The 144,179-nt window shown below is 44.7% G+C and overlaps 1 long non-coding RNA gene across 1 annotated transcript; it reads right to left on the bottom strand.

Moving 5' to 3' along the window:
* Window positions 1-23,346: 23,346 nt before the first annotated feature.
* On the bottom strand, window positions 23,347-103,222 carry LOC138498596 (uncharacterized). Its single transcript, XR_011278772.1, has 3 exons — window positions 103,097-103,222; window positions 30,154-30,266; window positions 23,347-23,574 (listed from the first exon to the last, which is right to left on the bottom strand). It is a non-coding gene; the product is annotated as an uncharacterized lncRNA (long non-coding RNA).
* Between the last annotated feature and the right edge of the window lie 40,957 nt (window positions 103,223-144,179).

Here is a 144,179-nt window from a genome sequence, read left to right on the forward strand (position 1 = left end):
CTTTGCAGAGTCCTACATGAATCATATTCCTTATTCTCTGTCATAGTTATTCAACAGAGTCATTCTCTTTTGTCCAGCTCTTTATCGTGGTCCTTCTTTGATACAGTCTTTCTTCTGTGTCAATCATTCATTACAATACGTTTACTTCATCAGATGCCTTCACCTTTATCAGAGTCCTTCCCCTTCATCAATCAATTCTCATCATCCTTATCCTTCGTTACAGTCCTTACCCTTCTTTACTACCCTCCTTCATTGCAAACATTTTCCTTCATCGTGGTCCTTCTACTCACACACCTACCTTTTAGAGTTATTCTCCACCATCACTCTAATATATCCTCATCTTTCTCTTTTATCATAGTTCAACACTCTCCTTCTACTTCATCACAGTCATCCTTCATCAAAGTCCTTCTCCTTTATTGAACTGATTAGTCATGGTCTGTTTCCATCATCAAAGTCATTCTTCTTCATCACAGTCATTTGTCAAAATCATCCTTCATCTTAGACCTCCTTCATCACAACCTCTCTTTGTTACAGTCCTCCTTCATACCATTCTTTCTCCTTTATCACAGCCCTTCTCTTTCATCATAGTCCTTATACTTCCTCACAATTATCTCATTCTTCACAGCCCCCTTCCACACTGCATTCCTTTTCCTTCAACACAGTCCTTCTTCACAGTCTTTCACCTTTGTCATAGTCACTCTGCCTAATCGCTGTCCTTCTTTTTATCACAGTCCTTCTCCTTCATCAGTGTCCTCTTCATCAAAGTTACTTCCCATCATCATACTTATAATTCAGCACAATTCCTCTACTTCATCACAGTCATTCTCCTAAATCACAGTCCTTTCTACTTCATCATAGTTCTTTAACATGCTCTTCGTCATTCATAACATTATTTGGTTGCATACATTCTCCATTGTAACAGCCCTTCTCCTCTATCACATTGCTTTGTTGTTGTCAGTACCACTTTGCCCAAGTTCATCATCACAGTCCTCCTCTTTTACCAAAGGTCTTCATCAACATCCTCCTCTTTCTTAAAGACCTTGATCACAGTTCTTCTCAGCTGTCACAGCCTCTAAAATGTGTCATTCCTTCTATTTCATTGAAACATTTCTTCACCAGTCCATCTGCTTCAACATTCCTCTCATTCTTCACAGTCCGCCTTCTATGCAGCCATTCCTCTGCTTCTTATTTGTTTTATTTGTCCCTAGTCTTCTCATTGGTCACAACTCTTATTGATTATTAAAGTGCTTCTCCATGATCACAGGCCTCTATATCACCACAGACCTCTTGTTCATCACAGTTCTTTGTCACAACCCTTCCCCTTCATGACAGTCCTTACCCTTCAACACAGTCCTTCATTGGCACACTACCCCTTCATCACAATCCCCCTTCATCACAATCTTTCTACTTCATAACAGCCATTCTCCTTAATCACAGACCTTCTCCACCAGTCTCTTTCTGTTTCACAGTACTTCAAATCAGTCCTTCTTCTTATCATAGTCCTATTCCTATATTATAGTGTGTATCATTCATCCACAGTCCATTTCCTTCAGCACAATCTTTCTCCTTTGATTACAGTCATTCTCCTGTGTCACAGTCCTCCTTCATCGCACACCTTCTACATGTCATCACTTTAATGTATCCCCACCTTTCTCTTTCATTGCAGTACCACTCCTTCAATAGAAACATTCCTTGTCATTCTACTCAGTCCTCCTTCACAACAATCCTTGTTCACACTCCCTCTCCTTCATCACAGTCCACTCCTTCATCACAGTTCTACACAGTCCCTCCCAGTCATAACAATCCTTCTTCATCAGGGACCTTTGCCTTTGTCACAGTCCTCTTTTTTCACTTTTCAACTTCATCACATGCCTTCTGCATGGTTGCATACTTTCATCATAAGCCTTCACCTTCATGACAACCCTTCACCTCACTCCTCCTCCTTCATCATGGTCCATTATCACAGTCCTTCTCCAATCTTACCTCACAGTCATTGTCATTTGTCACAGTAGCTATCCTTCATCAATCATTTTCCTTAATCACTATCATTCATTTTTACTGCTCTTCTCCTTTAACCGGTCCTTTGTCACAATACTTCTTCATAAATCCTTCATCACCCTCCCTCTCCTTTGTCACAGACTTTCTCTGTTGGAAATGCCTGTCTCCTTCATCACATGTTTTGCTTTATTATAGTCTTTCTCCTTTATCAGAGTCTTTCTCCTTCATGGCAGTCCTTCATAACAGTCCATCGCCTTCCTGAAAGTCCTTCATTACAGCCACACCCTTTTTTGTCACAGTGCTTCTTTGTTGTCAGCCCTTCATCGCCGCAGTCATTCATCATAGTGTTTTTCCCTTGTTTAAGTCCTCTCTCACATTCCCTCTCTTCCAACACAATCCTCCATCAGAGATATTCTCTTTTGCCATCATTCCTTCTCTATTGAGACAGTCCTTGTCACAGCCTCATTCATTTTTTGGTCCCTCATAACAGTACCTCTCCTTCATCAGTATGTCTTCACACTTCTTTTCCTTCATCACAGTCCTTCTCATTCTTCACAGTCCTCCATCACCACATTTACTCTCCTCAGTCATAATTGTTCTCATTCATCACAGTTCTTCTCCTTTTTTAACCTTTCGCCTTCATTCCAGTCCCCTTTCTTTCAACACATTCCTCCCATTCATCACAGTCCATATCCCTGATCACAGTATTTTGCCTCAGTCCTTCCCCTTCATTACATCACTGTTCTCAGACTTCATAAGTCTTTCATCTCAATCCTTCTGCTTCATTACAGCCCTCCATCACGGTCTTTCACCTTTATTATAGTTAGTCTCCTTCATCACAGTGTTATCCTTAGTCACGGCCGCCATTCACAGGCCTTCTCCTTCATCACATTTCATCTTTTATATCAAGGTCCTTCATCACAAACCTTCTCCTTCATCGCAGCACATCTTCTTTATCACAGTCACATTCATCATAGCCCTTTCCCAAGGCACTTTTACTTTATCGCAACCATTCTCCTATATTACAGTCCTCCTTTGTCACAGCCCTCCTTGCTCACAGTCATTTCCCTTCATGACAGTCCTTCATCAAAGACCTTACCCTTTATCACATTGTTTCTTCATCAGTGCCCTTCTCCCTTGTCACAGCCCTTTTTCACATTTCATCTCCTTCTTCATGGCCTATCTTCTATGTCACAGCCTTTCTTCCGTATCAGTATTAATCCTAAATCATCAGTCCTTCATAAGCAGCCTTCTCTGTTGTCATAGCTCTACATTACAGCCCTTCACTTTTGTCTAGTTCTTCCTCACAGTCATTCCCCTTGGTCAAGGTGCATGACCTTCATTAGTTCATCATCACAGTCCTTCCCCTTCATCAGTTCTATGACACACTCCTTCATCTTTACCACAGTAATTCTCCACTATCACATTCCTTTTCCTTTTTACAACTGTTCCTTAATTGCAGCCATTCTTCTTTGTGACAGTACTCCTTCTTTACAGTCTTTGTAGTCGTTCATCACAATCCTACCCTTCTCCTTCTTCAGTCCTTCTCCTTCATCACAACCCTTCTCCTTCATGACAGTCCTTCATCATAGTTATTTCACATGTTGTTCTTTTTTCATACCTGAGAGTGCCATTATTGAAGTGTAGCACTATTATTTTGTTCCTCAAAGCACACTGATGTGCATCTGATACAGTTTTGCAGAATACTGTCTACTTTTTTCCAATGGCACCTTATTAACATTCTGTTTCATTCAACGTCACGTGGCGGCTGCTCTGTCCACAACGTCCTTCTCCCTCATCAAGTTTTCACCTTAAACATTATTCTGCCTTACAGTACAGTCCTTATCCTTCATCACATATCTTCACCACAGTACATCTTTGCTGCAGTCCATTGTGAGGGAGTGAAGGGCCTTTTGGCCCCCCTTGTACATTCTACACAATATGGACCACTTGCTCACGCACTAGCGGGGGACACCTCCATTGCCCTTATCCTAACACCAGCATATGTGGGGCTATTGCGAGATACACGTGGCTTCCATTTTGTGTGCTCTCGACTCCATCTTTGGACTAGGCCGCACTCCGATACTACGAAAAAGCTTCTCTCCTCTCTGCAGCGATATGCACAGAGCGCTCATGGCCACCACCTTTTCTTCCACTGTCTGAAGCATCACAAATCCCTTTCTAACGGATGCACCGGGGATAATTGAAACTATTAATAAATGTATCTTCTAACTCTTCCTCTGAGATCAGTGTCCTGTGTGTGAACCGACCCAGGCCATGACTTGTAGCTCATCCATCTCCACAAACCTGCTCCTGCCCTCTTACCCCCACTGCTGGAAAATTACTGCCAATGTAACCCTGTGCCCTCCTAAGGTATTCTTTTGATGTACCAGAAGTTTGACCCAGCTGTGCAGCCCACCCCAGAGAGCCCCCACTAAATCCAGACCTCTGTCGTGGTATATTGTGTCCTAAAACTAACATATGTCATTATACTCCCCACTTGCCTCGATGTGCTAAGACCCACCCATTCACCCAGGTTATCACAGAGGACAAGACCACTAAGCCCTGTACCTCATAAAAGTCCCTATGGAAGACGATGTAATCATGTGAATGCAATGTATAGGTTTGCAAAGATGTACTCAAAGGTGTATTAATGAGTGTCATTCATTATATGTCTAGTGGTAGTTTCTCATGCCAGCTTAGTTCATGCCAACACTATCTCGCCGTGACCTAACCCTCACCCCTCCTGGACACAGGCAGCTGGACTTCGTGATGCTCACCCTCCCACAAACTGGGCAGCCTATCCAGAGGAAGCAGCGCCTACAGAGCTATATGGGACATTACTCTCCAGCCAGTCATGTGTCAGCATTGTAACCTATCTTGTGATGACGATATTTTGCTTTATAATCTTGTGTAATTGTGATGTTTGCCAGAGCGCTCTCGAGGCAGCAGAGTTCTCTGGATGCCAATTCTCTATAAAGACTTGTCAATCTTGCAACCTGTTCTCTTAGTCTCATTCCCTACTGGGATGTGTCATTTATTATAAATTTATATTGGTACTACGGGGAGAGAGCCTTCACACCATCATATTCCTTTCTCTCTCTATCTATCTCTCTCCTCTCCTCACCTCTCTCTCTCTCTCTCTCTCTCTCTTTCTCTCTCTCATTCTACATCTCATTCTCTCTCTCACATCCTCGCTAGCCCTCTGTCTTTCTCTCTCTCTCCCCATGTCACTTTCTCTCTTTCTTGTTATCCCTTAATCATCATCACCATCACTTCACTGTGTTGCAAAAGTCATTACAATATAACACTGTACAATGTCATCATAGAAATATCCACTAAATGCAAATAATGGGTAGACCACAATCCATAAATAAAACAAAACCATGCTAAGGCACAAACAATACAAATCAAAAATGTACAAAGCAATCCTTGTGCCCCTTTCTCAAAGCTCTGCTTATCTCCTTTTTAGCAATGCCTGCAAATCTTGGAATCAAGTGACCATGTTCTTTCATGCCAGACTGCAGTGTGATAGAGAGACACTATTTCTGTCACTCTCTAATATTTAGCAGATGAGAAGCATTCAACAGCCTCTGCATGTGTTTCAATATTTTTTGACCTAACGAGGTCGAGGGATAGAAAGAAACCGGTTCAGCTCTAGCTGCGACAACATGGGCATAAGAGCAAGAAGAGCAGCATAGTCTCAAAGGTCTTAGCACATCTAGTGCAGGGTGAAGACCAGCCCTTGACCTGCCTTTTTGCCACTTAGTGTACTAGCCTTTTCTTTTGCCTTTCAACCTGTTGCAACTGTAAGTACCTGAGCTTCCTAATTACTGTACTGCCTCTTCATACTGTGCTACTAATCTATAAAGCATTCACTCCTGTTCCTCCTACTAACCTCACAACTCGAAACTCCCCCTACTCCATTTCTCTTCCTTCTCCTTCCAACAAACAAAGCAGATGAGCTAACCATACCTCCTCTAACACCTATCCACCTCGCCTCTCTTCTACTGAGGCTCTACTTATCAACTCTTCCTTAACTCATCAACTGAACAATGAACTCTTGAATGCTCAGTCTTTATGCAACAAAACAAAACATCTTTATCACTGACTACTTTCACTACAGCTTCCCTAGACCTTCTTGCTATCACTGAAACCTGGATTTCTCCATCTGACACTGCCACTCTGGCAGCCCTACATGACTCTAAACTATACTTCATCCACTCTCCCCGACTGACTAGCAGAGGTGGAGGCGTCCAAAACCTACTCTCTTCCCACTTCAATGACTCAAAAATCTCCAAAGCCACGTCCTCTCCTACCTCTTGTGAATTCACCATCTCTACTTTTCCTCTTCTCAGACAGTGCTCATCATTTCCATTTATTGCCCTCCTTGTCCCACTGGACCATTTTTTGATAATCTTTGGCAACTGCTTGATTCTATTGCCACTAAACATCACCGCATTTTCTTAGGTGACCTTAACCTTCCCTCTCGAACCACTTCTCAGAAATATTAACTTCAGCCTTTTCTTAGTGATCACGCTCTCCACTCTATCCATAACCTACCTACCCACCGAGATGGTAACAATTTGGATCTCTTATTCATCTTCGCCTCTCTCTCAGCCACTAATACTACTGTCACACCATCATATCTGATCAATCACCACCACCATCTCCTTTCCACCCTCTAATCTTTCCTCACCACTTGCTTCACCTATTACTAAAAGATAATTTACACCCAATACCTCTTTCACCAACTTTGCATTCTCCAGCTTCCAATCCCTGCTATACGACTCATTCTCCTCCCAATTCCCACAGCTCACTGTCACCCCTAAGTCTGCACATCGTAAACCATGGGTCATCCCATTCATACACTATCTCCTCACAGACATGTGTCAGCTGCTGCTTAAATGGAGGCATACCCACTTGCATGAGGACCTGCAACTCTGTCTCTCTGCCCTGAACTCTCTCAAGTCTACTCTTGATAGAGCTAAAACAGAATTTCTACCTAGCCCTCATTGATTCTCACTCCAGCCATCCTCGCCCATTAGAGGGCGCCATAAACTCACTCCTCCTAAGTCAATAACTCAAGTCCACTCTCAGAGCTAATGATGTAGCTGAGTACTTTGCTACAAACATTTCCAAAATTAGAGATTCTCTCCTGACCTTCCTCACACTCCCATCTCCTATATTTTACACTATGCCTACTCTACCATCATTCTTTGCCTCCATCTCCCACTTTAGTCACACTAATACTGACAAAGCTATCTCTATTGATGAAGGTTAACCCCTCTTGTGCCCCATCAGACATTCTCGGAACTCAGCTAGTCAAGCGTATTGCCCCTATAATCACCTCTCACCTTGCTGAACGCTTCAACCTGTCCTTCGACTCTCCTTGCTTTACCTCTGTTTTCAAAACAGCCATGGCAGGCCTCTCTTAAAAAAGCAAGGGGCTGACCCGAACCTACTGGCTTACTTTTGCCCTTTGTCTCTGCTTCTGCACTAATCTAAAGTACTCAAAAGGGTGGTGTGTATCCATCTTACCACTTTCTTAGACATCCACAACCTTCAAGACCCCTTACAAGCAGTTTTCTGCTCCTGTCACTCCATGGAAACTGCTCTCATGCATGTGTGAAACTGCATCACCTCTGCTAAGCACTCAAACCTATCCCCTATCCTAATTCTCTTTGACCTCTCTACTGCCGTTCACACTGCTGATCACTCTGATCACCTTAATACTCTCTTTCTTCTTTGATTTCACGATCAAGCCTGGATTGAATCCTACCTTGCATCTTGCCAATTTGCTGTCTCCTGGAGCAAAAACACTTCTCAGCTCACTCTTCTAACTGCTGGTGTTCCACAAGGCTCTGTCTTGTGTCTGCTCCTCTTTAACTCTACACTTCTGCTCTTAGGGCACTAATCTCCTTCTTTCGGTTCCCGTACCAACTCTTTGCGGATGACACCCAAATCTTCTTCTCTTTTCCTCAACTCTCCTCTGATCTCTTTATCAAAATATCCAACTGTCTCTCTGCCATTATATATTGAATGATTTTGCACTCTATATTGTTATAATCTACCAAAACAGAGGTACTCTTCTTCCCTGTCAAAAACTCTCTCTCATCTCTTCCTCTGCCTATCCAGTTCCCCCTGACACTCTCTCTTAATCTTCTTCAGCAAGAAACCTCAGCATCATCTATGACCCTTCTCACAACTTCTCGACATTCATCTCTAAAACTGGAACAGCAGCTCACCTCAACTTACTAAATATGAGGAAAATCAGGCACCTCCTTCCTTTCAACACCGCCAAGCATCTCTTAACCACTCTTGTCTTTTCTAAATTGGACTACTCTGCCAGCATCCTATTTGGTCTCCCCAACTATGATTTCTGTCGTCTCGAAAGGATCATTAATTTTGCTAACAACACTCTTGATGTACTCCCTCACTTCACACCTACTTCCGCGTACTGTCATCGGGCTGGGTGGCTGATGTTGTAAAACAGGGCCAAATTTAAATGTCTTCTCCTGGTTCACAAATCTATCCACGGTAAGGCATCACTGTATCTATCCTCCATTATCCAACTCTATAAGCCTTCTCGTGATCTCTGCTCAGACTCCTCAATTACCTTTGTGGCTCCGCGGCCTCCCTGTACTTCCTATTGCTTCCGCTCTTTCTCTCTTCTTGCTCCACTTGCATGGAATGTTCATCTTCCAGACATTAGAGAAACAGTCCACATGGATTTGTTCAAAACCAAACTAAAAGCCTACCTTGTCACTTTTGAATTACCCTCTTAACCTACCTCTCATCTGCCGGCTAGCTAACATTTGTCCCTCGCAACTCACCTCCCTCCGTCTCAATTCCTCTGCCTCCATTCTAGCACTTCACCCATCATGTTTATGTCCCAAGTACATCTGGCTGTGCTGCCTACCTGCACTTAAAAATGTCCATTGTTGTTGTTGTTGGTTGTCCTTAATCTATGAATGTCCACTTATGTATTGTCCCCCGAGACTGTTCCATTTACTCCCCTCGACAACCTTGTCAGAAGCTCAGTGCTTCCTGTCAAATCAGATTTCTTATCTATTGTACATTCATTTGTAATCAAAAGAGCATTGTTCCTTATATAAATAAATAAAATAAATTTTAAAAAAAATCCAGCCCTTGATACTTTGCCCCAATTAGCAGTTAAATACCCAAAGGGACACACACAATTCATACTGCATAAATAGATTCCTAGACTCCTCAGTTTGGCCTGTGGCCATTTAAACATACATCCACCATGTGTCCTTATGTTTGAAATACAAGGATCAAATACAAGGATAGCATGGAGCATATGAGCACGTTACCCAACGTCAAATTGGTTCTTGCATACTAAAATCTCTACTTAATTTTCATAAGTGTGTCCCTTGTAATCGTAGTTGGAGACTCGCATAGGATTCCAAATCTCAATGCATAAAAGGTGTTATGAACCCATACGAGCCAGGGGAACCTCATATGTGCATCCAAGAAAAATAACTTTCAAAGTGCCTTGATACACTGGGCCTACGAGTTACCCCATAATCCAATATGCATTTGGTAAGAGGGTAATACAATCAATGATGAGAAACCCCGATCTCTAGATGCAGTGGTACAGTCAGACCTTGAACATTAAAAAGAGCTTTCTGAGAAAGGATTTTTTCAGCTCCAGTAACTGCAGTACTTCATCGCTTTATATAATACCCACAGAGACAGACTTTCATTAATAGAAATCAAGGGCCTGCGCAGAAGAATTCCCCCATATTTGCTTTATAATCTCAGAACCATGGCAGCAGATTGTCCCAATGTATTCTCACTCATTTCTACCGGCAACCATGCATGTTTTTTTCTCAAAACAAAGGCTCGGCTAGTCAAAGTCACTCGCAAAGAATACTGTCAATGCAACTGAGCCCTTAAGGCCCCACCATCTTCTGTGGACAAGTACCTGCTTGCACCTTTCCGCGTGCCGACCGCTAGCTGTGTATGAATTCCATGTGTTGCTTCCAGACTTAGGAGGAAACTGGATAGCAATGAACACTTAGTTGAAATAGGCCGAGAACTCAGGTTTGCCAATGCCCAGGATCTTGTGAACCCTGTGTAGGAAAACAGAAAAAGGAACAAATCAGTATCAACCAACTTGAAAAAACATAAGCAATTAGTGCCAAAGAAGTTCAAAGGACATAGAATCAACATGCAATCATCGGCATCAGAAGACAACATCTGCCGGTCTATGTTGATGAACCGAATGAAGTAACTGGTCCATACAGCTTGAAGGCAACCCATTCAGGTAACAAGAGCTACTAGCAGGGAGGGTGGAAAAGGCAGGCGGGGGGAAGAAGGATTATGTACATGGTGGACACTGTGCCCTGTCCTGTCTCACAGGTGGAGCAGATGCAGTTAAACACCAAAACACTTGAGCGAGCAGATTTCCCAGTTCTGCTTTTAAATGTACATTAACTATCGAAGCTCTCTTGGGACTTGGCAATGTATCTCTGAGTTCTTGTTTAGCACCTAGATGCCCTTTTAAAGGGAATTGTACGATCGGACCGCAAAGAAAAGGTCCGACCATACAAAAAGCCTGAAAAATGCTACCACCAAAGGTTCGAACACCAAAAGTTTGAACCTTTGGTGGTAGCATTGTAGGTAAGTATATAACAAAAAAAAAAGACTGCGGGGGCTGCAGGGTTGTCCCCCGCAACACCCCACTCACTATACTGTGTGGTACCGTGAGCAGGGTGTTGCCGGGGACACCCTCGTAGCACACCCGAGAAAAAAAATTAAAGAAAAAACAGGGACTGCAGGGGTGTCCCCCGCAACACCCTGCTCACTATACTTTATGGTAATTGCGGGGGAAACCCCTGAAGCCCCCATAAAAAAAAGAAAAGGACCCTGCAGCGCCGGTTCCTGATCATGGAAGTGAAAAGGAACTAGTGCTCCAGGGGGACAGCGTGAACAGAAGGTAAGTAGGGTTTGTTTATGTTGTGGGGTGGGTGGGGGGTGTTAAGGGTGTGGGTGGGAGGTGTGTTGTGTGTGTGTTGTGGGTGTGGGTGGGGGTGTGGGTATGTGGGGGTTTTGTACGTGTGTTCGTATGGGAAATGTACAAACCTTTTGTGGTTCGTACATTTCACATGTGAACTTTTCGGCCGCAGTAAAATCAGCCACGCTCGAATCACGTATACCCTTTTAAAGTGATAGTTTTCACTTTATAGACTCTTTTTACAATACAATACCATAAAATACCATACCATAACATACATAGCATACCAGATGCTACCGGTAAACAGCTACCATTACACTAAAACATATCTTAGGTCATACAGCTAGGGCCATCATCACTGCCCTTAGTTTGCTTTTGTTAGTGACCAGCTTCTTGTGAATTTAGAAATTGCAAAATGCACCCAGTAGTTTTTGCATTGCTATTTCTACAAGAGTGAATAGGAGAGAGCTGCCCGAATAAAGAAGAAGATGTTCTTTCCTCCCACCCTGCACACATTCAGCTTTTGGCCAACCAGAAAACCCCCTCAATCCATGCAAAATAGGTTTAGTAGGATTGTAGCCAGCAAACATTCCTCTCTGACATCCATCCCTACAGGAAATAGTCCCATCAGATCTACTTTGAGGGCAAATCTGAGACTTGCACATTGCTATCATGAAGGCCACTGGTATCTCCCTGTGCCCTTTCCTTCACCCTTCCCTCCTCAACGAGTCTCACAACATTGCCACATTTAGAGAGCTGAAAGTCATGTTCAGGTCTACATACCTTCTCTTGTTCAGGTGGAAATTCAGCTAGAGAAAGCTAGGAAAAAATTCAAGGATGAATAGAGAGTTTGTAAGAGTCTGTAAGAGTTGTAAGTGGAAAGCATAAAGAGTGATGTGATATATGAGAATTTATCTCTGTTATTGTCATGCCACAGCCACCCTTGAGTCTTAAGCGGGCTGCCATTCCCCACCATACATGACCCAAGGGCACCGTAGGAGAGGTCATACTGGCCATGGGCTAGCCTGGTGATGAGTTGGAGGTGGAGCCTTTAGCTTTGACAAAGGGATGCCAGTAAAAGAAAAGTGATATAGCCAAAACAAGCACCAGCATGAAATCTCATGCGATTTGGATATCTTTCAGTATATGCTAAGTGTCTGCCACCACTTTATCAACTGCAATATGTAAGCCACGTCCACCATTGGGACTGTGCTCGGCTTCTCACACAGAATGCTGTGTCTGCAATGGAACTTACCTGTTTCTCTTGGATTGTCTAGCAATATTGGACTTACCTGTACATCAGATCTATCTTCTGGGGACAATTACCTACTCTTTCCACCTGCCGAATCTTACCTATGCATGTATTCTGCCTGTATAGGCATGATGCCAGTCTTAGGAGTGAACTGAGGAAAACATGTCTACTTACCTGACAGACCCAGAACGTGGGTGTTCCAGCACCCAGGACCTTGCAAATCATGTGAAGGAAAACAGATAAAAGAGCACATTAGTATCAATGAGCTTGAAACGAAATAAGCAAAGTAGCATCAACATATAAACATTGCCAGCAAAAGCCAGTGTTAACCGTCCTACGTTATGATATGATATGATAAGTCATTTATAACGTGCCTGTACACAAGTGTTTCTAGGCACGACAATACAAGGAAGAGAGGACAGAAGGAGGGCAAATAGCGAACTTACTAGGCCTTGTGTCATTCAGATTGCGCAAATGCGGGGGGAGGAAGGGGGAGATGTGCTAGGGGGGCTGGGGGATGGGAGAGTGCAAGTAGCTTGAAGTGCTGCTGGGAGGTGGCTCTTCAGTGCAGAGAGTCAGGGGACTGTGGGTTTGCAGATACAGTCCCTTAAGTGTTTGGGAAGTCAGAAGGCAGTGCAAGGGCAACTGGTGGTGCATGAGTTTGGTCCGTGAATTCAGTGGGTGGCCATGTAACCAGTATGCGCAGCAGACAGGGACATCAGCAAGGGAGAGGGAGAGAGAAAGCGGGTGCGAAAAGGAAGGTTTTGAGTTGCTTCCGGAAACCTAGGTGTTCCTGCTCATGTTTGAGAGAAGCAGGGAGGCTGTTCCAGAGGGAGGCCCTGGCCAAGGACAGAGATCTACCCCACTCTCTTCCTGGAGAAGCAGGTGTCCCTCAGAGAGTTGGACATGGATGAGCAAAGGGCTCGCGAAGGAAGATGCTTGGGAAGAGAACGTTTGGATGTAGTTTGGTCCCAGGCCCCAGAAACCCTTGTGGACGATGCAGAGGGTCTTGAGCCACAGGGAGCCAATGGAGAGATTTTAGGGCTGGAGATACAATCCATTGGCTTGAGGCCAAGGACAAGTCTTGCAGTCCTGTTCTGGAATAGTTGTAAAGGGTGAAGAGAAGAGGCAGGCATATTTAGAAAGAGGCTGTTGTAGTAGTCCAGCCTAGAGATAACCAGGGCCCTGGGGACAGTGAGTTTCTGGGGGAAAGTGAGAAAAGGAAGAATGCCTCTGAGGAGGTGCAGCGGTTAGTGTGACTTCTTAGAGACATCAGAAATGTGAGGAGAGAAGGAGATGATGGAGTCAAAGATGGCACCAAGGTTCTTAGCCTCACAGTAAGGAGTAGGTAAAATGCCCAGGCTGGGTGGCCAGAGTGAAAGAGGGAAGCCAGGAGCAGGATTTCCAATGAGGAGGATCTCAGTTTTACTGGGATGAAGGCAGAGATCGTTGGAGGCACAGCATTCCGGAATTGCGGACAGATAGTCTTGTGTGAGAGAAGGAGCTGAAGAGGATGAAGGGAGCCTGAAGGAGAGCATAACACTGAAAGTTAGAGCAGAAGTTAAAGATGCCATGGGCCATAGGTGCTAGGTAGTAATTAAAGAGCCAGGGAAAGAGGTTAAACCCCTGTGGAACACAAGTAGAGAGAGATAGAAGATAGGAAAGACCCAAGTTGGACCTGAGAGGGTCGATCAGTGATAAAAGAAAAGAGATCAACCAGCTAAGGGCCTGACCAGAGATACCCAGGCTGTCACGGAGACGATTGAGCAGGATGGCGTGGCTGAACGTGTCGAAAGCAGAGGATAGATCAAGGAGAACGAGGACAGAATGAAGGTTAGAGTCCAGATTGGAGAGCAAGTCTTCACAGTGTCCAGGAGAGAAGTCCCATGTTTCTGGCTGCTCAAAAGCCAGAATGGTGGTCATCAACAACCAAAAGATTAATTATGTAGATTAAGCTGGGAGTTGGCCAGCTTTTACAGGAGTTTCCCAAGGAAAGAAGTGATGGAGATCGGGTAATAGTTTGCCAGAGAGGAAGTATCGGCAGAGGGCTTCTTAGAAGGGGATGCACAAGGGAGTGCGTAAGGAGGGAAGGGAAGGTTCCAGTGGCAAAAGAGTAATTGCAGAAATCGGACACAGCTGGAGCAAGGGTGTCAATGTGGTTCTTAATGATTCTGGAGGAACAGGGGAGAACCTGCTTTGATGAGACTTTCATAGATCAGACTTCTCTAGAAACATCGTTGGGAGGAAGGAGGAGAAAGGTAGAGGAGATACAGCTGGAGAGGGGCCTTGAATGGAAGAGGGAGAGGAGGTAGAGGAAGAGAGAGTGGACAGAATTTCCTGGGTTTACTGGTAAAATGAGATGCCAAAGCCATGCAAAGGGCCTGGGAGGGAACAGGAGAGGTAGAGACTGAAGTAGGATTGGCTATCTCGTTTCAGATTTTGAAAGGTTTGTCTGAGTTGATAGAGGCCACAGAGATGCGGGCTTGGATGTACACTTTCTTCTTAGAGAGGACAGCGAGTCTGTATTGTCTTTGGAGCAGGCCAATTTGTCACAGGATGCACTTGATGCCCTCCACTTCATCTCAGCCACCCTACACTTGCACATGAGGCTGGCGAGGTTGGAATCGTACCAAGAGTTGTACTTGGATGCAGGCTTCAAACAGATCCTCATGACAGGGGAAAGGACTTTGAGAGTGTTAGAGCTAGAGAGATGAAGGTTGTAAAGGGCTGTGTCAGGGTGTGAGTCAGCCAAAGGTGTAGGAGGAGGAGAGAAAGTAGCGGCAAAAGCCTCCACTGACAGACGCTTCATGGGCCGGATGACCGAGAAGGTGGGTGGCAGTGCTGGGGTCAACTTAACCTAAGGGACAGAGAGCGTCAGTGAGAGGAGAGAAGAAAGTGGTCAGTCCAAAAGAGAGGAGTGGTGGAGGTCTGACAAGATCAGAACATCCAGGGTGTGCCCTGAAGTGTGAGTCGTGCTACAGGGTAGAATAGAGAACGAGAGAGAATTGTAGAGGTTGTGAAAGAGCCCTGAGGAGGGACTAGCAGCATGCAAGTGGATGTTAAGGTCTTGTGGAGGAGAAGTTGAGAGGTAGAGGCAAGGAGGGATGAGGATAGGTCAGCCCACTCAGAGAGGAAGAGGGTGTTCTTGGCCAATGCAGCCTGTAGATGGTGGCCACAGTGAGAGAGAGGCCAGGAGATATAGTGATCCTGCAGACCAGGTATTCAAATAGGAGTAGGCCAGCATAGGAATGACAGAAGCAGGGGTCCACTCTGGGAAAATCAGGGCTACTCCCCCACCATGACGGTTGGTTCTGGGTTCGGAGAGGATCTTGTAGCCATCAGGGAGGAGAGTGTCAAAACGTGTGACAGAGCTGGCCATGAACCAAGTCTTGGAGAGACAGAGTACATCAAAATCAAGCTCTTCCAGGAGACAACAGATGTCCGAAGAGTGTTTGACAGTTGAGCAAGAGTTAAGAGTAGCATCATGGAACCGGTTTCCACCTTTGCAAGAATTTTGTGGAGGGGTACATGAATGAGGTACACTGTGTGGAAGTGTTAGAGGTGCCAGAGAATGGACAGAGGAGGAAGAAGGATTTGGCAGGGTAGTCAGAGAGGAAGAAGAGAGTGCCCGTGAGGTGGCGGAGGAAGGAGAAGGCAGAACAGCCAGAGAAGCAGGGGAGGGTGCCAGAGAGGTGGTGGGGGAAGGAGGTGGCAGATCGGCCAAAGAAGCAGCAGAGGGTGGCAGAGAGGTGACAGGGGGAGGAGGCGGCAGAGGAGCCAGAGAGGGGTAGCAGGAGAAGAAAGGAAGTTGATAAGATGTGGGAAACATCTATCGAAAAGCAGGAGATTGGCGTGAGGGCCCTGAACCAAGACAATACCATTTAAGTAGACATTAATGATGGTCTTGGAGGAGTTGAAGGGGGCCAAGAGGGCCTTCCAACAGGTGCCACTATTAATGGGAGAGGAGGAAAAAGGAGACAGAACATAGACCATATGGGGGTCCATAGGCCTGGAGAGGGAATGAAAAAGAGGATGTTGGTGAGGGTGTGTCTGGAGGAAGTAGGTATCAGCTTAGGGAGGCCTGGGTTGGAGACCAGGATGTCAATTATGAGCTTCTTCCTACCAGACTTAGTGAGAGGGATATGATGGTCGATAGAATAGAAGTTAGAGAAGATAGGTGATACAGAAATCACCATAGAGGGTTCAGGGCAGAGAGTAAGGGGGGCCAGCCCAAGCAGGAGGGGGTTACAGGCTAGGGGCAAACAGGAGGGAGGTACATGGGGGGGCCACATACAAAGAAGGGTCAACAGGTAAGTACACCACAGAACAAGAGCACTGGAGCCTTGTAGGGTCCTAGCGCGAGTGGAGAAAACAGTGCAAGCAAAGAGAAGTACACTGCAATGGAACTCATGGGCGTACAAATGCAAGTGAAGTACAGAATAAAAAGCTGGTAGTCATAGGGGCCCTAGAGGGGAAGAAGAGAAATGCAAGTGATGCAGCATGTAAACAATACAATGGTAACCCAGCAACACCAAATACACAAACACCGGTAGTCCAAGGAAACCTGGAAGTATGAGGAATGCAATGCAGTGGAATGACAATACAGTGGTTTATCAATACAGTTGAATGACAATTCAATGGTCACAGTATGAAGGGCATAGGATGTTGGACACAGGCAGGGAACAATACACTGGACGTAGCTCAGGGCAGCCTGAAGAGGAAGGAGAGGAAGGTACTGGGCCTGGGTTGCATGGGGAGCAGTGCTGAGAGGATGTGCTAGGCCGGGGGAGCGGGGACTCGTTACGTGGGGAGCAGTGCTGAGAAGGATGCACAACACCAGGGAGCACAAACAAGTTATGTGAGGAGCAATGCAGAGAGGGATGCGCTAGGCTAGGGGAGCCGGGTCATTTGCATTGGGAGCAGTGCTGAGAAGGATGCACAGGCTGCAGGAGTGCAGACAGGTTATGTGGGGAGCAACACTGAAAGGAAAGCGCTAGGTCAGGGGAAGATGGGACAAGATACATGGGGAGCAATGCATAGAGGGATGCGCTAGGTCAGGGGGTGGAGGCCATTGTGTGGGGACTGGGGGTTGTTGTGTGGGGAGCAATGCAGAGAGGGATGCGGTAAGCCGGGGGCCATTGCATGCAAAGCAACGCTGAGGGATATGCTAGGTCAGGGGATGCAGGGACAAGTTACATGGGGAGCAACACAGTGCGGGATGCACTATGTTGGGGGAGTGGGGACAGGTCACGTGGAGATGCACATGGTGCAACAAAGTGGCAGCGACTGGGCCTATGTTGCAAAGGCGTGCGAGCGTGAGAAGGGGAGATGAACTGAGTGAAGTAACTGGTCCATACAGCATTAAGGCAACTCCAACTTCTCATCCAGGTAACAAATGCTACTAGCACAGAGGGTGTAAAGGCAGGTTGGGGGAAGGAGGGCTATGTACATGGTTGACACAGTGTCCTGTCTTGTCTCTCAAGTGGAGTAGATGCAGCCAATCACTGAAACACTCGGGGAGCACACCCAGGTCCCTTTGGACCTGGGTTGAGTGCCGCAGCCATCCTCGTAACCAATAACTGCCCAGCTCTGCGAGCTCTCTTGACCAACGTATTCTGCACAGCCCTTGAACCAATAACTGTCCAGCTTTGAGAGCTCTCTTGACCAACGTATTCTGCACAGCCCTTGAACCCTCTTCTTCACATTGTGTCTAGACCCTCATCATCTATACCTTAACGACATCCCTTATTACCCACAAATTGATTTCCACTACCTGCTTCCACCGACCATATGCGATCCGCCATATCCCCCTCTCATTTTACTTTCCCCACCCTCTCCCATCCCTTCCCCCTCCTCCTCCCCTTCTACTCTCCTTGTTCCTCCTTATGACTAGACCCCTTTACCATCCTCTCCCCCACTTCCCCAATCACCCCCTTTTCCCCTCTCACTGTCCTCACCTTCTCTACCCCCCTACTGCCAAACACGCTGCCCTTATGAACATTGCTCTCTGGAATGCCAGATCCGTCTGTAATAAAGCTGCTGTTACCCTTGATCTATTCTTTCGTCTCAACCTCCATTTCCTCTGCCTTACTGAAACCTGGATTCCTCCTCTAACACCTCTGCCCCTGCCTCCTTCGTGACCTCCTCTTCCTCTTTTTTTCATACCCCCCGCCCCTCCGGTCGTGGTGGTGTTGTCGGTCTCCTGTACCACTCCAAATACATATCCTCCTCTTCTTCCCTAACTCTCACCTCTTTCTCTTCCTTTGAATTCCTCTACAAGTCCTTCTCCTTTCCCATTCCTATTTCCTTCCTGATCATCTATCGGCCTCCTGGCCCTATCTCCTCCTTCGTTGAAGACCTAGATCAACTCCTCTCACTCATTTCTCCCTCCCCCTCTGCTCTAACTGTACTTGGTGACTTTAGTATTCATCTTCCTTCTCCCCCCCAATCTTCTCCCCTCCTCTCCATTCTTGATTCCTACCTCCTCTCCCCCCTTCCTTCATCCCCTACGCACTCCTCTGGTTCCACTCTTGACCTCATCTTTAACTCCTCCTATCCCTCCTCTCCTGTCTCTTCTCTTCCTGTTTATCTCTCTGACCATGCCTTACTCTCGTTCTCACTTTCTCCTCTCTCACCACCCTCTAACACTAATCCCTTCCTACCAATCTACTCACGTCGTGACCTACATGATTTTGATACTACCCTCTTCTACCACACTTGCTCTTCTTCTCTTCCTACTCTCCAAGACTTTGAACTACTCTCTCCCGATGATGCTCTCTCCTCCCTCTCATCTGCAATCACCACTGCCCTAGACCAACTCTACCCCCTTTCTCTCTTCCGCCCTACTCAAAAACCTTCTCAACCCTGGCTTACTTCCTATCTCCGTTCTATGCGGTGCTTTCTCAGATGTCTTAAGAGACTCTGGCTCAAAACTCACTCGCTTCCTAATCAAACCTCTTACTTCTCTTACCATACACTCTACAATTCTTGTCTTACTGCGGCCAAATCCGCCTACTAATCTAACCTTCTTCAGTCTCAAGCCTCCCATCCTCGTCAGATTTTTCAAACTCTTTCCCGTCTTCTCTTTCCTCCCACTCCCGATCCCTCATCCAATTCCACACTTTCTCCCTCTGATTTTGCCAACTACTTTTCCTCCAAAATCTTCACACTTAGGCAAAAACTTAACTCCCTCTCTCCTCCCCCCTCTCCTCCATCTTCCACCATGTCTGTCTTCTCATCAGTTTCCCCTTCTGATATCTCCTCTCTTCTATCCAAAGCCCACCCCACGTCTGCCCCCCCTGACCCTCTCCCCTCTGTTCTCATCCCTAAGGTCTATCATCTTATTATCCCTTACCTCTCCTCTTTCTTCAACTCCTGTCTCTCATCTACCTTTCCCTCTGCTTTCAAACATGCAACGATAATTCCTATTCTCAAGGAACCTTCCGCTGATCCACTGCTCACTGCTAACTACAGACCTATCTCTCTCCTACCTTTCCTTTCCAAACTCCTTGAACGCCTTGCCTACTCCCAACTTTCTTCCTTTGTCTCTATTTCCTCTCTCCTTCCTCCTTTTCAATCTGGCTTCTGTCCCAAACACTCCACTGAAACTGCTCTCATCTCTATTCTCAATTCACTCCTTTCTGCTCGTCATGCTAAGCAATCCTCTATTCTTATACTCCTTGATCTCTCTGCTGCTTTTGACACTGTTGATCACCCACTCTTGTTCGATACCCTCTCCTCCTTCGGGTTCAGAGGCCCTGTTTTAAAATGGCTATTCTCTTATCTTTCCAACCGTTCCTTTGCTGTTTCATGGGGTGGCCAGACCTCTCCTTCCTTCCCGTTAATTTACGGTGTTCCTTAAGGCTCTGTACTTGGCCCTTTCCTCTTCTCTCTCTACACCTCCCTCATTGCCCCTGTAATCTCCTTCTTTGGTATCGCCCATCATTTCTATGCGGATGATACTCAACTCTTTCTCTCATTCTCCTCCTTCACACCTGACATCCATCTTAAACTCTCCTCCTGCCTCACAGCCATTAAGAACTGGATGTCTTCCCGCTTTCTCTCTCTCAACACCGGTAAAACCGAAGTCCTTTTCTTCCCCTCTAATACTCTTCCCCCTCCCTCTCCCTCCCTTTTATCCATTTTCCTCCCACTGATCTTCCTATCTCCACCCATGCTCGCAACCTAGGCGTTCTATTTGACTCCTCTCTCAACTTCTCGCAACACATTTCACTCACCTCCCGCTCCTGCCGATTCCATCTCTACAACATTCGCAAAATCTGTCCCTCCCTCACTTTCCACGCTACTAAACTCCTAATCTCCTCACTCATCTTTTCCCGTCTTTTCTACTGCTCCTCTCTACTCTTCGGACTTCCCTCCTCTCAGCTTACCCCACTCAAATCCATTTACCACTCTGCTATTCGTACCCTTTGTCTCCTTAATCCCTGTGATTCTATCTCCTCTTCACTCTCTCATCTCGACTGGCTACCTTTCCACCTACAACTAAAATTCCACTTTCTCTGCCTCGTTTTAAATCCCTCCATGGTCTTGCTCCTCCTTATCTCTCCTCCCTCCTCTCCTTCTACTCCCCCTCCCGCTCTCTCCGCTCGGCTGACAACTTCCTTCTCACTGTACCCCCTTCCCCTTGTGCTTCCTCCCGCTTCCGCTCTTTTCATCTTCTTGCTCCTCTACACTGGAACTCTCTCCCCTCCCAATCCGCTCCTCCACTACCCTCACCTCATTTCGCACTTCCCTTAAATCCCTTCTCCTTCATTCCCCTCTGTGAAGCCCTCCCTGCCTTCTCAACTCCCCCCCTGATTTCCCCTCCCTTTAATTCCTCTCTCCCCCCTACCTTCACTCTCTACCCTTTCCTCTACTTGTATTCAATCCTTCTCCTGGTTCCCCTCAACTCACTATGTCTCACTTCACTCCCCCACCCTCAGTTAATTGCTCTTTGCACTGTTTTGTGGAATGATTCATGCTGTAATTCTTGCTCACAATGTTAATTGTTGTTATTTCTCTGTATTTGTTGTTACAATGTACAGCGCTTTGGCATAAAGCGCTCTATAAACAAATAAATCAATCAATCAATCAACCCACATCAGGCACACAGGATACATCAGCTGGTAAATAACCCTATCCCTTTTCAGCGGTTCCACACGCATAACAGGGATCTGTGGGAGAGTGACTGGGACATCCATGGTGACCCTGCAATATAAGGCAAAACAGTTGAGCGGTACAGTTATGCTGAAACAACCCCTTCCCAATTAAGCATACATAGGTCTGTGTTTTAGTTCTACATTTTGCAGCTGTGAGCATGAGGGTGTGAGTTATGTATGGAAAATGTGCTCAATTAATAAACATGAAACCTTCAAGCAAAGACCGAGTTGAACAGATAAATGGCAAGGCACAAATGTTATTGAAATAAATATTATATTTGTTAGTAGAATACAAGAAATACCTATATTCGGGAAACACATGTTGACAAATTTGTTCAGAAACAAATTCATAATGGTAATATTGTACCTTCACCCACCTGGTCTAATGATGGTTTGATTGCTGACTCTTCTTTACCATCTGTCTCTGAACAAGATGCAGTTGGTTTAGTTCCATACATACTTCCAACTGTTGGTCCCCTTGGTCCTTGTCTTCATCCTTAATTAAGTTTACTCTTCCCTCTCTGTCTTTGCATTGAGTTGTCTTGTACAATGCCTCCCTCTTTTTCAGAATATTTTTCAACCAAATTTAAAGGGGATACTATTATTCCCTTGCTCAAAACAATCGTGATGTTACTTAGCCTACTATCATCCCTATTTCACGGTAACCTAATCTTTCTCTGAGTCCTTGGAAGGATAATGCACTCTCAGCGATCTACTCATTTTAATTCCTACAACTTATTATCTCCATTTCATTCTTGAATTTGTCTGGGTCATTCTACTGAAACAACACTTCTTATGGTTCATGCTCTATTCTTCATGCATGTCATCTCAAAATGTATTCTATTATGGTGTTATTTGATTCATCAGATGCTTTTGAGACTGCTAATCACCCAACTCTAATCTGTGCTCTATCCTCTTTGGTATTTCTGTCTCGGTTTATTTGTGGTTTTCATTATCTCTTCAAAATTGTGTATTTTCTGTTTCTTAGAAAGGCTGTTCTTCAAGCGTTTATGCTTTATCTTATGGTGTCCCTCAACAATCAGTCCTGGGACCTCGTTGTCTTCCCAATATACTGATCTATTAGCTTGTACCATGCCATCATTTTCATTTATATTCCTTAATTCTGCGTCACTGCGCCATTGTCTAATTGCGTGTTTAATGTTGGTAGAGTCTTGGATTGCCACATACTTTTTGTGTTTAAACCTTAAGAAATCAGAAATTGTCATTTTTTCATGCTACACCTCAATTCCTCATCGCCTAGGTATCCTAGGTATTTTCTTTCCTCCGCTGATTGTGTAACTTGTTGCATCAGCTAATAATCTTCTTTTTTCTTTATTGCTCATTTTCCTGTCAAAGCTTGTCAGTAGTACCCGTGTGGCGTAATGAGTTATATAACGTTTTGTAAAAATGTATCACTTTCTATACCCCTTCTCCAAACACTTGTTGCTCATTGTATGCGAGTCTTCCAAAATGCAGTAAAATCCATTCAGTCTATTTTTTGCTCTTCAATCTAGTTTCTGGCTTGTACTGTTCATCTAATATCTGAAGTTACCTTCATTGACTTTCTACTGTTTTACGTTTTGAGTTTCAATTTGTCTGCTTTGTCTATACATATACTCATGCACCTGCTCATCTTTGTCTTACTCAGACATCATCACGCACAGGCGGTGAAAGGGACAAGCACACCCCCCATCGCAAAGGCTTTTGAACAAGCTGTGCAAATGAACAGTGAGAGATAAAGAGCCAAAAGAAATCACACAACAAGTGACTTCACGACAAATGTGTACAGAATTAAGACAAGGATTCTCTCCCAAAGATCCATGCTAAATGCATGGTGAAACATGTATAGAGAGATAACATTTTCTGAAATGTTCAAAACAACAAGAAAAAGATAAAAAAAAAACCTTTATTTTGGAAGAGAGACAAAATGTTGTAACATATATAAAACAACAAGGTAAAGACAAAATATCCTTTATTTTGAAAAATTTGGAAAATTGGAAAACAGAAGTATCTGCCAGTCAAGTGGCACAGCGATTAGAGCGCTCGCTTTGACATCCAGGTTCGAATCCTGGCAGGGTCAAACTCAGCCTTTCATCCTGCCGAGGCACATAAATGAGCACCACACACCGTGGGTAATAATAAGCAGCGCTCAGATACCTCTTATCTCGTAATTTCTTGGAAATCTGAAATACAAGAAAAATAAATCAATAATGAAAAATGAAACTAATGTCTGGACAGTGTGCTTTTGACTACATTTGAAGCATTCACTTTATAATTCAACAAACATAGGTATTGGCACACAGGTAAAGATACCTTTTGGAATTATATAATATTTACTGTTATAATGAAATGGTCACAATATAGGTATCTACTGTGTCGACAACCACACACAAAAATGAGGCAGATTTGCCTAGGACGTATGCCAATTTCTTGACCAAAACATTTTGAATATAAATAATAATAATAAAATAATAATAAACATTGAGTTTCAATTTGTCTGCTTTATCTATGCATATGTTCATGCACTTGCTCATCTTTGTCTTACTCAGCTTATCTCAGCCTTCTAGGATGGTATGCTCTTCATCTCAGGTTTTACGTTTTACTCAATGGGCCTCATTGCACGCAAGGCGGTAAGCCATGGGGCTATTAGCGCCATGGCTTCCGCCGGTACCTTACCGGGTCCGCCTTGGTGGATGGCGGAATTAGCGCCATATTCCAAGGTGTGTGGGGGCGCTAATTCCTCCATCCACCATTGCCCCTTCACCATTGCCAGTCAGCCCCATAGGGCTCCATGTTAATGGTGAAAGTGCTAATTACGGTACCGCAAATTGCGGTACCGTAATTAGCACCAAGATCCCTTTGCGGGTCCCATACTTAACGGCTGTAAAAACCAGGCGTTAAGGGAGGACCCGCAAAGGGACCTCGTAGTAAGGCGGTAAGGGTTTACCGGTACCGGTACCCTTACCAGTACCGGTAAACCCATACCGCCTTCCGTGTAATGAGGCCCAATGTCCTCCCTGTGCTTCATTACAATTTAGTTCCTTTCCTACATTTGTCTCCATGGCTGTGGAATAGGCTACCTTTGCATATTCGTTCTTTCCTTGCCTTTCATTGTCTAAAGAAATGCTTATAAGAACATGTACTACTCAGTGTGTTTCCTACCTCCAGCACATGAGTATTTTTTCGGTATTGACCTGCTCTGCATTTAACTTATTATATTTATAAAACATGTTCTTGATTTTGTAGTGGCAGGTTGTATGTTAAGTGTTTTGGATAAAAGCACTATATAAGTGCCAATAATCAAAATAAATACATTTGCCATTAATTATAGCTTTGTTTCAGATGAGATGTGTTTAATGGGCACATCCTCAACACTAATTCAATGTTTCCTTGAATTTGAGGATTGTTGACTCTATTTCAAATGGGAATAAAGCAGCCCATAATTAATTTAATAGGAGTTTTGAGTCATAAGAATTGTGAAATGCATAAATACATTGGAGAGGGCATCAGCAAATCTCCCATTATGTAAAGCATGTTCCAGTATGCCTCATAATCATTGGTGAGGCAGTGAAAATCTGCCCACTGAACGAATAACAGCTCAATCAGGTACACTAGACAAAATGGCATTGGATGCAAGTTTATTTCACAGAGAGGATTAATTCCTATAATTTATTTAACACCCTTCCCGCACCTCGCAGTGTTGTAAATAGGATTCAAATGATAGGAATGTTTTCATTTCAGAAAGAGTGGGAGACCAGAGAGGAAAGGGTTCCCTGGTATAAGTGGAATAGTACATGATTTTCAGGTGGACCAAAAATAAAACACAGTTTGAAAGCATATCCAATGGGAAGAATCGGCGAAAAAAGAAACAGTGAGAATGTATTTTGCCACTCCCAGGGTCTGGTTCAAGAGACTGCTTGGGAGTTTAGTCACAGTGTAGAAGAGTTGGGAGGAATGTATAATAGAGCATGGACAAGCAGCACAAGATGGGGGAAACTATATGCTAGCCTATATAGCTAGGATTTTAAGTAGGGCATCATAGGATACATTTTCCTTTGTATATCAGTTGCAGAACAATCCAAGTAATATGCTGACTTGTTTCCTTTATGTGGTTATGTTGGTGGTCTGTTGGTGTTCCGCAAAGCTCTGTCTTGGTTCCACTCCTCTTTACAATCTACGCCTCTGCTCTTGGGGCACTAATCTCCTCCTTTGAATTCTCATACCAACTCTTTGCGGACAACACCGACTGTCCCTCTGACAAATATTAAATGGCTTCACACTGATGAAAAACTCAAACAAAAGAGGTGCTCTCATTCCCTGTAAAATACGCTCTCTTATATCTTCATTGGCCTATTCAGTTCCCTTTCAACACTGCCAAGCATATCTTAAACACTCTTGTATTCTCTAAACTGGACTACTGTGTCAGCATCCTCTTTGGTCTCCCCAACTATGCTTGCTGTCCTCTCGACAAGATCATTAACTTTGCTACCCAGCATCTCTGTGAACTCTGCCACTTCACACCTACTTCCTTGTACTGTCAACAGACTGGATGGCTGATGATGCAAACTAGGGACAGATATATCTGCTCCAGGTTCACATATATATCTGTGGAAAGGCACCACTGTATCTATCCTGCCCTATCCAACTCTACAAGCCTTCGCATAATCTCCACTCTTCCTCTTTGACTACCCTCACTCGTCCCGTTCTACCTCCTCTTGCTCCTCTTGCATGGAATTATTTTCCCCCAGAAATCTAAGAAAACAGTCCACACTAATTTGTTCAAAACCAAACTAAAAGTCTACCTCTTTGCCTCTGAGTTGTCCTCTTACCCTACCTCTCATCTACCTTCTAGCTGACATTTTTCCCTCGCCTCTACACTCCCTAAATCCCTCACATTCTTTGCCTCCAATCTAGCACTTCATCCACCCTGGTCACAACAGAAAAAGGAGAAAAGTGCAGGGAGCACTGTGGACCACACTCTGCGTCTTGAGATGCCAAAAATAAATAGAAACTTAGGGTCAGGTGACACAAAGTTGATTTATTAACAAAAATTTGAGCCACAAAAGCAGGACACCAGAGGGACTGAGTCCTGTACGATACGTTTCGCGCTAACGTAGCGCTTGTTCACAACTTGGAGCAATTTCAAATGGGCTAAGAAATACAAACGCAGTCCTTTCTCAATGATTACAGTGTATTCTGGGATCCTGGAAACAAAGTGAAAAGCAGGCAGACATCGAATGACAACACAATAGCATGATACATGTTAGATGTCAGTCAATAAATGTTAAATGCAAAATACATTAGAGCACACAAATTGTGACACAATAACTTAGACATTTCACCCCTGATGTTAAATGCTAAGGGCAATTGTCTGGGGTGGGGGGGGGAACACAATAGGCAAGGGAGAGAGAGGTTAATTTACAATCTCCCAGGGAAGACTTGGATTGTAGTGGAGATCTCGACCAAAAAGCAATCGGCAGGTTCATAAATTGTAAGTGCTTTTAGAGTCTGTGCGTGATGTCAGATGGAGAAATTAATACAGAAAGGGCTGAAATACCAATGCATGGGATGAAAGTATAGGAAGCAGCAATTCAATTAAATGATAGAATATGAACAGAGGGTGGAACAGCATTGAATGAACCATGAGAACTGGATATTACAATGGAAGTAACAATAAAGAATCAAATGGTAGAGGCAATAGCAATTAAAATGAGTTCCTATTCATGGGCAATGTATGGATATGAGAAACTACAGAGGATGGTAGCCCATGAAAGGCATGATAACAGCCATGTCAACAAAGACATGTTACAAGTTAAAGCACAAGTGCCTGCAGCAATGGGGCAAAATTAGCAGCAATGACAAAGCTAAGAAGCTAAATGCCTACAATTGCACAGAATAAGGTACCAGTTCCTGCAGCAGTAGGGCAAACGTAGCAGTAATGACAAAACTGAAAGACTGAATCCCTCTGAATGCATGAAATAATGTGCAAGTGCCAGCAGCAATGGAGCAAAATTGGCAGCAATGAAAAAGCTAAAAGACTGAATACATGTATCAACTAACATAAAAAATACTATCTAAAATTTGATAAAATATATTTTTGAATGAATTCATGTGACCCACAATATCATAATTAAATACTGAACTAATGTATAATCGCCATATAGAAAATGCGTCAAATATATAAAAGGTGTCGAAAATCACAATGTAAGGTGCTGCAGGCGAAATGGGATTGTTAGTCATCAAAAATGGACATCATATGATTCAAATAAAGTGCTTGCAAAATAGCTTGTGCTGAAAAAACACAAACACTGATTTCCTAACACACAACAAACAGACATGACCCTAAATAGCTGTTACCCGCAGTGCACTGTGAATAGTATGCACAGCACCTGATAAACCCAAAATATATACCAATTCCAAAGATGATGAAGAGGTCAAGGAAGGAAATGAAAAAAAGAAAGAATGGCCCAATGCTTCCTTGTAGACAGCCACAGAAACCAATGAGAGCAGAGAATTTACGCAAAGTAATTAGCATCTTAAATGAGCAGCAGTGTTCAGACGAGTGTCCAAGAAAGATACTTAATGATGTGATGTTGACAAAGACGAGAGAAATATGAAGGAATTAAGCAGCCAGATAAAATACAGAATAAGTAGAATAGTATGGCAGATGGAAAAGTCATAGCCAATAGCAAAAAATGGGTAAGGACTAGACACCTATGAAGGTGTACAGTTCCTCACCAACATTATCTTCCATAGATACCTTAGTGTCAAAGTCCAAAATATATTTGGTCTCAAGCTGGCGTAGTTGAAGCACCATGTCACCACCTCTGGGATGTTTAGCCAAATGTGCCTCCCCAAAGAAAGTAACTGAAACTTGTTGTCATGGTGTTCCTTGAAGTGCTTGGCCACAGGATATGAGCAATCAGATGTTTTTATGGCACTCAAGTGCTGAAATATCCTAAGCTTTAATTTCCAAGTGGTGGCTGCCTACATACCACTTTTCACATGGGCAACAAAGGACATATACCACAAAAATATTATTGCAAGTAACAAGCTGTTTGCTGGTACAATACACTGTAGTTACAGAATGAACAAAGGATTTTTGGACAATTGCATGGGCACACACTTTGCATTTATGACATTTAGCAAAACCTGTGGGGGGCCCAGAAAACCACGCAGTGCCGATTGGATTGTTATTGGGAGGATGCCGAAACCTTGACACCAATTTATCCCTCAATGGCGGTGCCCGGTTCTAGGTCAAATTGGGCAATTGGAAAGTAAAGAAGATAAATCTTTGTCCATTGTAAGGACATGTCAGTGCCTCTGAATTATCTTTCTCACATTATGCGTGGATGTATCAAAGGTGATGAGTAGGCGTTGGTCATCACTCAAGGTGGATTTTGGAAGCTTGTTGGTATTGAGTAAGGCATCTCTATGTAGAGATCTGGCCTTAATAAAGGCATTTTCTATCACGGCCTTGGAATGACCCTGTGCAAGAAAATTAACAGAGGCATTGTCATAGCTTTCATCAAATTGCATGATGTTGGTGAAATTCTGTCTATATCGGACAAATTCACCATAAGGGATACTCCGCTTGCAGCTTGCTGGGTGGCTGCTTGTGAAATGTAGAGGAAGACCGGTATTGGTTGTTTTTTTTGTACATTGAGGTATGGAATCCAGAGGTATCTAAAATGACAGTGACATCTAAGTACACAATCTCGATATGGCTATGGGTTTTTGAAAACACAAAGAGTGGCTGCATTGTTGTTAATACTCTTGACAAAGGCTAACCAATCACATTCCATACCCTTCCAAATGATAAAAACATAATTGATGTACCCCCACCATGATACCACCCGAACAAGGAAATTCTCTGATTGTGTTGACCCAGAGACCAGTGATTGGTTGTTAGGAGAAAGACAGTTCAGAAGTGAAACTGAAACTGATTTCTTCTTTACCAAGGATTCCCAGCCTGACGACAGGGAATATTCATGAGCACGTGAATCCATGCCAGACCCCATGCTGGACTTTTTAGGGCAGAAGAGATGCGGTCCATGGACTTGAGGACAAGGTATATTGTTAGAACAATTGGAGTATGAGTAGTGGTGTTTGTGGGATTAGAAAGAACAGGGCAGAAATAGGTGCAAGAAAAATGTGCATGTGTAGGTTACGTTACTTTAGTGATGGTGATTTTAATGAAAGAAGTGCTGTGTTTTTGGGGCAATGTATTTGTAATATGTTGCAGTATTTTTAAAGAATAGGGAAAGTGTGGCCTAGTGGTAATGCAATGGCAAGTTTTTGTTGCAGCGGTATGCACTGAAAAACACATATTACAAAGGTTTCACATTTAAATCACACATGCCCTGAGGTGAGAACATCCAAACAGAAAGACATGTAAAAATATATGCTAAAACATCCATAAAGTAATATGATCACTGCACCAAAATACAAGCAGCTATAACCGCGGGTACAATCAGCAGGTTCATACCCACAGTCAAGAAAGCTTGCTTCAAAGTATGATATCCAATTGAAGCATAGGTGGCCATGGGTCTGGTCAACCGCCAGTAGCCTCGACCACCTGTAACATTTTTCAAGATTCAAAAAGACATATTATCAAGGTGTGAACATTTGAACAACAAAAAGGTACACATGAGAGCATGAATCAAAAACACATGTGGAATTGTGTACTGTAAAATCCATGAATATCACGATCAATTCACAAGAATTGGTACCATTGTAACCACGTCTAAGGGGATACTTACAGCCATGTCTGCAACCGCCAAAAGTACACATCGTCCCATTGGCTCAATGTTACCCGTGGCTATAACCCCTCTGAAAGGGCACGACATTTCATTGGCTGCTGTCGTAACTGCGGCTATTTAAAAAAAAAAGGCATCAAAGTTATTTTCCTTTTCCAATATACTTAAAAAGTTCTCTGCATGACTCTTAAAAGAGCTTTTAGGTTCTTTTACTAATATATAACCAAAAAATATTTTCAATAAGAGAAATAGTCTTCACCTGTATTACAATTTAAACCATCCTGGAACATTTCTCTGTGCTCTTTCTTTAGATGCTTAATACATTTTATTTTCCTGAAGAGAAAAAAAACCTGTGCTGCCTGTCAAATTCATTTCTCCACAATTGCAGCATAAACCTTTCATTTCAAACACTCTGTGTAAAAGAATATTATAGAAATAAACAACTGTGTTAGCCAATGCTTTGACAATACATCACCTATGTCTTCAACATCACTATGAACCACATTCTCATAATTCTCAAATCATCTAGTCTTCTGAACAATGAAATTCCTCCCCTTCTGAAATTTGCTCCATGTTATAGATATGCAAGGAAACAATAAATATACCCCAAAAATAGCACAATCTCCGAAAACTACACCTCACTCTCAAGCATTAAAAATGTACTATGTAGAACAACTCTTAATATAATGATAAAATATAATCTACAGTTGTATTGGCATATATACACATCACTCAAAAAAGTCAATTCTCTGATAGGTTCAACAGTTGAGCAGCTAAATGCCTGCATATAAATGCCATTGATTGACAAATCTAATTGTGCAGGTCCATATTAGAGAAAATTAAAACATAAATTAAAATAATACTTGCCACACAATCAGAGCAGATGAGAAAAATTATAATGAACACCACTTGATAGCAGTGGTTAATATGGCTAACACACACTACAATGTAAAGAAACCTTCAGATATATACATATTTTTAACACTTACTTTCACATCAGCCACAAACCTGCCATATGCACAGTGAGAGTTCTGGAATCAAAAGGATAAAAGTGCAGAAAAGGGTGCCTTTTATACTCCAAAATGAATACCAAAAGGACAATTTACTAATGAAACAACTAAAATGGATGACACATTTTCACCACAACCTATCACAGAGAGCTACACAAATAGAAAAGTAACAATAACCAATAACAAACAATGAAACTCACAGACATCTATTTTTTCCCAACCCAGCATCTTTCATAGCCGCAGCTATTTGATGTGGCTGCAGATCTTGCTTTGTATGCGTAGCTACACGTCATTTTTTTGCAAGCCCAAAATCAAACTGAGCCGACCTTCAAAACTTCAAAAGAAATGAGAACACCTAAGCAGATAAAATAACACAAACAAATACAATTATGTGCTGTATCATCCACATAACAATATGATTATTGAACAGAAAATGTATGCTTTATAGACGCGGCTATAAATATAGCTGCGCTTACGAGTACAACTAATAAAATGACGAAAAGTGTTGATGTGCCTACGCATGCGCTTTTGTGGTTATAGAAAAGCCCTCCATGGCTGTTTGCTGTTAGCCGAGGCTTTACCAAAAAACATGAATAAAACATGTATTTTGACACCCCCAAACTCCAAACAAGTGTCCCTAACATGCCAAGCAGCCCCCCATCCACTCCCCATGGTCCTCCTCCACTCCCCTAGTCTCTCCCAATCCCCCAAAACACTCAATGCACCTCCACCCAAAATGTCAAATAGCCACAGCAACCACATGTCAACAAACACACTACATGCCATTTGCCAGCATATAGCCACGGCTGCAAAGGGTGCCAGTTTTACCCGCGGGTAGCAACACCGCACACTGTGTTTTTTAAATCTGAGTATGGAATATAAATGACAAAAGAGACAAGGTGTCAATAGAATAAATGACTGCTTATGGAGTTATTTAAAGTGGATGATGATAAAGTATACATAGTAGTTAGGATTTAGAAGATTGGGGTTAACTAGGGTGGATAATGTTTTAAAACAGGTAAAGGATGGGTTGGACACAAACAATGAGACTATAGTGCATGGAGAGTTCTACAATCAGAACAAACAAACTACATAAAATGATAGCTTTTATACTTTCCAAAATGAAAATCACAAAAAGAGGACTTTATTTACTAACCAAAATACAAAAAGGCTGAAACATTTTGGGTGTAACGTATCACAGACAAACACAGAATTACAACAGTAACATCAACCAATTACAAATACCAAAACACACACATCATCCATACCCTATTCATAAAAAGTATTACAAATTCAAACTAGCAATCATTTTACTGGAAACAGAGAAAGACTGCAAATATGATGGCTGGTTTGAAAACTGTGTGGCTGATCAGAGACAGTTGGCTGTTTTGCTTACTGACATTTTGTGAGAAACTTCATATTAACATGGACCTAGGCTTGAGAGATTTTACAATAAATGGTCTGGATTGCGGGGGAATGCACTGGTTCCAGGATTTTCCAAAATTGTTCAGTCTGAAAAGCAGAGGGCACCCAGGCGCCATCCTAGTTCTTTAGAGAGAAAATGATTTGGGGAATGTACGAGGTGTGTCCCTTACTTTAATGAGGAAACAAGACTTAGAAAAAATAATGGAACGTTTTCCTCACATCGTCTTATCTTTTCCAATCTGACACGGAGGCAAAAATGGAGATGGACCACCAAATTTAATGAAAAAATTGAAAATTCCCAGATAAATGTTAATAAAGTAGTTTCAGCATTCAAGAGAGACCACAACCCATTATGAATTTCAAACAACAACATACAGTTCTACATGGCCAATTTCTATAGACATGATAGAGCACCTAACCGATGAAGGAAATACAGTGTTCCTTCATAACATCAAACCAGTATTCCAAATGGGCTAAATGGGCTAAAATACTACACTTAGTGTACCCCAAAACATTCCTTTCATGGACTACTTATCACATATAAATACACATATACAATAAAATGATACTCACATTTTTTTTTTTAATATTCATTGACCTTTTTTATAAACGCAGTTACACATCTTTAGTTAAAGGGGGGCTCACTTTGGGTTTTATAACACAGAAGAAGTTAACATATCATTACAGTAAATGACTACTCATGTAGTTATGTAAGGTAGATTAAGATAAAGAAAGCAGAGTCAAATAAGTGACAGTGAACTAGGTGGGGATGGCATGATATGGGATGGTATTGTTTATTTATATAGCGCCTATACACAGGCAAGTGTTTCAAAGCGCTCAAGGAGGGTGGGAACACAGGGAAAAAAACAACAGTCGCTCAGTGCCCTTGAAAATCTGAGATGATAATAGTCTGCACAGGCAGAGTAAGCACGTAAAAAAAATACATTTAACAGAATGGGATATAGCAAATAGGCCTGACAATAATTCTGCAATGTTAACAGTGCAATTAGGGGTGAAGACAAGGGAGTAACAGACAGACGATCTTCAGGCGTGGTCTGTACGGATCGAGCAAGTGCACACAGGGTCAGAGGGTGGAGGGGATCAAGTGCACCCGGTCGGTTGAGACTGGGGTAAGCGCTGAGAGAGCCACTCTTTTGGGTAAATTTCTCAGTGCATTGAGTGTGGGTGGGATGTAGGGCCCTGAGGCAAGTGCGAGAGAGGACTGGCAGGGGTACTGGGACCAGTGAGACTCTGAGTTACACCAGGCAGACAGTCAGCATGATGTAAGGAATAGGAGGGCGAGAGGGAAAGAGAAGAAAACTAGGTTTGCAGGGTAGAGGGCAAGAGAAGGAAGAGGAGAAGAGGAAGGTCTTGAGGAGTTTCTGGAATTTCAGGAGATCCGGCTCAAGACGTATGGTGGCAGGGAGTTTATTCCAGAGGAAGGCACCTGCTAAGGATAAGGATCTCCCTCCAAATCTTTGCTTGAGAACCGGCTCACTCGCAGAAGGTTGCAGGTAGATGCGCGGAGGGCTCGTGAGGGACAGTATTTAGGTAGGCAGTATTGAAAGTCGGTGGAGAGATGCAGTCCCTGGGTTTGAGGCCAAGAATAAGTCTTGTGGTTCTGTTCTGGATGAGTTGCAGAGGGCACAGGGCAGAAGAAGGGAGGTTGAGGAACAGGTTTTTGCAATAGTCCAGCTTGGAGAGATCCAGGGCTCTGGAGACAGTGAGCCTCTGGGGGAAAGTGAGAAAGGGTAGAGTACCTCTGAGGGGTTGTAGCTGATAGTTAGACCTTTTAGAGATATCTGAAATGTGAGAGGAGGAGAGTGGAATCAAAGATGACCTCAAGGTTTCTTGCTTCGCAGGTGGGTGCAGGTGCAGGGCAAGGGAGGCTGGCCAGAGTGAAAGTGGGAAAGTGGAAGCAGGGGTCCGAATGCAAACAATCTCAGTCTTAGTGGCATTGAGGCAGACATTGTTTGCAGCACACCATGACTGAATAGCGGACAATTAGATATGAGCAAGGAGGAGGAGGTGGCTCAGGGTTACCTGAAAGATAGTTGAGTGTGATCTGCGTAGCAATGGAAGTAAGAGGTGAAGGTGGCATTCACCCATGCCAGGGCAGACACATAGACGTTGAAGAACCAGGGGTATAAGTTAGATCCCTGGGGTACACCACAGGTTGAGAGAGTGATGGTCAAGTGAAAGGCTCTGAGTTTCACCTGGGATGGGTGGTCAGAGAGGAAGGAGGTTAACCACGCCAGAGCCTGACCTGCTATTCCCAGGGTCTCACGGAGATGTGCAATCAGGATGTTGTGGTTAACAGTGTCGATGGCAGAGGAGAGGTCATGGAGAATGAGGATAGGTGGGTGTTAGTGTCAAGATTTGCGAGGTCTTCAGAGGTGTTCAGAAGAGTACTTTCCGTGCTTCTGGATGCTCTAAAGCCGGATTGATGGTCATGGAAGCAACCAGTAGATTCAGTGTGTAGGGTCAGCTGAGAGATAGCCAGTTTCTCCAGTAGTTTCCCAGTATAGGAGTGATGGAGATAGGGTGGCAGTTTGCCAGAATGGAGTGATCGGCAGAGGGATTTTTGAGCAGAGGGTGCACAAGGGAGTGCTTCAGGGCAGTTGGGAAAACTCCTGAGGAAAAGGAGAGATTGCAGAGATCAGTCAAGGCTGGGGCAAGGGAATCAATATTGTCTTTAATTGTTTTTGAGGGGCAGGGGTCCACCTGTTTGGATGAAGCCTTCATAGATCGGACTTGTCTGGTAACCTCATCTGGGAGAGAAGAGAGGGTAAGCGGAGGGGGGCCAAGGGAGGCTCCGGTGTTGGTGAATGCTGTGGTGTGGAAGAGAGAGTGGAAAGGATGGCTTGGGTTTTTGTGATGAAGTGTGCAGCCAGGGCCAAGCAAAGTTCCTAGGTGGGAGTGACAGATGAAGAGGCAGCTGCAGAATTAGCCAGGACCTTGCAGACTTTGAAGAGTTTGGCCGTGTTGTTTGATGCCGCAGAGATGCAGACTTGGATAAAGACCCTTTTCTTGGTGTGGATGCAGAGTCGATAATGCCTTTGAATAAGGCGGCAGGCCAGTTTGTCTGATGGTTTGTCCAACACATTCCATTTCCGCTCAGCTGCCCTACACTTGCGTTTAAGGGCAGCCAGGTCGGAGTCATACCAAGAGTTGCACTTTTTGGAAGGCTTCAGTCAGACCCTCATGACAAGGGCAAGAGCGTCAAGTCTGTTGGAGATAGAGGGATTGAGGTTAGTGAGGGCTGTGTCAGGATGGCAGTCAGCCAAAGGAATGCGTGGGGGAGAGAAGGAGGAGGGAAAAGCAGCCTCTGTCACTTGCTTCATGGGTCTGGCGATTTTGAAGCCCAGTGGCTGTGCCGAACATATTGCTGCAAGAGGAGAGGAGACCTTAAGTTGTGTAGAGAAAAGAGAGTGGTCAGTCCAAGAGAGGGAAGTTGTGAGAGGGATAGAGAGAGGGATGTAGAGATGATGGCATCCAAGGTGTGGTTCGTGGTGTGTGTGGGGCCAGAGGGAAGGATAGAAAGGGTGAGAGAGTCACAAAGGTTGTGGAAAGGGCCTGAGGAGTTAGGACAGTCCAGATGGATGTTTAGATCACCCATCAGTAGGAGTTGAGAGGAGGAGAGTAGGGAGGAGACAAGGTCAGACCATTCTGTGAGGAAGAGAGTGGACTGACCTGGTGGCCGATAGAAGGTGGCCAGAAGATTTAGGGGATAGTGAGAGTCTGCAAACTAGGCTCTCGAATGAGGAATAGGCCTGAGTAGGGATGATGGACACAGGTATCCATTCTTGGAAGATGAGCGCCACTCCCCCACCTGTCTTCTTAGGGCTGGGTGCAGAGAGGATTTTGTAACCTTCAGGGAGGAGTGTGTCAAAGCCTGTGATGGAGCCACACTTGAAGCAAGTCTCAGTGATGGCGAGCACATCAAGATACATGAGTTTGAGGAGGTTGCAGATGTCAGTCGAGTGTTTGATGGCAGATTTTGTACTATACAAAAACAAGTATAGATAGGCAGACAGACGTACAGACAGACAGACAGACAGACAGACAGACAGACAGACAGACAGACAGACAGACAGACAGATAGATAGATAGATAGATAGATAGATAGATAGATAGATAGATAGATAGAGCGAGTGTTTATAGTGGCAATGTGGAGCAGCTTGCCATCTTTGAGGGTCTTCATCGGGGGGCACAGGGGATGGTGGTCCCCCCAGAGGGTGGCAAGAGGGCCAGGATGATAGTGGAGAATAGCGAAGGAGCCAAGGCTGAAAAAGGACTGGGGCGGTACGGCACGGCAGGGGCACCTGTACAGAGTTGCAAGAAGGCACAGGAGGCACAGGAGCCTGTGCAGAGAAGTAGGAAGGCACAGAAGGCAAGGGACAGAGGGAGAGGTGAGGTTAGAGAGGTGAGGGAGGAGCAAAGGGAAGAAGGTTGGGTTGGGGACCCTGAACCATGATGGTTCTATTGAGAAAAACATTAATGATGACTCTGGAAATGGTGAAGAGGTCAAGGAGAACCTCCCAGTGAGTGCCACTATTAATGGGAGAAGAGGCGATAGGAGAGAGAAAGGCGACCTTGTAGCGAGTCCATAGGTCAGGTGAGTTGACGAAGATGAGGATGTCAGCGATAGTCTCTGTGGTGGAAGCCATGATATAGTTGTCTGCAATAGGAAGGCCTGGGTTGGAGTCCAGTATGTCCTTCATAAGGTTCTTCCAGCCAGATCTAGTGACAGGAGAAGGATAGGAGACAGTGAATCAGTTGGAGAGGATAGGAGAGATAGATAGACATGGTTGGCTACAGTGAAAGGGGGGCACTTTGCAGTCTGAATCACTGATGCACATAGAGGTAGGGGGTAGGGAGATGTGGATGGCAAAAGGTGGAGGGAGGAGACAGAGGTATGCCTGCCAGCTAGTGAAGAACACAAGCAGCCACAAGTCACAACTAAATGTGATTTTCAGCAGGAGAGGTGAAATACATGTAACAACTAGGCAGGCTAAATTCGATTTTCAGCAGAACAGGAGAAATACATGTAACAACTGGGCAGGCAAAATTTGATTATCAGCTGGACAGGAGAAGTTCATGCAGCAGCTGGGCAGGCTAAATACATTTTAATTGATTAGAGAGAGGGGGGACGGTTGGTGGTGGTATAGAGAGGGGGCAGGGAAGGTGTTGTAGAGAGAGTGGGTGTGATGTGGGTGAATGGTGGTAGAGAGAGTGGGGGAGGGTGTACAGAGAGTGAGGCTAGGGTGGGTGTGGGTAGAGATGTTGGGGCTTTATAATGGGAGTGGGGCTAGGGTGGGAGGGTTGAGGTAGAGAGAGTGGGGGTGTAGAGAGACTGGGGTTGGGTGCGTGGTTGGGTTTAGAGAGAGTGTGGTTGCTGGCCTTAGAAAGAGTGGGCTTGGTGGGTGGGTGTTACGCTCACATGGTATCCACGGGGGCGCCACACGATACTGGATGGAGATCTAAGCGCTATCCCGGACCGTTCTCTGCTTGGTTAGGTGCCAGACATTGGGTAGCACCTATAACAGGAGAATGGAGGGTTAAGATACTGGTTCTGTGATGGGTGGACTCCCACCTCCCTCTGCTCACCTTAGGTTTTTGTGGGTTCGAACTCTCCGTCTTGCGTCTCTGTGCAGGGGCGCCTGGTTGGTGTGGGAGTTCCGTGGACTTAGTTGCTTCACTGGTCCACGTGCCCTTATGTCAGGTCCAGACCGGCTGTGACTCCAACTCTGCTTGCTGTCTTCCAGGTGAGTTATAATGTCTTTTCCGTCTTTATTGTGTCTCTTACTTTCCCTCCGTTTTATCTGTCTTCTCAGCGTCTTGCTCCAATATGCTGTTCCCTAACAATGTCACTTTTTGTTTTCATAGGGATGGTTGCGATCTTGGAGTTGCCTCGCCAATGGCGAAGACCGCGATGAGTTATTGATGAGCGGAGCGCTGCGCTGTTTATTGGTGTTAATTGCTAACCTGTGTTCTCTTCCCTTCTTTGTACAGGTTGCGGTGATGTTCCAGATTGATGAGTGATCGAAGCGCTGCTTGCCCAGGTAAGTGCTTTGATAATGCTGACCTTGTTCCTTCTCCCTTGCAGGTTGCGGTGAAACCCGGAGATGGGTGAGGTAAGAGAAGCGCAGGGTGCTGCCAGCACTTGCTGCGTGCCCAGGTAAGAATTGTTATTAATGCTATCCGTGTTTCTTTACCTTTGCAGGTTGCGGCGAACTCCAGAGATGGGCGAGGTAAGCGAAGCGCAGGATGGATTCACGACCGGTTACTTCACAGGTAAGTGTTCTTGCTCGCTAATGCTGTTCTTGTTCTTCCAGGTTATTAATGGAATCCGGATCTAGGGCTTCAGGAGTGGAGTGCCGGAGAAGCAGATGAGCAGGAGCTGGACACAGTGAGCGTTACGCTGCAGGAGTGCAGAATAACACAAAGCATGTTCTGCTGTTTTGGTGTGGTTTAAATAGCCCAGGTAAAGTAGTTCCAGGCAAAGTAGTTCCAGGCCCAGCCACACCCAAAACACTAGACCGCATGGCTTGGTTCTAATGAACTGAGCTGTGTAATAGGCCTCCATGTTGGATTAAGGTCCAAAACTGGTATTGCTTTATTCCTGACTCCATGTATGTTTCTGAAGGAGTTTTAAGGCCCTTGGGGCCAGTGTGAAGGACTTTAGCCCCACTGCTGCCAGTGTTATACCTGGGGTGGTCAGGGGCATGAATCATGACAGTGGGAGTGGAAAGAGTGGGAGTGGGGTAGAGTGGTTGGGGGTAGAGAAAGTGGAGTAGGGTGGGTGGATGGGGTAGAGAGAGGAAGGGTTTGTATGGAGTGGTGGTGGGTAGGGGTAGCGACAGTGGTGATTGGGTGGGTGGCAGTAGCTAGCGAGAGTGGGGGTATGGTGGGTGGGTGTAGAGAGCGTCAGTGTAGGTGGGGTGGGTGGAGGTAGAGAGAGTGGGGTTAGGGTGCCTGAGGAGCAGTAGAGAGAGTAGTGGTATGGCCGCAAGAGTGGAAGGTGTGGGTGGTGGTAGAAACTGTTGGAGTTGTGGGGGTAAAGAAAGTAGAGGGTGGAGTAGGTGAGTGGGTGCTTGTAGAGAGATTTTATGTGGGCCCGGTAGGAGAAGCACAGGGTGCTGCCAGGACTTGCTGCTTGCCCAGGTATGAATTGTTATTAATGCTGTCCTTGTTTATTTATCTTTGCAGGTTGCGGCGAACTCCGGAGATGGTCGAGGTAAGTGAAGCGCAGGATGGATTCAAGACTGGTTACTTCACAGGTAAGTTTTCTTGCTCGCTAATGCTGTTCTTGTTCTTCCAGGTTATTAATGGATACGGATCTAGGACTTCAGGATCGGGCCGCCGAGAAGCAGATGAGCAGGAGCTGGACACGGTGAGCGTTACGCTGCAGGAGTACAGAATAACGCAAAGCGTGATCTGCTGTTTGGGTGTGGTTTAAATAGCCCAGGTAAAGTATTTCCAGGCCAAGTAGTTCCAGGCCCAGCCACACCAAAAACACTAGACCACATGGCTTGGTTATAAAGAACTGAGCTGTGTAATAGGCCTCCATGTTGGATTAAGGTCCAAAACTGGTATTGCTTTATTTCTGATAATGAGCCTGGCCCCAAAGGCACCAGGACTGACTCCATGTATGTTTCTGACGGAGTTTTAAGGCCCTTGAGGCCAGTGTGAAGAACTTTAGTCCCACTGCTGCCAGGGGGCTGTTATACCTGAGGGGGTCAGGGGCATGGATCGTGACAGCACTCGCCCTAAGGCCCCTCTCAAGGTATTTCCTCCATCTGGCTCACCTGGTTTGGTGGGACGGTTCCGATGAAATCGTCTTACCAGGCATGGCGCATGGACGTGCTCGCCAGGCTCCTGTCCTGAGGGCCGTATCCCTTCCAGTCCCCTAAGTAATATAACTTGGACCTGGTGAGTTTAGAATCTAGGATGTCCTTGACTTCAAATTCGGGTTCTCCGTTAACCAGTACTGGATTTGGTGGTGTTTTGACACGAGTTCCAGGCTGAACAGGTTTTAAGAGTGACACGTGGAATACGGGATGGATCTGCACATTTGGTGGTAAAGCTAGTTTTACTGCCCTGGGATTTATAATAGCCTTGATGGTATAGGGCCCTAGATAGCTGGGATGAAATGTTAGAGTTCCTCTTATGGGCATGTGCCGAGACGCCAACCAGACTTCATCTCCAACTTTGTAGTCTGGGCTTTTCTTCTGCGTTGATCAGAGAACCTTTTCTGCTTTCTTTGGCTTGGATCAAGTGTTCTGCTGCCTTTTTGAAGGCTTGAGTGATGGTTGTACGTAAAGTCTTCATCGCGGGCATTTCCAAGGCCATGGGGGTATCTAATTCGGAGTACGTGAGTGCTTTCCATATACGGTATAGAATGGATTCTGTCCGGTAAAGGTGTGTAGCTAGTTGTTGTAGGCATATTTGGCTATCCACAGCACATCCTTCCCGCTTTCTTCCACTTGATGTAACATGCACCATAGGTATTGCTCTAGTGTCTGATTCGTCCACTCCGTTTGGCTATCAGTTTGGAGATGGTGACTAGTGGACAGACGAATATCGATTTGGGCTATTGCACAACTCTTCCTCCAGAAGTTAGACACAAACTGACTCCCTCGGTCAGAAATCAAGATGGAGGGGAAACCATGTAATCGTACGATTTGCTCGAAAAACTCCTTTGACAGACTGGATGCGTTTGGTAGACCCTTAAGCGTAATGAAATGGGCCATTTTAGAGAATAGGTCAACAACCACTAGGATAGTGTTGGACCCTTGACAGTGAGGCAGACCTGTGATGAAATCGAGGGAGTGTGTGTGCCAAGCTACAGGTGGAATTTCCAGGGGTTGAAGAAGGCCCGCAGGTCTTTGTTTCTGGGATTTATTCTGTGCACAAATGCCACATGACAGGAGAAACTGCATAATGTCCCTTCGCCGGGTCGGCCGCCAATAATTTATTTTCACCTTGGCTAGAGTCTTGGCAATTCCTGGATGTCCTTCTATAAGGGTGTCGTGATAACCAGAAATGACTTGTTCTTGTAGGGCCTTATTCAGTAGATATAAACGCCCTCTGAAATACAGGAGTTGGTTCTTTGTTGTGTAATGTTCACCTTGAGTTGTCCAGTCTTGTAGAGCCCCAGTGTTCATTAGGAGCCGAATTTCCTTTTTGAGTTCGTCCAGAGATAATGTTGTTGTAAATCCTAGTAGTTTGTCACCAGGAATAATGGCCACCGGGTCTGGGGTTGAATATGCTTTCTCATCAATACCCATGCGGGAAAGGGCGTTGGCTTTTCCGTTCTGGACTCCAGGTCGGTACGTGATTATGTAATCATATTCTGCGAAGAATAAAGCCCGTCAGAGTTGACCGGATGATTGAGCCTTTGCCGTCTTGAGGTATTGTAGGTTGCGATGGTCGGTGATTACTGTGATGGTATGACTGGCGTTTAGGAGGTAATGCCGCCAAGCCTTAAAGGCTGCCTTGATCGCTAGGAGTTCCTTGTCTGTTATTGCATAGTTAAGTTCAGGTGTAGTACATTTTCGCAACCAAAAGGCCCCGGGATGTAACTGGCCTGTTTTGGGATCCCTTTGGGAAAGAACAGCCCCCATTGCCATGCTGGAGGCATCTGTTTCCACTATATATGGGAGATCTGGGTGGGGGTATCGTAGCACCGGGGCTGAGGTAAATCTTTTCTTGAGATCCTGCAAGGCCTTCTCCGCCTCTTCTGTCCATTGCAACAGTTTGTTGTTTTTTTGTAATGAAGAAGTGATCGGGTGCACAATCTGGGAGAAACCCGGGATGAATCGGCGATAAAAGTTTGCAAAGCCGAGCATACTTTGGACAAATTTGTCTGAAGACGGTGATGGCCAGCTAAGGATGGCGTCTACTTTGTGCATATCCATCTGGACCCCTCTGGGAGTGAGGACAAAACCAAGGAACTTGACTTCGGTAACATTGACCGAGCATTTTTCAAGTTTGGCATATAGCTGTGCTGTCGGAGTTTTGCAAGGACGGACCAAACGTGTCTGACATGGTCCTTTTTAGAAGAGGAGTACACCAAGATGTTGTCAATGTAAACTAGGGCACATACGTCAATCAATTCCCATAGTACATCATTCATGAAGTACTGGAACGCGGCGGGAGCGTTGCAAAGCCCAAAGGGCATCACCTGATATTCGTGTAGCCCATACTTAGTACGAAAGGCGGTCTTCCATTTGTCTCCTTTCTTTACCCCTGAGGTCCAATTTGGGCATCCTTGACTTGGTCCAGCAGTTCTGGGATAAGGGGTAGAGGATAACGGATTTTAACTGTTACCTGGTTTATTGTACGGTAGTCGATACACGTTCTCAAGTCCCCCTCCTTCTTGTGTACGAAGAATAGGGGCGAGGCTGCCGGGGATTTGGACGGGTAGCTAAAACCGTTTGCCAGGTATTGGTCCAGATATGATTTCAAGTGGCGATTTTCAGGTTCGGTGAGTGTCATGATTCCTGTCCCTCATGTCCCCAGCCCTCCAAGATGTCAGGCTGGAGCCAGGCCACGAACACCTACATGGCCCTCAAGGGCCTCTCCATCCCTCCAAAGACCCACTTGGAGTCAGACTTGACGCTTGTGGCACCAGACTCGCCCATAGGATAACATTGGGGATTGGCCTTGTAGTGCATTGATGGGGACAAGATGGATGCCCTCACATATTTTGGTTCCCAGAACTGCATGGGCGGTCTAGTCTTTTGGGTGTGGTTGAGCCGAGAGGCACCTGGGATACCCAGAGACTATTTAAGCCACACCCAGGCTGAGAAACATGCTTTGCGTTTTCTACCCTGCAGCTTGACACTCACCGTGTTCGGATCGGTCTTCAGTAGGCCAGTATCTTTCTTCTGCGCTCAGCTCCTGCAAGAACAAGAACACCGTTAGGAACAGCCTTACCTTGCGGCGCTTCTGCCCATCAGTCATCGCTCCTTCTGTTCTGCGGGCATCTTCGGTGGTGTCATTCCCATCCTGGCACACCACTTCCTAAGGAAAAGGGAAAAGAACAGAAAAAAGGCATTAGTAAGCATTCTGCAAATCTTTGTTTTTTTAAAAATAATGTACGAGCTTCAAACGCTTTCCTGAATCCCAGCTGCTCTGGGGGAACTCTGTCTCCGGAACTTCTCATCCATCTGCAAGAGGGAAAAGACACTCCAGGTTAGCGTGGAAACATCTAGAGGCGCTGCATACCGCACGCTTACCCACCGCATTTGTTCTTCATAACCGGCATCCACGCTGAAAACGTTGCGGCACCTAAAAGACACAGAAAAAGAACTCAGTTCAATGCAAATACGAAAGGGGTGCGTTGCGCATCGCGCTCTCACTCACCTTCAGCACTACTCATCTCAGCAGCACGCCACCATCCCCGGACGCCGGCCAACATCTACGGAAGGAAAGGAACGAAGTTAGAGAACTGTTCAAAAGACTAATTATACTTACCTGTCGGACTCTTGCCAGTCTAGTAACTAGGCAGCAATGAGTCTGCATCAATCAACGCGCCCCTGCGTTGAAGGCAGCATGGAGAGCACACTATCCAAGAAAACAAGGTGAGCTGTGGAACAAAGGGAAGGGTTGGACCCCGGGGAAGAAGGGGTTCAAGCACACAGAGACAATAGGGAGTTAAACTCTACCAATCCCTTGTTTCAGGCCCAGTCTCTGGTCGAATAGCCTCAAGGGAAGGGTTTGAGGTCGTAAGAGGTCAGAACAGGCTGAGTGACGTCCCCGTGGATACCAGGTGAGCATTACAGAACACAAAGCCTCATATAAAAATCCACCTGGACGTCATGGAAACGTCAGAAATCGACCAGTTAGCCCACATGTTGGGGCAGCTACGTTCTGCAGTACATGCAGCCAGGCAGGAGACCAACACCCTGAGGAGAGAGCGGATAGTAGCCAGAGAACGCACTGATGATTTAAGCCGGCAACTTCTCCAGTCACAAGCAGGGCATGCACAATTGTCGGGAAGCATGCTCTCGATGCCAGCGCCATCAGCCAATCCCGTTCAGATAACCCTTCCTGGGGCAGTTCCCTTGGCCCAGCCCGAACGATTTACGGGGGATCCCAAGAGGTTTGCAACGTTCATGAACCAGTGCTGTCTGCACTTCCTTTGTAGGCCAGGGGACTTTCCGAATGACCAATCACGGGTCACTTTTGTGCTATCCTACCTGAGTGGTAGTGCCGCGGACTGGTCTGTACCCTTTGTGGCCCAAGACAATCCTTTGCTGCATGACTTCAGGGACTTTCAGCAGGAGATGGAAAAGCTGTTTGCCCGTCGTACTCATGGGCAGGCATTTGACAACAAACTTCTGTCCCTACGCCAAGGGAATCAAGACCTATTAACATACATAGCCACGTTCAATAGACTCGTAGTTGAAGGAGAATGTCCAGTGGAGAAGAGAACCACGTTATTTCATCGAGCGTTGTGGGGGGAGCTCAAGGATGTTCTCACACAAGTAGTGAACCCACCAAAAGACTGCTCAGAATTCATTGACCTTGTTGTTCAAATGGATCATAGGTTGCAGGACCGAAGAGCAGATCGAACCAGACCGGACCCTCGCCCTATGTATGTGCGTTCAAAGGACAATACTGCCCGAACAACGGAAGGTTCAGGAGAACCAATGCAAATCGGGGGGGTCAGATCCCCCTTGACTAAAGCGGAAAGGGATAAAAGGAGACAGCAGCAGTTATGTCTGTACTGAGGAAGGTCAGGTCATTTCCTTAAAGAGTGCCCTGTGAAGCCACCGAGGAGGACGGTAGGGGCCACCGACAAGGAAGATACCATCAAGGAATCGGAAAACTTCCTAGCCCAGCAAGTGTAGGCGTCCACTTGTGGAGCGAAGAAAGTGAACTACAGACTTCCCATTTTGCACTATCTGTGGTCTTGATCAATCACCAACAACCATCTCGGATGCATGCAGTAAGAGCGTACATAGACAGTGGAGCCGTTGGGAATTACATTGACCAGGATCTTGCGGCAAAGATGGGGCTTCCGTTACGCCCTAAATCAACCACCGACACTGTTATCACATTCGACGGCACGAAAATAGCTTCTGGTCCAGTATCCCAATGCACTGCAGCTTTAACCCTTCTGTGCCATGATGGACACCAAGAATCTATTGTTTTCGACCTCATTAAGGGACCATAGTTCCGGGTGATTTTGGGAATGCCATGGTTGGTAGCTCACAATCCTCGAATCGATTGCCGAGCAAAAGAATTGGCCTTTCCCGAGACTTGAGCCCACACATGTTATCGCCAAGAGAAACAACCAATAGACACCAGAACCTCCACGCTTGCGACTGTGGCAATCAGCACCCTACCAAGTGAATACCAGGACTTTCAAGATGTCTTTAAGAAAGAACAGGCTAATACCCTGCCACCGCATAGACTATACGATTGCCAAATTGACCTGATACCCGGCGCACAAATCCCTTGTGGGTGAATTTACACACTCACGGAACCAGAAAACCAGCACCTGAAGGCCTATCTTGACCAATACCTGGCCAACGGGTTCATCCGTCCCTCGAAGTCTCCAGCACCTAGTCCTCTATTCTTATTACCGGAAAAGGAGGGGGACTTGAGAACGTGCATCGACTATCGCGTACTGAACCAGATTACCATAAAAAATCGCTACCCCCTGCCACTGATCCCTGAATTGCTTGATCAAGTCAAAGATGCCCAAATCTACACAAAACTAGACCTGAGGGAGGCATATCACCTTGTTTGCGTAAAACAGGGGGACAAATGGAAAACTGATTTTTGCACCAAATACGGCTTGTACGAATATCAAGTAATGCCCTTTGGCCTTTGCAACGCACCTGCTGCATTTCAATACTTCATGAACGATGTCCTATGGGAATTGATTGATGTCTGTGCTCTAGTGTACATCGACGATATCCTAGTATATTCCGCATCAAAACAGAACCACGTTAAGCACGTCCGATCCGTATTGGAGGAACTCCATCAACACCAGCTCTACGCCAAGCTCGAAAAGTGCTCCTTCCACGTCTCTGAGGTGGAATTCCTGGCCTTTATTCTCAGCCCGAATAGAATCCGAATGGATGTACACAAGGTAGATGCTATCCTGAACTGGCCATCCCCAAATTCATTCAAGGGGGTTCAAAGTATGCTGGGTTTTGCAAACTTCTACCGCTGGTTCATCCCAGGATTTTCACAAATCGTGCATCCCATCACGTCATTACTAAGGAAAAGCAACAAAAAGTTCCAGTGGACAACAGAAGCCGAGGAGGCTTTCCAGGAACTCAAAGCAAGATTCACATCTGCCCCAATCTTACGTCACCCTCGCCCTGATCTCCCATACCTCGTGGAAACGGACGCCTCAAGCATGGCTATGGGAGCCATCCTCTAACAAAAGGACCCCGAAACGGGCCAGTTACACCCTGTTGCCTTCTGCTCGCGTAAATTCACACCCCCTGAACTCAATTATAGTATCACAGACAAAGAACTCCTGGCCATTAAGTCAGCCTTTAAGGCATGGCGGCACTAACTCTTGGGCGCCAGACACACAATTACCGTAATAACTGACCACCGGAACATCCAGTACCTAAAAACAGCAAAGGCCCAATCCTCACATCAACTACATTGGGCTCTTTTTTTGCTGAATATGACTACGTGATTACATTTCGACCAGGTATGAAAAACGGGAAAGCCGATGCCCTTTCCCATATGGGGGTGGAAGAGCAAGGGTATCAGACCCCTGACCCAATAGCAATCATCCCAAGTGACAAGCTCCTAGGAATCACAGCAACCATAACTAAGAAAGAATTACATGAAGAAATCCAAAACCTGATGAGTCTGGTGTAATTGCAAGCGTAGAGTGCACAAGGAGAACATTACATGATAAAAGATCAGTTACCCTACTTCAGGAATCGTTTATTCTTACCAAACCAAGAACTACGAGAACAAGTCATGTCCGGTTATCATGATTGAGGGCCACCCCGGAATAGCTAAAACCCCTGCCAAGGTAAAACAAAATTATTGGTGGCCCACGTGGCGTAAAGACATTATCCAATTCATCCTATCTTGTGGAGTGTGTGCTCAAAACAAGTCATCCAAGCAGAAACTGGCTGGGCTATTACAACCATTGGAAATCCCACCAGCATCCTGGCACACGTTGTCCCTCGATTTTATTACTGACTTACCACCCAGTCAAGGGTTTAACACTATTATTGTGGTTGTGGACCTATTTTCAAAAATGGCACATTTCATTCCTCTTAAGAGGCTCCAAAATGCTTCTACTCTGGCAAAGGTATTTCTTGAAGGCATGATACGGCTCCATGGGTTTCCTTCAGTTTTGGTCTCAGACCGAGGTACTCAATTTGTATCTAATTTCTGGAGAAAATGCTGCTCTATGGCCCAGATCGACATCTGGCTATCCACCAGTCACCATCCCCAAACGGATGGTCAAACTGAGAGGACAAATCAGACGCTCGAGCAGTATCTGCGTTGCATGTTACACCAAGCTGAAGGAAGCTGGTTCGACCTATTATGGATAGCTAAATATGCTTATAATAATTCCCTACACACCAGCACTGGGCAGACACCCTTTTATACCATGTATGGCAGGCACCCACGTACTTCTGAGTTGGACATTCCTACAACCCTGGAAATGCCAGCAGTCAAAACCTTGCACACAACCATTTCTCAAACCTTTAATAGGGCAGCTGAACACCTACTTCAAGCTAAGAATCACCAAAAGAAGTTTGCTGATCAAAACTGAGCAAAGGCCCCCAACTACCAAGTGGGAGACAAAGTCTGGCTGGCATCTAAACACGTGTCCATTAAAGGAGCCCGAACTTTCCGTCCAAGCTACCTGGGTCCATTCACCGTCACATCTGTGATAAATCCTGTGGCGGTCAGACTAGCTTTGCCGTCAAACATGCAAATTCATCCTGTGTTCCATGTGTCTCTCCTTAAACCTGTTCAACCTGGGACCCGGGTAGCAACGCCACCGCAGCCAGTAGTAGTCGCCGGGGAGCCAGAATTCGAAGTGAAGGACATCCTAGATTCAAAGTACATCAGATCCAAATTATAAAACTTAGTAGACTGGAAGGGGTATGGTCCACAAGACAGGACATGGGAGCCTTGTGAGTAAATCCATGAACCTTGCTTGCTTAGACGATTTCATCAAAACCATCCAACCAAACCAGGACCAGACAGAAGAGCCACCTTGAGAGGGGCCTTGGGGGGAGTGCTGTCATGATTCCTGCCCCTCATGTCCCCAGCCCTCCAAGATGTCAGGCTGGAGCCAGGCCACAATCACCTACATGGCCCTCGAGGGCCTCTCCATCCCTCCAAAGACCCACTTGGAGTCAGACTTGGCACTTGTGGCACCAGACTCACTCACTCCCATAGGATAACATTGGGGATTGGACTTGTAGTGCATTTATGGGGACAAGATGGATGCCCCCACATATTTCAGTTCCCAAAACTGCATGTGCGGTCTAGTCTTTTGGGTGTGGTTCAGCCCAGAGGCACCTGGGATACCCAGAGACTATTTAAGCCACACCCAGGCTGAGAAACATGCTTTGCGTTTTCTGAACCTGCAGCGTGACACTCACCGTGTTTGGATCGGTCTCCAGTAGGCCTGCATCTTTCTTCTGCGCTCAGCTCCTGCAAGAACAAGAACACCGTTAGGAACAGCCTTACCTTGTGGCACTTTTGCCCATCAGTCATCACACCTTCTGTTCTGCGGGCATCTTCGGCGGTGTCATTCCCATCCCGGCATGCCGCTTCCTAAGGAAAAGGGAAAAGAACAGAAAAAGGCATTAGTAAGCATTCTGCAAATCTTCGCTTTTTTTAAATACTGTACGAGCTTCAAACGCTTACCTGAATCCCAGCCGCTCTGGAGGAACTCTGTCTCCAGAACTTCTCATCCATCTGCAAGAGCGAAAAGACACTCCAGGTTAGCGTGGAAACATCTAGAGGCGCTGCATACTGCGCGCTTACCCACGGCATTTGTTCTTCATAACCGGCATCCACGCTGAAAAAGTCGCGGCACCTAAAAGACACAGAAAAAGAACTCTGTTCAATGCAAATACAAAAGGGGTGCATCGCGCATCGCGCTCTCACTCAACTTCAGCATTACTCATCTCAGCAGCACGCCGCCATTCCTGGACGCCGGCATCATCTAAGGAAGGAAAGGAATGAAGTTAGAGAACTGTTCAAAAGACTCATTATACTTATCTGTCAGACTCTTGCCAGTGAAGTAACTAGGCAGCAATGAGCCCACATCAATCAATGCACCCCTACGCTGAAGGCAGGACGGAGAGCACACTATCCAAGAAACAGGTAACAAACAAATCATTTATTACTGCACAGTTAGAAATCGCCAATTTAGGAAACCAAAGCCGCAAAGGACTGCAAAATTTATACAAAAATCTTGTTCATAGGCTTTCCAATAGGCAGACTTCGTGCATAGAATCAATTGAACCCAAGAGAAAATTAGAACAAATCAAAAAAAGATTAAAAAAGTAAAGATGTCGGATATATTCGAAAAAAGAGAGGCAGAAGCTGAAGAACTTTTCTTGAGACACAGACAGACACCTGGAGATGTACGTTGATCTCAGACATCGACGTCATTGAGAAATTCATTTGAAAGATTGGAAATGGTTTCGAAAAAAGAGTTAGCCAAGTGGTGGGAAATGAAAACTTTGAGAATGTATATGGATATGGAAAGAATTCCACGAGGACTAAGAATATGTATTTTTCCTTCCTTTGAAGATGAAGACATAGAAGATTTGAAAAATTGGGAGGCTCTCCTCACAAAAACTTCTAAAGATATGATGGTCAGAATAATTAATCACTCAGCGATAGCCCATGAGAAAGCATTGGAAGAAATTAAAATACTAAAAGAAGCAATTGAGAAATTAAACTTACCTGAGATAACGTTTAAAAATTATCAAATATTAGATGATTATTTAAATAAATTCACTGAAGAATTGAAATCCAAAAAACAAAAAGCATTTCTAAGAGACGAAATTGATTATAAAATTGGAAGAGTATACACATATCAGAGAAAGTATGACATTAAAGGAAGAACTACTCCCATCTCTAAATCTTATTCTAAGGCAAAAAATGTGAACATACTATCTTCAACTACTCAATCTTCTGATACAGAAACGGTTAGTGAAGTAGAAAGAGAAATAGAACCAAGTACATCAGGTAAAACACGAGAATTCGATTTTTTAGAAGAATTTCGAAGGCACAAGTCGATCACGAAATCGAATTATCAACAAAGTACCATCAACACAAGGGACATAAGACCTGGCGTAAACGAAGGTATATTAATCAACGTATCAAAAACAAGAGAGGAAAAAGAGGAGGAATGCAAAAACAAAGGAAGCGGACAAGGGGGAATGCAAACCAGATCTCAAGACAAGAGGATGAAGTAAATTTAGTCATGAATCTAACTGGACAAGAAGTCGATATAACAACTAATAAAGTACTAAATAAAGGACTAAATTTCAGTCCATCAAACAAAGCAGATTACTTCCACACTAATGTAGATCTATTCAAATTTTGCAGAAAACTAAAATTGAAAACATACTTTGCCGAGTCAACATTTGAGAAACAAAAGAAGATGATTCAGGATATTTCACCATTGTCAGTAGAAATTGTGGAAAAGACAATAAATATTATGAATCTTACAGAAGATAAATTTATTACAGAAATGTTCCTAGATGAACAAAACATTGATCCTTGTCTATCCGAAGAATCAAATTTAAAACTAAAATCTACGTTCATTCCAAAAATGGCAGAAAACAACGCAATTGATGTCTTTCAAAAAATGGTGAGTGCAGATCTAAGACACAATTTTCTCAAAAATAAACAAACAAAAATGAAACACAATCTTTCACGAAAAGAATCGATGGCTATTGAGTCCCTATCAAAAAATACACAATGGATAATTAAGAGTGCAGATAAAGGAGGCAATATTGTTCTGATGCAAAGAAAAGACTACATTACAGAAGGTAACAGACAACTGAATGATAGGAATTGCTACTGTCCGCTACAGAAGAATCCAATGATGGACTTACAGTCGGAATGGCACAGTATGATAAAAAATTGGGAAGAAATCGGCTTACTCTCTGAAGATGAATATCACTATCTGAACAACACTCATCCAATTATGCCAATTATATACTTTTTGCCAAAGATTCATAAAACATTTGAACAATTTCCAACATGTAGACCAATTATCAATGGCATAGGTTCATTAACAGAAAGAGTTTCCCAATATATAGATCTACATCTTCAACCTCTAACAACCAATTTGTCATCATACTTGAGAGACAGTAAACATGTCATCCAACAACTAGAAGAAATACCTTGGGAAGAAAATGTTCTTTTTGTAACCATGGACGTGGTATCATTATATACCAGTATTGAACATCTGAAAGGGCTTGAAACAACAGAGTTCTTTTTGAAAACAAGATCAATTTCGTTCTTTCTACAAAATTTAATGATTTTAGAAATGTTGAATTTTGCTTTAACAAACAACATCTTTTTGTTCAACAAACAAATCTATAGACAAGAACGAGGCACAGCAATGGGGGCCAAGTTTGCACCGTCATATGCTAATTTATTTATGGGAAATTAAGAAATCAATCATGCATGGCAACATACAGCATTTACTAATGGATACATAACCTATTGGGGAAGATATATCGATGATATTCTTATGATATGGAATGGAGACAAAAAAGAACTTTTTGATTACATTAGATATCTAAATGTGAATGAATATAATATCAAATTCACTTAAAAAAATAAGCTCTGAGAAAATTGAATTTTTGGATTTGCTAATTTACACAGATGGGGAAAAGATCCTAACAGATCTATACATAAAGCCAACTTCAGTCAATAAAGTTCTACATGCTGAAAGCAATCACGCCAAGCACATAATTAAAAATATACCATATGGTGAAATTCTGAGAACAAAACGAAACTGTAGTTCAAATGAAAAATACAAGAATCATGTCAAATTGCTTAAAGAAAAATTCATCCAGAGAGGTTACAAAAATCAAGATGTAGACAAAGCTATCTATAAAGCAGAAAAAGTACCTAGAACTGAATTACTAAAAGAAAAACTAAGAATGGTGAAGAAAAATGAAAAAAAGGTAGACGTCATAACGACTTTTAATAGTGAAGCTCACCTTTTGAAAAAATCATTGACAAAACATTAGAACATTTTGCAAAGCGATGAAATGTTGAAAGAGTACATAGAAGCAAAACCTAGGATAATTTACAGAAGGGCACCGACAATAAAGCAAAAAATCAGTCCAAGTCATATGAAAGAAGAAAAAATCGAAGTGCTAAGTCAATTTTTACAAGTACCAGCACCAACAGGAACTCATAAGTGTGGGAGTTGTGGAATCTGTGACCAAATGGAAAGTGGTGTAAAAGAGATAAGGCTACCAAATGGAAAAATTCACAAATTGAAGCAATTTATTAATTGTAACACTAAATATGTGATTTATACAATTACATGTATATGTAATAAGAAATATGTGGGAAGCACTATTAGAGTATTGAAAATTAGATTACAAGAACACATTAGAGCCATCAAAAATAAGGACACAAGATACCCTATGGCAACTCATTTTGACCAAGAACATAAAGCAACGGATATTAAGGGTATCAAGTTTTTGGGCATAGAAAAAATTGAAAGCATGGAAAGAGGAGGCAACAGAGAATTACAATTGAGGAGAAGGGAAGCGAAATGGATCTGTATTCTGGATACTTGCAATACAGGACTAAATTCAAATAATGAAATGAATTATTGGTTGTATTGATTTGTTTTTTTGAAATTCTGTGAATGTTTATTTAAATCTATAATAATTGCAGATATGGTGAAAAGTAAAATTGGAACTCACTTGTGATAAAGTGCTAAGATCTTGAATTAGTTTGTTTGAGATTAAGTAAAAAACATAGTTTTTTTGACCAACAAGATGATCTCCGATCGTGTAGGAAAAACGCGTGACATCATTACGCAACGTAACGCATGACGTCATCGCGTTGCGCGGTGTGATGATGTCACGCGTAGCGGGCCTGCAAGTATAAATAAGAGGACTCAAAATACTTTTCATTGTAGCATGGATTGAGAAGGACTGAAGGCAATCGTACCGGGATAAATAAGGTGAGGAGAGTAAACTAAGGGATACTGTATGTCACCGAAAAAATAGGGATTACTTAACCTTAACCCTAGCCTAAAAAAATGTATTTACTCCTGGTTTTCACAGGAATCCCAAAAAATTGGTTTGGAAGTTAAGAAAGGACAATTGTTTATTAAACAAAAGGGAAAGAAAAAATTGAAATAATTGGTGAGTATGATAAATGTATTTTGGTGGCTTGCCTCGACCACCAAATTTGTTGTATACAAACAATACATTGTAGTTTATATAGCTAAGGAAGAAAAAAATGTTTTTTTTTTTGTTTTGTAAATAGAAAACTCTCCTGATGAACCACGTGCGTTAAACGTGGAGAAACACGTGTTGAGAGACTGAATGGATATAATTATTTGAAGAAGATAATTCTGTTTGAAAGGAAATAAAAAAACAAAGATGTGTATAATCGAGAGACTGAATGGATATAATTATTTGAAGAAGATAATTCTGTTTGAAAGGAAATAAAAAAACAAAGATGTGTTTAATCGATCAAAGATGTTTCTTTGTTTGATTTAAAAATTTTGAAAAGGAATACCGGAAGCGCACTCTAAGGAAGCGTACTAATAAAAAGAATAGTTTGTTCTATATTGCAGCAGCCGCAATATACACTTCAACAGGTGCAGCATCCAGGTAACAAACAAATCATTTATTACTGCACAGTTAGAAATCACCAATTTAGGAAACCAATGCCGCAAAGGACTGCAAAATTTATACAAAAATCTTGTTCATAGGCTTTCCAATAGGCAGACTTCGTGCATAGAATCAATTGAACCCAAGAGAAAATTAGAACAAATCAAAAAAAGATAAAAAAAGTAAAGATGTCGGATATATTCGAAAAAAGAGAGGCAGAAGCTGAAGAACTTTTCTTGAGACACAGACAGACACCTGGAGATGTACGTTCATCTCAGACATCAACGTCATTGAGAAATTTATTTGAAAGATTGGAAATGGTTTCAAAAAAAGAGTTAGCCAAGTGGTGGGAAATGAAAACTTTGAGAATGTATATGGATATGGAAAGAATTCCACGAGGACTAAGAATATGTATTTTTCCTTCCTTTGAAGATGAAGACATAGAAGATTTGAAAAATTGGGAGGCTCTCCTCACAAAAACTTCTAAAGATATGATGGTCAGAATAATTAATCACTCAGCGATAGCCCATGAGAAAGCATTGTAAGAAATTAAAATACTAAAAGAAGCAATTGAGAAATTAAACTTACCTGAGATAACGTTTAAAAATTATCAAATATTAGATGATTATTTAAATAAATTTACTGAAGAATTGAAATCCAAAAAACAAAAAGCATTTCTAAGAGACGAAATTGATTATAAAATTGGAAGAGTATACACATATCAGAGAAAGTATGACATTAAAGGAAGAACTACTCCCATCTCTAAATCTTATTCTAAGGCAAAAAATGTGAACATACTATCTTCAACTACTCAATCTTCTGATACAGAAACAGTTAGTGAAGTAGAAAGAGAAATAGAACCAAGTACATCAGGTAAAACACGAGAATTCGATTTTTTAGAAGAATTTCGAAGGCACAAGTCGATCACGAAATCGAATTATCAACAAAGTACCATCAACACAAGGGACATAAGACATGGCATAAATGAAGGTATATTAATCAACGTATCACAAACAAGAGAGGAAAAAGAGGAGGAACGCAAAAACAAAGGAAGCGGACAAGGGGGAATGCAAACCAGATCTCAAGACAAGAGGATGAAGTAAATTTAGTCATGAATCTAACTGGACAAGAAGTCGATATAACAACTAATAAAGTACTAAATAAAGGACTAAATTTCAGTCCATCAAACAAAGCAGATTACTTCCACACTAATGTAGATCTATTCAAATTTTGCAGAAAACTAAAATTGAAAAAATACTTTGCTGAGTCAACATTTGAGAAACAAAAGAAGATGATTCAGGATATTTCACCATTGTCAGTAGAAATTGTGGAAAAGACAATAAATATTATGAATCTTACAGAAGATAATTATACGACAGAAATGTTCCTAGATGAACAAAACATTGATCCTTGTCTATCAGAAGAATCAAATTTAAAACTAAAATCTAAGTTCATTCCAAAAATGGCAGAAAACAACGCAATTGATGTCTTTCAAAAAATGGTGAGTGCAGATCTAAGACACAATTTTCTCAAAAATAAACAAACAAAAATGAAACACAATCTTTCACGAAAAGAATCGATGGCTATTGAGTCCCTATCAAAAAATACACAATGGATAATTAAGAGTGCAGATAAAGGAGGCAATATTGTTCTGATGCAAAGAAAAGACTACATTACAGAAGGTAACAGACAACTGAATGATAGGAATTGCTACTGTCCGCTACAGAAGAATCCAATGATGGACTTACAGTCGGAATGGCACAGTATGATAAAAAATTGGGAAGAAATCGGCTTACTCTCTGAAGATGAATATCACTATCTGAACAACACTCATCCAATTATGCCAATTATATACTTTTTGCCAAAGATTCATAAAACATTTGAACAATTTCCAACATGTAGACCAATTATCAATGGCATAGGTTCATTAACAGAAAGAGTTTCCCAATATATAGATCTACATCTTCAACCTCTAACAACCAATTTGTCATCATACTTGAGAGACAGTAAACATGTCATCCAACAACTAGAAGAAATACCTTGGGAAGAAAATTTTCTTTTTGTAACCATGGACGTGGTATCATTATATACCAGTATTGAACATCTGAAAGGGCTTGAAACAACAGAGTTCTTTTTGAAAACAAGATCAATTTCGTTCTTTCTACAAAATTTAATGATTTTAGAAATGTTGAATTTTGCTTTAACAAACAACATCTTTTTGTTTAACAAACAAATCTATAGACAAGAACGAGGCACAGCAATGGGGGCCAAGTTTGCACCGTCATATGCTAATTTATTTATGGGAAATTTTGAAATCAATCATGCATGGCAACATACAGCATTTACTAATGGATACATAACCTATTGGGGAAGATATATCGATGATATTCTTATGATATGGAATGGAGACAAAAAAGAACTTTTTGATTACATTAGATATCTAAATGTGAATGAATATAATATCAAATTCACTTAAAAAAATAAGCTCTGAGAAAATTGAATTTTTGCATTTGCTAATTTACACAGATGGGGAAAAGATCCTAACAGATCTATACATAAAGCCAACTTCAGTCAATAAAGTTCTACATGCTGAAAGCAATCACGCCAAGCACATGATTAAAAATATACCATATGGTGAAATTCTGAGAACAAAACGAAACTGTAGTTCAAATGAAAAATACGAGAATCATGTCAAATTGCTTAAAGAAAAATTCATCCAGAGAGGTTACAAAAATCAAGATGTAGACAAAGCTATCTATAAAGCAGAAAAAGTACCTAGAACTGAATTACTAAAAGAAAAACTAAGAATGGTGAAGAAAAATGAAAAAAAGGTAGACGTCATAACGACTTTTAATAGTGAAGCTCACCTTTTGAAAAAATCATTGACAAAACATTGGAACATTTTGCAAAGCGATGAAATGTTGAAAGAGTACATAGAAGCAAAACCTAGGATAATTTACAGAAGGGCACCGACAATAAAGCAAAAAATCAGTCCAAGTCATATGAAAGAAGAAAAAATCGAAGTGCTAAGTCAATTTTTACAAGTACCAGCACCAACAGGAACTCATAAGTGTGGGAGTTGTGGAATCTGTGACCAAATGGAAAGTGGTGTAAAAGAGATAAGGCTACCAAATGGAAAAATTCACAAATTGAAGCAATTTATTAATTGTAACACTAAATATGTGATTTATACAATTACATGTATATGTAATAAGAAATATGTGGGAAGCACTATTAGAGTATTGAAAATTAGATTACAAGAACACATTAGAGCCATCAAAAATAAGGACACAAGATACCCTATGGCAACTCATTTTGACCAAGAACATAAAGCAACGGATATTAAGGGTATCAGGTTTTTGGGCATAGAAAAAATTGAAAGCATGGAAAGATGAGGCAACAGAGAATTACAATTGAGGAGAAGGGAAGCGAAAAGGATCTGTATTCTGGATACTTGCAATACAGGACTAAATTCAGATAATGAAATGAATTATTGGTTGTAATGATTTGTTTTTTTGAAATTCTGTGAATGTTTATTTAAATCTATAATAATTGCAGATATGGTTAAAAGTAAAATTGGAACTCACTTGTGATAAAGTGTTAAGATCTTGAATTAGTTTGTTTGAGATTAAGTAAAAAACATAGTTTTTTTGACCAACAAGATGATCTCCGATCGTGTAGGAAAAACGCGTGACATCATTACGCAACGTAACGCATGACGTCATCGCGTTGCGCGGTGTGATGATGTCACGCGTAGCGGGCCCGCAAGTATAAATAAGAGGACTCAAAATACTTTTCATTGTAGCATGGATTGAGAAGGACTGAAGGCAATCGTACCGGGATAAATAAGGTGAGGAGAGTAAACTAAGGGATACTGTATGTCACCGAAAAAATAGGGATTGCTTAAACTTAACCCTAGCCTAAAAAATTTTATTTACTCCTGGTTTTCACAGGAATCCCAAAAAATTGGTTTGGAAGTTAAGAAAGGACAATTGTTTATTAAACTAAAGGGAAAGAAAAAATTGAAATAATTGGTGAGTATGATAAATGTATATTGGTGGCTTGCCTCGACCACCAAATTTGTTGTATACAAACAATACATTGTAGTTTATATAGCTAAGGAAGAAAAACATGTTTTTTTTTGTTTTGTAAATAGAAAACTCTCCTGATGAACCACGTGAGTTAAACGTGGAGAAACACGTGTTGAGAGACTGAATGGATATAATTATTTGAAGAAGATAATTCTGTTTGAAAGGAAATAAAAAAACAAAGATGTGTATAATCGAGAGACTGAATGGATATAATTATTTGAAGAAGATAATTCTGTTTGAAAGGAAATAAAAAAACAAAGATGTGTTTAATCGATCAAAGATGTTTCTTTGTTTTATTTAAAAATTTTGAAAAGGAATACCGGAAGCGCACTCTAAGGAAGCGTACTAATAAAAAGAATAGTTTGTTCTATATTGCAGCAGCCGCAATATACACTTCAACAGGTGCAGCATCCAGGTAACAAACAAATCATTTATTACTGCACAGTTAGAAATCGCCAATTTAGGAAACCAAAGCCGCAAAGGACTGCAAAATTTATACAAAAAACACTATCCAAGAAAACAAGGTGAGCTGTGGATCAAAGGGAAGGGTTGGACCCCGGGGAAGAAGGGGTTCAAGCACACAGAGACAACAGGGAGTTAAAATCTACCAATCCTGTGTTTCAGGCCCAGTCTCCAGTCGAATAGCCTCCAGGGAAGGGTTCGAGGTCGTAAGAGGTCAGAACAGGCTGAGTGACGTCCCTGTGGATACTAGGTGAGCATTACAGTGAGTACATAAATTCGACTACACAGGATTTGTGCACCAGGTACGAGGTCGATCTGACAGTCATATGGCCTGTGAGGGGGTAAGGTAATTACCCTGTTCTTTTTGGAAAACGTCTTGGAAGTCATGGAATTCGCTTGGTAATGTACTTGTTACACCTAGTACCAATGCCTCTTTATCTTGGACAGGTGTCTCTAGGTCAGACAATGGCATTTCCACTTGGAAGCACGCATGAGCACACTCATTGGAGAAGGCTAATTTTTTGGCTCGCCAGTCGATGTTAGGATTGTGAACCACCAACCATGGCATCCCTAGAATCACCTGGAACTGAGGGGCCTTGATAAGGTTGAAGGCAATGGCTTCCCGATGTCCATCTTGGCACATAAGGGTCAATTCTGCTGTGCATGTAGTTACAGGACCAGAAGCTATCTCTGTGCCGTCGACAGTGTTGACCTTCTCAGTTGTAGTTTTCTGACAGAGGGGAAGCCCCATCGTTGTTGCCAGGCCTTGGTCTATGTAGTTACCAACGGCTCCACTGTCTATGTATGCCTCCACAGCATGCATCCGAGACGGTTGTTGGTGACTGATCAAAATCACAGGCAGACCAAGGTGTAAGGTCTGTGGCTCTTTTCCTTCGCTCGACAAACGTACCTCTACGTTTGCCGGGTCTGGAAGTTTTCTGACTATTGTTCTCCTCCTTCTTTCTGTGTAGCTCCAACTGTTCTCCTAGGGGTTTTTACGGGACATTCTCTGAGGAAGTGACCTGATTTCCCGCAGCACAGGCATAATTGCTGTTGTCTCCTTTCGTCTCTTTCGGCCTTGGTTAATGGGCTCCGTACCCCCCCAATTTGCATGGGTTCCGAAGTGTTTTCTGATGAACGCGGAATGTTCTCCTTCGAGCGTACATACACGGTCCGATTCTCCGTTCTGGCTCGATCTGTCCTTCGATCTTGAAGCCTGTGGACTAGCTGCACCACTACATTGATGAACACATTCTTTTGGCGGGTTTACCATCTGAGCTAGGACATCTTTCAATTCCACCCGTAATCCTCGATGGAATAACATTGTTCATTTCTCCTCAGGCCACTCAGTTTCAACGACAAGTCTGTTAAAAGTGGCAATATATGTTAACAAATCTTGGCTGCCTTGGCGGAGGGAAAGAAGTTTGTTATCCAGAGCTTGGCCCTGGGTATGTCGGGCGAACAGCTTCTCCATCTCCTCTTGAAACCCCCTGAAATCCCGCAGGAGTGGGTCATCCTGGCTTACTAAGGGTAAGGACCAATCTGCGGCACTGCCAAACAGATATGACAGAACGAGGGCAACCCGCAACTGATCGTTAAGGAAAGGCTCCAGGTCTACAAAGAAAATGGAGGCGGCACTGGTTAGTGAATACTGCATATTTTCTTGGGTCCCCTGTAAAACGTTCCAGTGGGGCCAAAGGAACTGCCCCAGGGAGGACCACCTGCACTGGATTGACGGATGTGGCTGGAACCGATGGAATACTTCCTGGCAACGGAGCCTGTCCAGCCTGTGTTTGGAGCAATTGTCTGGCTAATTCATCGGTGCAGTCCTTGGTGAAAATCAACTCCCTCCCTCCTAAGGGCGTTGGTTTCTTGCCAGGCGGAGTGCACCTCGGCCCGTAACTCTCCCAGTAAATGGGATAGTTGGTCAGTCTCTGATGTTTCTGCGACGCCCAGGTGGATGTTTTAATTGACGCTTCGCATTCTGTTATGCTCACCTGGCATCCACGGTGGCGCCACACGATACTGGATGGAGGTCTAAGCGCTATCCCGGACTCCTCTCTGCTTGGTTATGTGCCAGACATTGGGTAGCGGCTATAACATGAGAATGGAGTGTTAAGATACTGGTTCTGTGACGGGTGAACTCTCACCTCCCTATGGTCCAAATCCCCTCCCTTGGGTTTATTGCTCACCTTATGTTTTTGTGCGTTGAACTCTCCGTCCTGCATCTCTGTGCAGGGGCACGTGGTTGGTGCGGGCGTTCTGTGGAACTAGTTGCTTCACTGGTCCGTGTGCCCTTATGTCGGGTCCAGACCGGCTGTGACTCCGACTCTGCTTGCTGTCTTCCAGGTGAGTTATAATGTCTTTTCTGTCTTTATTCGGTCTCTTCCTTTCCCTCTGTTTTCTCTGTCTTCTCGGTGTCTTGCTCCACTACGCTGTTCCCTAAGAATGTCTTTTTTTGTTTTCACAAGGATGGTTGTGATCTCGGAGTTGCTGCGCCGATGGCGAAGACCACGGTGAGTTATTGATGCGCGGAGCGCTGCGTTGTTTATTGGTGTTAATTGCTAACCTGTGTTCTCTTCCTTTCTTTGTACAGGTTGCGGTGATGTTCTAGAGTGATGAGCGATCGAAGCGCTGCTTGCCCAGGTAAGTGGTTGTTAATGCTGACCTTGTTCCTTCTCCCTTGCAGGTTGCGGTGAAACCCGGAGATGGGCGAGGTAAGAGAAGCGCAGGGTGCTGCCAGGACTCACTGCTTGCCCGGATAAGAATTGTTATTAATGCTGTCCAGGCTCAGCCACACCCAAAACACTAGACTGCATGGCTTGGTTCTAAAGAACTGAGCTGTGTAATAGGCCTACCAGTTGGATTAAGGTCAAAAACTGGTATTGCTTTATTCCTGACTCCATGTATGTTTCTGATGGAGTTTTATGGCACTTGGGGCCAGTGTGAAGGGCTTTAGCCCCACTCCTGCCAGGGGGCTGTTATACCTGAGGTGGTCAGGGGCATGAATCGCGACAGTGGGAGTGGAAAGAGTGGGAGTGGGGTAGGGTGGCTGGCGTTAGAGAAAGTGGGGGTAGGGTGGGTGGATGGGGTAGAGAAAGGAAGGTTTTGTATGGAGAATGGTGGTTGGTAGGGATAGAGAGAGTGGTGATTGGGTGGGTGGCTGGAGCTAGTGAGAGTGGGGGTATGGTGGGTGGGTGTAGAGAGCTTCAGTGTAGGTGGGGGGTGGGTGGAGGTAGAGAGAGTGGGGTCAGGGTGCCTGAGGAGCAGTAGAGAGAGTGGTGGTATGGCAGCGCGAGTGAAAGGAGTGGGTGGTGGTATAAACTGTTGGATTTGTGGGGGTAAAGAAAGTAGAGGGTGGAGTAGGTGAGTGGGTGCCTGCAGAGAGATTTTATGTGGGTTGTGGTAGTTGGTTGGAGGCGCAAAACATGAAGAACAAAGCAGCCTCAGGGGGGACACATTGAAAGTAGCCCAAATTAGCCCTAAGAAAGCACAACCAGTGCATGTAATGGGGTGGGGCTAGAAAGAGTAGGTTGGGGAAAAGAGAGTGAGGGTGGGGCTAGAGCCATTAGGCATTAAGTGGGTGGTGGGGGTAGAGAGGCAGTCTTGGGAGGACTAAAAAATAGATCTGAAGTTAAAAGTAGCCCAACGATAGCCCATTTGTACACAGACTAGCACAATATTGAAATGATATTGATGTGTTATTTATATAGCGTGATTAACAAAGCACTTTACAGAGAACACATTTCCACACACTATCAGCCATCCAAAGTTGACACTCATTTATCGACAGGATGAAAGTCCAAGTTGGCCTTGCAGGGATTCAAATCTGTAACCTTCAGATCACAGACGATTGCAGCAGTGAGCACTCAACCCGCTGAGCTAACTAACCAGCACATAACCTTACAAATCACTATGCAGCGGGGAAAAGGAAAGCATGGCACCCGCCTTGCTTCTTACAAAGCTTCTGATTGGAGCAAATATAATATAAGGAATTCCTCATTGGCTAGCATGTCGGAGAGGTATGATAAAGGATACTTAAATGATTTGGCTTTTATATGCCGTGGCATTGCTGGTTGCGATGTCAACTAGATATTCTCAGTTCAGAACCCCCCTGCACTCTTCCCTTCCCCTTCCCTCCTCTGTAACAATATGCGCCACAAATAATTCACCAAAACCAAAATTGTTGGGTATACAGTATGTATGTGATAAGGTTCTATGAGAACATTTAACAATGTATTAATGTAATTTGAGAAGAATAAAATATGGCTGATGTATTTTTAGTAGAATCAAAGAACTACATATATCTTTTAGTCTCTGTTAGCGTTCATTAATTTGAGTAATAGCTTTCTCTCAGCTGAGGGGATATAGTTAGTGGCCATTTTAGTTGTGATCGTTTCATTTTTCCAGCTGTGTATTCATATTGAATGAGATATGATAGTATTTTTTTCAAAATAAATGTCATCATTTTTTCTTGCTACAGTTTGGAAAGAAATCGGCATACGGCCTTCATGCAATCAGATGTTTCTTACATATTGCATGAGCAGGATGTTTCCATGAATGTTGATTCCCTCGTTTTATAAGTCTGGGAGACTGGTGCTGGATCTTGGTGCAGCACAATAGCCTCATCTTACTTCATGCAATAGTTATCAAGCAGTGCCTCCCTTCTTACATGTAGTCTCATGTATCATGCATTTTTGTATTCTATTTCAGAATCAAACATTCTGAATGTTTGGATGTGTAGTAGACAGATTGTTAGTGGTTAAAATGTTCATTTTTACATTATTTACAGCCGGATAATTGGCATTTAAAGGTACGTTGTTAGATTGATGATGCCATGATAATTGATAAAGAGATAAAGGGCATTTTATCGCCTTTGAAGCAGACTGTGTAAATTGTAGCTGTCATGCCTCAGCTGATGGTTTCAAATGTTAGAAGAATTGAATAGTGCTTGGATCCACCATGGACGTAGATCTATCGCTCCCCAAACACATGAACTCCATATCACTCCTATCCTTAAAGAGTCTCCCCAATACTGGCCATCATCATCTCCTGCCTAAACTCCGCCAACTTCCTCTATCTCAGCATCTCAGCACTCCACCTCAGGGAACTCAAATGAATCCAAAACTCAGTAGCCAAACTGCTCCTTGCCCTCTTACCTAGAGAACATATCACCCCCCCTTAGAGTACTACACTGGCTCCCTATCCGCTACCTTTAAAGCAATGTGCATCACACACCGAGCCCTCAATAACATAGACCAGAGTTTGTACAGAATAAAATCACCCACTATCAACCCCCAGAAACCTCTGATCCGGCTCAGCTCTCCTGCTCACTATTCCTCTTTACCACTCCACCAGAGTTGGCAGCTCGGCCTTCTCTATCCTAGCTCCCACCATCTGTAACGCTCCCAACTGCACATCCGCTGTGCAGAGAACTACCTTTCCTTCAAAAAACGTCCTGAAAACTTGGCTAATTGCTGCATTATCCTGAAACCCATCCCTAACCTTCCAATTCCCAATCTGAGCGCATGAACAAACAGCACCAGGCAGCACTGCCCATTTTCGTGATGACCCCGACCTCGCAGCACCTGGCAGCTCCGGCCGTTATTATGGTGCCGGCTCTTACTGCGCTGGCCCAGACCACACGCACTATCAAACACCAATCATGACCTTGGTCCCCCAAGCACCACCAGCTGAATCACAGGCCTTCATATTGCTTTTCTTCACACTATGAAATGTCACAGGATTGATTAGTCACTGCACCTGGCATGTACGGGGAAAACGGGCCAATCACATTCAAAGTGGTTGTGATAGAATCTCCACCACAGCACTTGGACGAATTGCGATGTACTGTAGGGAACTGTCATGGGAGGAATTGTGCCATGGCCATGTCTCATGCCAGTAGGCCAGGTGGGGGTTCCTTATGCATTATTCCGGAAAGGCAATCAAGAACTAGTGCCGGAATCGCACTGGAAGGACTTGAGGGATGAGCGGGTATCACGTATGGATTAACTATGGGGTGGGCTGCCCATGGTAAAGGTAACAATTGAGAAGGTTCAATAAGCGCACAACATCCGCCATGATATCCTCCTAGAAGAGCCTGTAAGTATAGCCCATGCTCCTCTAGTTGCAACTTGTTCAACCATAAACTGCATCAAGAACCGACAGAAAAAAGCCACTACCTGATCCGGCCTGCATATAACAAATCACCACCTTATCAACTAGGTACTTATAAAGCATCACCCTGGTGGACACTGGCCGCAGGCATGTCTACTCTCACACTTCAGAATGCAGCAGCGACTATGACAAATTTGGTTTACTGGTCTCATAATTTCTGCCTACTTACACCAGACTATGCCTCAACACCTCTGACTTCAGTATGAAGTGAAGACCTATGACATATTCATGTGCGTTGGACACATAGGGAACACATAGGGAGTCTCTAGCACTCGCACCATCTCTTGACTCCTCTCAGCACCCATCCACATGCCTGATCACATGAGTTTCTCTCTACCGGAGCCTGGCCAACCCTGCAAAGCCTTATTTGGTCAAATGCACACATGCATTCTAACCTTACTCCGTGACCTCCTACACTCTGGACTTCTGTCCCCTAGGGCTTTCACACCACCAGCCCATTGACCCTATAATAATGGTAAAAGGCACTATATGAATCACAACTGCAATACAAACAGCTCCTATAGTATTAGTCACAAGTTTATCTAAATTGCACCTTGCATGTTGTTTAAGCTGCTTCCCTTGTTTAGGAGGCCAAGAAAAATGCATGCCTATAGAAGTAAAATGCAAAGAACAATCAAAAAAGCCTACACGTTTGCCTTTTATTTGATATGATATGATAAGTCATGTATAACACACCAGTACACAAGTGTTTCAAGGCGTGGCAAGACAAGGGGTGGGAGACAGAGGCAGAACAAGACAATTTTACTAGGCCTTGTGTCATTCAGATCGTGCAAGTGCAAGATGAGAACTGCAAGTGTAAATGGGGGAGAAGTGCGAGATGAGAAGTGCAAGGAAAAAGGGGGGAGTGCCAGGCAGAGGGATGGGGAAACGGGCAGCAATACTCAGAGTACGTGCAGCACAGGGGCAGCACAGTGCTGGGTAAGCACAAGGAGGAAAGGGGGTGTAGAGGTCACAGTTACAGCCCCTAAGTGCATGGAAGCCCGGAGGCAGTGCAGCAGTGACTGATCAAGAGGGAGCATGGTACCCACCGAGACTCTGAGGGTATCCATGCAACCAGTCGTTACAGCAGACAGGTAGGTCAACAGGGGAGGGAGAGAGAGAAAGCAGAGAAGAGGAAAGTTTTGAGCTGCTTCCAGAACTTCAGGTGGTACGGTTCAAGAATGAGAGGGGCAGGGAGGCCATTCCAGAGGCCGATTTCTTTGTTTGTTCATTTATTTGGTATAGCGCAAGACCAAACCCGTGGGTGGGTAGCTGGGCGCAGACATTACAAGGATGCTTGCGAACTTAGTTACAGAGTATTACAGTCATGCAGTATGATTAGGAAACATAGTTAGAAACTGAGTAAAAAAGATAAAGTTAAAACCGGTCGACAGGAGCAGGGTGACATAGGTGCAATCATCAGCAGGTCTCGAGGGCCAAGAGAGACCCAGTGACATTCCTAAATGCTAGCAGCGGATGCCAGAGTGAGTTCGGAAAGGGGCAGGTTAAACCGGAGGGGTAGAAGGGGCAAAGCGGGGGGGTCCTAGTGAGGAGAAGTGGTCGAGTTAAATGTCATTAGATCGTATCCAGGTAAGGACCTTCCGCCTGCAGCTAGGGTAGGGTTGATCCGTTCTAAGATCTACAGGAAGTCTGCTCCAGGTTTGGGCAGCTATGACCGGAAAGCTGGAGCCGCCGGCTGTGCTCTTATTGTATCTGGGCACCACAAAGGTGTAGGCATTGGTCATTCTTGTGGGATGGTTTGAAATTCTCTTGTTGACTCTATTTGGCAGGTAAGGAGAAGCAATGTTATTGAGGCATTTGGAGGTGAGAGAGAGGGTTTCAAGGGCAATCCTGTCCTTAATTTTTAGCCAGTGGATATTTCTTCTGGAGGCAGAGACATGAACTCTATTCGGAAAATTTAAAGCTACTCTAAGAGCGTTATGTTGGAGTGTTTGGAGTTTTTCAAGACTGTACTTGTTAGATCCCACATATAGAGGATTGCAGTAATCCAATCTAGATATGATAAGTGCATTGGCTAGTGTGAAGCAGCTAGTCTCAGTTAGGAATGGTCTACATGCTCGGATCAATGTGCAAGTATATGCTGTGGAGGATGCTAGGGTATTCATTTGTTTCTTAAAGGTGAGTGCTGAGTCAAGATAGACCCCAAGGGTTTTGACTGCAGGCATCACTTTGATGACATTGTTATCGATGTTGAATGAGGCATAGTTCAGGTCAAGTTTTTTTATCGCTGTCTCTGTGCCAAGGATCAGTAGCTCTGTTTTGTCATCATTCAGGCAGAGGCCGTGAGATGCCATCCATGCCTGAATGAGGAGATATATCTTGTTTACTAAGGCTGAGTCTTCCAGGAAGTTGCCTGAAAGGGGGATGAGGATCTGAGTGTCATCTGCGTAGTTATTGTAAATGACACCCAGTCTGTCCAACTTGTCAAACAAAAGCTTAGTAAAGATGTTGTACCAAGGAAGTGCCCAGAAGTGCCTGTTAACCTGGACGTTACGCTGCTGCATTCTGCTTTTGAAGTCTGGACCTATCTATTTGCTCTAAGGATAAGCCCCACCCCCTGCTCCCAGAATTCCATAACAAGGCCGGGCTGTGCGCGCACACCAAGGAAGTGCCCAGAAGTGCCTGTTAGCCTGTTAGCTGGGAGCAGGGGCGGGAGGCGGCAAGCACTGAGTGTTTGTTTGCTCGCCCTTAAATTTAACATGCCGTGAGGCTTCGAAAGAAAAAAACCTGATTGATTACATTCTGCCGTCTCCAATCCCTTCCCAAAGGAAGTTGATCCTAACGTTCTTCTGAGGTACGTGTGAAAAGTAAACTCTGCTCTCCCCTTCAATGACTAAATAAGCCTCGTAAAACTTTCGTGGCGGTAGCATTGCAATCAATCTGAAGCCGGTTTCCGGCTCAGAGATGAATGTCTCATCGCTGTGAAAAGTCAACAGGGGCGATGCCATAAGGCGGACGACTAATGTTTAAAATGCATCTGTTTATTTCTGAATGAAGGAAATGTTGCAAAATACAATGCCATGTCAGTACACAGTACACAAGAGGTTTGAAGAAAACGAAATGTTAGTTTGTTCCCTTCCATTGATCGTTCATTCACATATAAAATAACTTCCTGCTCCTGTGTACGAATGCATGTAATCTACATAGCCGCACGCTTCTAAGAGAATAGAATAGTTCACGCTAAGTATGCTTCATCTTAGAAGTTAAACTTTCTTGTCAATTGCACCGCAAACTGCACTGACGGTCATTTTCAAACAGGAGGCTTTCGAGTTGGATTGCAACCGGTAAGCCGCTGTTTGTTTGAGTTGCATACTCGTGTGTTTAAACGGCTTTGATATTGAATTAATAAGAATCAAGTACTGTGCAAACCGCAGTGACCGTAACTGCTAAACCTAAAGGCTCTTGAGTTGGAATGCAACCGGACAGCCGCTGCCTGTGTGACTAGATGGTCGAAGTATTGAACTGATTAGATTCAATGAACGTTTGGTACTTAATTACGAGCTTCTTGTTATATTTTTGTCAAAAGTGAAGCAATCTATTGTTAATATCGCCACTATAACAAAGGCTGACGCGCATTTAAATTCCGGAAATCCACGACACTTAATACAGCCTGTTGGATGCGCAGTGGATATGTGTTGGGCTTTTAGTTGATTAGAAAAACATCACACAGGAAATTATAGGTGTGTGTGTAAAGAAGCAATTCACACTAGATGCTTAGTCTGCAGACTTAGGATTTATCCGCACTCTCCTTACCTTACTTCTCCTGAAATACACATGAAGTTATTAACTTTGTCTTTTAGAAAATAAAATAGCAGCATCAAAGTAGGCATGAAGAAAAAGATAATGGGCCTCATTCCGATCCTTGCGTTAAGCATGGCGCTATTAGCGCCATGGTTGACGCCGGTATTTTTCCAACTCTGCCATGGTGAATGGCGTAATTACCGCTCCATTCCAAGGTTGGCGGGGGAAGTAATTCCCCATTCACCATGGGCCCTTCCCCATTCCCATTTTTGCCCCATTGGGCATAATGGGAATGGGGAAGGCGCTAATTACGGCACTGTAAATTATGGTGCCGTAATTAGCTCCTAGGTCCCTGTGCGGGTTGGTTTTTTAACGCCTGCAAAAGCAAGCGTTAAGTACCAACTGCAAAGGGAACTCGGAATAGGGTGGTAAGGGTTTAACGGCACCGGTCTTGTTACCGGTGACCGTTAACCCTTACCGCCCTACTCGGAATGACCCCCAATATGTTCTAAAAAGGATACTGGCCTTGGCCCCATTGTTTTCAACACACGTAGAAGCACTATTCTTAAAGCACTAGCGATGCCCTTACCACCTTCGCCAAGCCAAATAACAGTCATCTTAGATGCTTGCTTAGAGAGTGAACCTCCACAAAGTACTGACGTTGAATTAGCTAAAATGGCAGAAGAAATGGAGGGAGAGAAAGGTGAATGGGAGGAATTGGAACCGGCCCAATCCCAGCTTCTCTTTGAGGATGAAGGGGACGGGGGGGGGTCATCAGAAGGCATGCATCGAAGATCCTGATGCTAGTGCAGTAATTATAGACTCTCAAACTAGTCTGATGGCAGACACTCCTTTTATATTCACAAAGGGAAGAATAACACAGTTGGCTATGATGGGGGAAGATATAGATGGCTCACAGTGTGACCTAGTGGGAAGAGAATGGATCAAAGATGGCAATTCAAATAACGCAAGTAGGGAAAGGAATTTCATAATTGTTACACTATGTGAACTCAAAGAGTGGCTTCACAAAGAAATTACTAAACAAACAGTATGTTTGGGGCAAATGTCTGAGAGATTAAAGGTGATGGAAACCCGAGGTGCAAATGTGGGGAAAGCCCCTTTGGAGAATAACATAGGTGTTACTGTAGGAAAAGCGAACAGCGAAAAAGGAGCTGAAAATAGTAAGGAAGCTAGTAAAGTCGACACACAGGTTGATAATAACAATAAAGATGCCGGGCATCCCACACACCCAATAGAAGAATTGGTGGGAAAAAGTAAGAATATAGAAGTTGAGGCGCTTGACTTAAAGTTAGTAGTATCAAAAAACTCAAAAAAAGGGAGAAAAAAACAGAGAGTGTTAAAAGCGGCAGAATTAAAAACTGGAAAGGCATCTTCACTAAAATGTCTGCGTAAAATAGGAAAGGGTCTTACTGGACAAGAAGTCATCAACAAAAACGATGAGCACAAAGGTAAAGTGGGTTTCAAGGTAGGAGTTTCCATTGAAAATGGTCCTGATTATGAAAACTCAGACATAAGACTTAGAGATGCATTGAAGGAGGAAAAGTCAGACAAAATGACAAACATTGCCTATGAAGGAAGACCCACGCCTAAAAACAAAGTAAATGAAGGAAGGCACACGGTCGATATATCCAAACCCCCCACTCCGGCAAAGGAAGGAAGAGCTGTTTATGACATATTTAAACCCCCTATACCGGTGCTCCCGAAACAACAGCACACAACACCAAACAGTGACGGGAGGGAGAGCATATGGGAAATAAGTGGCGAAATTGAAAAAGAAGAGGAATACAACTATCCCAAAGGTAGAGAAAGACAAATGTGTGTAAGTAGTAATGAAAAACAGAATGATGTTAATCCAGAAAGCAAAAAAGAAGTTGACAAAATGACAGTCGAAGAAAGTTTTAGGAATATAGTAAGGGATATATTGAAGGAAAAGAACTGGAATGAACCACAACCTATGATGGGTATAAGAAGTGAGGAACTAAGGATTAAGAGAATAGAGGTTGGTAGAGAGTATGAAGGGGGAGGGGCAAGGGATGAATTTTGTGAAGAAAACCTCAAGAAAGGTAACCAACAGAATTTTAATGAACAAATGAATGGAGGGGGAGAGGTAAACTAAGGTTTGGGAGTCTGGAAACTTCAAAAACCTAAATACCCACATGCACCGGGTTTGATACTACAATAGTTGTTAGAGGAGGGGGGTCCTGACTCCCTAAACAGGAGGACAATACTGGAGTTATTCAACGAAATCCCTGAATTATGACTAATAACATCTGAGGACATACAACTTGTAGATTTCATACATGGGTGGGGGTATGACTATGTTAGGCTTGTGATATACTCTCCCCTGGTTAGAAACATTATAATGAAGGAGGCGGAGAGCCTTCATAAATATGGTTAGGATGTAGGCCCATGGGAAATAGAAAAAGAAGTGATTGAAGGTAAAAAGGAAACACAGTGGAATTATGAAAAATCTTTAAGGCAGGCTGGAAACCAAATAGACAAGAACGAAAATTAGAAAATGAGACGAGTAGCCGAAGCCTTGAAGAATCAATTGTGCAACTGAGAGCCTTAAGCCAACCACTTTAGGACTGAGTCAACACTAAAAAATTTGAGATGGAATTCTAGGGGAAATAAACATTTAACAGGCAATAGTGAAATTTGTGAGTTCCTTAAATTGTCAGACCTCTTATTTTTACAAGAAACATGGCTCACAGAAAAGCTGGGATGGGTTTGACATTGTTTTTATCCTGGCCAAAAAAGGTGTGCTGGGTAGACCCAAGGGAAGCATTAATACTCTTGTCAAAAAAGAAATTGGAATGTCAAAGTGGGAAGACATGTGTGATATACATGGGGAAAGTCTTGGAACAGTTTGGACACGCGTAGTGAGTGACAAGAAAGAAACCCTATTCCTGTTGAATGTTTATAGAACTATGGATTCGAACCTTAATTCGAAGCTAAATTGGACATAAATGTACATGAATGGTTCTGTAAATATGGTGACGCTAGCATCATGCGAGCTGGGGATCTAAATGCTAGTTGCAATTTGAACGAAGTGGAAATATTGGACTGTTTTCTGACTGACTACCTTAATATCGAATTGTGCAAAAGAAAGAAAGTTGAAGGTGGAATGTGGATGAGTTGGGCTGCAGGATGGGGGTTACAATGTCTGTCAACCTTTTCTCAAAAGTAAAAAGTCTTCAAGTGCGAGAAACAAGCACGAGTGACCGCTCAATGTTATTGTTGGAATTAAAATGGCTATTGATCAACCCCAATTGGAATGACAGAAATCTAATGGACCTAAGTGTGAATACTAGAGGCAACCCTGTTCGGTGGTCTGAGAAAAAAATGAATAACTTCAATAAATGTATGCTAACTGAATGTAACACTTGTAAGCTAGAGCATAATATTGCAAGATATTCTGTAAAGGGCTTCCCAGTACACCTGAAAAATGTTTTAGAGGTAAACCTTACGCCTCAGGCTAACCGAAACATAAAACATAAGCACAAACACTCTATTGAAATTAGAATGAAACAAAATTAACTTAGAAGGGAGATAAGGAAAATAGCCAAGACTCCTGACTTTGACATGAATGGGGTAGAAAAAATTAGGAAGTTAAAACAGAGGTACACCAATTGGTTAAAACTGGAACGTATCCGAATAATCCAGGTTGATGGGGAAAAGATGTTAGAAAGCTTACAGGGGAAAAATACCAGGGCCTTTTGGGATCTCATAAATCAAAAAGATGAGAATAATTGGAGAATAATGACGAATCCCATAACTGATGATGCGTAGCTACTACTACTACCTTTTCAGACGTTTACATCTGAAAAGGTAGTAGTGTATACGCAAAAAATGGAGAAATGGGACCTAGATATTACTACTGACATAATTGAGGCAAAGATAACAAAATCTAACACCTCCCGAGCCCCGGGTCCCAACAAACTAACTAACAACATCCTGAAACACTCCTCTCCTCTATGGGCCAAGATTCTATATATCCATTTTCAAGACATAATAGAGTCTCAAACTATTCCTGACTCATGGAAACTCTCATACATGGTTCCAATTTTTAAAAGGGGCGCAAGGGAAGAACCAGAAAACAATCGAACCCTAAGCATAATGGACGCAGATTCTAAAATATTCGCCTCATTGGCACTGGAAAGATTAAATGACTGGATAGAAGAAAGGAACATCTTAGATCCCAGAATTATAGGATTTCGTAAAAATATGGGGACCGATTGTGGAGGTCTCCTGATAAAGTGCCTGCAGTCTTTCGCCTGGAAGTCCATGGATTCTCCTATTTATGTAGCATCCATGGATTTAAGCAATGCTTTTGGCTGTGTGAATATAAACTTATTGTGGCAGAAGCTGGATGATTACAGAATTTCTAAGGGTTTGTTGAGCATGATTATATTTCTGCATAATGAATCCATAATACAGATAAGATTAGACTCAGATGGTCTTCTGTCTAGAGAATGTACCATTGAAAATGGAATTATGCAAGGATGCATCCTTGGACCTACTCTGTACAATCTTTACGTGGCAGGAGTGGGAATAACCCTGGATGCATCGGCACTGGTCTCTCCTAAAATTGGCAATCTGAAAATTTGCTGGGTATGCTATGCGGACGACTTTCTTCTTATAGACACGACGCCTGTGGGCCTTCAAAGACTCATAACAACTTTCGGTAAATATATGTTGGGAATGGAATTAAATATCAACTCAGGCAAATCAGTGGTTATCAAACTCACAAAAGGTCAAAGGTCAAGGTCAAGGAGGAGTAGCATAGCTGATTTGCCATTGTCCTACAACTCGTCAATTTGGGTCTTTAGGTCAATCAAGGCTGTTTCAGTGCCATGAAGGGGACGGAAGCCGGATTGACGTGAGCCTAGTAAATTGTTAGTTTCTAGGTAATCCTGAATTTGCAAGTCAGCTACTCTGTCAATAATTTTGAGTAGGAATGGGACGGTGGTAATGGGTCTATAGTTTGTCGGTATGGCAGGGTCAAGTGTTTGTTTTTTTAGCAAGGGAAGCACCCAGGATTGTTTTAGGTTATTAGGCACTAGGTTACACTTAAAGGAAGCGTTGATCGGCTTAGAGATAAAGGGAGCTAGATCTCTAGCTGCATCTTTTATGATTTGGGCTGGGCAATTATCTCCTTTACAGTTAGAGGGTTTTAGAGAAAGTATATTTTTTTCTGTCTCTAGTACAGTTATTTGTTTGAAGCTAAAGGGACGAGGGCTGTTATTAGACTGATTTAGCGGAGGCTGTGGCTGGAGTGGGGGCTCTGCCGGCAAGAGCAGGGAAGCTTTTTCGTTGGCAATTTTGATTTGGAGAGAGCTAATTTTACCCGCTAGGGCATTTTGTATATTAGTGCACCAAAGCTTATTTTTAGGAGTGTTGTCAATCTGAGGTATGGGTGATTCCATTTCGCGGAGGATGGAGAATAGTTCTTTGGTATCTGATTTGGCCTTAGATATTCTATCATTATAGGTGTTCTTTTTAGTGCTAATGATTTCCTTTTTGCACCGTTTAGAATGAGTAGTTAACTTAATTTTGTTCTACTCGGTGGGCGAATGGCACCAGATTGATTGCAGCTTTCTGTTTTTGAATTCTGAGGTCTTTCAGCGTTCGGTGTGAACCAATTTTTCTAATGAGAGAGTTGTATGCCTTTACGGATTTAGGATGATGGTTCATAGAGACAAGACAGTCTTGCCCTCAATCTCATATTTCTATCCTTAGGAGGGCATGAGGCAGCGGAAGCAAGTGCCATGGTAGTGAGGAGGCTTAATGCAAAGCGTAGTGTCTGGGTTTGAGTGGTTTTCAACATGGTCTTGGGCAAGGAGGAGCTGGTGATTAGCGGGTCCAGGTTTAGGCTATAGGTATGAACTAGTGCCGCGTGCAAAGGTATGTGACTGCGTGTTGGTTGTGGCAATTCAGGTAGTAGGAAGGTCTAAACAAATGCAGTTTGGGCTGATACGTAAGTAGGCATAGGCAAGTACAGATTGTTGCACAATGCTAGTAGTTGGTCAGACTAGGCAAGTACAATTTTGGCTGGAACCTAAATGAGCATAGGCAAATACAGACTGTACAATATATTAGTATATTCAAATTCGGCAAGTCAAGGCAAATACTTTTGGGCTAATACCTAGGTAGGTATAACTTTAGGAAGCATGCGGTTAATAGGCCGGTGCAATGTGATTCCGGGAGTCGCTACACGGATGGTGGAGTCAGATGCAATGGTCCCTTGGGAGGGAGGGGGTGTTAAGGTGTCAACCAGTATCAGGTTGATAAGAACTTAGCTAAGTAGGACTGGCAAGGCAGGAGCTCATTGGTATTAAGCTAGTAATAATATGGCACTAGTGAATCAGGCAGGAGTCAATCAAAACTGCAAATATGCAGGGGATGAACGCTGCGCACTACGTGCCACTCTCTCTCGAGTGAGAGATACTACAACAGGCATTGGTGAGGGGGTAGAGGACAATGCAAAGTGGTGGATATGTGGACAAGACTAGTAGCATAGAGTGCCGTGTACGCCGGTACGGCCCGAGTGCCTGGTAAAAGCATTTGAGACACACAGTATATATACGGATATGTAGCGCAGTATGTTTACAGGGCATGTAATATTTCAAATCCACATCACAGTTACCATAGTAGTTTAGCGTAATTGAAGCGGCAAGTAGCGGTTGACAGGATCGGAGTTTGCCGAGGCAATTAGAGTGTCTTAAGGCTGGTGAAAGTAGAAACGTGTTGGAATGGCCATGTGATAGTTCTGGACAGGTGTGGGCGGCCGAGCAGAGGACTAGTTCAGGCAAAGTCGGAGGTCACAGTACCTTATGGCCTTTTTCAGGTGGGAGTCACAACCAGAGTTTTAGGCAGGGGCAGGGGCAGGGGCCAGGCAGTGACAGGCAAGGACAGGAAGTTTGCCTTAGTGCACACCTTCGTGCTGATGCCGGTTTGCGCCTGCCGGCTGATGATTGGCTTGCTTCTAAGCGAATGCGGCCAATGGCAGAGCCACTAGCAGCCTGCGTGGACCCAAGCCGAGGAGGGCAATCCCTGGACACGGCAGGCAGCCATCTTGGAATGGCGGAGCTGATATTCAAACAAAGGTCACAAACAAATTCAGGAGGAACGCAGAAGAATGAGGGCAATTTCTGGCAGCAGTAGTTATCAGCAGTAAATTGGAGAAAATGCACGTGCGGCCATGCTGTTTCAAACGGGGGTTCGCCTACTTCAGGAAATGGTAAAGCAAGCCCAGGGGCCTACCTTGGTATGAGAGGAAGCTCCAGCTTCACTCCCCAACGACGCACTGCGCCTGCAGTGAAGGCGGGTCTCCTGATCCTTCGGTGTCCGTGTGTGAGCCAAATATTTTTTGAAGTATACAAAGGCATATTTAAGACCTTCTTGTTTTCAGATCACTGTCCTGTGCCCATTAAGAAATATTAATACGATATGAGAGTCTTGCCTCACCACCTGCGCCATTGTGTTATTTTATGTATTTATCTGTTGGCACAACATAACCAACGTCTAGTATTTCTTTACTGAAGGTGCTGTTATGTTGCTCCGGTACATCATGTATAAGGAGGACATACACTAAGTCCTGATAGAGCATAGCTTCTATGGGATCCAGTTGAGGCGATGTGCCTACTGTACTGTGCAGGTGCAAAAGTTACAATGCAGATTATAACTGCATCCAAATAAATTGAAGTGCAAATTTAGGAGCAGTTTTTTTGTAAAGACGAGCCACAGAAGCTAAGGGAAACAAAGGCATTGGCAAACCCAAAAAGGTCTTATGGAAAGAAAAATGAAAAGGACACCTAAAGTAGCCACACAGTGCTGGTGAAGAGCAATCTTTGCTTATGCGCGTCTGCCACACCTAAAGTAATCCTGCCACACCTGCCCTCAATTATCCCACAAATAAATGACACAACCCTCTTTAGAGTATTGCCTGCCCTCGTCCTGCGTTACCACAAAAGGCGACAGAGGTACATATCTCTTGATTGTGCCTGATTCACCTTTATGAATTGGTTTGTAGAAGTGTGAGGGATGAGTGGGCCATTTTACCCCTACGCACCCTTGTACTATGAGGCAGAATCCAATTTGTCACAAACACCATATGCAAATCAGTTTTTTCCAACTCCAAAAGTTGCAGTTGAGCCCAAACATCTTGGTCACATCCTTTTGCAAGAGACCGCAAGCAACCCAGGCATGTTTCAGCCTCAATGGGTGTCCTAAGTGAGGGGTGTCTTGGGTCTCTAAGCACATTTGGCTCGGGACTGTGTGACTAAACCAAAACAAAAGAGAACACATAACACTGCGACATTCCAAAGCAACAGAGACACACTCATTTGGAAAAGAACCAACCATTTTGTTAACCCTTAAAGCAATCAATGGACTTGTATCAACTAAACCAAAAGGTGGCATAGCTACCTTCTGCACAGGTGGGAACCATAGGAAAAGAGGGCGTGGGGATGGAAGATATATTCTTTAAGAAGATTGGAGGAGGGCTTAGGGCTGTACTGCTAACATTATGGGAGTAGTAGTTCTTTGATCAGATTGTAATGTCTTACTGCAACATTAAAAGTGTATATTGCTTGATAGGTGGACTGCATATCAGGTTGTAGAGTAAGTTGAGAAAACATGTCACCTGCAGTTTTGCATTTAACATATGCAGTGTGTTGGAGCTTGCCTTTGAAATTGGTTTAATTGCTGTAATTTTGTGAACTTTCTATAGGCTTTCATGACTATTTTTTTGTTAAATCTTCTCAATATACTTAGTTGTGATCGTCCTTAGATATAGTAAGATCCGTCGGGTGATAACGGCAGGACCATCTTGGCACACATTCGCTTAATTATGACCGGTAACAACAACACGGCCGTCGGCATCCAATTCATGGGCGCTGATTACCATTATCAATGCCATAAGAAATTCGGCGGGAAATCACAAGGCCGCAGTTTGTGGCGTATCTCCTGTAATGGAGTCAGGCTTCCTCCCGACAATCGATAAATAGTTGCGAATCGCCTAAGCAGCACTAAAAAGACCACGTATATCTCCCCAGTTGCTAGGTTCATTACATGAGTGGTGAAGGTTAATTTCCGTGACAGGTTCGGCCCTTTAACCATTTCACGCCTCTGAAGCTAATGAACATTTCATATCGTGGTCGCCGCTGCCCGAGCGCAACCGTCAGCAGCGTATTCTAATCTGGCCTTTCCTCACAAAGCCTGGAGCAAACACTGCAGTGTGGCTCACGCCACAATAAAAATAATAGACTGCGACTCCCTAATGTAAAATTATATATCCTTCATGAACATGTGCGTCTCGGTTTGACAACGCAGTTAGTCACCAACTCAGCGTGTCAATGTGATGTTATGTAAAAAAAATGCAGGGGCAGAGTGACATTTTTCTCTCCACTGTCTGAAGCAGAGAGATGAAATCCCCCCCTGGGCACCGTGTCCCTAATGAACACAATGTTGGCATTAAAAATGTAAAATGTGACAGCATGACAGACAGAATATTATGAGAAACTTGAAACATTCTTAAAGTATTGTGAAAGTAATTTATGAATAAATCCCAGGGAAATGCAAGAAGGAGCTGATGGCTAACACAGTTATCATATTTCATCTTTGTCACAGCTTATTTTAAAATACATTTTAATGGACTCGCTCTCCTTTAAAGTTCAGCCTTGAAAGATGTGAAATCTATTCCAAAGCAATCATGTATGGATTATCAATTCCTGCAAGGCAAAGAGTGTAAGCTTTATGAATACGCGACAGCGACGTGTCTCGCCTGACCATGAGTTTCTGATCAAGGAAATCAAATAGACTTGGAGAAAAGAGCGCGAAATTAAGAACAGGAGAGCTATAGGGCTGTCTGCGCCAGCAGCACCAGAGTATCATTTACCTGCAAAAGGTGCAGCATTATCGCCTCCCGTGAAGTACTGATAATGGTACAACAGCACTGCTACTACTACTCAGCAGGAGACAGGCGCCGAGAAACAATGGCCCGATTTCTAACTTTTAATCTTCGTCACAAGTCCTAGGGCCTCATTACACATTAGGCGGTAACCATGGTGCTATTAGCGCCGTGGTTGCCGCCGGTATTTTACTGTGTCCGCCTTGGTGGATGGCGGAATTACCGCCCTACTCCAAGGTGAGCGGGGGCGGTAATTCCCCATTCACCAAGGCACTTCCCCATTCCCATTTTTGCCCCCATAGGGCTCAATGGGAATGGGGAAGGAGCTAATTATTGCGATACCGTAATTAGCACCAAGGTCCCTTAGCGGGCCCGTTCCTTAATGGCTGGTAAAACCAGCCGTTAAGGTCGGGTCCCGCAAAGGGACCTCGTAGTAAGGCGGTAAGGGTTTACCGGTACCGGTGCCCTTACCGGTACCGGTAAATCCTTACCGCCTACCGTGTAATGAGACCCCTAGTCTTCCTCGGCACAGTCTGCATTTACATGAGTTTCAGTCCCTCTCTGGTAGCATTTCCAGAAAACGTATTTGAAGAAAAATCCATTGGCCCCATACAAGCTCGTCTTGTATGTTTTTAAAACACTGATCTTAAATCTCCCCATGCATCTCCACACCACTTCCTGGTATACCAAGCCTGACACAGTCTGGGTGAGGGGGTGGGAAAGTAGAAGTGTGGTGAGGACGGCCAGGACTCTATGAAGTGCAAATGAACCATACTCATCAAAGGCCTTACTCATACCAGGCAGTATCCAAGTGTGTATATAACAAGCACACACCAGCTTTCTACAGACACTGATCTTAAATTTGAGAAATGAACATGCAACTGATAAGTGAAATGCATCACCAAATTGTGAGAGCAGAGATTTCCCCACCAGCCCATTGACATGGTTCATGAACATTGTTGGAATCGCCCAGATTCCATCTCTGCAAGTGTCATCAATCAATGCTCCTACACATTCTGTCCAGGCTGCTGAGATACCACATGTGGACCGAGCTTGAATTGTCAAGGACAGGGAAGTTTAAGAAACATCATAAAATGTGGTAATGTTACAGCTATTCCATCTGATTAAGGTAGATCGGGTGGGCTTACGGCCCTTCGTGTAAATTCAAAAATGGAGGAACAATGAATCTGCTTGCTGAAATTCATTGATGAGTTATTGATAAATAGTAATGGCTCTGGTCACAGCTAGTAGATGTGGGGTGACTTAATCTCCTGTACATTATTGCTCTCTTGCCTTGGGTGGTAGGTAGACATATCTATTTTTCTGTCCGAAGTTAGGGCGATGCCCTAACGCAACTCTATCCTACATGAACTCGGGCAGGGTTCATGGCAGAGCAGTGTGCTAATCTTCCCAATCCTATGTCCTGAGGCTACTGCCAGTAGGAGAGCAACCTTGGTTGATAAATATTTGGGAGGCACTTCATTGAGGTGCTTAACAGTGGAAGTTCGAATGTGGCACAAATATATGCCTCAGAGGGTGATGTAGCTCAAAATTGTGAGGGAGTCTAGATTCTACTTGCTCCGTCTATGACACCTTTCCTCAAATGTCCTTAAATGGTGAATCAATGCCCATGGTATTTAAGGGGGAAATAGACACACATATGACAAAAACATCCATCTAGAAATCAAGGATTAGGAAAGGGTCCACCTCTGTAGGAATGGAACTCCCTTCCAAACATGCCTTCAAGTTGTATGGTTTGCCAGTGTCCTGATTACACAAGAACACCCTCTTTGAAAAATCCAGATGCTGTAAGTCTACCCTCTCAACTTGTGGGACTTTGTGGAGGTAATGAAGGAAATGCACAAAGGTTGTTCCAGGAATGAGACAAAGGTGCTGGAAGAGAGAAGGCATTAAGGGCCAAGTCGGGAATACCCAATTTAGGTGATCAGCAAACATGTTCTCATTCTCCAGAAGATGTATTGTTGTCAGGGATTCAAGGTTTTCCTCTGTGAATTGACAGATATACTTGGCTAAAAGTGCAAAATCATCTTCTGGGCCAGGAAGAAAGCTCAGTGGCAACAAGCTTGTCTTGGAAGCAAGATATAGCAGAACAGCATGTTTGAATCCAAGTTGTGCTTATAGGTTGGTCTCTGTGGTGAGCGCCTTTGAAAAGTTTAACTAATTAGTTTCATGTAGCTCACTGTGTTACCTAAGAATTTGTAGAGTCCAACTGGTGTGGGACTTTACAAGACTTATCTCTTGGTATTCGGTAACCCACTGTATGGAAGGAAAGGTCTTCATGGCCCCCCTCCATTCTCACCAGCATTCAGACTATGACTCGTCCAGCAGCCACCCATGCGCCTGTGGCCAGAGATGCAGGATGACTGCGGGCCGACACATGTGGCTGCAATACTCATCAGGTAGGATGGTACCAGAATCCATTTTGTGACACACTCAGACTCCATTTTGAACATAACTACTTATGTCTCACTGGCACAAGCGGCCCGCAGGACTGCAGCTCTCTCCTCCTGATCGCGCACAGCGAGCAAGTCCCTTCCCACACCCTCCTCCCCTCTGCGGCCCTGCTGCAGGCCTGTTCTCACGGGAGACTAGGCACGAACAAAGTTACATGACAAACACTGTATCTTTCACCTTCCGCCGTCCATCATTGACCTGCAAATAACCGTGCCAAAGCCGGGGTTTGAGAAAAATAAGCAGTCTCTATAAAACTTGTCCTGTCCCCTCAACATATGCTGTGGATAACCCCCCCCCCAACCCTGTTCCCCGTTTGAAGTGCCAGACACGTATGCCAAGCCTGTGTGCCACCAAGTCTCACCATGCAGATAATCCCTCGGAAGGGACTATAAATTTACTTCTGTTGTTGTATGCCACGAGATTGATTGCATATAATGAAACAAGGCGACCTTTACCTATCCCCGCCTGCACACAGAGAAGCCATGAATTACATGTTTAAGCCACTCGCCCTCAATCAAATAACATTGGTTGGTGTAGACTGCACGAGGCAATGTTTAATACCAATATGTACTCAGTGATTTTCTAAACCTGTATAATTCTCTGCATGACCAATCAGCATTGTCATGTGTATGGTCGTTTCATAGTATGTGGCAAAGAGTAAATAGAGCAATATTCTCAATCGCATAATTCCTGAGAATGGAATTGTGCAACCTATGTTATAAGTGGCGTATCATACACCCTATTATTGTATCTACACGCGTACAAACCTATTCCTACCTCATTCTTATGTTCCCTGTGTGTGTGTGTGTGTGTGTGTCCTGCACAGTTAAACAAGGTACGGCCAGCAAGATACAGGGCCTCTTCTCCCCTCTCAGGTAGCGCCGCATGCTAGCCCCCACCTTTCTCCCCCCTCCAGCCAGGCTGAGATGTAAAGTCTTGGTTCTACCGGCGATGTGATGCTATGATTGTAACCCCTCACCTCCCCTCAGAGCCAGCACTAGGTATTCACCCTCATGGGTCCCAGACCTCTCTCTTCGCACCGCCTCTCAGATGTATATCATGTGCCCTCTGACTGGAAAGCAGTCCAGTTCACCCCAACCCTGACTGACCATGGTGGCCATATATTTACTCTTATACTAACATACTATAAAGATGTCTCTCTGCTAGATTGAACGAAGAGAAAGTGTTATGACTGAGAAACCAATAAATACAAATTGACTCAAACACAGACTGGAAACCACCTACCTCACTTCCCTTATGAATTCAGTCACGCAGGATCCTGAAGTAAATGGGGATATACCTAGAAGCCCCAGCACAATATAAATACCTATCATATCATATCATATCATATCACAATCTGACTTCAAGGATATCTGAACGTGGTGGAACCTCCAGGAAAAACCCCGATTGGGGAAAAACCCTTTGAAGGGCTGCTAGGGTGCGTAGTTTCCTGAGAGCAGCTCTCTGGAGGTTAGTCTGTCCACAATGGTGCTGTGCAAAAATAAACACACAGATAGGATAATGAAATGAAGGTTGAAAAATGATGGCAAGTGGTTTTTACCCAGCTCATCTTTCTCAGGCTTACCCGGTATTAGGTGTACTTGTCCCAGAATTCTGTAGTGCAATAAGACGGGTTGCAGGTTTTTCAGGAGACAGAGGAAAAATCAGAACAGCCTACCAGGGTAGAATCAGAATTAGAATGAGAACTTTCTCCGAACCTGCATGTGCTATGTGTAAATATGTGCCCCTCAATCTTATCGCCAGGAGAAAGAGCATGGGTGATAAGTTTTCTGCCCTGCTTGCCGCAGGGATGGTTCTGAGTTTGCAAGATTTTGAATCTGACAGAGTCCTGTTGATCAGTCAATCAGATATGAGGGTTAACAATAACACAAAGAAATGAGCTACAATAGTAGAAAAGAAAGCTGTGGGAATCTATATAAACGTACCATTTTACAAGCACAAGGGAATCCAGATAGAGGACAGATAACTGGGAACAGAACCTCCTCCTCCTTCGAAGGAGTGAAAGAAACTGGATCGGGTCCTGCCTGGTGCCTACTGAAGAATTCAGAATAGAATAGACAGACCGACAGCGATGAACTGAAATGATACTCGGGAAGGTATCAACTGACAACGACACAGAAAGTAATTTAAGGATTTTCACACGGAAGCGTACTTACGGCTGCAGAGCATAGCTTGCCTCTGGGGTGAGAGTAGCAACACGCTGAGGTGATGGCAGCGGTTCTGGATATGCGGTTCGCCAGACTGGGGGCATGGCCACTGGCTCGTAATCCGACATCAGAAATGCTAGAACGTTACCTCTAGCTGTCGACACCTCCATGTTGTGTGTGTTCGGTGGAATCCGCACTGTACTTCTGCGGAGTTGCTGCCTTTGTAAAGAACAGATCATCACAGAAACTGATAAATGTATCCCTGGAATGTGCCCCCTGATAAGCCACCTAAACCCATGGAGCAGCCCACCTAGTGTATAGTATACCCTGTGATGATGAAATACTTGCACTTAGAGTTATGTGTTATTTTTCTTGTGATGTTAGAATAACGAGTTGCTTTTACAGGGCATCATGAATTACTATTGACAGTGAATGATTATGTGTGGCCGCAAGGGCAAATGTTAGAATAGTCATGAAGATATCAATCAACCATCATCTGACCGGAGCTCCACCCTGATGAGTCCAGCTGACCTGCTTGCATCATCATGACCCGCAAGGAGCCTCACCAATCCCGAAGCTTTGCACCTATGCATGTGCCCTTCTCCATTGCCCAATCTCATCGATTCATGTATCCCTTAGTTCCCACGTCATAGGTGATGTTAGTTTGTAACAAAATGTGAATGTTTGCTGATGTCTGGCGGAGCCCTCTCAGAGTTTGCAGAGTTCTTTGGTTGCCCTATATTGGTTTGGATACACTTTTACTTTTTGACTTCACCCACACTTGGTCTTCGTCTCGTGCCCACCTGGGGTGTGTCTATCATTGACTCTCACTTGGGAGTTTTAAATGCCTTTTTGGGGGATGCTCACTTTCACCACCTTTTAATATAGGCCTGCACTGCACAAGTTGGTAGAGTGACTCAGCAGCCAGGCTTATCTTAAGAGAGGTAATGTGAGCTGTAGAGCTGTACAATGAAAATAGTAAATAGAGGTATCCAGGTAAACACTTACACACTTACTGTTATGGTATATTTATTTATATATTCAAGGATAATTAGGCAATCTTTAAAAAGCAGCAACTAATAGTAACATTAATATCAAAGTAGGTATTCAGTTCACCAAGAGCAATAAAGTAGGTGAGTAAACCTTTCTTATGCTAAGTGTATGCCAGCACGAGTGACGTCATTTCAGGTCAGTATTAGCACTTATTGGCGATCGCCATTACAATATTGAATTTCAAGAAGGGAAAAGTTAAAGTCAGATCAGAACATACTTTGTAAGTAGGAACACAGTTAGATTCTCCCAGAGGGATGTAGGCAGTTTTTTATACCAGCAATAATAGTGTTCAACAATTAAAACTTGTAAGGGAATACGCACTGCCAAAGCCAATAGGTTCAGAAGGGGGCCTTTATGGCGCAAGGACAGACAAGGGCTATGGGTCAGTTTAAAGTTCTGCTGCACTGTTCTTAGCGGAATATTTTAAAATAGTCAGTAGTTCAGTAGAACATCACAGAAACACAAGAGGACCCACCTTGAAGAAGCACAGACTGGGAGGCCAGCGCTGGTGGGTTGAGGTAAACTCAAAAGGGTTTAAAATAGTACTCCCCAAGCTAGGAAGCACCACAAATGGCAAAAGGTAGATATAACCCAAGCCCCACAGTACCCGAGAATTGAAGAATTGGTTCCAACTGGATGGCTTCCCATTGCAGTGTAGCAGACCCTTGTTCCTGGTCCTTGGTCGTGGTGACGAAAGGGACGATGCCTGCTGGGCTACTGAAGCAACACTCAAGAGAGGGACTCTGAGCAATGGATTCTCCCAGTGGTCGAAGTGTATGAAAAGAAGTAGAGGAACTATGTTCCCTGCTGGCCTGCCCTCGCTCCCCACAAACCCCATCACCACGCTGCCTCCCACACACAATACACACACCCAGACACTTTCACGTGCTGTTTAAGGGAACGTTCAGTGCAGTGCACTGAAAATGCAAGTTTCAACTTCTTCCTACACTTTTATTTTAAAACGAAACCATTCCGGAACGGTTCCTTTTTAAAATAAAAGTATACGAGCTGTAAAAGGTAATTTTAAAAAGTAGAGGAGCATCGCTCCCGACCTCTCCCGCTCACTTCGACCACTGGATTCTCCAGGATTTAGCAGCTTTCAGTGATTTTTTAACCTTTCTCTTAGTGCCAAAGAAGAACGAACAGCTCCGGTTGGAAGTTACTTGATTCCTCGGTACTAGACTCTGGTGAGGGGACGCTGGATGAATATTACTTGGTTTTGTAGGGTCCTTTAGATGCCCACGAAATTTTGGCCAGATTTGCACTTCAAAAGCACTCAATGATGATCAGGGGTCCCTGGGCATCGGGATTCTGCAGCCTTGGGAAGCCACAGCAAGTCGGGGGTTGTGCCAAAAATTAAGCTTGTTTTACGGCTATTTGGTCCCACTAGACCAAGGGAGGAAGTCATCCCTTGCGGTTCTTCCCAATTGAAAAGAATATGGGGTCAGCACAGCTGCAGGACCTCGCGGTCCAGGAGGGTGCTGCTGGCATCTCTTCATGTCTTCTTCATTGGGTTTTTTCCTCCAGTGGTCGGGGTTGCCGCTAGTCCCAAACACCTTGCCTTTTAAGCAAGTTCCCATTCATTCACAACCCTAGTGCTGTCAATCACCTAGAGACAAAGGACAGCAAAGTTTTGGGACTCTCCCTCACGTCCTACCTTTCCAGACACACTGGAGCCTGGGTGGGCTTCAGGGCTGAAGTCTACCAAAGGCAAAATGCACAAAGGACTCAAACCTGATTCAATCAATAGAGTAAAAGCCCAGAAATAACTAACTGACAAGAAATGGTGAACAAAGAAGACAGGAGCAATTTTGGGTTAATGGTCACCCTTGGGTGCTGTACTTTAGCCAAGGAATTAGCCTGCATATACATGACACAAAGGAAGTAAAAAAAGAAACCACTGCCACCAGCCATTCAAGAGAGTGTAACAGAATGTTACATGAGAAGTGGGATAAGGAGTTACTATGTAACCCCCCAGCATTCCACATAGGATGGTGTGTGCTTGACCCACAAAAGAAATGTAAGACAAAAGTGATCTTACTATTCTTGGGAACAATGTTTCACCCAAGAAAATGCATTTAAACATTAAGAGAAGTCCAAGGGACTTCTCAGTGGCACTGCACAAAAGGTGCTGTGTGTCACAATGTGTTAGGCAGAATTGCAGGCAGTACCCTCTGGGACCATTTCACACAATTAGAACTACAGGTGTTAGCCAAAGCAACCTTTGGTATAAGTTTGTACCACACAGTTTTTGGTAGTGAGCTGAGTAGCCAGGCTTATCTCAAGAGTGAATGTGAGCAGTACAAGTAGTTACAGCGAGGACTTTCAATCGCAGTGGTTCAAGTGGACACTTACACTCAAGGTTTCTTGGTAAAACACGTATTAATTTATTACACAATCATTTAGAAAACATTTCACTAGAAGGAGGCAACTTAATATTATAAACCAATACACTTTAATACAAAATTCTAAGGTTTTAAGGTACTTTGAGCTCCCCTGAAATAGGAGCCAAATGGCAGTTCAGTTACTTAGAAGGGATTAAAAGGCACAAGGTAAGTAAAATCGATCATATATACTTATTAGACAGTGCAAATAGTTTCAATTCACCAGAAGAGTTCAATTCAAGTCAATTGGCCAGACCAAAGTCAATGGGCTAGTGTTCTGGATAGGAAAGAGCAGTTCTGGTATCAAACGGTAAAGTCTTTGCGAAAGTTATTAGAAGTAGTTTAGGCGAAAAAGAATCATATGTCGGGTCACAAGCTGATTAGGCCTGCAAGTTGGGCAAGTTTCACAAACTTTCACTGCGAGAGTAGCTTTCTCTCAATTGGGTAGGCACAGTACCTTAGTATGAAGAACAAAATGCAGCTTCTGCAGATCTCACTGTTCCTGAGCCTCAGTCATGGGGAGGAGGGAGGGAGGACGTCGAGGGACTCCTGCACTGCACTGAATCATCCAAAAAGCAAACAATATGGAGTCACTTCTGTTCCAGTAGCTGTAGATTAGCGCACAAGCTGGTATCCCTCTCCCTGGTTAATCCTAACCAGCCTTGAGAATGGTATCCAGGCGGCTTACAAGTTGATTGGTCCCACTAACTGAAAGGAAGAAGTCATCCTTGAAATGGCTTCTCTGTCGAGATGAACTTGGCAATTCAGACCTGCAGCAGTGCTTCACCGGGCACACCAACGTTCCAGGAGCTGCAGCAGCCGTCCTCTTCCAGCTCGCCTTTGTTTCTTTCGTTCCAATGGTCGAATCTACTTTCCAGTCCTGGAAACTCGCCTTTTAAACAGTTTTGTCCCTTTCATTCCAGCCTAGCTGTCACTCACCCAGCAGGGTGGCTGTCTTTGCTGGACAGTCAGCCAGCCAATCATGCCAGAGTGCATTTGGGTCTCCTGGGAGACTAAGCACAGGGAGTTTCGGGCACCTCCCTCACTTCCTGCCCACCCCAGACACTCAGACACCAGAGGAAGGTCTTCAGTCCTGAAGCCTACCAAAGGCATATGAACAAAGGGACCAAACCTGGTTTGGCACGCAGAGACAAACACTAGAAGGTCCTTTCCAAAATGAAACAGCAAAAAAAGAAGACCGGGACCTGTTTAAACAAAGGGGCTTAAGGCGCCATCTTGAAAAACATGGCTCCTGTGATTTTTAGCTAACGGTGTTCTGTGGTCGGGAAAAATCATGGTAGTTCTTTGTAAAACCACTCCCACCAGCCTTTTCAATAGGAAAGTGTAGCATTTGACTGCTACATTAGTATTTAGACACAGGGGGTACTATGTAACCCCTCCAGCACTCCATTGTAAAATGGTGTGTGCTGGATCTGCGAATTTGGAAAGACTAGTAAAGTCAATTTCACTTTACATTCTCTGGGAAACTGTAGTTCATCCCAGAAAAGGTATTTAGACCTTTGGGAAGTCTAAACAAACATCCATGTGTCACTGCACTGAGGGTGCTGTGTAACACACATGAAAATATATTGCCTATGGAGTTATCTAAAACTCCATAATCAAAGAACACAAATGTAAAACACACATCACAATACATGAAAGAGTGGGGGAAAAAGCTCACACTCTTTCCAGGTAAAATAATCAAGTCCTCAGAAATCCAACAAACTTGCTGGGGGTCTCTAAGGTGAAGGGAATTAGCACATTTGTGAGAATGCTCCCAAATACAATGCAAAAAAATCAGATGCCTGTGGAGTGCACCAGACTCCATTAAACAGTAAGAAACCAAAAGTCCTAATCAGAAAAACACGAGGGAATGGGGGAAAAGTCCAACTAACTCAGAAGTAAAAATTAAAAAGTCCTGAGTCCAGCAAAAGAGCTGGGGGTCTCTAAGGTTAAAAGGAATTGTCACTGAAAGGAATATTCTCCCTAAAACTCATCCCCACAGACTAAGGGACAGGAGAATTAAATCCACTCCTGGATGAATCGCTTGTTCAGTCATTCATACTTCTGGAGAGACCATCAGTATTATGGTGACTGCATCTGGACCTATGCACAATGGTAAAATCAAACCTTTGGAGGCTGATATACCATCTAAGTAATTTAAGATTTCCCCCCTTCAATTGCATTAAGCATCTCAAGGGTTGGTGGTCAGTTTGAATAAGGACGATACAAGTATTGCCTAAACTTCTTCAATTACCACAAAATGACAAAACACTCACATTCAATGGTTGGTCACCTTGTTCTACTGTCCTTCAGTTTTCTACTGATGAAGCAAATAGGGTGTTCCATGTCTTGCTCATTCAGTTGGATTAAGACTGCACCTATTCCTGTATTTGAGGCATCTGTACAATAAAGGATTGGGTATAATCAGGAGCTCTTAACACTGGAGCTTTGCAGAGGGCCTTTTCATCCCTTCAAATGCCTTGGCACAATCCTTAATTTAATGGACATTCGTAGGACATTTGGGAGAGGAGATGACATTTAGTGGAGAAGCTATGTTCCCATAGTTTTCAAGAAAATTCCAGTAGTACCCATTGAGACCTAAAAAGGCTGTCACCTCGGTTTGAGTAGTGGGGGTGGCCCAGTCCTGTACAGCTTGTACTCTATTAGGCAAGGCCCTAATCCCACCTTCTCCTACCTCATGTCCAAGGTAGACCACTTTTCTCTGACCAATTTGACATTTACTTGCTTTTACGGTCACATGGGTCTGTTGAAGAGCCTGCAATACATATCCTAGGTGGTGAAGATGGTCACCCCAAGTGGGGCTGGAAACTGCAATGTCCTCCACGTATGCCATGCAGAGGTCCTCTAACCCATTCATAACCTGGTTTACCATCTTTTGGAATGTAGCAGGTGCATTCTTTAGTCCAAAAGGTATAACGCTAAACTGGTATAAGCCTCCTGGTGTGGAAAAGGCATTATTCACATTGTCATGGTCTGTCAGTGCTATTGGCCAATAGCCTGAGGTCAAGTCAAATGTACTGAGGAACTTAGCAACTCCAGGCTTATCCACCAGCTCATCTGTCCTTGGTAAAGGATGGACATCAATCTTTGTGATTGCATTCAGAGCTCTACACACAGAACATTAACTCCCTGTTTCCTGCATTGGGCACTAGCAAAAATTGACTAGCCCAGGGAATTTTAGATGGCTCCATAACCCCAAGGTCAAGTATCTTGTTGACTCCTTCCTTTATATGGTCGCCGTGGTTTTCTTTGTTGTGTAGGCAGGCTGTGCTGAATCACCTCTCCCTGTGCTGCACTCCCATTGGTTGCTGAGTGTTTTCTTCCATCCAATCAGGGACCAGCAGGCTTCAGACAGCCCTCTCAGCAAGGCCCATTGGCTGGAACTGGTTTCTTTCATCTGCTTCTCACTGGAGTGAGGTCCTGTTTCCACCCTCCTGGCCATCTGTTGTTCTCCTGCACATGTGGAGTTTGTGCCTGGCTGCTGACCATTCCATTAGGTAGGTGCACTTTCTGTGCATTACTGCACCTCCTGGGGAATTATTGAACCTGAAAAATTGAAATTTGAAAAAAAAGAAGAAAAAGAAAAATAGAGGACATTTGCATAATATTGTTGGAAAGGACTGTTTTATTTGGCATTTTCATCGTGCATCCATTGTTTGAGCTTTTTAATACCTGGAGCTGTGTTGCTATTTTGAAAGCACTCATTTTTTCCTACTATTGCTGCTTATTTGACTGTTTTTGGCCCTTCCAAGATGGCCGCCGTGGTTTTCTTTGTTGTGTAGGCAGGCTGTGCTGAATCACCTCTCCCTGTGCTGCACTCCCATTGGTTGCTGAGTGTTTTCTTCCATCCAATCAGGGACTGGCAGGCTTCAGCCGGCCCTCTCAGCAAAGGCCTACTTCCAAGGCCCCTGTCTTCTCCCTGTCCACTTCCAGAACGCTAATTGGGGTCCTCCCTGCACCTTAACCACAATGATGCTGCCACCTCACTCCTCTAAGAAATCCAGACTGCCTTGACTTTGCCACCTCCAGAACTATGGGTTAGTTCCCTCCTTATGGACTCACTTCTACTGCCTTTGACTATCACTGTTCTTTCTGCTTATTGTTCCCATGTTGTCATCCTGCTGCGCAGTGCTTCCTAAAACCCTTTGCTAACATCCGATTCCAAGAATGAAAAAGTCAAATCTTGCTGTTTTTGCTTTGTACTAAAAAGTCAAATCTTGCTGTTTTTGCTTTGTGCTACAAAGTCATATCTTGCTGCCAATTGCAAAATTCTCTGTATTTTGCTTGTATACTGTTTCTTCTCTGTAACTTGCCAGCCCAGTGACCTCACCACTCTCTTTTGTCTCACACCTACCTGCCTTAGCCCCCCCAGTATCTTCATCCTCTCCTTACTTCCACCCCAATGATGCTTTCTGTTTCTCCTATCTTCTCCAACTGTTTCTCCATCGACTTTCCTTCCCTTATCACTAAGTATGGTAGGAAGAAGTTCAAAAAGGATATCTTGGCCTCTAATCCTGGTCTTCCTATCGCCGACACCTACTCCAATGCTTTCGCCAAACAGACCCTTACCGACATCCTCTTTGTCGTTCCTTCGCCAGATCTATGGACTCCTCATATGGTCTCTGTGCTCTGCCCTATCTCCTCCTCTCCCATTAATGGTGGCACTCGCTGGGAAGTTCTCATGGCTTCCTTCGACTCCTCTAAAGTCATCATTAATGTCTACCTAAATGGCACTGTCATGGTCCAAGGCCCTCAGGCCAATCTCCTCCTCTTTGATAGGCGCTTCCCTCGTCTCATCAATTTCCTTTCATCTCCTGCTGTCCCCTCCTCTCCCCCCTTTGCTACCTTGCCCTCGCTCTCCTCCTCCTCCTCTGCCCCTCCAAGGGCTCTTTCTCCTCCACAGGGCGTACCTCTGATCTGTACCCCTCCCCGGAAGGTCTTTAAGACTGGCAACCTTCTTCATATTGCCACTCTCAACTCTTGCTCTGCCGTCAAACACTCCTCTGACATCTGCCACCTCCTTGAAGAACTAAACCTTGATGTCCTTGGTCTTACTTAGACATGGTTCACGGCCAGCTCAGTCACAAGCTTTGACACTCTCCTCCCTGATGGCTACAAGATCCTCTGAGGACCCAGATCTTCCCGGTCCGGTGGGGGGGTAGACCTGATCTTTCCTGAGTGGATTCCTGCCTCTATCATTCCTACTCAGAACTACTTCTCTTTTGAATGCCTTGTCTGTAGGCTTTCTCTCTCGCCTACCCATTCTCTTACTGTGGTTACCATCTACCGGCCTCCTGGTCAAATCACCTCATTTCTATCTTAGTGGGTAGACCTATCCCCCTCCCTCCTGGCCTCTACCACTCAACTCCTCCTCCTCGGTGACCTAAATATACATTTAGACTCTCCTTGCTCCTCCTCTGTACTCTTCCGTGACCTCTGCGACTCCCTCTCCCTGTCCATCCTCCCCTCTGGCCCAACTCACACTGCAGGGCACACGCTCGATGTCTTGATCTCCTCTGACCTCCCCCTCTCCATCCCTCTGACCACTCCTCTCTCCTGGAGCGATCACTCCCTCCTCTCATCTCATCTCTCCCTCTCTTCCCCCCAAGTGAAGCCTACCCCAACACTGCCACCTACCTTCTCGGACATCCGGCCCATGAAACATGTGTCAGTTGAGGCTTTTACCGCCAATTCCCCCCCCCCTCCACCTTTGGCTGTCTCTCATCCTGATACAACCCTGTCTCTGCTCTACTCTTCAATTTCTGATACGCTTGATGCTCTTGCCCCTGTCATGAGGATCTGTTTGAAGTCCAAAGCCAAGTGCAATTCCTGGTATGACTCTGACCTAGCTACACTTAAACGTAAGTGTAGGGCAGCTGAGAGGAAATGGAGGACTCCCTGCTCATCCTCTGACAAACTGGCCTGTCGCCTGCTACAAAGGCAATACTGACTCTCTGTCCTCACCAAGAAGAGAGTCCACATTCAAGCTCGTGTCTCTGCGGCATCTAACAACTCGGCCGAACTCTTTAAAATCTGCAAGGAGCTGGCCAACCCTGCTGCAGTCTCTACCCCTCCTGTTGCCTCCCAGGCTCTTTGCAATGCCCTTGCCTCTCACTTAATTTCAAAAACCCAGGACATCCTGTCCACCCTCTCCACCCACACTCCTCCTCTTCCCTCTCCATCTGTGCTTGCTGAGCCTCCTTTAGCCACCCTCCCACCATCCGTCTCGTCCTTTCCTCTTTTCACCCCTGACGAGGTTGCTAGACAAGTCCGATCTATGAAAGCCTCTTCAAAACAGGTTCATCCCTGTTCCTCCAAAATCATCAAGGACCACATTGACACCCTCGCTCCGGCCCTTGCTGATTTTTGCAACCACTCCTTTGCCTCTGGATCCTTCCTCTCCCCACTGAAGGACTCCTTTGTGCATCCTCTTCTCAAGATACCCACAGCTGATCCTTCTTTTCCAGCTAACTATCGCCCAATTTCCATTACTCCCTTTCTTGGCAAACTCCTGGAAAAGTTGGCCATCTCTCAGCTTAACCTTCATTCCAATTCTGTTGGCTGTCTCCATGACCACCAGTCTGGCTTCAGAGCTGCCAGAAGCACAGCAACTGCTCTCCTAAACATCTGTGAAGATCTGCTCACCAACCTTGACTCTAACATTCCATCTGTCCTCATCCTCCTCGATCTCTCTTCTGCCTTCGACACGGTCAACCATACCATCCTGCTCAACCGTCTCTGTGAAAACCTGGGTATCACTGATCAGGCTCTGGCCTGGCTGACCTCTTTCCTCTCAGATCGACCCTCCCAGGTCCAACTTGGGTCCTTCCTTTCATCTATCTTCCTCTCTACCTGTGGTGTTCCCCAGGGGACTAATCTCTCGCCCTGGCTTTTCAACCAATACCTGGCAAGTCTCGCCCACTGCATTGCCATTTTCTGCTCAAATTTCCAGTGCTACGGTGACGACACTCAACTCATTTTCAAGCTGCCCTCTGCCACCTCCTCTCCCTCTCTCATCTCTGATTGCCTAACTGCCATTCAAGATTGGTGTGCCGCCAATGATCTTTGTCTGAATGCCAGCAAAATGTAGATCATCCTCATTGGCACACCTTCACCATCTTTTCCCCTCACTCTCTGGCCAGCCTCCCTTGGCCCTCCTCCTACCCCCACCTGCTAGGCTAAGAACCTCTGGGTCATCTTGGACTCCACCCTTTCCTTCTCCGCCCACATCTGAGGTCTCTAAAAAGTCACATTTCTGACTGCACCTCCTCAGAGGTACTCCGCCTTTCCTCTACTTCCCCCAGAAGATCATGGTATCTCAAGCTCTGGTACTCTCTAGCTTAGACTATTGTAACAGCCTCTTTCTAAATCTACCTGCCTCTACTCTCCGCCCTCTGCAACTAATCCAGAACAGGACTGCGAGACTTGTCCTTGGCCTCAAGCCCTGGGATCGTATCTCTCCAGCTCTGAAATCTCTCCACTGGCTCCCAGTGGATGCAAGATTAAATTCAAAACCCTCTGCATTGTCCACAAGGCTTTCTGGGTCCTGGGTCCAAAATACCTTCAGCTATCCCTCTGCAAATAATTCCCCTCTCAAGCTCTTCGCTCCTCTACCTCCAACTCACTCAGGGACATTCGTTTTTCTAAGAAACAAGCTGGGGGTAGATCTCTGTCTTTGGCTGGGGCCTCCCTCTGGAACAGCCTCCCTGCCACTCTAAAACTTGAGGAGAACCATCTCCGGTTCCGGAAGCACCTCAAGACCTTCCTCTTTTCTTCTGCCTTCGCTCCCCCTCTCACCTGCTGATCTGTTCTCTCTTGGCACCGTGCACCTGGCCACCCTCTGTATTTTGGGCCCAGGTACCTGCTCATCCTGCCACCCTCCCGCACTGCCTCCGGGCCACCCCTTGCACTGGGGTCTGTATCTGTACCCCCTTTTTCTTCCTGCTCTTATCAGACCTACCATGTCTGCTGTCTTAAACCTATCACTTGCAAATTGCTGGCTGCATTACCACTGTTTGGTGCCTTTATTATTTATTTATTGTTATTTATCTGTTTCTCCTCTGCTTCGCACTTTCCACCTCTCCCCCCTTCCATGCACTTTTCCCCTCCACCCTCTCCCATGCACTTGCACGTTCTCAATGTCACTGGGCCTTGTAAAATCGCTGTTTTGTTCTCCCCTGTTCCCCTCCCTTGGTTGTCACGCTCTGAAACACTTGTGTACGAGCATGATAGAAATAAAATATCAATCAATCAATCAATCAATCAATCAATCAATCAATCAATATGAGTTCTGACATGATCAGACATTCTGTAGCCCCTGATTTTGACAGGGAGACTGTCACCAGTGAATATATCATGCTGGTCCTATGGGTAAAGCCTGGGGTCAGTGAAAATAGGGAGCCAAACTGAGCCAACAGAGTATTGCAATCCTCCTGTTGCTGCAGAGTTAGATCTGAAGAGAGTTTGTTCTTTCAATTGTCTCATCTGAAGGGTGTCCTCTTGAGGAGAACACAGAGAGGTTCAGTCTCTTCCTCCTCTTGATCAGAGGCTAGAAGCAAAGCTCCTAGTTCTGGTCTAGAGACATAGGCTTTCAGACGGTTAGTGTGAAAACCCCTAGGGGCCTTCTTGGGGTTGCCCAAGTCCACTAAATAATTAACATCTCCAAATGTTCCTACAACTTTGAAGGGTCCAATCCATTTGTCCTGTAAGTCTCTCTTCCTTATAGGAACCACAACTAGTACTAACAGATCTGAAGTAAACTCCACCATGTTGGCCTTCTGGTCATGCCAATGTTTGACCACAGCCTGACCAGCTTTCAAGTTTTCAGATGCTTCAGTCATCAAACGTACCATCCTCCTCCTGAGGCCTAATACATAGTCAATGACACGGACTGGCAGTAGGGATGGAGCCCTCTGCAAACCTTCTTTGATAAGGGCCAAAGGACCTCTGACAGGGCGATCATAGAGAGGCTCACAGGGGCTGAAACCCACTCTAGCTTGAGGCACCTCTCTATAAACAAATAGAAGGAATGGCAGTAGAAGGTCCATCTTTCTTCTCAGGGGTTCCTCTAAGGCACCTATACTGCTCTTCATCATCTGGTTAAACCACTCTACAAGCCCATTTGCTTGTCGGTGGTAGGCAGTTGAGAACTTTTTACGATACTACACAGTTTTTCCATATGGTCTGCATGTAGTGGGACATACAGTGTGACCCCCTGTCAGAGATAACCTCATTAGGAAACCCAACCCTGGTATAAAAAAAATACCAAGAAGGGCCTTAGCCACTGCTTGGGCAGTAACAGTTCTCATAGGTATTGCGTCAGGATATTTGGTAGCATGGTCTACCACAAGCAATACAACACAACTAAAAGAGGTAGATACAAACTATCAACAGTAAGGCCACAGATTCAAATTATTACAAAAAATACATAAGCAATTTAAAGTGCATACAGATTAAAAAGACAATAGTAAAACACACAATCATAAGTCTTTGTGACAAAAGAAACCCTTTCCTTGAAGAGCGGCTGAGTATCCAGTAATGTGAGTTGGTTATAGAACAACATCCATGTTTTGATATTCTAGTTGTAAACAAATTTAATTTGTATTTATACACAAACAGGTCTGTAGACACTAGACCTTCAAACTCAACATGTTTCTGTTCTCAACAATTGTTGTGGGACATTCTTCAGGAGGTGTGTCACGTTTTCTATGATTCCAATAAAAATGATAAGTCCTCGTAATTTAAGTCTTAGGGCCTCATTACACGGTAGGCGGTAGGGATTTAACGTTACCGGTAATGGAATACCGGTAACGTTAAATCCCCATGCGAATTACGACCTGGCTCACCGCTATTAGCGGCACCGCTAAGTACGGTGCCACTAATAGCGGGCAGTCCTCGTGCACGCGACCCTCCATCCCGTAAATAACGCCATGCCGCTAATAGCACACCATCACAAGGCAAGTGGACATGCCATTAGCGGCATGGTAAAGGCCCCAAAACCCCTTACCGCCATGGCGCTAATAGGGCGATCGCGAACCACCCATTAAGAGAACTGAGCAGTGTTCCCACCTGCCACAGGTGGACACAATCAGCACAGGTGGAGGCAATGGAGACTGTGGCAGCTCAAAAGGAGCACACCACACCCCTTCCCAAACCCCTTCCCACACCAAGATGGTTCCAATACTTGCAGCATTACATGGGCTGGAGGACATGATTGCAGCGCAGCAGCAACAACAACAGGCAGCACAGAGGAGACGCAGGAGGAGGAGGAGGAGGAGGAGGGCAAGACAGGCACAGCAAGCACCACCACGGCACCTAATCATACCACAGAGGCATCCACCAATCCCCAGGATCAGAGCCAGTCCATTTAACCTAACCCCAGAGCAGATACACACCCTGTACCGTCTGGACCGGGATACCATAACCAGCATCGTGGACATGATACACAACGACATTGTGAGCCTCATAGACATCCAAACTGCCAACCCCCCTCTACTCAAGGTGGTGACTGTGCTCCACTTCCTGGCCACAGGCACCTACCAGCATACAGTGGGGCAGATGCATGGCATCTCACAACCAGTATTCTCACGCACGCTGAACCAGGTACTTGATGCCCTCCTGAAGCATGCACCTAAACACATATTCATGCCACGGACTGGCCAGGAGATTGCAAACACCAAAGTTGGCTTCTATTCACTGGCAGGCATCCCAAGTTGCATCGGGGCCATCGACTGTACCCATGTGGAATTGGTTGTACCACATCACAATGAAGTAGTCTACCGAAACAGGAAGCAATTCCACTCCATCAATGTCCAAATGGTATGTGACCCCAAGAAGATAATCACACATTGCTGTGCCCGATTTCCCGGATCAACCCATGATTCCATGGTCCTATGGAACTCAACTATCCCACGCTACATGGAGCGACAAGCCGGACAACGTTCGGGCTACTTGGTGAGTAGCAGGGCAAGCACATGGCAGTGTGATTGGGGGGAGAGATACATACTCCAACTGTGTGTGATTGGGGGGGGAGATACATAATCCAACTGGGTGTGATTGGGGGGGAGATATATACTCCAACTACGTGTGATTTGGGGGGGAGATATACATACTCAAAATGGGTGTAGCTTGTCGTCCGTCGGACGAATGCACATACAGATGTATGCCAATGTCCATCTGGGAAGGCCGCAACGTACTTGAGATGAACGGACATGCAAGTATAAGCTACACAACATAAATGACAATCCAGGTCTAGAAACCTTAAACATCCATCCCCATCCACATTGCACAACATTCCACGCCACAAAATACACAAATGTCATACATGCCGTCAAGATAGTCATACAGAATTAGTCCAGCACAACATCAATAATGCAATGTGCCCTTGAAAGCATGCAAAAGGATCACTCCTAGCCAGAGCATTGCACCACGCACCTATAGCACCACTGAAGTGATGCCTCTCAGCATGGGACCATCAATGTTGGAATGGCATAACACCAGCAGTGTGGTACCAAATCTGCCTGGGCCCAGGGACACCTAAGACCTGGCCTCACCCAGGACATGTCAATTACTGTTGGAGGCATTAATGGGGCATGTCTACTTGCAGGGTCGAGCTCACCTTTGCACATTGCAGTCACACAGACCATCTGCATGTATGCTGTTAATTGTGTACTTCAATCACAATGACAAGTCAATTTGTGTGATATGAACAGGCCGCTCTTGAGGTGAAATTTAACAGGACCCCATTCGTGCCCCCATACAGGTGATGCTGGCTATCCCCTGAAGAGGTGGCTCCTCACCCCTGTACGGAACCCCCAGAACAGGCACGAAGAGTAATGCAATCGTGCACATACCCGTACCCGCATTGTGATCGAGCAGACCTTTGGCCTTTTGAAGACACGGTTTAGGTGCCTTAACAGGTCTGGTGGCGCTCTCCTGTATGGCCATGAGAAGTTGGCCAAGATCACCATGGCATGTGTCATGCTGCACAATATGTGTATCAGACGGAATGCGCCAGTGCCCCCTGACGTTGAAATAGAAGCACCTGATGAGGATGATGATGGTGATGAGGACGGAATTGAAGGGGATGCAGGTCATGCAAGAGGGGATGGCCCGGAGGGATGTACTGTGAGACAGCATCTGATCAACCAAATATTCTGAGTAACATGGTTTTGTACTGTCACATGGATATGTGTAGTAATGTACTGGTGTCTGTTTGGAAGCGCACAATGGACCATGGCGTCAATAAAGTGCACATACACAAAGAAGAAGTCCAAGCCTGTGTTTTGTTCAAACACCAGTGTATTAAGGAACGTAAAGAAGAAAATGTGCATGTCCCCAAACATCCCACCACCCTTCCCCCCACCCCCCACAACAGTCCCATAACACCCTTCCCCCACCCCCACAACAGTCCCTTAACACCCTTCCCCCCACACCCCACAACAGTGCCATAACACCCTTCCCCCCACCCCCCACAACAGTTCCACATGTGTCTGCCACAATGATTCCCTCCAGCCATGTACGCGGAGGCTTCACCAGGCACTCCCTATTGGCCATTGCCAACACCAGCATTGGGAGGCTGCGTAGACGTGCACCTGGTGGTGCGTGAGGAGCGGCGGAGGGGGCTTGTCTGCCTCGAACTGGCGGATGAGGAAGTGGCAGACTGTCCTGGTGGTGGTGGGAATTGGCGGTCCAATGCGTCCACTATCCGTGAGAGGACCTCCCTGACTCGGATAATCTCCCCACACAGCCTGTCTGTACATGCCTCCGTCCCCTCCCTGGAGTGCCTTGCTGTCTCCATAATCTCTACCCTGAGACGGGCAGCCTCCTCCACATGCTGCCCAACCAGCACAGTTATTTCCTGTTGCCGCTGGCTGATGCTGGCCAGGTCGAGGGCAGTGTTGGGTTCTGGTGGTGTGGCTGCTGTGGCCTGTGATGGTGCCAGGTCAACAGATGAAGCCACCGGGGGGCTACTTAAAGCTCCCATGTTCTCATCGCCAGTGACATTAGACCCAGGTGTCTGCTGTGGTGATGGCTCGGGGGTACCAGGGGGGGTTGGGGTGTGCATCTCCATGTGGAAGTTGGTTGTGTCCTCCACATCTGATAGTGGGGCAGTGGCTGCCGCCTCTCCTGCGGAACTAGCTGGAGCTGAGGGTGGGCCCTCTGTGGCTGGGATCGGTGGTGGTGGGTTAACCTCCGGAGGTGGGGCAGTTGTTGGTGGTGTGGCAACTTGTGTCTTGGAAGTGGCGCTCCACCAATGTTTCACACTCTGCATCTGGACCCTTCTGCCTTTGCCCCTTGATGTTGTGGGGGTGTCCTCTGTGTCCAAAGCCCTTGTTTTCTTATGCACAGGGGGTGCCTGTGATGCATTGCCAGCATCCTCACTGTCTGTATGTGAGCCTGTCGGGGACAAGAAGGGGGATGTCATTGGTTACGGATCTATGTACTTAATGCAGTATACATCAATAATGCAGTTGTGGGCATTTTGACTACATTGTAAAGGATGCAGGTGATGTGTCAGTTCAGTGGCTCATCCATGCATGGTTGTGTGTGGCACTTGTCTCTGGTGATGTGTGCATGTGTGTGTGTTTGGGTCTGACACTGACATGGCCAGGGTGTGATGCATGTGTGGATGTTTGTCCATCCATGAGGTGATTCTGGGCTCGCATTTGGGGGGACCAGTAGATTCACATTGCATGCTTTCATGTGTACACTCACCTCCATCTGAAGTGGTTGCTACACCATGCTCCATTGTCCCGACTCCCTCCATGCATTCCACTCCAATGAGGTTGGCGCAGGTCTCCTCCCATTCTTTCAGTTTTATGGGTGACCCAGATCCACCTGCTGTAGCAATGTTGTGGTTTTCGGCAAGGATGCTTCTCACCCGGAGTCTCAGGTCATCCCACCTCTTTTGGCACTCACGCACATTGCGGGTGGTGTTGCCCACAGCACTGACTTTCAATGCGACCTCAGCCCAGATTGCCTTCTTTTTCATGAGTGTCTCCCGCCGCATGTTGCTGGCAAAGACCACGGCGGCATTGTCAGCTAGGGTCTGGGTCAGCATTAATAGCTCATCTGAGGTCAATTTTTCTTTCCGCTGCCGGTCGGTGTTTTTTTCTTAAGGCCTTGGGCATGTTGAGGGTGTCCCTGATGATTTCCTACTGCAAGGTACTCCAAACAGGTCCAGGGGGCAGAGGATGGCAATGGACTGTGTTTTTAAAGATGGCCGCCGTGCTCTTTCCCCTTCCTGTGCGATGACGCTATTTCCGGTTCCGCAATTTAACGGTCACCTGCTATTTGCATGCAGCGTGAGGGCGGAGGTGCTATCTGCACTTTCGTCGAAGGCGGTAAGAGACTTTTTGGGGACTTTAGCGGCATGGCGGTAGGGTCATTACCGGCATGGCGCTATGCTCGTGTCCGTGTACTCGTAATGGTACGCTATTAGCGCCCTCTTGCGAGGGCGGACACGTGAAGAGCGCCGTGCCGGTAATTTGAGATTTTTAGCGCACAACGTGTAATGAGGCCCTTAATCTTTGTCTGAATGGCGTAACTGTTGATAAGGAAATGGAAAAACAAAGGATAGGTTCTAAATACCAAAGTTCCTATACCAAAATTAAGTTGGCCCGGCTAGAAGAACGGTCTACAAATTACCTTCTCCAGCCTGTGGATTGTGTCCTGAAGGAAGCCAGTGTCCTCAGTTTATCAGGAAAGATGCCATAATCAGAAATATAAATTCTTGGTTGAACCTGTGAAGGGTATATTCATTTCATGAAAGGACTCAATGTTGAGACTCAAAACTGACAAAGGCAACTTTCGTGAGAGAACTCTCTAAAACTTTTTACCTTAAGAAGGATCTTATCTGATGTAAGTTCAAGTGTTTCTCAGCATCCTTATGGACCGGAATATGTTGCGGTATATCCAAAAAGGCTGCTGCAATCTAATTAGTCCTGTTTCGTAATGCGAAAATATTGGCATTTAGTCACTCTTTTGGGGCAGTTTATATCAACTCTATGTTCCCAATCTGATCAATCGAAACTGTGTCAACTTACCCTCAATGGACTTTAAAGTGTCTCAAATGGAAAAACGAAGTTTCCGGATTTCATAGTGCTTCATGAGGACAAAGTCAAAATCAGTACGACTATCTGTCTTGGGAGTCCCGTGCAGTGTGATCTAAAGCAAACGGGAAATTAGAAAACAAAAACGGCTATTAACGTGGTGCCCGGTATGGCTTGAACACTGATTGCTAATTCAATCAGGTACCTATGTCGCTCCCTTTACGGGATCTGGGTGAAAACAAATATTGTTCTCTCACGAAACCTGCCTTTGTCAGCTCACGGAAAGGTCCAACGGGGCGAGGTAGTGTGCTGTTAAATGTTCAAAGTGTCATTCCTGAGCGACATGTTTGACAAGTTATACATTCTATTGACATTTTGGTGAGACATTCTTGGAGCTTTGGAACAAACCAATCCTCCTGAATGTTTGCTGCTATGTGCTGCTTTGTTGTATGGGCAGGGAAATGCAATAGTTGGAATGCTATTTGCAATAACTCTCCAGGCATCACTACCTTTCTTGTTGCATTCTGTCTCCAGAGGAGGTCCATGTGGGTGGAGCTCTCTTTTGTAATTCTATCACCTGTGCTCTTGACAAAGCATTATACCCGTCCTCCCTTTGTTCCTCCGTTATGCTTTTCTGCATGCATTCAGCATGCAGCGCTTTTGTAAAGTATGCTGCCTTTTTTGCTGTGGCATCGGCTGCCGCATTTCCTAGTGATATTTCATCACTGTTATTTGTATGTGCTTGGCATTTTACCAATGTGACCGTTGATAGTTCTGCAAGTGCCATTATCAGTTCATTTAGAAGTTCAGTGTGTTTTACTGGGGACCCATCTGCTCTCCTGAACCCCCTTCTCCTCCACCTGGACAATCCAGCATGTACTGTAGTGGTTACATATGCTGAGTCTGAATACATTTTCACTGCACAAGATTTAGCTGCATGGAGTGCTTCTATTAGTGCCACCAATTCGGCAGCTTGTGCTGAATAGTGCATGGGAAAAAGTTTGTTTACAAGTATTTCATATTCTCTCTCTTCCAACCTCACTACTGATGCTCCCACATGTTTCTTACCTGTTTCTGGACAAATATTTCCTCCCTTTCATCATATACGGGCTCATTTAGTTGTTTTTTTTTCTCATATTTGTACTGATCATTAGCTTGATGCATGAGTACCAATGCTGTTGAATGTTCTGGTCATTTTCTGTAAATCAGGGAAAACCATGTTAGATTTCATCGAACTTGCATTCGACCATGTTAAGGTGAAAGAAAAGATAGGCAGAAACGTTCACAATCATATGCTTCTCCTCCCTAACTGCAGAGGTTAAGTTAAGTTTGTAGAATTCTTAATATAACAAGCCACTTGGCACTCAAATATCTGTTTCAATATTTTGAACAATATTCTTTGTTTCACCTTTCCATGTCTGGATACCCTGCATTGGACATTGCCCATGCAGGACATAGAGAGTGCATTTTCAAAAGCCACTTTCAGATTAGCCCTGATGTCCTGTCCTTTTCCCCTGCATTTTGCCTCATATGTTTATGATTGGATAAGACTTTCGAATGGATTGTCTTATAATCATATACTCTCAGAGAATACCACCTATAATCTCCATTGGATGCTTGTAATTTCTATATTTTTGACATTAGCAATGGAGGGGGCATATTTCACTTCTACACGTTTTTCTTCCATATTTCATGGCAGAAACCTGCCATGCTAATGAGATAAAGATTTCTGAAATCTGTCATCGCAGAAGCATGCCTGCAAATTTGACATTCATTTGTGCAATGAATATTCAAAATGTTACCTATATTAATATTGTTATTAGTTATTACAAATTGTAGAGGATGCAAATAGGACGTCAAATTGAAGATGACACTGCACATCTCAAGTATTCAGTATTTTACCTTATTTATGTAATCCTACTCTAGGTGGAATTTCCAAGGTTGGGGACTTTCTTGCTCTGAGTTGAAACCCAGGTCAACTTGAAGTCAGCACAGTTTAGAACTGACATGAATACAAGTTATATTAAAAAAAAAGAAAGAAAAATGTCCTTCACTTATAATTGTATAATTTGTACATTTGCCATTAATTCACATGATTGGAATTAAATGTATTGCAGGATATCATCCAATTACCAATAAGCTGCACTCCCTTTAGAAGCAAATGGTAGGTGTAGGGGAGGACTGGCCGCGAGGCCCTCCTCACCTGCAGCCTTCTCCCCAGGTGAGGACCATGACTCGGTGGGCGTCCCCTCATGCCACCCGGGCCCAGGTGGAGGAGGATTCACCCGCCGACGACATTGCCCACACGTATCCTTTCCTTGCATTTACCAAAATTTAGTTAGGCCTAGAAGCCATCTTGTCTAGCAAACATGGCGTGAGTTCAGCACACTGTAACGAGGCCCCCACCTTTGGAGGGCCTTTCATGCATCTCTGCCGCCGCAGCAGCCCTGGTAGATCCGCTGCGAGCGCGTTCCCATGAGAAAGTCGGACATGAGCTAAACCCAAGATGCCAACACTGTAACATTTTTTCACAATGTAATATTGCACCCCGCATGACCCGGTCCGCGAGGCCGGGGTGACGGGGAAAAAGCTGAAGCATCACTATCTGAAGAAAGTAGAAAACAATTCAAGTGTTAGTATTAATGAACTACCTCTGTTTAAACAGATCCTGTAAACTGTGAATAGACCATAAAAATGTAACGTTATATGATATCACCCCAGGTCTGGACTAGTGCTGCTATAACCACAGAGAAAGATGTTGACCAAACGTGTAACCTCTACCTGTATAAGTGTTCTTTCAATATTATGTAGAAACCTGAACTCATATATGTTTTCTTAATCACCCAAAGCGGCGAGCATCAATCTCTGTAGGCCACAACCTAGAACCACCTCGTATAACGTCTAATGTACATACAATACGCACACAATGTAGTGAATATAATGTTAGGTAATGAAAAGGTACTGGAACCGACTGTATTAAAGAAATGTGTAACGAAATTGAAATATATATGTGTGTCTAAATAACATCAAAATAAGGCAGAACATTATAAAAATTCTGCATTCAAAAGTCAGCAACGCACGAGGAAAAGACCTTTGTGAATATATGCAAGGCCATTCTCCCTCCCACCCTACTAAGCCTGCCAGATAAAAAAGCTAAGACTTGTGCCGCGCTCCCTCACCTCCCCCAACCAAGCTGGAATTACTTCAGAGAGTCAGAGGCCCCGGTACGGCAACCAAGGCCACAGCCCGCCACCTGTGTTATTTACAGCACGGTAATAAACCCACGTTCGAATCCACTGATCTACCAGCACCCTCTCATAAATCCCACAGACCCCCTAGACCCCCCAAGAACCATGACCCCGTGCAAGGACGACCCCCATCATTGGGACAAGACACAGAGACCCATTTATATAATAACTTCTAACGCGGCAGACAGACATGTATCATTCGGCCCAGGCCCCAGAGCCCAGTCCCGCGACCTAAAATACCGGTCAATAGGACACAGGTAAATCTCACCCCAACCGACAACCACCAGACCTCTCACGAGGTGCATTCCTCATGTGTTGCGTTTATTTTATAAGATAAGCTGCTGAGCGATTTATTGATGAACTTAAATGTCGTTTTCTGAATAACTGCAGTGTGCATGGCCTAGGGCAAATGAGACAGGAAAGGTATTCGTCATTGTCACAGGCTGCCCCAGCATACCAACACCGCGCGGATGACCTCAAGCCGGCCTGCCAGGCCCAACCCAACCCACGAGGCTGACCAGTGACGTCTTCACGCCAAGACCAACCACGCTGCAGCAACACCTATAGTTAGTCGACGCCACCCAATCCCAATTAACTTGTGCCCCCTATAGTGTGTAGGTGCTGATGACGTTTTTTGTATTAGAAATACGCCTGTCTTTGCTATTGTCAGACAGAGCGCTCTCGGAGGTTGCAGAGTTCTTTGCATGCCCTATTCTTGGATAAACTCCCATTTACGCTCACCCGCACTCTGTCTTGGCCTTATTCCCACTACGGGAGAGTCCTTTATTGTCTCTCATTGCGGGGAGGATCGTGCTGAAATTGGGGGCGCTTCCTTTCAGTGGTGACCCCGATAGCGTGATATCTCCAAACCATTTTTCCTAACTCCTTTTTAACGACCCCCTTGTGGCACGAGAATCTCCGGTCGAGAAGGGATACGCACGGTGAGCCGGCTCCGGGAGGCCGCCCGCCAACGGCGACCGGCACAATAAGAAGTGCGCACTCAATGAGAAAGGGTACGGGATCCCGATTGGAAAAAAATCCCCTTTGAGTGCCGCTCGCCGGAGCCAGGGGCTGACCGTTGAGTTACCGGTGACACTGCCTGGACGGACCCAGTTTCGGAGACTATCGGTTCAAGACGGGCACGTGAGTACTGAGTGCGAGCGATCGTAAAGGGGAAAGGAGGGGAAATTGTGAACAGGAGAACGGGGATAGGTAGAGGAGAAGAATAACGGGGGTCTACTAAAAACGGGTCTTGAAACTTTCTTTATTCTTTCTTTGCATATGGCCATTAGGAGTAAGAAATAAGTGAAGTGGTAGAAGTGACGGAAACCTAGCTCCGAAAGGGGGTGGAAGGCGGCGCCGCATAGTGCTATCTAGACTAGTACTGGGAATATATGAAGAAGTAAGAAATAAGTTATTGGTGTCTAGCAAAAGGAGACACCGGGAATATTTTTAGTGATTGCTACTCTCTCTATTTCTTTTTTTCCATTTCCACGGGGTAGGGGGTGAAAGAGAAAAGGGTATAAGGTTGATATACTTGTATAAGAACTATAAAATAGGGAGCACATCTTGAGGAGTGGGGACTAAGTGGTGGCACGTACAGACGTGAACACAGTAACCTAGCAGAAAAACAGGGACAGCTGGCCAGGGAGGAAAGGGAGGAAAGAAGACAAGGTGTGAGTGGAAAAGCATTGTGAAGGGTGCGCGCACCGTGTGAGTGTTGGAGACGAATGGTTGACCGCGAGGTGGTGCCAGAGAGTGTTGGCCGTAACTAGTAATTAATCAGTTGCAAGTGAAATCACATGAGAGTGCCTGGGAATGGGAAGGAGATGAGCTATGGTGAGTGAGAAAGGATTTGCGCAGTGAATAAAAGTGGGTGACAATTTTTTGAGAGGTCCGCTCTTGTCTGTGCCATAAAGGTATACATACGCATATCTACACCTAATTAAAAGTAAAGAAGGTGAACACAGTAGCGTTAGTGATTTAGAGAATGGGGGCAGAAACTCCCTTGTCACACATTTGTAGGAGCTTACCGGGATATGCTGAACGAATAAATAAATATCATGATCAATGGGTAACAGAATTGAAAGGGGAGGGTCTGCCCCAGATTTGGCCCGAGGGAGGGTCCTTTGACAAAAGCGTTCTTGATATGGTACGAGCATGTATTAGCCTCAAGTATAAGGGGAAGCAATGGCAAAATAAGAAGGAGATATTAGATCTCTGGAGATTGTTTGAGGAAGTACCCCCACCCAAAGCTCCGGCACCAAATATTGATTTACCTTCCACCACGGATAATCCACTGATGATTCCGCGAGAGGAAAAGGAACAGCTAAGTACAGAACAACCTGTGGAGGTGATTAGTTTGTACCCAATATTACATAAACCCGCCCCCGCAGCAGGATATAGCGACCCTACTTATGTGCCTCCCCCCTCAACTAGTACACTACAAAGACCAACCGCACCCCCGCCATACGAAAGCACCAGAGAGCGCGCCCAGGGAAGCACACAGAGGGTGGACATAGAGAAGCTAACGAGCGACTTAGAGTCGAGGCTTACAGTGGCAAGGGATGAACTCTCAAGAATAAAAGACATATGTGAGCGCACAGCGTGCGCCCCTACACCATCAGGACGCACGTCTAGAGCGTCGAGCGAAAATAGACAAATTGAGGAGGGGTGGAAAAAGGGGGAAATACTGTTCAGAATTGAGGAAGAACCGACAAGAATAATAGAGGTGGGAGCAGTAGAAGGGAGCATTGGTGATGTGTCACGAGAAAGAGGGATCAGAGAGGATTTGTTATGTGATGTCAGAGGAGGGGTGGATGAGAGTGATAGGTTGAGCATGGCAGTAGGAGGGGAAAGCGAGGAGGTAGACGGTGCATGTTCACTGGGAACTATAGACGATGAATGGATGGGACGACTAAGAAATAGGGTGGGGAAGATGGCGTCATTGGAGTCAGCAGCAACTAAGGAAAAGGAGGGTGCAACTGGAAAAGGGAAGTTACAACTTCCATTGCTCCACAGAGGGGGTGGAAGACCAAACTACATACCATGGGCTCAGATGGATAAGGCTAATTTAATGAAATTATTGCCCCAGCTGTCAGGAGGGGCGAGCAAGTGGATATATGCATTTGAGAAACATACCGCCGGCATACCGTTGGCAGTAGGTGATGTGAAGAGCCTACTAGTATCCGCAGTAGGAGACCAGGCGGACAGAGTATGGGCTAAGGCTGGTTTCCCGGCTGTGACGTTAGAGTGTGATCGCCATGATGGGGCTTCTTTTAACACTGTACGAGCAAGGGTGTGGGACGCACTGCGGGAGACATTCCCAGATACCCCTGATTTGCAGTCAGTAATGCAATGTACAATGAATGACGGGGAGGACGCTATGGATTACATTCTCCGGGTGCAGGAGATGTGGAGAGCGGAAACGGGCACGCCCTGGCACCAATCCACCTCTCTATTTTATTTTATTATTAAGAGAGGGCTCCCAAAGGAGGTGCAGAAGGCACTCGATAAAATAGCGGGCGTTGAGGCAAAGGGGTGGCCAGAGATCCAAAGCATAATAGTACACCATTGCAAACGGATCAAAGAGAGAGAGAGGGAAGTAGCACAGAAAAGGTTGGCAGACGAGGCAAAGTTGGTGCAATCAAAACTGGTGAAGGTCGCAGCAGCGGTAGCAGGGCTCCCACTCATGAGGGAGGGAGAAGAAGGAGAGGAGGGGCAAATAGCAATACAAGGAAGAATAGCAGCGAATTGGGCAGGACAAGGACAACGACAGTGGACCGAGCAGGAGCAGAACGGAGGTCCAACGTGGCAAGAGTGGGCCCCACGAGGGGGAAGAGGTGGGTACAGGGGTCGAAGAGGAGGACAAGGGTATGGAGGAATGGGAGGAAATGGGTGGCAGGGTCCCAGAGGTCCACAGGGGAGCTGCTGGAATTGTGGGAGATGGGGGCACTACTCAAGAGAGTGCAGGAGCAGACAAAACAACGGGTTCCAAGAGACAGAACAGTACGGACACCCCCACCCAGGAAGCCCCTACGGCCTCCCCATGGGACAGTACCAGCAACCAGACAATGTAGGACAAAGAAGTAACGCACAACTACACGGACATCAGTACAGAACACAAAACCACCCACAGAATAATGACAATGTGCAATACACGCCAGGTAACGCTTTCGCCACAGTAGCTAATGGAGCGCCTGCCCCCGCACCTTACAGTGGAGTGTCAGTAGTTTCGGGGAACATTTTCGATCAAGGGGGGGCAATGAGACACCCCGCATAGGACAGCCCACAGAGAACACTTGCGTGTCCAGTACTATCTACGACCCACAATGCATCAGAGGAACCATTGATAGGAGCGCAGATAGGAGACAAGCAGTTTATATTCATGGTGGATTCGGGAGCGGAGAAATCATGCATTAGAGAGGGACGGTTCCCGTTATCTAATAGAACGTTAGAGACGCAGGGGTTCTCTGGGGCTGTAATTGAAGTTCCTTACACAGAGGTATTGGATGTGACAGTAGGGGGTAAAACAGTGAAAGCACCCTTACTGTACTATGAGAACTCTCCCATTAATTTGCTGGGGAGAGATCTCCTAAGCAAACTAAATATGACAATATCATTCACAGGGAGCGGTATCGTATGTTCAACGCCAGGCATATGCCCCCTCCGCATATTAGCAGTAATACACGGCCACACAATCATGCAAGAGATCAGAGGGTTACCAAGAAACGAGGAGATGTTTATTGAGGGCATGAGAACATTGGCTCTCATAGTACCAGAACTAAAAAGGATGGATTGGAGGATTCCAACCGAATTCCTTTTTCGTCCCATAGCAAGCCCCGACACTGCTCTTGGGTCAGTGCTATCGTTGGATTTACACGCAGTACACGTATCAGCAAACAGAATATGTGTGATTGGCGTTGACATGGAAGGATGTGAGTGGCGGACAGTACTGTGTACAAATGCAAATATCCCACTGAGAGAGCTCTCGGACGAGGAGCTATTTTCTGACAATGAGACAGATGGCGAAATAGTGATGGAGCTAGCAATGCCATGCGACATTGTAGTTACAGCCAGAAAAACTAAAGTTGAATTAATGGCGGTAGTAGGAGCACCACATACATTTTTTGATGATGACATGAGGTCAGTACCCACTAACCTATGGACAAATGGCCCCCACGATGTGGGGTTACTACATGGGGTTCAGCCTGTGGTAATAAAACTAAAACAGGGAGCAATCCTACCCCGGGTGAAACAATATCCACTGTCACGCGAAGCAGAAGAAGGGATCAGAGAGACAATAGATGCACTACTAGCACAAGGAATAATAGTGCCCTCAAACTCCCCATGCAACACATGCATTTACCCAATCAAAAAGGCGAAGGGAGGTTCATGGAGGATGATACAAGATTTACGCCCACTCAATGATGTGATTGAGAAGGAGTTCCCTTTAGTCCCGAACCCGGCGACAATACTGTGCAACATTCCGAAAACGGCATCCCACTTCACAGTTATTGACTTGAAAAATGCATTTTTTTCGATTCCCTTAGCAGAAGAGAGCAGGTACTTAACAGCATTCACACTAGGGGGGAGGAGGTTCGAACACTGCAGACTACCACAAGGATATTGCGAGAGCCCAAGCATATTCAACAGGGTACTACATGAAGATCTGGGGAATTTGTCTGTAGAAAGCACAGTGATTCAGTACGTTGATGATTTATTGGTTTGTGCACAAACTGAGGAGGAGTGTAGAAAGGACTCAATAACACTCCTGACATTATTGGCCAATAAAGGGTACAAGGTGGACAAGGGGAAGTTACAATACTGTCTGACAGAGGTCCTATACTTGGGTCAGCTGATATCAAAGGATGGCAAGCGGATCATACCAGACAGGGCACAGGCGATTAGAACAGTTGGGGAGCCCAAAACAGTAAAAGAGATGCAGAAATTTCTGGGCATGTGCAACTACTGCCGAGCATGGATATTGGATTATGCAGCGTACACAAGGCCCTTGTTACAGGCACTAAAAGAAGCACAACAAGAAAACAAACACATAGAATGGACAGAGGAGATGAACACAGCATTTAACTCACTAAAAGAGCTGATATCAAGTGCTCCAGTACTGGCAAATCCAGATTATGGGCGCGAATTCTTCTTATTTTCACACTGCAAAGGAACACTGATGACAGCAGTACTGACACAAAAAACATCGTTAGGGCACAAACCACTGGCTTACTATAGCGGCACCCTAGATGCAGTAATGCAAGGTCATTTCGCGTGCGAGCAATCCCTAGCTGCAGCCGCATTCGCGATTGAAAAAAGTGCCACGATAGTGATGGGCTGTTCGGTGACACTGTTTGTGGAACACTCACTCTTTGCAATATTAGAGCGATCAAAGAGCACATTGACAACACAACGCGCCACAGCGTATGAAATAATACTGTCCAGCGCTAACATCCATATAGTAAGATGTAAAACAGTGAACCCGGCCACATTCATCACAGAGGCATGCACCGTAGAGGACATGCAGAACCACAACTGCGCCACGTACACAGGTGACGAAAGTCAGGATCAAGTGATTTTTGAGAATGCCCTGAACGAGGGAGAGGTGTATTTCGTGGACGGGTCAGCATCAATAGACATGGAGACAGGAGAAAAACATGTGGGTATGGCAGTGGTACGATTAGAGGAAGATGAATACGAAACACTAGTGCAACACCGCCTCCCATCACACTATTCAGCGCAAGCAGCAGAACTAATAGCGCTAATAGAAGCATTGCATGCCGCCAAGGGGTGCGCAGTGACAATATATACAGACTCAGCATACATGACAACAACAGTCCACGGCGGGTTGGCACGGTGGGGGCGGAGAGGGTTTCGACGAGCAGATGGAACACCGGTTCAGCATGCAGAATTATTGAAAGAACTGATTGAGGCCCTGCAAGACCCCACGGCAGTAGCCATCGTAAAATGCCAAGCCCACACCACAAATACAGATTTTATATCTTTGGGGAACGCGGCAGCAGACGCCGCTGCCAAAGCAGCTTCGTATTTACAGAAAGGTGAAATAGGAGAGTACATGTTGCACCACACAGCAAGCCAAGAGGTCCCCACAGGATACAACATGATGCCCACACAGGAAATAATAGAGCTGCAAGAGGGAGCTAGTGCAGAAGAAAAATTGCTGTGGGCTAAGAGGGGATGCAGCAAATCGCCGACTGATTTATTGTGGCGACAAGAAAGTTCAGGAAAAGCGGTAATGCCAGTTACATTGTTAGAAATAGCATTTCAACAACTACACTTTCCCGCACACAACGCAAAGCAACACATAATGGCGGAGATACAAGAAGATTGGTTTGCACCTTGCCTCCAGGAACACATCACAAGGCTGGCTTTAGAATGCACGACATGTCAGATTTACAACTCAGGTATGACATTGCGCACACTAAGAGGAACGATACCAAAACCAAATGGCCCATTCAGAGAGCTCCACATTGATTATGTAGACATGGGAGAAAGGTGTAACGGGGCTCGCTACATGATTGTGGTTGTATGTCCATTCTCGAGGTGGGTGGAGGCAGGCCCTTGTGCACGCCCTGATGCGAAGGGCGCCGCGAAGTTCCTAGTGCGGGAAGTGTTTCCGCGCTGGGGAATTTGCGACGTTATTCGCTCAGATAACGGCACGCATTTTGTCAATGAACTTTTCAAGGAAGTGACCACGCTATTGGGAATAAAGCACAAACTATGTTCGATTTATCATCCTCAAAGTAATGGCGTTGTGGAGAAGATGAACGGTTTGTTAAAAAGCAGATTGTCAAAACTGTGTTTTTCCCTTAAAAAGACCTGGATGTACTGCCTGCCTTTGGCCTTGTTTGAGTTACGAAATCAGCCAAGTAAAGACCATCACTTGTCCCCGCATGAGATCGTCACGGGAAGGAGAATGCACACAGCGCATTCGCCTCTCCGTGAGCGTTCTGATGCACACAGAAGCGCAGCGATATTGGGAGAGGAGTTCACAGAGTACCTGAGAAAACTGACACGGGCAGCGCGCGTAATTGCGAAGCAACTAGCCCCCCCTCTACAAGAGAGGAAGGGAACACAACCGAATCAGAAATGCTGCCTGAAAAACCGTTGCAACTAATGCCTGGTGACCTTATATATGTCAGAAGTTTTGTGCGGAGGTGGAATGCACCACGTTTCCATGGCCCCTATGAGGTAGTGTTTTGCACACCCACAGCAGTAAAGGTGAAGGGCCTACGATACTGGGTGCATTTGACGGACGTACGTAAAGCTTACAGCGCCGCGGAAAGTGAGGCGCAGGACGAGGCACAGGCAACAGCGGACAGTGAAGTTGTGCAGAATGAATGATGGAAAGTTTGTGTGCATTAAGTGATGAACAGTGAACGCGACTGGCGCACAACAAACATACTGGAATAAATATGTATATGTATATATAATTTTTTGACTGCAACCTTTGAAGGTTTTTGTGAGATTTTTTTTTTGTTTTTGAAGAAGTTTTTTGTCTCTCAACTTTCATTTTTTATATATAAAATAATGTACGGATAATGATGATTGTAAAGTTACCTTGTCTGTCAACACACCCCCTCCCTCACCCATTCCTATATTTTGTCGAAGCAACGTCACAACGTTAGAAATGTTTACATGCTTGTACTTAATGCACTTTTGTGTTTCAAACAGGATTTACCATGGCATCAAATGGGCAGCCTGCAACTAATAGATGTGTTAGATTTAGAGAAATGTTAGTAGATAGATTGACATATTCATACGAATGTGGTTTATCAATGTGTGTTATTGTGTTCTTCATCTCAATATTTTGCCTGATAACACATTGGGTCATAGCGTTCATCTCTACCGAGATGAACGAGGGGGGAGGGGGGAATAACACCACCCTTGCCCCTGGAATGAACTCAATTACAACTATGAATATTAAAGAGGGTGATTTTTTGGTTTGGGATGGATCACACTTCATATGGGGTTACTATACTACACCACCCACTGCTGCCCTGTCACAATCAAGGAATAAAAAAATGGAAAATGACACAATGTCCCTACCTGAAATATATAACAACCCCATGACCCTTCCCGCCCCGATCCAAAACAGCGATTTGCGGTTTATTGAGGAAAATGGAAAAGTAATTACAATGACAGAACGCAAGTTCCTACATGAAGAATTGGAAAAGGGGGGTGGGAAGGAGGAAGGGGGGCCTATTTTTACACCTATCGAAACCAAAAGGTACAGAAGGAGGGAGAAAAGTAGGCGGAAAAGAGAGACAAGTAGAAGGGGGTATGATGAGTATTATGGGTTAGGGTTAGACAAGATGGAAGACCCACGACACCCCCACCAAGCAAATAAATGGTATGCAGATATGAGTACAACAGCCAAACAGACAACCAATGAAAGCTGTTATGTCTGTTCGCTCATCCCCCATGCATCAGGCACACCTAAAGTGTTGTTGCCAAGGGAATTGCCCATTGTGGATGCCCAATGTCTCCTTCATCTCACGCTGTGTAGAATAAAGAACACCTTCCAAGCACACGATGTCTCTTTCAGAATGCTACAGAACAACAAAACGTGCTATTCACAAGCGTCTGGAGTGGTCTGTCTTAAAGAACCTTTCTTTGCAATACAAGGGACACTGTTTTCCGAAAACAAATGGAAAGACGAAGAAGTACTATGCAAAGCGGAAGCACTGAGAGGTGTCCAACCAGACAAGCTGCGGTGGATGGAAAAAACGTGCTTGCCAACATGGAAAGAACACATCCCTAAACTAACATGGGTAACAGCGATGGAGAAACCCTTCAAGCTACAAAGTGAAATACAAAACGAACTATGTTTCAAGGGAGAAGGAAAAGTGGCAATGGGAACGAATAAGAACTGTAACAAAACTCTCACCATCCCAGACATGAAAAAAGGAACAGCAGCACTAATGGACACATACTGGGTATGCGGAAATCAGGCTTACTTGCACCTTCCCCAAGCTTGGAGTGGCAGCTGCTCAATGGCCACTTTGCATTCAGCCCTAATGGTGATTCCAGAAAGCCACATCGACGGAAATAAAAGGGTGCAAGGAAACGTGAACCAGGATGTGACTTCTCCCACTGCACAAGCGCACCTCTATGTCCTGTCCTCCGGAGGGAAAGGAGAGGAGCTCTCACGGAACAAGCGAGCATCGAACTACATATCACAAGCATCATCCGATTTATTGGCACAGATCCCAGACAGGTATCGCCTGTTCAGCTCCGTGGAAACATTTTTTGCCTCACTAGTTTCAAGTGTCCAAGCAAGAGCAAATGCAAAATGGCTCCAGATCACACGGTGGGAACTGATTCAGTTGGCCAATGACACTGAAGAGGGGTTCAACATAATAAAGGTGGAACTACGAGCTCTGCGACTAATGACCATGCAGAACAGGTATGTTCTGGACCTGTTAACAGCAATCGATGGAGGTGTTTGCCGAAAAATAGGAAGTGCATGCTGCACGTTCGTACCTTCCGAAGACGCAGAAAATGGGTCCCTGTCCCACGTCATTGAAGCAGTACATAACCTGGGCGAGAAGATGAAGATGGAAGGTGGAGCTGAAGATAGCTCATGGTTCGACAATATCTTCTCCTGGGTTCCCTCATGGCTTGGAATGACAATGAAGTTCTTGATACCAATTGTGGTGATCCTCCTCGTGGTGTTCTGCCTGTGCCAGGTGGGCCTCCGATGTTGTGCTAACGCAGTCCCTAATGGTGCAATGATGATGGTGACAATGGGCAACTCTGGTGGTACAATTAAGGCGACACAAGAAGTACATGTACAGACAGGAACAGATAACACTCCCAGGTACCAGTTAGTGCCTATGTACCATGATAAGTTCATAGTAGATAAACTATGGCACACCACTATCAAAGAACCACGAGACGTGGAACTGGAATGGTATGAGGAGGTCTGGGTAGATTTAGAAGGAACTGGCGACTGTATATATTTAACCTGTACACCAGACGAGTATGCTAGAAGAGGTGAGAGCTTAAGGGGGGTGTGCAGAGCATGGATGCCTAGAAAAGGAACCCCTGCATGGGATGACGCAGTGATAGAGGAACAAGAATGTAGAAGATTGGAAGAGCTAAAGAATTCGTTACTTTAGTAACGAAAGGGGGGAAATGTAGGGGAGGACTGGCCGCGAGGCCCTCCTCACCTGCAGCCTTCTCCCCAGGTGAGGACCATGACTCGGTGGGCGTCCCCTCATGCCACCCGGGCCCAGGTGGAGGAGGATTCACCCGCCGACGACATTGCCCACACGTATCCTTTCCTTGCATTTACCAAAATTTAGTTAGGCCTAGAAGCCATCTTGTCTAGCAAACATGGCGTGAGTTCAGCACACTGTAACGAGGCCCCCACCTTTGGAGGGCCTTTCATGCATCTCTGCCGCCGCAGCAGCCCTGGTAGATCCGCTGCGAGCGCGTTCCCATGAGAAAGTCGGACATGAGCTAAACCCAAGATGCCAACACTGTAACATTTTTTCACAATGTAATATTGCACCCCGCATGACCCGGTCCGCGAGGCCGGGGTGACGGGGAAAAAGCTGAAGCATCACTATCTGAAGAAAGTAGAAAACAATTCAAGTGTTAGTATTAATGAACTACCTCTGTTTAAACAGATCCTGTAAACTGTGAATAGACCATAAAAATGTAACGTTATATGATATCACCCCAGGTCTGGACTAGTGCTGCTATAACCACAGAGAAAGATGTTGACCAAACGTGTAACCTCTACCTGTATAAGTGTTCTTTCAATATTATGTAGAAACCTGAACTCATATATGTTTTCTTAATCACCCAAAGCGGCGAGCATCAATCTCTGTAGGCCACAACCTAGAACCACCTCGTATAACGTCTAATGTACATACAATACGCACACAATGTAGTGAATATAATGTTAGGTAATGAAAAGGTACTGGAACCGACTGTATTAAAGAAATGTGTAACGAAATTGAAATATATATGTGTGTCTAAATAACATCAAAATAAGGCAGAACATTATAAAAATTCTGCATTCAAAAGTCAGCAACGCACGAGGAAAAGACCTTTGTGAATATATGCAAGGCCATTCTCCCTCCCACCCTACTAAGCCTGCCAGATAAAAAAGCTAAGACTTGTGCCGCGCTCCCTCACCTCCCCCAACCAAGCTGGAATTACTTCAGAGAGTCAGAGGCCCCGGTACGGCAACCAAGGCCACAGCCCGCCACCTGTGTTATTTACAGCACGGTAATAAACCCACGTTCGAATCCACTGATCTACCAGCACCCTCTCATAAATCCCACAGACCCCCTAGACCCCCCAAGAACCATGACCCCGTGCAAGGACGACCCCCATCATTGGGACAAGACACAGAGACCCATTTATATAATAACTTCTAACGCGGCAGACAGACATGTATCATTCGGCCCAGGCCCCAGAGCCCAGTCCCGCGACCTAAAATACCGGTCAATAGGACACAGGTAAATCTCACCCCAACCGACAACCACCAGACCTCTCACGAGGTGCATTCCTCATGTGTTGCGTTTATTTTATAAGATAAGCTGCTGAGCGATTTATTGATGAACCTAAATGTCGTTTTCTGAATAACTGCAGTGTGCATGGCCTAGGGCAAATGAGACAGGAAAGGTATTCGTCATTGTCACAGGCTGCCCCAGCATACCAACACCGCGCGGATGACCTCAAGCCGGCCTGCCAGGCCCAACCCAACCCACGAGGCTGACCAGTGACGTCTTCACGCCAAGACCAACCACGCTGCAGCAACACCTATAGTTAGTCGACGCCACCCAATCCCAATTAACTTGTGCCCCCTATAGTGTGTAGGTGCTGATGACGTTTTTTGTATTAGAAATACGCCTGTCTTTGCTATTGTCAGACAGAGCGCTCTCGGAGGTTGCAGAGTTCTTTGCATGCCCTATTCTTGGATAAACTCCCATTTACGCTCACCCGCACTCTGTCTTGGCCTTATTCCCACTACGGGAGAGTCCTTTATTGTCTCTCATTGCGGGGAGGATCGTGCTGAAATTGGGGGCGCTTCCTTTCATAGGTCAGTATAGAAAATTGCACATGAATATATTGGCTTTATGCAATATTTGACAGAAATATTTCTACCATTCAGGCTGAGTTTATTTCCTTGCTGATTCAAAATGCAGACTTGGGCCTTGGTATTTTGTCATGTGCAGTTCCATTGGAGCAGACATAGTTCTCCATGAATACAGAATCCATGAAAAGGTATTCACACTTAGTCTTTGGGACAAACTATACTCAAGGCCCCACATTATTCCTAGGATAGTTTAAATGTGTGGCTCTATCCTCGTCATGTGTTGAGTGCTGTGTCTCAAGGAAGCAACTGACTGGTGAAAATATGAATGAATAAAATGATGCAGTCTTTTGGTGCTTCTAGCTTTACATGGTGGTATTCTCTATGTCTTTTGTTGGCTGCTGTCTGTTACAAAATATGACACCTATTGAATTGTTTTGTCAGCACAATATCTCTCCAAACAGTTGAATCAAATGTGTCATTAATGAAGAAGCAGTGCAACTGTTCAGCACCTATCACTTTGAATTCAGACAGTGTTTAATTGACTTTAATTCTCACCACATGAATTGATATCTTGTCAGGATTTATAATAAAGCCAGTGAAATGGCAGCCAGGTCAGGATTTTCACGGAATGTGAAGCACTCCCCAAATGTGGGTGTGATGGAGTAGAAGTTCCTTAATTAAAATAAATGAATTAATTAGTTAACAGATTAAAATAGTTAATGAGATGGCAATGAGAGTGGAGGGGTTTCCTTTGCATAAGGTATTGGGAACCTCCCATATGAAGCGCTGTATTCTCTTTTGCATTGTATTGTGCTCTGCATGGTTCTAGTTTTTCTCTTTTTAGGCAGACTTTCAATATACCCATTTTCATCTTGGCTGACGATAATGCTGCACATTACCAGGGTTACTGGAGGAAGGCTGTGGGATCATGTCCAATTAATCCAGTTGACTTGAGCCAGTGTGAACAATGGGCTGTTCTATAATGCATGACAAGGTCATTGAGGCAGTGGATTGATGTCTGCTGGCTGATTCTGCTGACCCAGAAGTAATTTCTAGGAAGCAATTTCCAACCCCTTGTATGCTATGTTATGCCAGAACTGTGCCATCTCTCTACAAGCACAGAGATGAAGGAATCCTAGGTCACTCAATAGGGCTATTGTTCTCATAAAGGTGGAATGAGTGTGCCAGAAGGCATTGGTAGTGGGTTTCTTGAAACATCTATGGTCATGTGATCAAAAGAGTATATAGGTGCCAGGCCTGGAGAGGGGGTTAGATTAACTAGGTGGTATTGATGAGTTTGCTATGCTGTTTCTCCTTGACTTGCAAGCCAATTAATAAATCACTTTTGTTTACCAAATCCTAAATAAAAGAGGGTGACCGGTTTCTTCCATGGAACCCTTTATGCGTGGCAGCTGAATGGAGTCCTATGTCTGACAGTTAAGGACAAATGATGCCACTTTTGCTGGGTGCGGATGCCTGTTATCTCTGCCCCTACCTGACAGGCTAAACAATGTAAGCCTACACATAAATGTACTTACCTCCAGAAGATGCCTCTTTTCATCCATGGTCTTGTAGACTTTGAAATATAACACTGGCGACTAGCTGGAGGCAAACCAGGCTACCGGGATCCAGAAACAGAAGAAGTTGTATGGGGGAGCAGCCATGAGACATTACCATCCCTTCAAATACATCCCCACCCTAAAATTCGCTTTGCATGTGGGTCAACAAATAGAGGGGCCCTACCTGTGTTTTCCACCCATGGGTATCAAGTTTCATAAAAACATGGCCCCAGATAGTGGCACTAGCGGCATGACTAGCGAGAAACATTAGAATCAACTAGCTGAGTGGTGCCCTTCTGAAGAAATGGATCTGCATTGAAGACATTGGAGTGTTGTGTCTGGTTGTGCCTTTGCCCATCAGCCTCCTTGAAGCAAAGCATACTCCCTGATCTTAGGATTGCCATCACTGTAACCAAGGTGAGATTTAATCTAACTGCCTCCTTTCCCCCATGCATTTCGATATCTACTACTACAATCACATATTAAAGGGGAGGGATGGAATGGGAACCATATACCTCTATTAATTATTTAAGGTTTTATGGCTGCACCTGCAGTGCTAATTCATCCAGTGGACTATTCCATTCATCATTTGAGGGCTTTCTGCTTGAGCTCACAGCACTAATTCAACTGGGCACTGTACACTTATCATCAACACAGTGTTCCTAAATGCTGGGTGTTCTTACACCATGGGCCTGCCAGACCATCTGCACCGCACTATCATGCTATTGGCACTCACCCTGTTAGCACAGGGCTACTGGTGTTATCAGTCACCTCTGGAATCACATGTTCAACTGCCTTCCAGTTGACAAGCATCATCTGCTTCCTTATTTTGCAAACAGTAATATTAACAACACCTGACTAATTATTGTTCTACCTTGTAAGTTTCTCCTTTTAATGAAAGACAGAATTCCATTTGTCCTGTGATTCCAGTCTCAGGGAGGGGTCAGCAGCCACACCATAGTAAAAGGTCCCTTTTCTCTAACAGCATCAGTCCCCATGTATACAATAACCCTGTGGGACATTGGTGGTAAGGGAGATGTTACAGATATGTTCCCTTGGGAATCTTTGACCACCAGTGAGATCCCACTTGCTGAATCCCCTAGGGAGAGCTTTGAACAGCAGGCTCACCTCCCTAGTCTCAAATGGGTGACTACCCCTTAGGGAGAAGGGGCAGATTCCCTGTGTTTGTCACTGTTGTAAGGATGAAACCTTGAGGCAACATGTATGTTCCATACGTTCATGTATTCAGCATCTTTGGCAATCAGGTGGCATCAGGTATACATCCATTAAGATTTGGAGCTAAGATAAGGAGATGAGCACACTGTCTCCCACAACACAGGGTACATAGTTCTAACTGCCTGGTTGGAGCATCAGGTCAAACTGTAACATTAAACATACACACCAAACATTCTTTAATGACATCACACAGACTCCAAGAAACCTCACATGACTCCAGCTAGCACAGACAGGGAAGAAGCAAGATACAACACACCTTCTTTCCTTACACGTGCATATGAGACACACCTGCACACCCAAGAAGATACACACCTATGAGGAAAGTCACAATACAACACACCTCCTTCCAACACTTCCTACACTTGCAGCCAAGACACACACAGCAATCACCACCACACAGATCCAAACTCACAAGGAACACCACATAAAAACTAAACACAGCCTCACACCATGATCAACCTCCAACAACCTCACTCCATGATGTACCACCAGCAACTTCAACCCAAAACACTGGTTGACCCATCAAAGTGTAACTCACATTCCGCCAACAGACCGCAGCACAATACTGCGTTGTCAAACTATCATATTCTATGCATCACCTTCTACCCACTGCCGCCACCAGAGAGTCTCAAGCCTGCCACAGCAGAGTATAAACTAGACCTACCTTGAGCAACAAACTACCATCTTGAACCACGAAAAACACTATGCAGCTCCTCTTCACATTCAAGCATTCAAAACTCAAATGACTGAAAAATCATCCCTTATAAACTGTATGTGATCACTTAAAATTCTACCGGTATTACTCACTCCTTAACTAACAGGAAAGCACTGACTCATTAGACAGTGCCACTCCTTTAACCGCGTCAACACCCATTCAACAATGTCACTCCTTTGACTGTATCACACTCACCACATGTTGCATGTCATGACAGAACAGACCATTATTTTTTATTTATTTTTATTTATATGTTTATAAAGTGCCGCAACCCACAAGCATCAGGGCAGTGAACAAAAAGACAAGGACAACAGAAAGGTAACAGGACATGTAGCATTTGTCGGTGGAGAGAGGTGGCCAGGTAGTTGCTGGTTTATCTGAAGAGCAGAGTTTTCAAGTTTTTTCTAAACCTGAGGTCGTTAGGTTCAAGCCTAAGGGAGTTTATTTCATCTTGCAGTGGCTTTGTCAGGGAATGCCTGTCCAAGTCCATTTGCTTTTCTTGTGTAGCCTGTTTTAGTGAGCCCCTTGCTTTCTGATCTTAGGGTCCGACCAGGCACGTCGGGGCTAATTTGCTTTTTCAAGTATTCGGGAGCCATTCCATGTATACAATGATGAACCAGGGACATTGATTTAAAAGTAATTCGATCTTCGATCGATAGCCAGTTAAGTGCTTTTCTCTCATTGGTGACTTGGTGCCTGTTTGATTTGCCAGTAATTGCCCTGATAGCATTATTTTGAATATATTGACATTGTTTGATGCACTTGTTGCTGGCACTCATCATAAGCGAATTCCCGTATTCAAGCCTGGATAGAATAATAGCTCTAGCGATAGTAGAGTTATTTTGCTGGCTTAAGTGAGTTCTGATTTGTCTCAGCAATGTTTGATAGTACTGGCATGTCTGATTAAGATGTACCACGTGCGCATCTACTCCCAAAGGGGCCTGTCGATATACGCTGAGGGTCTTTACTTTGTCGGAGACAATAGAGTGCTTTTCCATCAATAGCAATTCTATAAACATAACAGAAGTAAAGACATCTGAAAGTGCCTGCAACTTATAAGCAGCCTAAACGGTTAACTAGCATCCATGAAACAAGCAATCAAATTCTGACCATAGAGTAACATGCTTAAGTTCCCAGGTACATGTTATGTTCCACTAGTTAAATCTAATTTAACATGTCTAAAATACCACCTGGCTAAGAGTCCATGCTGCCCACTTTCCTCGCAGCGTTAAGCTGAAATTCCTCAAAGGGATAAATAACATCTGTAATATAGCATGTGTTGTGGTGGGAAAGGAGCCCAAGCCCTTTAGGAGGGATGAACTGCAGCATGAAGGGGAAAGCGGGAGGAGGGAGGAAAGGGACAGAACAAGGGATGGGAAGTTAGTTGTACTGGAGGAACAAAGAGAGCAAGACATGAACTGCTGGCGTCCAGTTTCGTATGTGTGTGCATGTACCTGAGTGGGCCATAACAACTGGCGATGAGGCACCGTAACCCACAGCACCAGTGAAGCCACGTGGACTATGAGGGAGTCGATTGCACGACAACGTGTGCAACTGTCAGGACAGTGGCGGCCAGAGGAGGTGGCCGGCCTACATAGGAAACGGCGGTAAGAGGCCTGCACCAGCCAGTGCGCAGCAAAGAACAAACCACCGCAAGGAGGGAATCAGCGCTATAGGCCAGACCAGAGAGTGCACTGCGAGGGAGACTGCAATATAGGCCAGACCAGAGAGGGCACTGCAGAGGAGATGAAGACTGCAGTATCACCCGGCACGTAAGGAGGAACACGCAGAAGGAGGAGAAAAGCAGCAAGGCAGCACGTGCACAAAGCTCAGCAACCACCAACACTGCGGTAAGGAAGACCGCCCAGGGGTGGGCAGGAAACGTTTATATGAAGAGACAAGTACCCGAGATGTGCACCGTGTGACCACCATCGAATTGAGGCCACGTAATATGCATAAAACTCGGCCTTGCTCCCACTAACCACATCAACGTGGGTACTAATACGGAAAGACTTGAGAGGGCACTAGAACACTTAAAATTTACGACGCATCACAGAGGCGCACACCAGCGACCGCATGCGGCCCCCCTCAGAAAAAAAAAAGAAGGAGAAGAACCGACTACACTGCGGGGGCCTCGAGACAAATATCCACACCTGGACTGCATCAGGAAAACAACCGTAAATCAATACAGAAGAGGGAGGAGGAGGAAATCAGAGTACTAGAGGTGAAAAGCAAGTGCCACACAAGTAAAAGACAATAGAAAGGAAGGAAGGCAACAAGAGACCACATGGGAGAGAGGAATACGCCTCAGCTACATCCATCCCATAGACAAGGAAAGCACCCCCCTCCCCCAGTACAGTGTCAGAAGGAGCACCACCTATGGCGTCCCAACCCATTCACCCTGCAACCACACCAGGACCAAAGACAGAGGTGGGAAGAATGGATGGAAGAGTTTGATGACTTTATGAGAGCCATGGGTGACCAGGAACCACCCAACAAGATAGAGATTTTTACGAATCTCGCAGCAAATGAGATCAAGAGAATCATAAAAACAATCCCACCCGATCAACAGAAAGTTGATCGTCCTCCCCAACAGAGATTACAAAATTAACCAGTGCATGAAAGTATCACATGAGATGATCAGCGAATTCATCCTACGACTACAAAGAAAAATCACACACTGCGACTTCGCCAACTTCAGCAATGACAAAGCCATCAGGCTGAGAGTAATAGAAGAATGTATATCCTCACAGTTCCATAAACATCTTTAGAAGAAACCCCTCCCTCTACAAGAAATAGCAGACCTTGTAAGGTAGATGTGCAAGCAGCCACCATGGAGAACCCAAAGAAGGTAGACACGGTCGCAACCCTAACCGCCATTCCCCAAGGACAGACCTGATACGCTGGCCCACCGATCCGGCAGGAAACATGGAATTCAAACTGACACGCCCCAGCAGAGAGGCACTGCTACAGGTGCGGTTCTGAGTTTCCCCACAAAGGCCAATGCCCAGCCATCGGGCACACGTGCATGACATTTGGACAAGAGAACCACTTTCAAGCAATGTGTCGAGAGAAATACTGATGCTACTTGCATACAGACCACCACCGCTGCTGGCGCCGACTAAGAGATACGACAAGAGATGGCCATACCAAGAGAGAGACAATGAGAGAACTCCCCCAAGCAAGAACATGGTGACATACCCCACCCATCAGGGGTTCATAAGAGCAGTGGTGAACCTGAACGTCGACCCGCCAGGAAGATACCTCAACACATCTGACTATGGCCCCACCTTGCAGCCAAATCAGGCAGGGGAAAAAATGCATGGACAAGATTACATCACCACGACCCCTACGAGAATTCACCGACAGAGGAAGAACACTCAACAGGAGAACCCTATTACAAATATGACAGATGCAGCAAGGAATATGACTGATTGATATACGACACCTCGGATGACAGCGCAGCACCAAAAGTCGCAGTACAGACAGGGCGGCTGAATAACCAATTCATCATAGATACAGGAGCAACAGTTAACATCATGAATGTAAAAGCCTACAACGCCATAGCTAGTGCATACCCGCTACAGCCTTCGCAAGCACGCATTTTCCAATGGGGAGCAGACATCCCACTCCAATCCGAAGGTCAATTCAGCTGTGATCTGATACAAAAAGGGCGACGAATATGGACCACCATCCATTTCATACACAGCCCCACAACGGGGAGATGTCTCCTCAGCTACGGAACCGCCAAGGCCCTGGCCCTAACTGACATTCAATATGACCGGTCGGAAACTATACAAGGCCTGCCTCCAGGCACCCAAGTCCTCAGGGCGCTGTCCCAGCACAAACTGAACATAGATGAACTTAAATCAACATTCCCTGAGCTATTTGAAGGAGTGGGAAAACTGAAAGATACCGTCAGAAAACTCTGCATTGACTCGACAGTCAGACCAATGCCGCAGCATCCCCGCAGGATAGGATTCCACCTACAGGCTGAAGTAACGCACAAACTGCAACTCCTTTTTGACACCAACATTATCGAGAGAGTCGATGGTCCCACCCCATGGATGTCCCCCCCCTGGTAATAGTGCCTAAAACTGATGCCCGCCTACATCTCTATGTTGACATGTGAGTACCGAATACCCCAATTCAGAGGGAGGCACCTGGGGCCCAACATTGAAGATATGCTGGTGAGACCCAACCAAGCCACTAGGTTCTCTAAATTAGACCTCAACCAGGGGTATCACCAGTTAGTCATTGACCCGGCCTCAAGACAAATTACCACTTTCACAATGTGTGAGGGACTATTCTGCTACAAGTGGCTTAACTTTGGGATATCGTCCGCAGCGGAAATATTTCAAGAAACAATGTGATGGTTGATCTCACCCATTACAAATGCGCTAAACCGTAGAGACGATATCCTAGTGTTTGGGATTACCCAGGAACAACATGACGCAGTGCTAAGATCGGTGTGCAGCATCCTCCACAAAGCCGGCCTCACCCTCAATGGACCCAAGTGCACCATTAACAAACAAAGTCTATGCTTCTTCTGCCACATCTTCTCCGATCATGGGATCATTGCCGACCCTGACAAGATCAGTGCCATTGTCAATCTGAAAGCCCCAAACAACATCGCAGAATTGTGCTAATTTCTGGGGATGGCGGGATATTGCGCCCGCTACCTGCCTCATTATGCCACCCTCACAAATACCCTCCGGAAACTTCTCAAAAAAGACTCTCCTTTCGAGTGGGATGAACACTGCCAGAACGCCTTACACACCATCAAGGACGAACAGGCCAACAACCGGCGCCTGGCGTACTTTAACACAGAATGGGATACTGAACTCACTGTTGATGCTAGCCCAGTGGGCCTCGGAGCCATACTTGCCCAAATAGACTGAAATGACCAGGCTAAGACTCAGATAGTGGCCTACGCCAGCAGGGCGTTGTCCTCCATCGAACAAGCATACTCCCAGGCCGAGAGGGAGAGCTTGGCAGTAGTCCGGGCATGTGAGAAGTTCCTTCACTTCATCATCGGACGGACATTCGTACTAATCACAGACAGTCAGGTGTTGCTTTCCCTCTTCGGCAGCCCCAAAACCATTATGCTCCCACGCATAGAACGGTGGGGTATCACACTACAGCAGTACGATCATAGCATTGTGAACAAAGCAGGGGGTGATGCGAATCCAGCCGACTACCTATCTTGACATCTAGAAGGCGAGGCACAAGAAGCAATGGAGAAAGAGGCAGAAGCCTATATATCCTAGCTGTCACTCAACGCCCTACCTCCCGCCATCCCAAGCAAACTATTCACAGTCAGAAGCAGGGCAGACCCCATGATCCAGGCAGCGATACACCTAATTAACAGCAACCAGCGGAGACACTTTCATAAGGAACACTTTGTGAACAGGGAAGTGGACAAAAGAGACTGTCAGTGGATGGCAAAGATACAGAACAAACTCGCCGCAACAGGCCATGGACTCTACTGCGAGGCAACTGCCTAGTAGCCCCCATGAGCCTAAGGAAAGTGTTAGTAATCATCACCCATGAGGGCCACCGAGGGGTTGCTAACACAAAGAAGATACTGCAGAATCAGGTGTGGTTTCCGTATATGGACACCATTGTAGAGGACACGCTAATGCACTGTATATCCTGACAAAAGACAGCGGCAAGCAGCCCCCCGTGCCCGTTCCAGACAGTACCCCTACGGGCAGACCATGGCAAAGAATAGTGATGGATTTCTATGGGCACCTAGAAGAAGAGGGACACCTTCTAGTGACAATGGACGAATACTCACACTTTCCCTAATAAAGCACATACAGTCCACAGCATTCCACCATAGCGTAGAAGTGATCTACAAACTAAACAGCAAATGGGGGATCCCCAACACTGTAAAAACTGACAATGGCCCACCCTTTCAGGGCCAAGATTTCCACAAGTTTGCCACAAACCTAGGCTTCCGCCACCAAAGAATCACCCCACTATGGCCGCAAGCCAATGGCATGGTAGAACGATTTATGGCCTCCATCAAAAGGACTCACCAGAAAGCAGCCATGGACCAGATGTCCATGTCCCAAGCCATTTCCCAGATGTTAGAAGCTACCAAAATACCTCTCGCAAAAACAACTGGGTAAACACCCATGGAGCTGATGCTAAAATATAAGCCGAGGACTCGGCTCCACAGCTGGAAGACTATAGACCGGAGGAGGACGCAGAGATCAGAGAAAGAGAGGCCGAGAAGAAATGGAAAGCCAATGAGTGGCTAGACAAGAAAAAGAGGGTGGAAGAACATCCGCTCCCAATCGACGAGGTTGTACTCATCAGACAGAGGCAGCAAAAGAAGACCGATTCTCTGTATGTGCCGGAGCCACTCCTAGTGACTGAGTTGGAAGGGCCGATGGTCAGCGTGATCGGGGAAGGAGGAGAGATAACCCACAAATCCTCATTCTTCCACAAGCTATACCAAGAGTAAGCTGATACAGCCCTGGAGACTGTTGTGGTCTTATTTCTTTATCATTAGACATGGACCAGCCAACAGTCATGTGTCTTCATATCTCTTTATTCATATAACAACTGAACTTCCACCAGCCTTACATTCTAGAGTCTCACCTATCATTCTACCATTCTAAATTCTAGCCACACTCATAACCTACAACTATGCTAACTATGCAAAGACAGCACACAACACCCCCCCATTACTTATCAGGTAACTAGCTTATGAAAGGTGACAACTATTACATCTGTTCAATCAGTCTTGCTGGTTTCCGAACAAGTCTTTGGGATCTGCTTCTCATGTTCCCGTCATGAGGTTCATCCCCAATGTCCATGTTCCGTGAATTCCCACCAGAGTCAAAGTTTCTGCATTCGGAATCTATTCCTCCAAAATCCCTTTCTCCATTACTTTCTGCACACTCTTCCCTCTGAGCAGATCCCTCACCACCACCCAACAGTTCCTCATCATCAGTATACAACCAAGTTAAATCAATATCCATGTCAAGATCATTTGGCTCAATCATCCCATCTTTCCCACACTTATGCCTATATGGCATGAATCTTTTGAAAAAGGATACATTTCTCGTGACTTCCCCATCAACACCAGTCACCATAACCATGGATCCTTTTACATTTTTGAATAGTGTTGGTCTATATTTCGAATCTGTTTTCTTTCGCTGCTTCTGTTTCACAACCACCACATCTCCTTCTGGTAATTTTATCTCCGCAGCCTTCCTTTTGCGATCCACCCACTCTTTAGTCTTCAACCACTTCATCTGATCCCTTACTCTGATTTCATTGTCTTCCTCAGCTGTGTTATCCTCCAGTCTGGGAAGCCTGATTCGCGGCTTGTACCGGATCATAAATTCCGCTGGAGAGTATCCTGTCAACTCATGAGGGGTGTTTCTATAGTTCCTTACCATCTGTGAAACTGCTTGAGGAAATGAGATATTGTCCACAACTGCTCTTTGTCTGGCTCTTTTTAGATTACTCATGAAACTTTCCACCATCCCATTCACTTGTGGCCAGGGGGGCGTAATCTTTTGATGACTGAATCCCATATGAGCAGCAAATTTGCTAAATGCAAGCCCTTGAAAAGGTGCTCCATTGTCTGTTTTGATGATTTGAGGAATTCCCCACTCACTAAAAAGCTCATCTAATACTATCACTACATGATGAAACGTTGTGGAATTGACTAGCTTTATCAGCGGAAATCGTGACTATTCATCTATAGCTACTAGGAGATATCCACCTTCCTCCAGTGGGACAAAGAAATCCAATGCCACTCCGATCCACGGTCCTCTGGGCAATGTTACTATCTTCAGAGGCGTTGCTTGAGTTGCAGGAGACGTCACTTGGCAAGCAAAACAATTTTGCATTGTGTCCACCACAATCAGATCCATGCATGGAAACCATATTTGGTTTCTCAAAATGTTCTTTGTGTTCACTACTCCCCTGTGACCTTCATGAGCCAGCATGACTAAGGTCTTCCTCAAACTCTTGGGTGCTACAAGTCTATTTCCTCTTAAAAGCATTCCATCTTTGGTCGCAGATAATTCACTGCTCATTTCCGCCAACTTTCTTAAATCTTTCATATCGCCTTCTTCCAAACCCTTTTCTTGGTCTAGGCATTGCCACTTCCCAGTCCTTGTGAGTTTAACTGCTACTCTGATCATCGGATCAGTTTGGCTTCTATCCACAAATGTCTCCTTTGTTATCACCACGGGCAGTGCATTTAATGATACATATGATATATACTCTTCCGCCTCGATTTGCATCAGTGAATCCACCTCGCTCACTGGATGTCTTGATAAATAATCGGCTGGATTTGCATCTTTCCCTGGCCTGTGTACAATCTTGTAGTCGTATTCCTGTAGTCTAATGCCCCAAAGGTCAATCCTTGGGGGCATCTTGATTCGGGGGTTTCCAAATAATGAAATCAATGCCTGATGGTCCGTCACCAACACAAATGGCTTTCCAATTATAAAATGGATGAACTTCTTTCAAGCCCACACAGCGGTGAGACTCTCCCTTTCTGCCTGCAAGTAAGCTTGCTCAATGTCACTTAGGGCTCGGCTAGCATAGGTAATGACTCTTGTTTGCTTACTCTCTGATGTCTCATCAGGATTTGTTTGTGCAAGAATTGCACCCAACCCCACTGGGCTGGCGTCGGCAATCACTTCGGTATCCCACTCAGGGTTAAAATAGGCTAACTGTCTGTCATTTGCCAGCTCACTCTTTATCCTTTTAAAACTTTCTTCACATTTTTCACTCCATGCATACTCCATGTCCTTCTTCAGTAGATGCCTCAAAGGCTCAGTCAGCGTAGCATATTCTGGCATATATCTTGCACAATACCCAACCATTCCAAGCAAAGATCTCAGCTCAGTCACATCTCTCGGGGCCTGCAGTTTCAATATCACTCCCACTTTCTCTGGATCTGCTTTCATACAATCCTCTGGGAATATTTGTCCAAAGAATTTCAGGCTTCGTTTGTTTATCTCACATTTTTGTGCATTCAGTGTTAGTCCACTTTCCTGTAATAACTTACACACTTGTCTCAAAGCATTATCATGCTGAGCTTGATCACTGCCATACACAAGAATGCCGTCACTATAGTTGAATGCATTTGGTACTGGTGCTATTACTTTCCTAATGGCTTCCTGGAAAATCTCAGCAGCAGAAGAGATCCCAAAACTAAGTCTCTTGTACCTAAATAACCCTTCATGAGTACTAAAAGTGGTTATTGGACGAGATTCCTGGTCAATCACCAATTGGTGCTAGCCCTGATTTAGATCCAATTTGCTGAATCTCTTGGCCATATTCAAATGAATTATCATGTCTTCTATGTTTGGGCCTGAATGTCTCTCTCTCAATATGGCTGTATTTGGTATCCTCATATCCACACAGAGACGAAGTCGTCCATCAGCCTTAGGAACTACCACTAGGGGAGAAACCCATGGGGTCGGCCAATTCTCCACTCTTTCTATGATATCATTATTTCTTAATTGTTCAAGCTCCTGCAACACTCTCTTCTGCAAATGAAAACCCACCCGCCTTGGGTGTTGTGGGACAGGTTGAACCGAACTATGAATATGTAAATGTACATCATTTGATCTCAACTTACCAATTCCTTGGAACAGTTTTGGGAATTCCATTTTCAGTTTCTCCAGATTCACCTCTTCTTTCGTCAATGAGACCTAGGTTACTTGCGGTCTTGCCACTGATGAGGCATCTCCCAAAAACAGGGCTTTTAATGATATGTATTTTGGTAGGAATACATTTTCCCAGGTGGATTAAGTTGCAATGAAACAGTCCTACATTCAACAATGGCTGTTACGCTCCCCATTGAAAGATAAAGATTGTGGCTCTCTAAATTCTTAGGGGGTATTGTTTAGCCACCTTTCTGTACATTTCCTTGCTCATAACGTTGACTGTAGCTCCAGTATCCACCAGGAACGGTATCTTCTCCTTTCAAATTCACTACTACTCGTTTTTATTTTACTTTCGTGGTTGCCTATGAGCCTCACATATTCTCTGCTGTATCGATCATATTCATATTCCGTATGGTAGTTCATTGGCTCCAGTTCCTCTTCATATGACATGGTTGGTATTGGTGGATTCTCATACGGGCCCATATACTTTATTCCTTCTTGAGTTTGTTTGTGGTTCATCATTGGTTATTACTTTTTGTCCAAGATCTTGGGTACTTTGATCAGTTCTTACAATCTGTAATTCATCCATGGCTCTAACAAAACCAGTTTGAGTTAAATGCGAATTCCCTCTCGGCCCAGGATTCGACGTGACTTGCGAATTATTGTTTATAAGTGGCATATTTATCCTTTCTCTACACATTGTTTGGAAATGGTTCTCTTGCCCACATCAGAGGTATAGCTGGCCCATCGCGGGACATGGTCCGTTGTGGGGAAATTCGAAGCCACAGCGGTAGCACTGTCTTTCATTGCTGCCCCTGTGCAAATTAGGTGATCCCATTCCTGGATGTCTTCTTTGCCATTGAGCGTTCTTATTCATGACAGCTACAGTCTCTACATTCTTGGGGTTTTCTATGTTCGCCGCTTGTGCGTCTACTCTCTCATATACTCTGGCTAGTTCCAGTACTTCTCTCATCGGGAGAGGTTTCTTTAATAAGTGTTTTCTAAATTATGAGGACAGACAACCCTCAATCACTCTCAGTCGTATTGCTTCATCATCATTGAAGTTGGTAAATTCACAGAATGTGGTCTTTTTCTGCAGTCTTAATACAAACTGGGCTATAGTCTCATGAGGGCTTTGTTTGCATTGGTTAAAAACATATCTCTCATAATCTCTGTTCAGCAGGATTATTATTTGTGCATTGATTGCAGCCACCAATAGTGGATAGGTCACTCTCAATTGCAGAGGAATTGTTTTGATAATAATTTTTATCTCGTTTCCAACTAGATTTGTAAAACATTTCTATTTTATTCGGGGAATTTTGATCCCCTACAGCCCTTAGAAACACCTGGAATTCCCCAAACCATTCTTGCCACCTCTGACCCTGTGTTTCTTGTGGCTCCAGCATAAATGGGTTTGGTTTTCTAAGGTAGTTTAATGGATTTGTTGACATTAGGGTGTTTGTTTATTGCCACTTGGGGTATGCTTTGCTGTTCATTTGTGTCCCCCGCAGAATGGGTGTCTTCCTGTGACATTTCGTAACCTTTTGTTTGTTTCCCTCCTGAGATATATATGTGTGTCCTCTTTCTGCACCTACTGGCTGTTTCTACTCTTTAGTTCAATCGTGCATATGTACTTTTATTCACTATGTTATTATTTCATTTTGCTTGGTGTCTTTCATCCTTCGCGTGTCTGTTCATTATATTATTATTTTCTTTTACAGTTTCAGTATGAGTTGTTTACTGTCCATATTCATCTCATTCTGTTTTTCTTTCGTTCCGGTTTATAATTTGTAACTCCTTATGCTTCCACTCATTTAAATGTTCCTTATTGTCTCTGCGAGTTTGTTCGTGTTACTGTAATTGATATCAAAAGAAAATAATGTTCCCAAGATGGCGGCACGTATTTTGATGTCCGCGGGTCCTTTTCTTTAATGTACTGTGTTTACTTCCTTGTTTGTGCGTTGGTCAGCGCACGCAGGCCCTTTTCTATGTTTATTCTGCTTGTGCGTCGGCTCGCACGTTCAAATACATTGTTTCTCTGCTTGAATGATGCGCTATTCGGCCTTTGCTGCACGCGCTTCCTTTTCTCCGCTACTTTTCTACCTTGTGCCCAGCCAATTTAGCGAATTGCGTGTCGCCCTTATTCTTCGTTTTGTCCTTTGTGAAGACACACCTCCGGCGCACTCCTTCTTATCCGTCATGGTTCCACTTGCCTTACCTTCAGGGGTCTGCAACCTTTGGCTCCCAGATGTGTTTGGACTACCATTCCCATCCAGCCTGTACAGCATAGTCAATGTCATGCCCAGTTTATCATCGTCGCCATTGTTGTGGTCTTATTTCTTTATTATTAAACACAGGCCAGCCAACAGTCATGCGTCTTCATATATCTTTATTCATATAACAACTGAACTTCCCCCAGCCTTACATTCTAGAGTACCACCTATCATTCTACCATTCTAAATTCTAGCCACACTCATAAACAACTATGCTAACTATGCAAAGACAGCACACAACAGAGACAACAGGAGAAGAAGAGGAGCCAAGAAAAGAAGAGACTGAAGATCCACCAACCAGACAGCTGGATAGCGAGAACCATGAGTCACCACGCCGCCCACAATGAATAATACGGAGACCCGCACATCTCATTGAGCAAATGTAGACCGTAAACCTCCCTGATAAGCAACGGGGGGGGTGTTGCGGTGGGAAAGGAACCTGAGCCCTTTAAGAGGGACGAACTGCAGCTTGAAGGGGAAGGCGGGAGGAGGGAGGAAAGGGAGGAGACAAGGGAAGAGAATTTAGTTGTACTGGAGGAATAAAGAGAGGAAGACATGAACTGATGGTGTCCCATGTCATAAGTTTGTGTATGTACGTGAGTGGGCCATAACAGCATGCCAATACTTTTCTCCAGGTCCTAAACAACTGTCCCCCAAAAGCAGTATGTGAGACACCAGTGGAACGAACATGTAGCGTAGCATACATATCCTCAAAAGACAGCACATCTGTAATTTGATCAAATCATTCACCTCAACCTTCCGTGAACATACCATCAAACGTAAAATGACTCACAATACAGTTGTGTGATCGTAAAGTAATGACATTTTAAAATTATATTTATGCCATTGGATTACGTGCGTTCTAATTCCTGAAAAACCTCAAGGTTATTGTGAGCCCTCTGATCTGTGTGTACCCTCAAAAGCAAAGTAAATGTTTTCATTGAACTGTACAGCACGAGAATGTGTCCGTTCTCTTCCGACAACAGCAGCCCAGCAGCTTTCTGCCATCACGAAAAGATAACACATAGCTCTCAACCTTTTTCGATGCAAAGGCGGGTGAAATCACCCGATTTTGTGTTTGGCGGGTGAGAGGCCCATTGAAATGAATGGGCGTTCACGAGGCTTGGCGGGTGACTCACCTGTTAACAAGGCGGGTGACACCCGCCAAAAGCGGGTGAGTTGAGAGCTATGGATAACATCTGCACACAGAACTTGGAAAACAAGCGCTCTGAATTAAAGCATTTTACATCTTTTCTGAAAGCACTGATAAAATCAAAGGGAGCCTCCTTTCAGCTGTTCCTTGACAGGCATATCAGAACTATAAGAAATCGCCGTATAAAACAGATGCATTATTACCAAATTAACTTTCTTCTGCATTGTTCGGTGCATATAATCCTTCCGTGACATCTAACGCGATGTATGCGCACAGCTCAAACAGATGAACTGACGATCGGACTAGTGTACCTCAGTGAATCCTTCAAAGCTTCCAATGGCGGCAGTGACTTCTTCAATGCCTCCAATGCCGCCTGGTAGTGAACGTGCTTTCATCATTACGCATCAGGCACGCAGGAGGGTCCTTTCTTCCATAGACTGGCATTCTAAACTGACACCATCACCCGAGGTGCCTGCTGGCACACCATAAGGCAGCAAGTTGCCACAGGATGAAGAACTCCAGCACCAAGGGACAACATGGGGTTGGGGTGATTTAAGTGTTGCACTCCCTTCTCCCTGGGTCTCCTCATACCGAAGAACGATATCTCACCACATACTTGCCAACATTCTGTGACCAAAAAGATGTATGATTTTCCAAGTTTGAAAAATATTAATTCCCATAACAATGACATCACAGGAAAATACAAAACATACAAACAGCAAAACGTGGAAAAATGTTGAAATGTATAATTCTGAATGCTAACACCCAATTGTCGGCAGATGCTCTGTGATGGTGTTACACTCTGCTACTTGCTTTCACTGCTTCACCTAAGGGTTGTACAGGCAAGAGTGCAGGAGAGAGTCACATAGCTGACAGGTCAGTGGATTGGTCTGAGCCCATTCAAAGTAATCACCTACTAGCCCACTGTACATACAGACTAATTAATGTGTTGCATGCTTTGTCCTGGGCTGGTCTCCAACTGTCTGCCTTAGAATCACACAAATTACTTGCCACTGTAAAAAAGCAATCAGATCTGTCAATGAAATCTGTAGGCAGTAGGGCTGCTTCAAAAGATGTAGCTTACTGCCTAAATCTGTAGGGTTGGCAAGTATGTCGCCATATGCTATAGCTGTGTAGCGCATCTCTGCTATTCCTAGCAGAGAAGAAAGTCCTCCACTAAGCTCCCCTGGCGCTCAGGGGCCAGATACCCTGGGGACATACCAGTATCATACCAGTATCAGACTCATGAGCATCTGGCTCGCAGACTCGCCTCCTCTCCCCTTGACACTGTCCTTTCACCCTGGGAGAGGGAGCGCTCTCTATCTTGGCAGGCAGATGCAGCCTGGCCCTCCTCTCTCCTTCCTCCACGCAGTGCAGGGGCAGACATAGTCTTCTTCCCCTGACACTTTCTCCACGCTCTAGGTGCAGGGGAAATCTCTATACTGGCAGACAGGGGAAGCATAGCTCTCCTTCCTCTCAAGCAGTCCAGCGACAGGAATAGACTATTTCCATTGGCACCATCTCCACACCCTAGGTGGTGGGACACATCTCTCTTGCGGGGCAGTGGACCTCCCTCTTCTCCTTGTTTAGCTCCTTTATACTGAACCCCCCACAGCAGTAACACCTCTCCCTTCTCCTTACTTGACAGGGAACTCCACTCCGCTCTTCTTGTGGGCTCAGAGCCAGCATCACCAGTGTTGTAAGGATGAAACCTTGAGGCACATTTAAGTTCCATAAATTCATTCATTAAGCATCTCTGGCAATCACGTGGCATTAGGTATACATCCATTAAGATTAGGAGCTAAAATATGGAGATGGGCCAATGGCTCCCACCACCCAGGCTACATAGTTCTAACTGCCGGTGTGGAACATCAAGTCAAACACTAACATTCCACATACATTCCAAACATTCTTTAATGACAGCACACAGACTCCAAGCAACCTCACATGACTCCAGCCCACACAGACAGGGAAGAAGCAAGATACAACAGTCACATATGATAATCGGCTTCTGAACACTCTTCTCCTCTATAGTGAACATCATAGTCATCCGAGCACATGAGGAAGGGTGTGTGTCAGGTAATATGGGTGCCGTGCATTTGTCTCCACATGTCTGAACCTCTCAGTGCACTTTATGTTACTTGCTAAATTGTTCTGAATGGAATGAGTCTCCGAGTTCTGGAATTGTAATGTTTCCTAGCAACAATTTAGCTGGGATTGCATGAGAATGTGTCCACCATTAGAAGGTCAGGCGTTTGGGGTCCCGTGCAGTGACAGGCTTCTAGAGTCACCCAGACCCTCTGAGCCCCAGCCTCCTGATAGGTGCCCTGGCTACTTCATATTCAAACTTAATTGTGTGACTGTTCAATTGCTGCACCACTGCTGAGCCCTGCAATGTCTACCATAGGGGTCGGGGAAAGCGCAATGTGATGCAGGAGCATTTCAGTGAGAATGACTACTCTTGTGGCACTGTGATCCTCCCTTCAAAGGAGGGGTTGTGGGAAGTATAATGCGGTTTCTGTTTCTAGCATGTTTGGCAGTGCTTCACAGAGCAAAGAATTCTATTCCCCAACTGGCCTGCCATGCACTAGGAGGCCTTCAAATCAAAATCAATGTATTGTTTATCTCATCAAATGGAAATATGATGATTGAAACCGAGCCAGAGTACAAGGTGGGTGGAGGTATATTTGATATCAAACTAAATGAAGGAGAGATGGCCCTCACACATGCTGGTTGTTTCACCTGTGCATGTTCTGGCATATGAGGGTGTTTATGCTCAGCATGACATTGGGGGTTGTTCAGCACAGGAGTCTAGGTGATCTGCAAAATTTACTTGGGGGCCTGCAACATCAGGCCCTGTGGCCATGGACTACCCATCAAGTTGCACAACTGATGACAGTGAAATGTCAGCACTGTTCACCTCAATGTTGGGTCCATTTAGGGGATCAGAACATTTGCTCCTTATCATGGTATCTAACAAGTTGCCACGGAAACCACTTGCTGTCATCCTCCAGCATCAAGACTGTACCTATCACTCTGTGCATCTTCTTGCCAAGTGAGAGATTGGAATCCCTCCTGACCCGCATTCTGGGGATTTTCTCTCTGACCCTGTCAGTAGCTTTGAAATTCTGATGGAACACAACATTCTGCTGATCAAATCAACCCTTACTTGGTACAATTCCACACTTGTTTTATTTTACTGGTTTAATAAAGAAAAAAACAACCTCATACAATCAGAAAAAGCAAACAAAACATGATGTCACTTTATCCAATAAATATATTAAAATTCAACACTCAATTTCATTATCCAGTATAAGTATAAAAACTAAAATGTATCATTCATCTTCAATACATTTAAAAAAGTGACTCCCCTAATTAATAACAATGTTGGACATCCTCTTAAAATCTGATACCAAAAATAATGTTCATTCAAATACCTCACATCATGTACATCGTTAATACAAAATAGTCATCTTTTAGTCAGAAGTGCAGATCAATGCATAAAGCTGTGCCTCAAAGAGTCCACAGATTGGTGGCAAAACCTAGACAAATTATGCACACCCGAAACTCTAATAAATAATAATTCCTGTGTGTGGATAAGATTCAGTACGATTCTTATAAAGGTCCTCACAACTCGACCGTCTTGACATTGCAAAAGACAGCACAAAAGAATTCTGCCCTGCTATTACCGCCGCATTTAAGGGTCTGCCATATCTCTGGTTTGGCAGGATTTACCCATTGCTCTGAGCTGGGGCCAAATCTGCAGCGATTTTGATGATTTTTGGCGCTATTACCACCACGCTAATACCGCCAGCTATAGTAGCACCGAAAATTCCACTTTGAGCGCAATGGGCAATGGGGAATTCCTGAATGAGCCCAATGGGGAATGGGGACTTAACGTTCTGCCAAACCCGTGATCCGGCGCTTATAGCACCGTGGGGTTTGCCGGTAAGGCTAATAGCCCCGGCACCGCCCAACCCGTGATGAGACAGTGTGTATGTATAATTTCTATCACAATTCTCACTCGATTCCAGATTGAATATTTTCTTTTTTGCTGTATTTAGATTGTTAATAAATATATTCATAGTAATATTATTTTGATTCATAGCATTGAGGCATTTGCCTTTGAAATGAGATAAACTCCCTGGAGTAGAACTTTCGATTTGTTTGCCGAGCAGATGATACAGAGAATTGGGAGTTGTATGTGGGGGTGAGGGGTCGTTTAGGCCCCCATCATACATTCAGCCACTTGCTCGGACAACAATGGGGGACGCTTCCATTGCTTGCATGCACACAAGCAGTTTCGTTCGCAGTGGCAGAGGCGAGGTTGTTGTGCGAGACACTAGGCTTCCATTTTGTGCACCCTCAACTCCATCTTTGGACTAGGCCTCACTGCGATAATACCAAAAGGTCTCTCTTCTCTCTGCAGCGCCGCGTACTCCGCGCTCCTAGCCCCCACCTTTTCTCACTCTGTCTGAAAGCTTTGCAGCTCCAGTTCTCACGGATGAGCCAGAGAAAATTGAAACAATCACCCTAATGTAACATTTCATTCTTCCTCTGAGATCACTGTCCTGTGTGTGAACCGGCTTGAAACATGCCCACCCATCTCCACAAACCTGCTGGCGCCCTCTGATTCTCACTGTTGGAAAATGACTGCCACTGTAACCCAGCGCCCTCGCAAGGTATTCTCTTGATGTAACAGACATGTGACCCTACTGAGCAGCCCACCCCGGTATGCCCCCAACTAACATCAGACTTCTGTCACAGTATATTGCACCCTAGAACTAACAAATGTCAGAATGCCTCATAGCCTCTTTTGATGTGCTCGGACCCACCCCACCATCAATGTTATCTTACTGATAAAGACCTTAAGCCCAGGGTTCCATGTAAGTCCCAATGAATGATGCTGTGATTTTATGTATACAATTTATAGGTTTATGATAATGTACTCAAAGGATTTGTAGTGACTATTATTTAGTGTATGTATAATAGTAGTATTTTATGTTAGCTTAGTTAGTGCTTAGTTAGGGCCCGCTCTATCTCACTGCGACCTGACCCTCACCCCTCCTGGACACAGGCAGCTGGACCTTGTGACGCTCACCTTTCCACCAACTGGGCAGCGCCTACACAAACATATGTAACACCGCTCTCAGTCCAGTCGCATACAAATGTAACCCCCTATGTAACCCCTATGTTAATGACACCAATAATGATGCTGTTTTGCTTTATAATTCCCAATTTTATGCAATGTTTGCCAGAGCGCTCTGGGGCAGCAGAGTTCTCTGGATGCCAATTTTATATAAACAACACTTAACTCTTGCAGCCTGTTCTCTTAGTCTCATTCCCCATTGGGGTGTGTTGTATTTATTTATATTTGCACATCAAGACGGGGAGTGGGCCTTTACATTTGGTGACCCCCACAACGTGATTGGGATGGTGCCCCGAGGCCCCGTACCGTGTGGCGAGATCCGGGACGCCCCCAGCAAAATCATCGACTCTGCGGTCGACCAGTTCACGAGCACAAACGAAAGGTTCCAAGGGTTCCTGTCATCTTTGCAAATACCCATCTAAAACTGCTCACCAAGGCTGGTCACTGCTTGGTTGGGGTGCGGACCAGGTTGTGGATAGACCATGAACGGCAGCTCTTGGACCACCCTACTGAACAGATGAGTACTGGTTGCGAGAGTGGCAGGGGAAATAAGAAAAAAGTGAAAAACAGGTACGAAAAATAAGAGGGATAAAATAGCGGGAAAAATAGAACTTGAGGGTGAGGTTCAGGGTCTGTGTGAATGTAACTGAGGCTTTGTCTTACCTATCCTTTATATGGCCATTAGGTTGTTGTGGAAAATAGAGATAAAAAGGAATACAGGTTTCTAGCTTCGAAGGGGGGTAGAAGGCAGCGCCGCATAGCATTGCCTCAACCAGTGCAGGGAATAAGTGGAGATAAAGAGAAAAACAAAAGTAGGAGTGTCATATATTTAGTAGACTCAGAGTAGTAATTTAGAATATTCTTTTTCTGTGTGAGCAAAATTCTTTGGAGAGGTAGTATAAGGGGGCATAGAGGTGGGGAGTGAATGAGAGAGTAAGAACTAGGGAGGATAAACTAAAACAATTGAAAGGGGGGAGCAAATTGAAAGATAATACATGTTACATGTCGAATGTGTCTAAGTGTTACATGTTGGTTCTTCAGTAAGTGCCTATATGTCTATATGTTCATGAAAATAAGGTCTGGTAAGAAATGTTGGTAAATTATTTGCGATTCATGTTGAAAAAATATTTGTGATTTCCGTAAAGAGGGTGTAAGTAAAAAGGTTGGTGATATTGTCTTGATGTTGACAGTAAAATAAGGTTGAACAAAGGAGATTGTTTGGTAATTGACATTGTATAATTATACCCATAAAAAAAGAAGTAAGATACCAGCAAAACTAAAAAATACGGTACCATGGAAGGGACTACACTACTAGCACATATATGTAAACACCTCCCTTTGTATAGCGAGAAAATACAGAAGTACCATGAGCAGTGGGTGTCGGAAATAAAAGGAGAATGTGTATCACCTATCTGACCTGAGGGAGGGTCCTTTGATAAACGCGTATTAGACCTTGTATCAACATACCTGCTAGCGAAATACAGGGGAATGCAATTGCAGAACAGAAGGGAGGTACTAGATTTATGGCGCATGCTCGAGGAAGTAACCCCTAGCGGCAAAGTAAGTAAAGACACATTAACGGATTAACGGAGAAGGAGAAGGCACTGGAGGGGGTGCGGGTGATGAAGGGGAAGAATGCACAGTGACAACAAAAGAGAATGATCTCACTAGAATGTATCTGTTACTAACTGGAACAGCAGTGGGTTACAATGAGCCCCTATATGTGCCAGCACCCACCACACCAACTACCCCGGCAACAACATCAGCAGCATCAGCCACCGCCCCGCCACCCTATGAAACGAGAGGGTTATATACGGGCCAACTAGCACCCCTCCAGTGAATTTAGCACGGCTAACGGTGTGAAAAGAGGAAAATAATATGAGGCCGGGAAACCCAAAGGAAACACACCAAACACCGGTTACAAAGGAACATACAAATTTTAAGGTCAAGCAACGACAACGTCAAATGACAAAATCAGATAGCTATCGGCCCTCAGTACAACACAACGAACTTCAATGGGGTTCGATGTATTCAGTGAGAGACTGTACATTGGGACATTCAGGCTTTTATACATTTCTCCAGCCTGTTGTCCAACCCCTTCACGGGTTAAGCATTCCATGAATGTATTACTGGTCTAGGGTCTCTGCCAAGTCAATTCTAATTTATTCATTAGTATGTGCATAGATCAGTTCCGCTGGTAATCCATTTACATGCAGGTCAACAGAAGGAGAAGGTCTCAGTTCACGACCCTACGAAGTGGCTTGCAGGCAAGTTATACATTAGCTGTACGGAGGTCATGTCGACCAGATTCTGTTCGGAATGGCATCGTCCACCATTTTGATGTACAGGGTGACTTTTACACAGCAAGAAAACCTAAAATGGCGGTTTGATTCAAGATGGCGGCTTACATCAATTTCTAAGGTCAAGACCTTGCCGTAGAGAGTGATTTGCGTACAGTTTTATGCGAATTGGCGTAGGCCAATATACATATAATCGTTTAAAATAGGAGGCATAATTTAATATCCAGTTTGACAAACTCTCCTTTTGGCCTATGCCAAGTGCTAAGACTACTTCTGATCTCCTTGCAAGTAACTCCATACGTCATCGTCATCCACCCTGAATCGCCGTCAGAGATATCTATGGCCATCAGGTCGTTCACTAAGATCTCTTTTAACACATACTCCGTGGAAGTTTTATCTTGGGCATATACTTTGTGTCCTATTGTACCTATTGCCTGAGCACAACATCCCCGTAGCATCGAACATATACTAGGCAGACATTGGATACAACAAAGGAATAGCAGAACTCCCAAAATGATCAACAAAACTGAAAGTACCTTCCAATCCCAAGATCGCAAGAAATCCCAAAACCAAGCACTAAGATTCCAGTTCCCCTCGGGAACATGCACTTCTGAGCTAAGGATGTGCAGATTCTGATTTGCTTTGAAAATGGTTGGGGAGGAGTCTGGTACAAAAACACAGCAAGCGGATCCCACTAATTTGCATACTCCAGCACGTTCAGCCAGAATGACATCTAATGCCATCCGGTTCTGGAATGCTTCTAATCTTATCGCTTTCTGCTCTAATGTCATATTATAGAGTATATCTGTGGTCCGGTTGATGGTTCTCTCCAGTACTCTCGCTAGTCTCCTGATGTCTTCGGAATTTGCTATCTGCCCCCAAAATGGCACAACTGATTTCGCTATATCTCCCATCACTTGTGCGGGGGTATCACCATTCTCGTCCCGTCGTGGATGAGCCTTTGAAACTTCCAAAGTGCTTCCTATGAATACCCCAGGTAACAGGATCTCTAAATAACAGGTTCCCTGCCAATCCCTAGGCAACCATGGAAATACTACATTACCGCAAACGAAATAGACAGGTTCGCCCACATACAAAGGTCTGTTTTCCCCAGTCAAATTTGCAAAGTTGGCACAGCCCTTAAAATCTCCCATTGACCGGGTACCATTCCTCTGTATGCAGAAAGAAACTGAATCGGGGCTATGGTTAACAGAGTAAGAAGGAGGCACGGCATCCTTATTGCCTATCGGAGCCATTTGAAAGGAAACTAAAGATTGGAAAGGACGGGATAGTCTATCAGAAGGCCTAATTGAAGCAACGTTGGGTTTGCTCCTATTTGCGAAAAGTGAGCATCCCAGGGGAGTCAGAACACGTTTCTCAAAATCATTCAAATTAGTTCCATCAAAATTCCCCGAGATGGCATCATTCCATCGGCCAAAGAACAGTGCTCTAAGAGAGGCATAACAAGCAGTCGTCAAAGGTAAAGGATGAATATACCAACCTAGCCCCTTATCCCCATGTTGCGGTAAATGTGAACAGACCCAACAATTGGTTTTGTTAAAAATGGCATGTGTCGAATTCATAACCAGCATCATAGTATTATTGTGATGTTTCTGTCTATGCTGAGAGTCCCTAGCTGACAGAGTATGCAGGTGTACAAAAGGAGTAAAAACAGTAGGTGCAATTTCAGTTGGCAAAAGACGCTCTAGAGGATAAATCTCCTCAACGTACCAGAATCCTAAAGCAGTTACTATAAAAACCCCAATTATTATCATCAAAACACA

Source organism: Ambystoma mexicanum, chromosome 5q, assembly GCF_040938575.1.
Source record: "Ambystoma mexicanum isolate Mex_15411 chromosome 5q, UKY_AmexF1_1, whole genome shotgun sequence".
In the NCBI taxonomy this organism is placed as follows: domain Eukaryota; kingdom Metazoa; phylum Chordata; class Amphibia; order Caudata; family Ambystomatidae; genus Ambystoma; species Ambystoma mexicanum.